This window comes from Eucalyptus grandis, chromosome 11 (assembly GCF_016545825.1).
Source record: "Eucalyptus grandis isolate ANBG69807.140 chromosome 11, ASM1654582v1, whole genome shotgun sequence".
Classification (NCBI taxonomy): domain Eukaryota; kingdom Viridiplantae; phylum Streptophyta; class Magnoliopsida; order Myrtales; family Myrtaceae; genus Eucalyptus; species Eucalyptus grandis.
Window position 1 is genome coordinate 33,969,108 of NC_052622.1, and position 118,546 is coordinate 34,087,653.

Genomic DNA, 118,546 nt, shown 5'->3' on the forward strand with positions numbered 1-118,546 from the left:
AACGCACCAATGGGGGCTAATACCATTAGCAAAACGCCAAGTATGATGCAGATCTGAAAAAAAGCATTTTCATCAAGAAGTGTTAGGTTTAGCTGCATAAAGTGCCAAATCAATATCACTTGTGAAATATCACAGCATTAAAGAAATTGTGTTACCAACATACCCAGTTAGCGAACCAAGATAAGCTGAATTTCTTCGGCTTGTAGATAGCAAGCCACATGATGCAAGGCAGCTGTTTTATCATATCATACAAAAGTTAAAAAAATAAAATAAAATAGTCAGCACATAAATTATGATATACTTTGTACAAGTTAATGAATATAGTACAAATTGCTTACATAATATGTTGTAGGAGCAAAAGCAAATCCTCCGAAGAAGCTGAGAAGCCCTCCGAAAAATGGGAACGTGATGGCCAGGAACATTGTCAAAGCTGATCGTGAAGCACAAATCGTATCCCATTAATTAAGTAATGAAAGATAAACTTTAGAAAACTATGCAATAAAATGATAAGACAAGATTTAGGGTCAGAAAAGTTTAGATAACTCACCAACATATAAGTTGCGTGTCATGAATCGGAGCATCCTAGTCGGCTTGAACTTCATTTTCTTCACCAGGCACGATTCTATCATATCAAATACCGGTATTGCGAACACCTGACATCCACACGACATCTCGTCGACCGAAGAAAAAGGAAGAAAGGCGTACAAACATAGGTAATCGAATGAAGAGGAGATTGAATTATCTATCTATACCTGATAGCTCCCGATCACATGAATCACGACAAACATATTAGCCGCGGCGATTAGCCACCGGGGCTTCTCGAGGGATATGAGGACGTTATCCTGGACCGAGTTTCCGAACACCCAGTAGCCAATGAATGCGACTGGAAAGTAACATAAGGCGACGATCACATAAGCAAAAGCCACGCCCTTCCACATCGGTTTCTTTGACGGCATTTCAGGCGTCGAAGGGATCGTGGCCTGAATTTCCAGCACGACATTATGACCGGCAAATGCGAACGCGATATCGCCCAGTGCGCTGAAGAATCCGAACACTCGGCCCGTGGTTGTCGAGGCCCTACTTCCATATTGGACGTCTGGTTGAACCCCTCTGTCCGCTGATGCTATCCATGCGATCGTCGAGTAACTGCGGAGTCACATGTTATGATTGCTATTTTGAGAACATTACCTTGAAAAGATCGTATGCTGAACGATGAAGATTTCACAGACAGTATCGGATCCACAACAAAAGCGCTCGATCAGTTGCAAAAATTAGACGGAATTACCTAGAATATACCTTGACATGAACTACCAGAATAATTCTAAGTGTATCCGAAGTGAAACAAAAGCATCCTTTCTGCATCAGAAGATTATCCTACAAACAAGTAGAAGTGCAGGATTATCAAATTTCTTATTAACTTGACATGAGGTGCCTTGGCTATCATGACGCAATTTTCAGTCCCCACAAAGAAAAGGTCCACATCAAAATACAGAAGGGGAAACTTTGGATGGTTGACATGATTATAAGCTACATTGGAAGGTCACTAAAGGGAAAATAGATGAAATACGGAACATGTTGTGGGTACATTCGCTAATGGATTTACAGTTTAAGAGGTTTAAACAGGAAATATTATCTGATACTACGTTGAAATAAGTAAATTAAGCGTGCAATTTGCAAATTTTATGATTTCATACTTTAGGACGTGTCAATAAGAAAGAACCAAAACATAGTGATTAGACTATCAATTGTTAGAAAATATAATTTCCTATAGTTACAATAAAAAAGACAAAAAGAATTATTCGGCAATCTGAAGAATTTAATACCTCAAAGACATGACGGCTGCGGCAAGAGAGACGCCCGTGATGGAATTGAAGCTAGGGAGGTGAGAGAGGACGAAGTGGACCGCCGCGAAGATCATGATGAAGTAGGTCATCTTGATCGGCTTGCAGTCGGGGCACACCGTGTCATGGAACTTCTGGAGCGATTTCCCGCCTGTGATCATGTACACGATGTCCACCCCGACCTCGACCATCAGCTGCTGCGGCACCACCACCCAGAGCCCCATCTTGTCGCCGAAGGCATGCTGTCCAAGCTCGTGGTATCGGTCGAATCTCTTCCCCGGCACCATCTCATGCATCTCCACCATTTGCCACAGGGTGTATAGCGTGATGATCCATGACAGGATCATGACAGTGGCCCCAGGTCCCCTAGAATAGCATGTACTTATAATCAGATCATCGAAATAAAACAAGTGAAAACATTAACCAAAGTCACAGGCGACAAAAACCTAGACCTAGACGAGGAGATTAATGATGTGTTGATGTATGAAAAAGAAGGAAAAACTGACCATCCAAGTTGAGATATGGCATAAGGAAGCCCTAGTACCCCAGCTCCGACCATGGCAGTGACATTGTGAAAGGCAGAGTACCACCACTTTGCGTTCCTGGACTTGGTGATTGGAAGCCAGTCATTGAGATCTTTCTCTGACATTTTCTTGTTGCTGAGCGATTGATCCTCGATTTCCATCTCTGTCTCTCTCGCTTTCTTTTTCCTTTTTTTTTTCTTTTCACATCCCGAAGTTCTATGGAAAAAGCTAGAGAACAGGTAAGGTGTGTCGAGATAGAAAAGATGGTTAAATGTTTCGAAATATCTCAGGATCTTTTATTCTGTTAGCAACAAATGATATGCGTCACCAACAACCAAGAAATTTTTTTAGAATATGTCTGAGTTCATGCGAGTCAATGCGCCAAAGCCCTTGATTTTGTTGGATGCAACGTCAGATTCACACGATCTAACGATCGTGATGTATTGAGTTAACGGGAATTGGCGCATTCTATTCTATCCTATCCTCTAGAGCTCTCTGAGGAGGGCTTAAATCCGCCGGATTGAGGCTAATATGGAATTGATGTAGCTTCCAGATTGATCTGAGATTGAGACCAAGTCCAAGAATATTAAAACTACCTTTGTTCAGCTCTTTCTGTGCGTTTGTCTAATTTATTCCCGCATCTTTTGCTCAAAATTAGCATCTGAATCAATTGACCTAACAAAGTTATATCGGAATCATATTCCACCCCTTGATCCCATTATCGTAGATTCATTTATCGATTGTTACTTGCTAGCGAACACGTCATTTGAAAAAAAAAGTACGGAAACTGGGGAGCCTTCGACTTGATTTGGTGCTTGCTTTTCTTTTTCCTGCCAAGGGATTTTTTGTTTTTTGTTTTTTTTGGCAGATCCTCCTTGGAATATGAATATATGAACGCGATCGATTCCTGTCTCTATCTATTGTGTTCTTTTAAAGAAAACTGCTAAGCTATATTTCTATCAATGTCATTTTAACAGGACTATATATGACATGTACAGAGATGAGACCCTCACAATTTTAGCTCCTAGACGAATGATAAGAGTACATGACAATCGATTTTGAATTTGACTGATCTTGATAAGCCATTATAACTTCAATATTGATTCGACGACAATTTAGTAGATATATCCTAATCATTTGAGTTACAGCGCTCAAATCATGTATCTGAATCGTACAGCCTTTTCATTTGCTGACATAAAAGGATGTAACTTAAGGACTCCTTGGCGATTATGAAACTTACCGAAAGTTATCCATAAAATACCCTTTTAATCTTCGGTTTCTAATCGATGATCTCCAACTGTCTCTAATCAAATTCTCTTTTACAAATTCCTACTTTTCATTTGAACCCGTTAGTGTCCACGCGATAGACATGATCCCATCCTAATCATTATACAAAATGATCACGTCTTTTCCGCAGCGTGCATCACGCGTGCATTACCAGCTTCGATTAAAAGAAAAGAGACTGTAGATTTCAGGACAAATTTAGCCCACCCGAGACCGGACTCGATGTGATTTTCATTTTAAGAGAATGAAGTAGTTAGAAATTACTCTCTCGTCAGCTGTGATTCGTCGATCCTACTACTTCATTCAAGTCGAGCGTTTTCTCAACTGCATGCTTGCCATGTCTGGGGTACCACAATATCTAGTTTCTCTCCCGGATACAACCAACAGGCGGAAAGACAATGCTCTCCACGGAACTACGAGGGAATCAGTGTTTGCAACATGCGATCAGGGAAAAAGTGTCGTCTTTTCCGCAACGTGAATCATCACGTGTGCCATACTAGCTTCAATTAAAAGTAGACAGACTGTAGGACATTTCAGGACAAATTTCGCCCACTGGAGATCGGACTCAATGTGATTTTCGTTTTAATAAAATGAAGTAATTAGAAATTACTCTCTGGACTTGGATTTAAAAACAAGGCAATAGGGTATAAAATGGAATTTGAACTCTTTTAAAAAAGTATATTTTGAGGTCGGACTTATCATCGACTGGCAAGTTCCGTCTACATCTTCATCTTTTCCCTGCAATTCGGTTCTACATTGTGATCAATGTCGAGTCCAATATTTTTCTTTCTTAAGAATAATCTCTACACAGAGTATAGCTCGCCAATTAGCCGAGACTTGTGTTGTTCTTTCTTGCCTGGACCCGACCTAGGAGCGACAGTAAAAGACAAAAGAGGCGAAAGGAGCAAGCAAGTTAAACAAATCCCTAAGAAATAAATAAGGGATAACAAACAACAGCCATTTTCAAGACAAGATCAGTCTGTCTATCAGGCTATTTGAAAAGGATAACAATGCTGTTCCTCTTAGTGATGAAATTTAGAAGTATGAAGTATCCCAATCAAAGTGTCAAGATTTAGATGCAAAAGTGGGATCTACCAACGCAACTAGAGAGGATGGAAGAGCGCAGGTTCAATCAGTTCGAGAGATTTCATAGTTATCGGGTCATGAAAGAACAACTTAGGCTTGCTCAAGGCTGTACTTTCAACTCTTCATCCTCTGCATAATAGCCATGTCAGGATAAAGAAACATGAAGTTTCAAGTGAAGTTTTGAACTGAAAACATTAGCGGAAGCCATAAAATCATCAGGATCTTTTGGAAGAATAAGTAGGGAAGTGAAGTTTTATTCTGACAATACTTGACAATTAATGCGTCCAGATTGTCTATACAGAGACGCAGCACATAAATTGATAAAGGGAAGAGTAGTTAACAAGTGGATGGTCAAAAGAATGTTTGGTGACAGAGAAGCAGACCACCTGAATTGATTCTCCGCTGTTGTCTCCACCTTTCTAATAGAAAATCCTCGTCACTTGGAAAATTCAAATACTTATCCAGGTCAAAATGGCAGCCTGAGTGATGTTTATCACTATATCTTCTAGATTCTCTGGATTGACTGCCAATGGATTCTCTGACCACCACTATAGGGCTATCTACAATTCCTGGACTCCAACTACCATGACTGCTTGAGGAAAAATAGCTCGGGTCCCGTGCAGTACTAGCTTCCTATTTCACAAAGATGAGTCAGTATGAAATCAGATGAAACGGAGATAACAAGGATGGGCAGAGGAATAACTACAACAACATTAGTTCCACTGATTATTGAAAAAGATGGTGGACAACAAATTTAAGTACAACTACCCAGCAAAAATCAACTGTCAGTATATATGTAAATAAAACAAATTAGCGACCCCCTCCCTTAGCAAAGAAACAAAAGACAGGCAGCATTTATCCATTACCTGAGCTGCATCCAACATTTCAGCTCTTGAAGCCATTGGTGACTGCATCTTTTTCTTGCTCGATGGCGGAGAAACATCATTACTGGTTTCCCATTGTAACCATGGCAATACAACCCCATCCATTTCAATGGGAGGAGGCATGGACTTTGCTGGAGTTTGAGAAGTATCTATCTTAGTCGTTCCACCTAAAGTTGAGCTTGTATCGCTTCTTTCTCCATCTAACGATGATATATCTGTATCTTCTACACTTGAAATGAAATCCTGAATATACTTTCAGCCTCAAAAGCCAGATGATTAGACATCCTGCCTTTGTCATTACTCTTCTGGTGTTTTTATCAAAAAAGAGAGCTAAAGTCACCAAGTGGGAGAATTTAACAGTAAATATTCACAGAAGATAAAAATCAAGAGAAAGAATGTTACCCTTCTGTTTCGCGATGGTTTCTCCGGTACAGGGGATTTTGTATCAGGATGAAATTCATTTACAATCTGACTGAGCTCTTTCCCACGCTGCTCTTCCAACATAATTTCAGCTAATAAATCTTTTGCGCTTCTCTGACTGTCAATTAGTAAAATAAACCCTTCAATGAGATCAACTGACTGGTGTTCTTCTAAGAGAGTACTAAAGAAGTCTTCGCTCAAATATCCAGAGACGTTCGAGTCATAGGATCAATGTCTCAGTGTAGTAAGTGTTCACAAATTGTCACCTTATGGAATTGCTCAGCAGGAGAGTGCATGGTAGAATAAATAAGATAAATATCAGCATCAGCAGGATGCTGAGGTAACCTGTCATACCTGTTCTAGCTTTGTTGCATAATTTCTTATAGTGGAGACAGCCTTACAAGCATCAGAATTTTCCAAAGCTAAATAATTGTCATGTGCTCCAACAGAGGGCTTCCTTCTTAACATAGCCTGCAAGCATTGCCAAAGTACAGAGAAGTACCAATGAGAGACTCCTCAAAAATCAAATGGTGGACTCACTGGGGATGAATCCAGTTAGCAAACAGTTCCATCAAGACAGAAATGCTTAAGACCTGTTCAATTTCCATCTTGATCTCTTCCATAGCATGTCTGAATTCTTGACGCATTGCTTTGCACAACCCACTGTTAACATCCCTCCAGTGGGGTGGTCAGTCTAAAGGAAGAATGTTGTGAGCAAAGGGCAAAGGACTGCAGTGTGCTACCACATGCAATAGTTTTAATTTCAAAACACTTACAGTCTTCTGGGCATAAACTGCTCGTATTGTTCTCTCACTTCCATTTTTCCCAGAATAAGCATCCTTCGCTTCGTCATCAGTCAGTGCAGATGAATGGCTCTGATAAGTATAAGACAGAGCGTTAAATATCATTTATATACAAAAAGGTGTCCTAAGGGAGCACATAAATTGGCCAGCAGGTGAGACCAGACTGGAAGTTGGCCGCTGTCATGCCATCTCAGACCCTTACCATTAAAATTTGAACGCTACGAACAGGTAAAATGAGAGAACTTACAGAATAACCGTCATAGGACTTGAGATCCTTTTGGCTCGAAGTCCTTCTCAGTGCTTGTCTGTTGCTTGAAGCAGAGGGTTTCTGTGATGGTAGCTTTTGGATGTTCCCATTGCCCACAGTCTTGTTATTAGCATAACCAAAAGAACCGCGAGAATTGTCTACATCACTCTAGCATGTGCAAAGCAAGCAAAGGCATAAGTATAATGCGCCATTTGATTCTATATCACAGAAAGACTATCGAATTCAACTTATATCAGGAGGACAGAACATGGAATGACAGCCAGTCAATTTCTGTTTGTACTTGACATACTCTGGGAATTAGCATAAAGTTATGTGTCTAGAAAGCCAGTAGCAAATCCATACCCATTTCAATCGTCACCACTATCAAATTTAGAGAATACAAAGAAACATTTCTTAGATTCAGGAACAAAACAAAACCCAAAATTCTCACAGATTAAGTAGCTCAGAAGCAAGTAGCTTCTTTGCCCTCTAAAAACTTGTGATCTACAGTAAAAAACGCGACTAAATTTCTCAAGACATGCGGAGGTAAGAACATCGAGTTCACCTCGGAATCGCTAATCTGGCAGCGAACAACCGAAACCGACCGCCTCCGCCGCGAATTACTTTCAGGAACCACCCTCCCCGCACCGGAACCCTCAAGCACATTACCCTTACCACCGCCACCAACTCTCGAGCTCTGCCTGGAAACCGACCTCCCCCGCCTCTGCGAAGCGCTTTCCCCTTTCTTAGGGCTGACGTCAGTGTTCCGCGAGCTCGACCGACCCCGATCTCCGGAGCTGAAGAACTCAACAGCGAGATCGTCGAGGCTGATCTCCGGGAGCCCCGATCCTCTCAGGGTGTTCACGAACCTCCCCTGGGAGCCGCCGGCGCGGTGTCCTCGGCGAACGGGTCCTCGGGCTCCGCCAGCCGGCGCGAGAACCGGCTCAGGCTCCGCGACCGGCGGTGAGCCGAGCTCCGGCTGGAGGTTGCGGGAGCCGTCGGCGGAGGCCGGCGAGGCCCCGATCGGCGTCCTCTTCGTCGTGGACCGGAAGGCCGACGTCGCCATTTCCTCTCCCCCCCAGGCGCGGCCGCGAGCTCACCGGTGGAGCGGCATGTATATATAGACGCCCGGCCGGCGACGGGAGCGGCGAGGCGAGAGGGGGACGTTAGGGTTTAGGATCGCTCATTGATGTCGGCATTGATTCGAATGATGAAGAAAATTGAAGGAGGAGAGGCGTTTGGCGGAGAGGTCGAAACTGGGAAAGCAATTTTGAAATTTCGGAGGAAGGCGACGCGGAGAAGATGGAAAGGTCATTAAACTGGTCTCGAGGGGTTGAATTTCCCACGCTTTTAATTGTGTTGACCGTTGAGTTATTAGTATTTTCACCCTAGATTATTTAATTTAAACCGAAATCGACGGGTCAAATTTTGGTTGATTTTATAGCTATCATTGCTGGTTAAGCGTGGTAGGTAGATATCGTAATCCGGCCACCCCATTTTCTTTCCTAATTACAGTCCTTCTTCTGCCTTTTTTATTTGTCGAGTTAGTAAATCTATTTCAAAGTAATTCCTAGTTTTAGGCTTGCGCCTCCTATATATTTACTTATTTTCGTGGATCATGAAAATAAGGTAGTCCGTTAATTACCAATGTCAAGGTAATCTCGATCAATTGGTAGATCGAGCCAACCATTGAGTCTTAAATATTATGCTTAAGTCTATCGTAATTCAAAGAACTTTGTAAAATTAATCGATCTGACTTGATATATCTTGATAAGTGTGACAAAAAGAGAAATAAAAAGTCGTTAGCCAAATTCTTCTGTTTAGTACCAATCGACACTCCATCATTAGGTAAAATGAAAATTTTGGTGGAGTAGGTAAGGCGAATGGCTAGCTTTGCAATTAATTTAGAGAGGGACAAAGGTTACGACACCATTTTTATTTGAATTGCCCGTATCCTGACTCCTCCTTCAATCTCAACCACACCCATATTGGTCATAAAGTTGGCCAGTCGTGATCTAAGGACAGAACTTACAATTTCGAATTCAAGGAACATCATGTAGACTCGCCCTTCATTATTTATAACCGGTTTGCATTCGCCCGCAAAATCACAAGTAAAACCCGTGAAAATAAAAATGACTACTTTTCATTCCCGAAGTCTAAAAAGTTCCGTGCACAAAGAAGAAAATGGAGCAGAGTTTCGGGGCGGTAAATTTAAACGATCATCTGAATATTTCAAACATTGTTGGTAAGTGAAAACTGAATGGCAACTTATTGGTTTTGTTGACTGTTTAGAAAGGTTAAGGGACCAAAGTGATTTTACCATGCTTAATGATAGATTGCCAACCGCTATTAAATTTTAGAAATAAGGTTCCTTGGTTTTATGAAAAAAGAACATTCAGAAAAACCTCTTCTTCTTTTTTTTTCATTTTCCCGTATTCGTTTCTCGAAAAATGAACGAGTCGTAGAAAACGTTTTCATTAAGGAAAAAAGTATTTTTAAAAAAGGAAAAATATTTTCCACTTCTCAAGTTGAGGAAAATGTTTTCCTTACTTTGTCTCTTATCCTATATCTTTTTTTTTTTTTGTCAGTCTACTCTATTTCTACTCGAACACTCACTCTTGGAAACTTTTACCCTATTTCTCAGAAGTGTGGGAGTCGAAACCCCACTCCTAAAACTAAATCGTCCACACCCCAACCCTCCTAAGAATGTGGGGATTCAAACCTCTCTTATCCCATACCTTTTCTTTTTCTTTTTTCTCTATTTATTATTTTTCACCTCTTCTTCGCCCGGTTGCCAACCATGACTACGGCCAACAATTGGCCACAAGTGAGCCTCGAGCTCAAGGCTTGCCATCGTCAGCCTCAGGCCTTGCCTAACTCGCCCTCATACTTGCCAAATCAATGAACCAACAACAAGTGTGAGCCTTTGGCTTCCTGGAAAACATTTTCCAAAAATGCTATATTTTCCACGAAACGAACAAGGCTTAAATATATTAGAAGTCCTAAAAATTATCACGAAATGACGATTGAATCCTAAAAAATTTTAAAAATATAATCAAATCCTAAACATTGTCATGTCATAAAAGTACAATCGAGTTATAATTTTTTTTTAAAATGATTTTAACATAATGATTTAATTAGATTAATTCGACAATTTCTATAACTTAATTATACTTTTGAAATTTTTATGGTTTAAATTGCACTTTCGTGATAAAGTTTAGGATTTGCAATATATTTATTCTCAAATTTTATTCAGGATCCTTCGTTAAGAAGTTTCTTACCGCCATAAGAGTTTTACCACTCAAAATTCAATCGTTGATTACCAAATTGCTTTTACATTTTACCCCACTCAAATCCAATTGTGAGTTTCGAGCCAAGTGTCTTCCAATTTACAATTGGACCTGCCCATCATAGAGTATCGTGCCAACAAAATAATGATTTTATGAATCTCAAATCAAATAGCAGGATACAAACTGATTTAAAAATTTCCAAGTGACCCGAATATTAGTTAGTAATTTATCAATACAATAACTTTACTACACTCGAACTTCAAAGGAAAATGACCAACTATTTCTAAATTTTATAAGTGATACTCGTCAATTAGCCGGTTACTTAGTCAGGAGCATGTTCTAATTCTTGGGTAGTACTACTACAACCGTTTGAGGAGAACAAAAATGAGGTTGATTTTTCTTTAACTCCATTTGTTTCCTAAAAAATGAAAAATGATCGCTTGTATCCTCACGTAAATGAATAAATATAAAATATTTACATGGCCTATGAAAACGATCAAACCTACAATGCCGTTGATAATGAAAATATTATCCATAAACTAAATATATCGAGCAATTTTTCAAAATATGTTTTTCAAATTATTAAATTTTTTTGGCAAAAAAAAAGGGGCCCTAAGTTGTTGCAGGTTATTGCTTTTCTGCGGGGATGCTAACTGTGATGCAAAATGGCCAAATTGAGCAATTTCATGAACTGCTTGTGATCGGTGGTTGGGAAAGAACCTCCTTTTGGATGATCGACAGTGGCTCACCCAAGGTACAGAATAACATGTATTTGAGGGCATTTGCATACTAGTCCACCGTGTGGTGCACGGCAGAGATGGTTTGGCTTTTAGCCCCCCTCCGTGAAGCTGATCTCTCTGTTCGTAAAGCAAGACCCGGCATTGATGGATTGAGGTGAAGCCACTTGTCACTAATCGCTCGAACCAGCCCATTGCAGGATGGATGTCATCGGTCTAATTTTTCTTGGAGACGTAAGAGGAATATTGTTTAAAAAAACGTTAAAATCTAGCCAATTAAATCATGAACTTTTCAATTATACCAATTCAGTCCAAACCTTATAAAAATTTGCTAATTTAGTTATAAACCTTTTAACAATTTGCACATATAGTTCTTTTAGTTAATTATATAATTAATAGGTTTAGAACTAGCTCGACAAACTCTCAAAAGATTTAGAACTAAATAAATACATTTAAAAATATTTAGGAATAAAATAACACAATTAAAAGGTTTAGGACTCAATTGGAACAATTAATAGATTTATGGCAAAATTGGGACCCGTTTCATTTCAAAATGGATTGCGTGCAGATCTCGTGCAACTTATCGAAAAGCTTTGGACATTCATTTGGTCGGTATAACAACTTTATTGGTCGCCGAAGGGAAAGTACCAGAAAAATATATGCCGATTTGACAGAAGATGAAATCATAGAAATGGAAGAGCCAAGCCTCGACATAATATGTGTTTTGTTAACATTATCTCTAACATTTGGTGCTAAAACCTTCTTGATTGTCTCACTATGTCTCTTGTTGAAAAAAAAATTTAACTGCTAAAAATCTCTTGAGGTGTAAAGTTCGATTAGATGATATAATATATGAAAGACAAGGAGCATAATGTTCCCTTTTTGGGTGTCTCCGTGAAGGAGTGTAATAGAGTTAGAATCGTACCCCGAAAGCCAAAAACCCCTTCTAAATCTAGCAATAAGCAACAAAGCACCAAGCTATATGCCAAATAGATATTGTGAAAGACTCGTGATGGTTTACATCCACACGTAGACAAATAATAATGAAACACAAGTGGCATAGGCCAACTAATCCTTTCCCTTTCTACTTCGGTTAGTAGCAATGATAATATAGACATTTGGCCTCACTATCTTCAAATTTCCCTTGCTACACGATCATTTACTCCACCTTTTAAAGTAACATTCAACTTGAGAATCTAGTGTGGTATCTTTAAGATCACTTAAAGCTAGTAATGACTTAGATTGCCTTGATATTGCATTAACTAATTGCAGTTTTTTTCTTTTTGAGATAGGGATTGAATTGGAACAATTGATAGATTTTGGGCTAAATTGGAACCCGTTTTGTTTCTAAATGGACTGCGTGCAAATCTCGTGCAAATCTTGTGCTCCATTAGCCATCAGCCTGCATCTTGTTGGGGTGCTTAGTTTGTCGCAAGCACTCGAGGTTTTTTTTAGTGTACTTTGAAGGCATTCCTCAGCGAAAAACCCTAAAGTGATCACTTATTTCCACTTTCACTTATGCTCCAGACCCCTCTTCTTCGTCCTCGTGGCTTTCCTCTCCTCAACTTCGATTTTTTTCCTCCTCTCCGTTCCTCTCCATGCCTCTCCGTCCCGCCCCTCTCCATGCCTCTTCGTCTCTGCTCTTTCTTCTCTCCATAAGCCCCTCCTTCTCCAGCTCCAGTGCGTGATTGATGCTAAAGTTTTGAGTTTTATCGTCGAGCTGGAAAGGGATGTGGTCATCGGAAGAAGAGAAGAAGCCGATGCAATCATCTTTGAGCACTCTAAGTGCCGCCTTATGGAGAAGGCGATAGTATCCAATGGAGCAATTGAAAATTTTACTACTAAATTTAAACCAGTTTCATTTCAAAATGAAATGCATGCAAATCTCGTGCAAATTATCAAAATGTTTAAGACTAAATTTGACCAATTGATAAATTTAGGGCAAAATTGGAACCCATTTCATTTCAAAATGAACTGCGTGCAGATCTCGCACAAATCTCATGCAACTTATCGAAAAGCTTTGGACATTCCTACGGATTCCATCCTCAACTCCTTCTCTCCGACCTCGCCTCGGGTTTGGGATACGAATCGGGTTTTGATCCAACTGCGTGCCTCGCGATCCTCTCGTGTGGGCGAAATGTGAAGTCTTTTGGGCGCGCACACGAAAAATGTCTCGTTGCTTTCCCTACACGCCTCGCGAGGGATGCGTGAAGAGGGGGACGCTAAGGGAGACTTTGATGGTGGCGGGGGTCTATTTGGCAATTTGTACATGTGATGTAAGGTTGGACTGGACCCACCGAGTGGAAGGGTGCGTTGCGCATAGTGGTAGACACTAGTTACTCGTGTATTTTCTAGATCTTGTAATTAGTGGGTTCTCTGTTTTGTACATGATGGGGCAAGAGCTGTGGAGTTTACAAGTGGAAGGAGCAAGCTTTGTCCATATTCTGTGTATTATGAGGCGTTGTTTTCAAATTTGCACTCTATAACATAGATTCCGACGTACGCAGCTTGGGTGCCATTCTTTTTTCTTTGTAAAGATTGTAGTTCCTGCTTAAGTGTCTTTGTTTGGTATTTGGTGCACACGTAATTTAAACTTAAATACAAAACACGCTAACTGAAGTGCTAGATGCATCTACGAAATATGTGCTGACTGAAGTGCTAGATGCACCTATCCTTTCTTTTGTTGGGTTAATTTCAGTGATTTGGACTAAAACCGTTTTTCTAACCCATCATAAAAAATAAAATAAAATTGTGGCAAAAATTATTATTTGATAAATACAATATGATCTTGGGAAGCACATATTGTAAAGTGCTTCATATTATTTGATGAATTTTGAGCATAAATTTTTGGAGTTTCTCATTGATAAAAATTAGTATAACTCACCTAAAGGGGGTCATTGTGTATGTTAATCCGGAAAATAGCATAAAGATTAATTCCCAAATTTAAAAGATGGGGATGTATAATTAAAAAATATTTATTTTCTCAAAGGGAATAAATGTTTTGAAAATTATATATAATTCCCCTCTATGTTCTATATTGATATTATGGAGATGTATAATTTAAATAATTTGTCTGCCCAAAGGGGATGAATCCCTGATAATTATATGTAATTCTCATTGTTGTCGCTTTACAAACTTCATGCTGCTAAAAAAAAAATGGTGCATTATATACTCTGCCCAAAAGGGAGTTCATAATGTACTTATTATTTTGGTTGAATTGTTTATTGCCCATAATTGATTTTAGTGTATTATGTGTGACAAACACTTATAATAATAATTCTACGGTTGAATGTTAACTGGATCAAATATTATATTGTTAAGGACTTGATTAAAAAGGGAGAATATTATAACCGAGTCAATGTTAGCTGATCCTCTAACAAAAAGCTTATGACCCATTTTGTTTAAAGAATATGTAAAGAATATGGGTGTTTTGGATTCTTTTGATTTCTTTTGTTAGTAAGAGCTATGTAATTTGATTTTCTCAATATTTTAGTTATATGCAGACTAATAATGCTTTTATGATGTCTATTAAAGTATTTATTTTTAATAATCATTATTATTGATTATATTGTTATTATTTTTTCTGTTGACTGAGAAATAGAAGTGTAAAATAGTATTTTTAAACAAATTTAAGTTTAAAGACGATTGGATGTCACTGATTATGAGATCTCATATTGGATTGTGACATAGTCATGCAATTTCATGTTGTTTAAAAATTGCGTTAATACAGTTTCATGTCGTTGAGAAATTGCATTGAGGACCGATAAGAAATAGTGTATATTATGATCACATGTTGATATTATTTCTTACTACACTACTAGGCCCATGATCCATGAAAATATAATGTTTATTATATATGATTATGGAATGTCATGTGTTGTGGTATTTTCTTAACACATTGATCTCCATAGTCCTATACTGAGGTTATATAGGATTGGATAGGTTTCGTTATTGGAATTTTTATTTTTTTAAGTTGTGGTCACATAAAACAAAATTTTTAATTATTAACCCAATAGTGTCGTTTTCAATATAAAAATATTTTTCAAAATAAAAATAAGTTAATTAATATAGCCCAAGTGGGAGAATGTTGAAAATTTCCTATAATATAGGCTTACATTAATTAATTAATTTTACATTTTAAATAATCGGATTAATAAATATTCCAATATTTGTTAAACCCTAGAGTAATCTTATTGAATTAGATATTGGCATCTATTAGTAACGGGCCTAGTTGTGTTTAATTGAAACCCGTAATGGGAATGATCCAGCTATTAATTAAAATTTGTTAGGTCCCATCTCTAGTCTATAAAATGATAGGTTATATCTATCAGTTGTGAAAGCCACTATACTAAAATAGGTCAAAGAGAGAAAGATCTGGCATTTCGATAGATTTTCGATTATTAGAGTGACATATTTTTCTTCAAGTGAAGCAATGGTTTAATATTTAAACAGGTACGTTCTAATTTTGTTGTGCTTATTGATTTCGGTTTTACAGTCAATATATGGATCCGACTCTTCTTGATAAATTGTCTATGTGAATAATTTTCAACATAAAATCCATCAAATTAAAAGGCCTAAGTTCAAGCCCACACAATCAAAGTTAAACTTAGGTTTGCAATATAAATTAGAAGTTATGCATCATAAATTAGAGGTCAGCAATTCAATTTCGAGCACCATAAAGAGAAGAAAGCGAGAGAGTTAGAGAGAGAAGCAAAAATCACAATTCAGATTTTATTATTATTTTTTTCCATATTTCTCTCCTCCCATCACCACATTTACGCCTCTCCCATAATCCAACTCCGCGACGCTGAATCGACGACGAACAGTTGATGTCCCCGCTGCACCATCCCGCCGTTGCTCATTGTCTTCCAGTGGCTGTTCGATCTTGCTGCACCGAGAGCTTCCGCGGCTGCCCCGCATCGTGTTTTTGCGATTCGTCGCACTACAATGACATCCTTGCTGTCCTTGACCCGCGACCAAGCTGGCGTTCATCACCACGACGTCCAAGATTCCTGTTTTGCAGGTCGCTTGAGGTTTGTCCGGCGAGCGATCCAGACAAGAACTAGGCGTAAGCCCCCTTCCGTGCCGCGAACCGCCAAGCCCGTGGTTGTTGTTGTCGCTTTACAAACCTGGCGCCCACCTGCCTCACTGTCGTTGTGCTAATCCACTCCACTACCGCTCGCCATTGTTCACCGTCGAGGATCCGGTTGCGATCCCAATTCCATTGCATTTGATTCAAATTTGGAAAGTAAATTTGCGATCCCAATTTTCGACGGCCGCAATGCGAAGTTGGACCAGCGAACCGCAAAGCAACAGCAGCACCTGCAGGTCGTGAAGCCTCGTGTACTGCAAGCAGGTCTCGTTAGAGCCTTTCTTTTCTTCGTGGATATCTCCTCTCTTTTGTCTCTTTCATCTTGGACCAATCAAGGACAAAACTTACCACTTGACCATGGCTATTGTTCAATGGCCAAATCTCTCTCAGAGCGCTGGAGGTGTGGGCGGCGAAGATGGGTGGCTACAAGAACATTACGAGCTCCCCGCGAGAGGGGAGAACTCCTCTTTTCAGCCGCATATGTGTAGCTCTGAGATTCTAATTACGGGCCTCTACCTTGTGAGGCATAAACATGTTTATATAGTGCAAAACCCAGGTCTCACTTGATTACATGCGCTCGATTTAGGCCTTTTTAAGATAATGGGCTAAATTAAGCTTAACATCTATTATTAATTGAATCATGCAGGCTAAGAATGGATTGAATTAAGCTCAGTTCAGCCCGTCTTCCAATGCAATTTTCGGCCACCTACTCTCCTAGTGCTGGCCGAATTTCGGCCTCTTTGCGGGCTCAATCTGCTCAATTTTTAAGCTCAAAACCGTCTACCGCTGGTCCAATGCTAATGCCATCAATGAAAATATAAACTAAATGACAAATGTTATGATATGCAATTTAATTGTAATGTTTTTGTTTAGGAGTTAAAAATTAATCTCTAATTTTTTATGTGATAAATAACTAAATGGAATGCCAAAACTTAGATGTCAACATAGATAACATGGTTGGATTCTTTAAACCATGAACAGCAGAGGAGGGTGTTTACTGATCGTTTGTAGTCAATTTGATCCTACTTCCTAAACAAGAGCCTGGGCAGTCCCTAGGTATGCCGCTGATTTAAGGTTAAATTGTCGTGATGATTTACTTCCTATTAAGGACGTTTTAAAAAACTTTGCTAGTCAATTTTGTCAATGCTTATCTCAATTGTGTTTGCGCACCGGTGATTGTACATGCGTAGTTTGAGTTGCTGCTACTTGACATGAAGAGATCAAGTTCCACTGAGATTTATGCAATATTCGTGATCAGCAACGATGGTTTTGATAATATCCATAGTACGTGCTAGACTGCGTTCGGCATGCTCTCATTTGATGAGCACTTCGAGGAACGGACTATGGGATCTACCGAGCTATGAATCTCGGTATGGCTGAATGTTGATGAATGCCCGATCTGAAGTGCACCTCATCTTACAATAATTCAAGGCAATAGTTCCAGTTCCGTAATCAATAGCTAGTCAGCTGAAACAGCTCTATCTATGGGTGGCAAAATCGAACAGAATTGAATCGAAATTTTGTACATTTTCGATTCAATTGGGTTTTTTGATTCGGATAACCGAGAAATAATCGTTTTTTTTTTTCTGATTTAGTTTGGTTTTTGGTCCGACTCATTAATTCTCAACAAGAATTAAACAGCCAACTTAAAATTTCTCTTCCTCACCTTTTATTCAATTCGGTTATAATAAGTAAGGCAAATATAGAAAACTGAAAAGGCGAATCAAACCGCGTTGAGTTTGGTTTGTATTCGGTTCAGGTCGGATTCGCAACCTATCGGTTTTGAAATCCTGAAAACTTAAATCAAACCAAACTGCTAACAGCCCATCTTATATTTCCACTGGTATTCGGATTTTAGCTTTCAACTTTCTAAGCTTGAGAACTAGACACTTGGGTAGTAAGCTGCAAAAGTTGTGCTGCTGGATGATAATGGTCACATAGCCATGGAATAAGATATACACAGTAAAGGTCCCTACCGGTGAGTGTTGTCTAATATTCGTGAGTATATAAATGAATTAGTGTCTAGCATAGGACAACCTTGTCTTCCTGTTGCCGAGAATGTCATGTATAAAAGAGACCGTAGAGGACGATAAATTAAACGTACCAACTCAACACAGCTTGACCCCAAATTTAGCTGGAGAAGTTTGGTTGTTTTTCCTGTAGCAGTCATCCTAGTACAAGTAACAGGACAAGGTTCCCTTTGCTGTGCCACATTGGATCTAGGTGTCCTCCGAAAAGATATGTTATCTTGGACAGATAATATCAAAAGCTTAATACCCCAGAGGAGCCTTATTCAAGTTAGTAGCCACCTAAATAATTTATCCCGACCCATTTTACTAGGCAGCTGGATCATAAAATTCTTGGAAGGTTTTCCTATGCTCAGTACAGTCTGAATTGTGTCGTCTCTTCCATGATTGCGTAATCGACATTGACTAAACTACTTATGTGTGGGGGGCACAGGGTACTATGATACTTCTCATGTAGTCATGTTGTTAATGTAATTTCTGTGTCAACAGCCAGCAAAAAGACAAAAAAAAAAAAAAAGGAGGAAGAGTCAACAAAGTCCTCCTTGAAGTGAATGGCATTTGAAACCAAGAGAAAATGGCTTGTAGGCAGAATGGCAAACACCCCATCTTCCAAAGCATGGCCCCTCCTGACGTTGAGGATTATGGGCTACTTGTCTCTCACCGCGTTACTGCTTGTCCTTTGCCTGTTCTTGTCACAACAGACGCATCTACTTTCCTCGCTACTGTCACTCTCAGCTCAACTCTGATCGTGTTGAGTTCTAATCCCGACCATGCTTGTATGGCCTTATCTGCATTGCATAGAGCCTTTCAATGCCAGCAGGCAGCAGCTGTCAATGCTTTGTCTCTCCATTGGCTCTGTGTTCTCTAGATGGCTTAGTATCCTAACAGGACGACTCCTGCCGTAGTTTTTCTTAAAGTTAATAGGATTAACTCATGGATTGACTGCTGCGAATCCTATCTACATAAACACGGGACCTTATGCATTGGCTATGCCGGCAAAAATTGATTCCAATGGAACGAAATCATGCACTTTTCTGTTTTAGTAATCATGTGGTGTCTGGAAGAAGGAGAAGAAGGAACCGAGAAGAAGGTATCAGCAACAACGGGTTTTATTGTGGGAGTCATTTTAATCTACGATCATAGTGTTAAGAGTATAACACAAGATATGGGTGCTGATAGAAACAGAGGAAAGAAGAAAGAAGACTTCAAGAACAGAGGAAAGGAAGAAGGTGAAAGTGAGTTTAATAGCAGCAATAAGAAAGCTGATGAAAACAGAGAAGTTAACAACAGAAATTACAGAATTCGTAGAGTAGATTTACCTTTGAGAAATCAGTTTTCAATTTTCAATTTGTAAAGTCAAACTCTGTTCTTTACTTCAGTTAGTTTGTTAGTACTGTTAAGCTGGTTAGTTTCATTCAGTTAAAGCTCTTCAGCAGATATAAAAGCTGATCAGATAAGAGCAAGAAGGGTGAAGCATTTTCTCTATTGAAAACAAAACACTCATTTGAATGATATACGACTTTACTCTCTGTATCATCTCTTCCTCTCGCTTCCATTCATTGTTCTGTTCATCAAAATCTTTCACATAGGACTCTTCACTCAAACTGGAAATATGCAATTGATACGCAAGTAACAACAAAAAGGAAGTTCAAATCTTTCCAATTTCTAATAGCATGTGTCAAGGTTTCAAGATAGGGAAGAATAAATTAACTAACTTATAAATTTATGAAGATTTTAATTCATTAGTGTAATATAGAGGACGGTTGACATGATATGGTGACCAATTTACTTAATCAATGATGAAGAGAAATGTCTACTTTTAGGGTCAGGCATGGTCCCGTTGTGTTTTCGAAAATTTGCAGGTTCGCTCTATTAGAACGAATTCAGGTGACATTTTCTCGTCTTCCACGCCTTGCCTCGTTATAAATGTTGAAAGAGGGACTGACATTCAGGCGCCTTGCTAGGGGACAATGGTGCAGATATTGGGTATCGACGGTCGTTAGTTCATGCATATGGACTCAAGGACGGTCCGGAAACCAAGAAGACCATTCAATACAGAAAAGGAACTGTGGCAACTGAAAATAGCGATAAAGGACTCGGAAGTAGAGCTCTGGGCCCCATGGATGCGGGGTCAGCTTGGTGAAGAGGACAAGAACATCGACACATGGTCACATGGCCCTTGCACATGAGGACCCTCTCTCCTTCAACAGTCGCAATGATGAAGACCTAACTTGAATCACTAGCAGAAACACTGTAGAGAGGGAGAGAGGGAGAGGTTGAATCTCCTTCTCGCCCATTTCCTAAAATTTCATGCTAAGACGTATTTGAAAACTGAGGATGGTATATCTATGAGATACACGCATGTGAATTAGGAGTGAACGCTTTCAGATTTCAGGTTTTGTATAGATTCCACTTGAAATTTACCTCGTCACGAGTTCCAAGGTCGGTTTTAATTTCTATCCATGTTTTATCTGTATTATTAATTCAACGATTGAAATGAATTATCACTAATGATCATCATTTGTTACTACAATTTATTGACCATAACTTATATTTAGACATACGAAAATATGAAACATTAACGAAGTAAAAGTTTTAATTATAAAATGAAATTCCATACTAGTATTCCATATTATATACTCATGATCACACGAAGAATAGACCAAGAAAAATACAAAAACTTGTTCCGGATTCTAGGTTATAAGTTATATATTCCAGGTTATAAGTTCTAGGTGCCAAGTTCCACCAACTTAGAATAGGAAACTTATATGTTGAAATAAGTTCCCCAATTTTTGGAATCTGAAACTTACCTTGCATATCTTGGAACCTAGAACCAGATAAATTCCTATCGGTTTGATTCTCAAGTTTAATGTTTTACCTTGAAACCATACCCACCCCTAGTGTGAATATGTTGTTGCCATCGACGCCGATTCCTCGTTATTCCACGCAAAACCAATCATGAACAATCATGGGTTTTGCCATGGTTCTGATTCTCTCCGCTGTTATACATGGCATAAGATACTAGCTGTGATCTAAGCTACATTTGCGTGCTTATGCACCAATGGGAGTGCGAAGACATGCAGCCAGACGGACGAAGACAAAGTTAGAGACTACTAGGAGTTGATGCAAATCTCTTATTGGGTACTATATTTTAGTTCCAGGAGAATCCAATGCGCCGAACTCCCTAAGCTTCCAGCTGGATTGAGTTTTCATCTGATCCCAATGATTAATAGGTCATTAGAGTTGCAACAATTGGAACTTGGCTGTCTCGTTCGTGATGGAACTTGTCGATTCGCATCTTGATACAAAATATGAACTATTTAGATACAAACTATGCATTTATTTAGACTTATCATGAGATTTGGTAAAAGGGATTATTTATTAGAAAAATTAAGAGGATCGCTGGCAGAATGCTGATCAATGCGTTGTCGATTGCTATGCTAAGTCCGGCCTGAGCCTGCTCTTCTTCCTCAGCATTTTGGCAGTGTCATTGTCATGGCCAAGATATAATTTTATATTGGATTTTGCTCTGATGTAATTTACAGTGTAAAAATTGGATGAATACTTCATACACAAATGAGAACCTCTGCCTGAGCAAAGCATGTTATGATTTCCCTTTACTTATGCATTTACTTTGGCGGTGAAATGTTGGTATTGCATCATCAATTCGGTCTCTTGATTACGATGCCGTGGCATTCCATTTGGGTTTGCGTTAAAAATCTTAATAAAAACGAACACAAGTGTGAGCCCATTGCATGTGAAGATGATTACTTGCGATCTGCTTGTCTGCAATAATGGACTGTTGAGCAATGACCTTTCTCCAGGAAGAAGAGAGTATCAACTATCTGGTTTTGTACAATGAAGAGAAGTGATCCGAAGGAAGGTGACCATAAAAGAATCAGTATCGACAGATGGCATCTCTTATGCAGAATTAATCAGGGAAAGAATGATGCTAACGGTATAAGCAGCAATGAAAATTACTAAGTGAAGGACAAATAGTTATTTCCCTCACACTGGCTAACATAACGTGTATCACGTACTTGTACTAACAACCACAACAACAGAAGCAGCAGCAGCAGCAGCAGCAGCAACATCTCTATATACATGTTAATCAAAAGGGAGGAGTACAGGCGATGCAAGCAAGCAAGAGAATGGCGGAGGAAGCCCCATCTTCTTCGAGATTGGAAGAGCTCCTCTTGAACTTGGAGGCCTTCCCTTTGTTACACTGCATCAGCTGCTGGTGCTGGTGGTGCTGCTGATGACTACCGTCTCTGCCCTTGTGCTGCTGCTGCTCTTGCCTTCCCTTCATGGCCTCCTCCACTCTAGAAACCATCTTCTCCCTCTCCTGTTCTCACCTGAAGAGTATTCAGAACTCGCTCAAATACAATATGCTTTGAACAACTACATGTCTCCCGCTATTTATAGGGACATCTAGAGAGAGAGAGAGAGAGAGAGAGAGAGAGAGAGAGAGAGAGTTCCTGTGCATGGGGAACAGCCCTACATACATGCACCCGTATTTGAAATGGCCCAGGAAAAAAAAATGGGATAGAGGAGAGAAAAAAGATTGGGTCAACGCAATTGGAATGTTCCTTTAATATCATTCTGAGAATGGAATATGCATTTTCCTCATGCTTATCCGTTAATATTTTTACACTGGTTTGGCTTTACTTCTGTAAATTGTCGCGTTCCTTCGACTAGTTCTTTTCTTCGGTTTTGGTGTGTTCCCGTAGCCACATCCAAGGAGCAAGACATTAAATCCAGGGTCTAGTACTTGTTCTTGTGTAATTTCCGGGAGTTTCAAACATAACTCTTGCGAAAAAAATGGAATGATCATTGGATCATCGACGGAGACTACGAAGGAAGTCCAAGAAAATCACACACCAAAAGAGAGCAAAAGACATAGTTGATGCCGTCGAATCCAGAATGGAGACCTAGTTCATCACGTAATCCAATGCTCTCATGACCCATAATCAACAATTCAGTGCCTATATTAGCTCTGCATATTGAAGCTTCAAAGCTTCCCCCTTCCCCCTTCCTCGTCGAGCTCTGAAACTACGAGGGACGGATGCGATAAGGGTGGAGATCAAATCAAAACTATCTCTCCTATATCAGCTCTCGCCTCCAGAATATGTCCCGATGATCTTTTACAATGCTGACATTGATGATAGCACCAGACTTGGAGCTCGAGCCAAGATCGGTCGCCTCAAGAAATCCTTATCGGAGGCCTAGGCCGAGTTCTCCCCGCTTGCGGGGAAAGTCAGAGAGAACCGATTCGTTGAGTGCAATGACCTTGGGGCCCAGTTCATTGAGGCCGAAGTGAACTGTCACCTGTTGGAGATCTTAAGGCTGCCAAATGTAGAGTAATTAGATCAACTACTTCCTCGTGATAACCACGTCGCGAGATCATCCACGGAATTCCAAGTAGCACTCCGGGTAAATGTTTTTACCTGTGGAGGATTGGCCATTGGCTTGTGCACATTGCACAAGCTTATTGATGGGGTCATATTCACTTCACTAGTAAATAATTGGGCTAATAAGTCTAGAGGTTCTGGTGACCACATGTCTCCTACCTTTGTCGGGCCGCAGTTGTTCCCGCAAAAAGACTTGTCGGGTTTATTGCCCTCGCTAGACATACAAAAAGATAAGTGCATTGCAAAACTATTCGTGTTCAGTGGCTCCAAGTTCGCTTTGCTGAGAGTGAAAATTGCGAGCCACTTTTGCGGGGACCATCCTAGTCACAATGAGGTGATTTCGACGCTTACCTGGAAGTGTGCTATGGATGCGTCTAGAGCAAGATCGGGTTCCTTTTTTCCTCTGTTTTGACAGAGTCTGTGAATTTGAGACCCAGGATCGATCCGCCACTCTCAGAATCTTGTGCTGGCAATCTCCTTTGGCTAGCAATGGCACCTGGTAGTGATCAGACAGGATCGCACGACTTGGTGAACGAGATCAGGAAGTCGATAAAGAAATTTGACAAGGAACATGTTCGGAAAATGCAAGGCGAAAGCAGATTTTCCCTAATATTTGAGTCTCTCAAACAGATAGTAGAGTTGGTTTCGGCGAACGTGGACATATACAGATTCACCAGCCTAGGGAAATTCCAGTTATACGAAGCTGATTTCGGTTGGGGGAAGCCGGTCTGGGTGAGCAGCGCCGGGCTGATCTTCAAGAATGTTGTTGTCCTGATTGAATCGAGATACGACGATGAATCAAAGCTTGGGTGACCAAGGAAGAAAAAGATAATGCGTGTTTTTGAGAGGAACCAAGAGCCGTTTGCATTTGCTTCGGCAACTGAGAGCCCTTTCTGTCTGCTACTGAATTCTCGCCTTTGAGTTCTTCAATCTGAAGAATTACCTCGTTAATAATTGACAAACCCTGAGTTCCCACCAAAATAATTCTCATGTGAATCGCCTTCCCGAATCCTCATGCGCAACACGGGAATGAAGATAATAGAACTGAAAAACTAACTTCACCCGAGGACTAAAACGTGAGTGAGAGTGAATTAAAAGCGATTCTCAAAGGCAAATATTAGGAGAAGCTGCGAAATAAAGTTGCAAATTCTTAAAAATTCAAGAACGAATTCGCTTGCAATTTCATTTTCCTCCCCGAAATATCAAATCTATTGAAATTTTTTTTTTCTTGATCAATATGCATAGTCTCTAGTTTCTTTCTTATAGTTAAAGTAGTCTTGGACTTTCTTACCCCCTCAAAATGAGACTTTTCCTTATGCTTATAAGCTGACCATTAGTCCCTTTTACCTTCCATAATCTCCCCCAACAATCTTCTCCTCACACATCGCACTTAAATCGGACCGTTGAATCCAGACTTACTAGTAACCTAGGCTTTGACCCAATGTGGGATAAACCCCCACAATCTCCCACTCACACATCGAGCTTAAGTCAGACTGTTGGGCTTAGACTTATCAGTAACCTAGGCCTTGACGTGTTGAGTGGTCTTGAGTCTTTCTCACCCCAAAAGTTAGCTCAAAGAATGAGGTTTTCCTTCACACTTATAAACCAACCACCAGCTCATTTCACCGCTGATGTGGAATAAACCCCAACACTTGTATCAGGCTGCAACAAGAGCATGCGATCAACGTCCAAGAATTCTCCTTGACTTGGTTCGTGAGCAAGTTCAAAATTTTTAACAACTTCTCTGTTCTTGTCGGATACTCGTGCCAATGAATATGCCCGCATAGATTGTGAAAAACAAAGCTCTTAGCAAATAGCGCAATGATGTATTCCACTCGTTCCCGCTATTGCAGCATAGAGGAATTTCGTTGCCGGCCTTCCACGAGTTCTGTACTTTCTTGATGTTGTCTTCCGACCCAGCACAGCACAAGTGCGCGGGCGTGCAGGAACCAGATGCTCGAGATACAAACATCGACCGAATAAGTGCTGATCATTATACTTCGCAGGCGAAATCTAAAACTTCAGAAAGAGAGAATTCGCTTTAGGATACGGAACGAGAAGTCGAAGAAGAGAGGGCAGTGCCGAAACAAATCTATAGGCACCGCAAAGATGGGGAAAAAACAGGGATGCGATCCCAAAAAACACCAGAGGAATCTCGAATTGAATATGATTGATCGAAGCATTCCCCCGTTTCCACAGCGATGCTGACTTACGAGGAGACAACTAATAAAAACCAATTTTTTTTTCCCCATATTATTTTGGGTTTGTGGAATTACTATTTTTTTTCCTTTTTTGCCGCATTCTTCTTGTATATCTTCGTGTCAGGAATTTCAACAGAAACAAGGAAATACATGGGAAACGTCGAATGCAAACTATATAAGTTGTCCATGGCTGGTGTTGCACTCTTTCAGAGCTTCATCGAATATCTTCCAAGAGGAAGAAGAAGCGGCGCGGCGGTAATAGGGATAGATGGCTTCGGGTCCTTATCAGGTCCCTAATGAGTTGTACCAAAACATTAACGACGACCTTAGTCACCTTACCATCGACTCCGTGACCTGTCTCAAGCTTGCTTCTTCTTCTTCTTCTTCTTCATCTTCATCTTCGTCGTCCTTGACTCACTACCTCTCCCCGAGCTCGATCGATCACGAGGACATGCTCGTGTACTGTGACCCGGAGGAGGAAGAAGAGGCCAGAGGCAAGAAGAGGCCCAAGAGGACATACAGTTTCGCCGAATCAATTGGGAGCAACAGCCCCAGAGCTTACACCGGCGGTTTCGGCAGTGGGGGGATCAGCCGGTCCAGCAGCATGAGCAGCCTCGACACCTTCCCGAGGCTCCACTTCCGTGACCACATATGGACGTACTCGCAGCAGTACGTCGCAGTGGAGGCTGTCGAGGAGGCGGCAGCGGCGGTCTCTGTCGGTGGTGGTGAAGAGGAGGACGGGACCGCTGACGGGATGAGGCTCCTCCAGCTCCTTGTCGCGTGCGCCGAGGCTGTGGCCTGCCGCGACAAGTTGCAGGCGTCGTCACTGCTGTCGGAGCTCCGGTCTCGAGCGCTGGTGTTCGGTACCTCGTTCCAGCGAGTGGCCTCGTGCTTCGTCCAGGGCCTGGCTGACCGATTGTCCCTGCTCCAGCCGCTTGGCACTTTGGGCTTCATCTCGCCGGCGGTGGTGGCAGCAGCGTCTGGGGCCGCCGCCCCTGACGAGAAGGAGGAGGCCTTGCGGCTGGCCTACAAGATCTGCCCGTACATCCAGTTCGGTCACTTCGTGGCCAACACTTCCATATTGGAAGCCTTTGAGGGAGAAAATTTTGTCCACGTGGTGGACCTGGGCATGTCCCTGGGCCTGCCAGGTGGGCACCAGTGGCGGCGGCTGATCCAGAGCCTCGCGGGCCGCCATGGCCAGCCACCGCGCCGCCTCCGCATCACTGCCATCGGCCTCAGTGCTGAGAAGTTCTGCTCCATCGGGGACGAGCTCAGCGCCTATGCGCTCAACTTCGGGATTAATCTGGAGTTCTTTGTGGTGGAGACCAATCTGGAGAATCTGCAGGCTGAAGACATCAAAATCTGTGAAGGTGAAGTGCTCGCTGTGAACAGCATTCTTCAGCTGCATTGTGTTGTCAAAGAGAGCAGAGGAGCTCTGAATTCTGTGCTTCAAATGATTCATAACTTATCACCCAAAGTCCTGGTCCTGGTGGAGCAAGATTCCAGCCACAATGGGCCTTTCTTTCTTGGGAGGTTCATGGAGGCTCTGCACTACTACTCTGCGATCTTCGACTCCCTGGACGTGATGCTGCCCAAGTACGACACCCGGAGGGCCAAGGTGGAGCAGTTCTACTTCGCCGAGGAGATCAAGAATATAGTGAGCTGCGAGGGGCCGGCGAGGGTGGAGCGGCACGAGAGGGTGGACCAGTGGCGGCGGAGGATGAGCAGGGCCGGGTTCCAGTTGGCGCCAATCAAGATGATGGCTCAGGCCAAGCAGTGGCTCGGCAAGAACAAGGTCTGTGAGGGTTACACTGTTGTTGAAGAGAAAGGGTGCCTTGTTCTGGGGTGGAACTCCAAGCCCATTGTTGCTGCTTCTTGCTGGAAATGCTAAGAACAGGACCCCAGCTTGAACCACGCACTTGCTATAAGTTGGCAATTTCTAGTGAAGTTCAAGCAACAGTTCCAAAGTACCTGGGTTTTGCTTTCTGATGGAATATGAATACGGCTTCTCTCTTTTTCCAATAACGACAATAATCGATGCGTGCTAAGCTACATGGGTTTGTAGCTGTGTCGAGACTCGGTGGATGCGAACACTGGAAATGGATATAAATAACTTGCGCTCGCGTATGAGCTTGAGCGCGACCTTTTCCGGTGCTTTGACAGATGCAATAAAAAGACTACCATGGGGTGGAACGATTGTTTGGCAATTTGAAGTTGTGTAACACTCGTTAACCTTTTGCAACGATAGAAACACTGCTATAACACATGCGTTCCATCTTGAGGCCCGATTTTGTCGACCATCTATCCACGGTTCTATCCAGCACAAGATCGTGCAGGACACGCACCGATCATCTCATTCTGATGCTGAAAGGCATCGCCTCTACAGAAGGAAAATCGAATATGTTCCGATGACATTGCGCAGATTCGAGCAGTTCGTCTCTCTAGTTGGCATCGCAAGTCTCCTCCTCCTCCTAGCAACTGTCACGTCATTGCGAGGCACATTTGTGCATTGGATCTTTGTCCGATAGGAACCGAACAGACAAGAAAAGGCATCGCACGGAGTCCCCTGTTTGCTTGGCAAGCAGAAGTTCTGGAATCCCTCCTCGGCCTTCAGTACGAGAGACCGAGAGAGTTTTGTCTGGATTTCTTCGAAAAGGACAACAGAAACAAGAATTGAAAAGAAGGGGTTTGTCCTGTTGCAGCAGGGATATGTGCTTCGACGATACTATTGAGAAAATCCAAGTGTGCAGTTCCATGACTTCAGGATTCTATTCGCCAATGTGAATCAAGAATAACAGTTTTTGAGATATTGTGAACCACAAATTCTTAAAGGAATGATCTCATAGAAATTTATAACTATTTGTTATTTAATTGTTTATAGTTTAGAATAAATTATTATATTCTCGGTAGATTAAAAATTATCATATAATCATTTCTCTTTAAGATAAACCCCACGACAATTTGCGCAACTGGATCGAATCTAGAAATTTAACTTTGTTTCCACCCCTTTATCGGGTTGCTTTTGGGAGTTGTGCCTCGGAAATACCTTGCCGATCCTACTCTATTGGCTATGTTTTATTGGTCACTCCAATTCTAATCAAGAAAAATAAAAATAAAAAGTTCACCAATTAAATAATTAATATTCGGGATTATGACACAAATGAACAATGAACTTTAGTCCATTTACCAAAGAAAAATAATAATGAACTTTAATCTAATGAATAATATGATCCCTTAAATTTCATCCAATGTTCAATGTGATCTGTTAACTACTAATTTATTCAATGCGGTCCATTAACTTTTAATACATGTTCAATATAATCCCCGAACCATATAAAAAGTCCAAATAGTCCTTTCATTATAAGATTAAGGACAAGACTAAATATTTTTATATATTCAAAGATTAAATTGAAGATGTACCATAAATTTAGAGATAATATTAAACAAATTAAAAGTTGAAGAATCACAATACACATTATATTAAAGTTCATGAATCATATTCAACTAACTAAAAGTTCTTCATTGTAGTGGGCCAAAATCCAAAAACTAATATATGTGATAAAATTCATATCATATCTTATCAAATTTTATCTTGATTAGAAATTTGGACAATCAAATGCAATCCAGTTGTTTTGATGACAAAGAATAGTCGATGTATCAAAATAGAACCCATGACTATCATAGACATGGTGAAGTCCATGAACCCCGGCCGCGGGATGTTTTATTTTATATTCGTAAGAAGTAGGTAGGTGCGGTAAACAGCAAAAAGGAAAAAAAAAAGCAAGGACGTAATTGCAAAAGTCGCCACAAAATTGAGGCTCAAGCCTATTTATTTATGACCGGTCTCGAAGCTGAGTAAGCAGAGAGAGAGAGGAGAGAGAATGGAGGGCGTGGTAGGAGTCGCTGCCGCGAGGATTGGAGCCGCTGGTCGCTGCGTCTCGTCGCCTTCCCCAGCTGCCGCGAGCGGGAGAGGTGGAGTTGTCTGCAGGCCTCGAGCCGTCTTATCCTGCGCACCGTCCTCCCCTAACCTGCGCACCGCCGACCGCCGCCATGTCCACCTGTCGTCGTTCCCGTCGACCTCGCACCTGTTCTGCCCCGCCCCTCATGCCGCCGCTCGCCGTCGCACCGGACCTCGCATTTTCCTCCCTCATTTGGTCGCTTCCTCGGTCTGTTCTCTCTCTCTCTAGAATTGATTGCACTGGAGTGCGAATTTTATGGTTTTGGAGCTCGTGTGGTCTCGTGCTTGGGGCGAATTGGGGGAAGAGATTCCGCAATTGACGCTCCAATTTTCACGTTGGAAGTTGTTCTTATGAATTCATGATGATATTGTGGCCTTTCGTTTCTCTGCTTTGACGCGCTTGTGTTGTTTGTAATGTATGACCCTTATTTGAAGGTTTGGTCTGTTTCTTTTGTTATCCGCGTGTAGGAGCAAGTGGAAGAGACTTACATTATGGTAAAGCCAGACGGCGTTCAGCGTGGCCTGGTAAGCTTCCCTCTTCTTCTGCTTCCCCTGGTTACGTTGAATTGTCTGTGCAGAGCCTCATTCATTTTCAATGCCAAGGTTAAATTTTTAACTCGCCCGAACCATGATGGGGTGTTCGTGTATGTGTGTGGTGTTTACATAGCTTGAAACTTACCGGCATTGTTTGTCTTCCGTTCTCTGGACTGCGGGCGGATTCGCAATAGGTTGGGGAAATAATTTCGAGATTTGAGAGGAAGGGGTTCAAATTGTCTGGCTTGAAGCTCTTCCGGTGCCCTAGAGAATTGGCTGAGGTTCTCATCTTGCATACCCTTTGGTCTTATTACTCTCTCTTCTGCTTGCCTAGACCATCCAAAAACTTTCTATTGCCCACAATTGCCTCCTCTTTCTATTGTGTGTTGCCCTCATCACCGACCATGAAGATTTTGAAATGATTTATCTTCTCTTGCATGGTCGAACCATCAAGAATTACTTTGTTCATTTGTTCATGATTTCAGGAACACTATAAGGATCTTCAGTCCAAGCCATTCTTCCCTAAATTGATCGAGTATATCACATCTGGACCAGTTGTTTGTATGGTATGGTTTATGAATAACTCTCAAGTTTCTGTATTTTTGGCTTTGTGCCAGCAATTGGAGTCGCTTTTCTTTTAAGATTTATTACAATTCACTTGCTTCAAAAACTCATTATGAGCTCCCTAAGAACTTTTTGGGCCTTGACGTTTCCAGGCTTGGGAGGGTGTTGGTGTTGTTGCCTCAGCACGAAAGTTGATAGGGTCAACAAATCCTCTTCAAGCTGAGCCTGGAACGATAAGAGGAGATCTTGCAGTGCAAACTGGAAGGTTGGTATTTCACTTATCAGCCTGATCCTTTTGTCAACGGATGCTCCTATTACACTCGTAGTCTCTGAAGGATGAGAACCAACTATGTAGTAGTGAGCTTGTTTTCTAGGATATAAATCGGTGTAAGATTTAATTGGTATTCTACTGTTGTTTATTACTCCAAATTTATGCGTAACAAGTCTTTGACATTTTATTGTTCTTTCTCAACAGGAATGTGGTTCATGGCAGCGACAGCCCTGAGAATGGCCAACGTGAAATTGGTACGTTCTATAAGACACAAGTTCTAGTATTCCAAACTTAATAGATCATCTCGGTTGCATATGCCATCTTCACTTGAAATATTTAATTTTCAAATGAAAAACTTGGATCTTGAATCATAGAAGCATCGTTTTGGGTCAATGGGTGTAAAGATATACTGATTCCTGTGTAGGCAGTCTCCACATGATGAGAATTCATATTCAAGATGAATGTATTTCAAGGTGTTTCAAAGATTAAACATTACTTGAGTATATATTTACTTGCGGACTGGTTCATGGTGGGATGATCACGAGTGATGTTGTCTTGTTCATTTGGGTAGTTTCCCGTTTATTTAGTAGCCAAGAGGTCAAGGGGAATTGGAGAATACAGTAGAGAGGGAATCCCTTTCCATGGCATCAGAGTTTTTCTCTTTCATTGGAAGACTGCTGCTCTAATATTGTTCTGTTGCCTTATCATGTGATGGGAGCTACTTTCGTTGAACTTATTGTTACGACTATTCTTGCTGAGGTGTAATTACCTTTCTCTGCAGCTCTTTGGTTCAAAGAAGGCGAATTGTGCCAATGGACACCCGCTCAAGCTCCATGGCTAAGGGAGTGATGAAATATTCATGCAATTCTAGAAGCTTTTTTGTTGACCACCTGTAATATCTATCTAGATTGCATTCTTTGTCTAAGTTAAGAGCGCTTAAATATCCGGATTTCTTTGTAATCTGGGAGAGAAACTCCAAAAACTTTTGTGCGGCGGCTAATGTATCGGTCTTTGTTTTAGACTTGGGGTCCCTCTCAAGCTCTTATAATGTGGAAAAGCTGATTAAATTGTATAATGTTGACTTCAATACGGAAGAATTGTTTCCTCAAAACTGAGGTATAAACTTGACAAACTGCAGCTATGTACGGTCAGATTTCTGAGTTATGGAATCGACACCCACTGAGATGATATGAGCTTTTAACTTGTTTTAGCTTTTTGGAGCGGAAACTGAACAGACAGCTAATATTCAATATAAATAACAATGATTAAAGGTCCAAAGGCAAAGGTGGTAAGAAAATGGGACCTCGCTAAAAACATACCCAAGTTGAGATAAATTTTGATGAATTTTAATGTTATTAGATCAATACGTAGCCTAAGTCCTTCCCGATTAGTTTGAAGAACAAACCTGCGTACAATACGGAATTCGAAGACAAATTGGAACCCAGATGTATTGCATGTAGAGATCCATGTTTCCAATTGAAGGGCAATTTAAGATACTCGGACGTGTATGCATACAGATAACCATAAGAGACACGTGCGCTTGATGCCCAATGAAATGAGACTTCATTTGATAAGACTGTACAAGACCATTTTCCCCTAAATCCTATGCCAAGTGAGTATAAAATCAAGTAAACAAGCACATGAAGGAGTGGAATTTGAACCAAAAGGAAAAGGAAAATAGCATGTGTATCATCTTTATCAGCATGAAAATCCTTCGGCTAAAAATTACCTCAAGGTTGTGTTTGTACGTTTTACAAGTTAACACAAACTACTAGTGCTATGAAGCATGCGGTCTGTGCATAAACATTACAAATAACACGACCCCCAGTCTGAGTGATCAATCACAAAACAGTCATTGCTCATGAGCCGACACATTCTTGTTCGATGTTTCCGAGAGATCGGTAGTCACCAGGACTTGGTGGAACAATTGACGAACAATTAGTCTCCATCGTCACCATTTTGCTATTTGAAGCAGAATGCTGTGAGCTTTTGTATTTGGAAAACAGATGAAGAATCGATACATCGCCATTGATTCTCTGTTTCAAGTTGACCGTCACATGAGCGTCGCCAGCACTTGACAAGATGCAGGCATCATTTACGGTTATCGCATTCTTTTCATGCGGCAATTTGAGCTGTGAATCTGAAGGATTCGGACAACTACAGTCACAATCCATGGTCATTGCAGCCCCACAGTCAGAGCTTCCTGCGGAGTGATCATGTGGCTGCACGAACTCACTAGTTGGCGAACCTTGGAACTGCTGAGAACCCTGTTTAAGCTTTAAAAGCGTCGCTTCTGCACCCAATGAACAAAATGAAATCTTTAGTAAACCTTCAGATTCGAGCTCCTTAAAAATTCCTTCCGCTGCATTCAGCCTACAAGCTTCAGATCCGGCATCAACAATCCAACAAGCTTGCTTTTGTTTCAAAGAGTTACTATGCAAATGTAGTGTCTAATATGAAAAATGAAAACGAATCATCCGTGACTATGTCTCTGCAGTCTCTTCATGTTAAAACTCAGCAAAAGAGTGCAACAGTTTGGCAAGAGAGGCATCAAGTTCCGAAGAATTTATACTTCCGCGGTCAGAATTATCGCAATCCTCGCAATTTGACGACAAGGCGAGAATCGAAAGCATCACAATGAACAACTTACAATCGTGATGACAAGCGACACCGGAATCAGGCGGAAACGAGAACTGTTCGTTCACTGATCTACCGCCCAAATATTGCAAGGTCCTCGTCGCCAGACGACAACCCATCAATCCGATGGATAATAGGTTCGAATACTTTCCGGACCGGGAAACATCGACAGAAAGCTATAACACAGAGATCCCAATCCTAATTTCAGACAGGGTCCGAGAAGCAATTTCCCGATTCACAAACCCAGTCATCCTCCCCGCCCAGCCGATTCAATTCCCCGCCATAGCAATTCAAGGGAGGAGCACGCGATGCGATTCGGCTCGAAATGATCAGAGGAAGTGGAGAAGAGCGACGGAGTCTAGAGTTAAAAAGAGTACCGTAGATGGAGAGGGAATCGTGCTTGAGGAGCTTGGCCGTCGACCTCTCCAGACTGTCCGGCGACGAAGACGGCCCTCTCACTCTTCCCAACATCTCTCTCTCGATCTCGAAACGCTGGAGAGGAGGAGAAGAGGCGGTGGCTGCTGAAGAGGAAGAAGGTGAGAGGATTTTCGGCGACTCGGGTCGCGGGAAATGGTTTCAAGAAGGAGCGCCAGGACGAAACGAAATTTATCGTGGCGGAGGAGGAGGAGGAGGAGAAGAGGAGAGCAGCACGCTTCCGCCGATATTGGGCCGGGCCGACCCGATCTTAAGCCCATCGACCGGGGACGTTTTTTTTTTCCTGATTGGGCTTTCTAATGGGCCGGGCTCATTCACTCCGACCTATGGCCCGTGTCCATAAATTAATCACTTCTCTCCGTGTTTACTTTTCGTATTGAAAGGTAAATAAATAATAGGATGAGTGCACTGTAAATCTTAGAATTTTGTTAAGTTAATATAATCAAGTCTTAAAACTTATCAGACTTTCCATTTGTCAACTTACATGGAGTTGTCAACCAAAAAAGGAAAAAAAAAAAAGTTTGGCGGAGTTATTGATATAACTAGATTGCACTGACTTAACAAGTTTTAGAATTTAATTGTATTTTTTAAGAAAAAAAATTAGAACTCAATTACACCTTCGTGGTGATTTTTAGGATTTGATTTTTAAATTTTAGGACTCAATTATACTTTCGTGATAACTTTTAAAACCTTCAATACACTTATCTAATAAATAATTATAGGTGCATCTAGTTTAGTTTTCCTAAGGGGTTTTTAGCCTCCAAGGTCCCTTAAATAAATGTTAGAGTATTTGATAAGTATTTAAAAATAGTTTTAAGTTAAATGCTGACATTAAGAATACTGAAAACTCAATATTACACTCACCCAGCTTTTCGAAATAACATTTGAGAAATGCTGAAATTATGATAAAATTAGTTTTTTTCTTCCAAAACTATCCTAACCAATTCTATAGTTTTTCAGTTTTGCCCCTCCTCGTAATTGTTCATTTTCTTCACATGAGGGCAACCATTGACAAAGGACTAGCAAGGGACCAATGAGACCAGATCTGGCCAACGAAGAGCTAATGAGTGGTTGGCTAGGGTTGCGTGACCTAAGCTACCTTTGACAACCACCGCTTGGGTCTCGCGACCTCAAGTGGCAATTGCCTGAGGTCACATGACCCTTCGCAGGTGGGTTTTGACGAAAGATTTGGATCATTTTTTAACAAAAAAAAACATAAAAACACATTCAAAGCCAATTACAAAAGATTTTTTTTGGCCATACAATACTTGAACTTAGAATCCTTTGCAAATTTTTTTTACCAAACACAATTTGCATTTCTTGAAAAGACTTTGACTTTTAATATTTATATTACACCCAAAGCCTATCTATAAAGTTAGACCAAACCCATCCTATGTAAAGTGGCTTTTCCGCCGTGGCCATTAAGATCGGTGATTGGCATTTCCACCGTTGCTTTTCCATTCCGCGCGAATGGTTGGAAAGTGAATTGCGCTAATCCCAATAACTACAAACTCACGAGTCTGATCATTGCCATTAACTAATTATTTTGCCATGCATCGCCATTGGCAACCTTTTTATGTATATAAAACAATATTATCTATATGCAGTTTAGTAGCTCAACAACGGGGCACAAAATATCCGTATGAAAATATAGGAATTAATAGAATTGTAGTTAGTAATATTTACACGAGATATATAACTTTATGTTAAAAATATATATAAAAAAGAAAACGTAAAATTATTATGATGCATTTTGCTATCTGTTAAGAAGAAAGTGCATCATCAAGGCGAAATGAAACTGGAAAAACCGGCCAAGTTCTGTCTGGAAAGAAAATTACAGGATAAAAGAACAGTGCTTATACCCAAAAAAAAAAAAAAAAATGGTGTCTTTTTACACAGGAAAATTAGATAGCATGGACCAAGGTACACCAAAAATTACTGACCCATTAAACCTGTTAATAATCAGTTTCTGATCGAACTCCCTCTTGTAGTTGCTCATCCTCTCCAAAACAATCTCTTCATCAAACTGCGTCTACGGCTTCGGCTTCGAGGCTTAAAATCAGTTCCTAAAAACAAGAAACTTGGACATCGTCAGCTGGGGAACGTCAATACGTGATATATAAATGGGACTCCTGCAAGAACTTTCCTACTTAACCTAAATGCGAACCGAAGTTTAGTTGCATGGAAGTAGAAGATGATGCAGAGAAAACAAGACTGTGCGTGCTTGAAGCATTTCCGAACAAGAAATGAAAAGAAAACGGGGGTGCCGTATCTTCAACCGAAGAAGTTCCCTTTCATCAAACGTGGATTGTCGCATCTCAGGCTAAACAAGGTCATAGAAGTTTTACCTTTTAATCTTCCAGCAGCAATCAAAGCTTCTTCTGCGAAGGGTCGCCACTGGTCAGCACATGAGTAGTTGATTCCGAGACCGACGCTCAGACCTCTTAACAGATGCACTGTCCGAAGGACAGAGAATAGCTCCTCTGGAAAAGCCTACAGTTTCAGACAGTATGTCAGGATACTCAACATCGATAAGCACAAGACGATCTAGCAGATCTACAAACTGAAGTCGAAAAAAGCTTCTTGTTACACGTCAAAGTGATCCTCACATGGTATATCAGTAACTAATGCTTTACTATCAAAGTCCAAAGTAAGAATAGTAAACAAATACACCAGTATAAATTTTAGTGGCTAATCTAAAATTTTAGTGCTTTTCAAAAGTCAGTAAGTCCAAGTAATCTTCCCCTGCATGCCAAAAATATACATGCTTCCCATCTGAATCAAGAATTCGCTTTAATTTCCAGAAAACTAGAGAATGCATGATCAATGAATTTCTAACCCGTGCAGACAAGTAAAGTTCAGAGGAAGATAAGCAGCAGTAAGAGAGGGCCCGCTGATATCATGAGCAGAGGGAGTTTTTGTGCACTATAACCACATCCACTCTTACTAAAGTAATGAACAACTGAAGCAGTAGCAAGGTCGTAAATACATTCGACACACTACCTTAACAGCAATTTTTTTTATAGAAGATTCCTCAGAGAACGGTTGCAGCATCACAACACCAGGAGGCAACTTTGTATCAAACATCGTCTCTGCCAATCTCAACAATTCCTGCTGTTCATTTTGGCAATTGCTTAACGTATCTATGCCCAGCTCCCTAAGAATCAGATGCACAGTTAGATATTATAATGTGAACCCAACTGTACAACTCACATTTTGAGTCTTTGGAAATCTTTAAATTATTGCACTTCTAAGAATTACATTTCCTCCACAAATTCCAGGCTTTGTTTAACCGAACTATACTCTGAAATGTTAAAACAAAGGGATGACAAGACTGAGTATTTAACAGTCAAATATCACACCTGTAGCTCTCAGACACCCTCACAGGGTCACGATTCGCAATAGCAAGAACCATATTAGCATATCCCAGTCTCAGCTTATCTGGGAGATCCTTCACTTGCCCATAGTCCAGCAAGGCCACCTGTAATTAGAAAACATCACAAACTGAACCTGAAAATACTAGTTCACAAAAAGAACATTGAATTTATAAGCTATCAGAAGAGTTTCATCTCTACCATTCTTTATCTTGTAAATCCTATTAAAAAAAGGAGGACAAAATGGTCTTCCACTGAGAAGAGTAGCCCATGATCCACCTATTTGAGCATTTAAATATAGTTGAATTTGAATTAAAGGATGAGAAAACGCAACAAATCAAACTATTGTATTCAGTTCTCCATTCTCTTGAAAGCTATCTTGAACAGAAAAGCTACCTGTTCTTTCATATTGGATTTGCCAGTAAAACTACTGGGAAGAATTTTTGCCTCACCGTACCTAAATCATGACTCACTGTGCTTAGTTATTAAGCCAATGATGCTTAGTGTAGAAAAATACCCATCAACAAGATTGACCAGCAGTCTAGGTAATCACTATATTACACACAGACAAAGTTACACAGGAAAACAAGAATTTATAAAGATCACAGGCAAAAGCAGCATCTGTTAGTGTGCACTTGCCTGTGAACCTTTGCAAATGAGAATATTTCCAGGATGAGGGTCTGCATGGAAGAAGCCACTCTTCAGAATCATTTGACCATATGCTTGTGTCAAACTGCTAAGGATGTTCCTGCATATGAAGCATTCAATAATTGAGAGATAGAAGTGTCTTATTCTTAAAATGAGAAAAATAAAACCCCACATTTGAGAATTAATGATTTTGACATGCTCTCATAAAAAAACTTGTTTTTACACTGAGTGAAATCAACTACATGAATTATCCTATGCTATTCAGATTATTATATAAATCTTATTCATCAAGTCCAATCTTATTCATCAAGTCCAACTACATAATATCTCCTCTCACAGCCTCCATTTATTTTCCCATTCCCACCTCTTTCTCCTCTGGTACCTTCTCTAAGACACTAGCTCCTTTTCACCAGAATCAATTGGCACATTTGAAAATTCTCAATAAATGCTTCCGAACCGTGTTAATTCGTAACTAAAGCCATAGCTATTCAATTTTAAACATCAGAGTAGCATGAATGACAAGAAACCATTGCTCAGCGCAATGCCTAAGCCAGCTAAACTACCAAAAATGTCCAGTTTTCTGGTCCTTGAATCCATCAATGCTTTGAAAAAGTAATAAGCTAATAAGTTGCATCAATTATGAACAATTTGTTTATAAGAACAACAAAAGACATAAACGAAAGCATACTCTCTGGGATAGTTGAGAAGCTTACTGCTTTGCTGCTGCTGCAACTTTGCCATGTGGATTTATTCCTCTTTTTGCAATTTCCTCACCAAGATTCATGATGGGAATTCCATCAATGTATTCCATCACTAAAACCCTCCTACACTAGCATAAAATACAATAATTTGTGAGGTGAAGCTTGTTATATTCTGGGGGTAGCAACAAGTGGGAAGATAACAAGCAAAAGCATGGCTTACGAAAATAAATAATAATGATAATTATACCCGAAGGCATAAAACCTACACATCTAGAAGGAGGTCCTAGAGTTCCGATGCATTGCATCTAAAAGGAGCTCAAGGTGGAAAAGAGGAGCATGACTTATAGGAACCAAATTTCTAGCATGTCAGTAACATTTAATGATGACATAACAAGAAAGAAGGACCAGTCCCCATTTGATGGGATGAGCTCAGGGTCATGTGTAACACTATTGAGCTGCCTCCATTATAAAACTATATCTCAGAAAACTGCAACAAACAACCACCCCCATCCCATCCCCCCCCTTTCAAAAAGAAAAAAGAAAACACTAAAGGAAAGAAAAAAAAAAAAAAAATCCCCATTGCTATTTCATTTCTGTACATGTATAGGCAATACATACCTTGTGACCAGGTTTCTCACGACCCGCGGGACCAATACAGGAGATCTTTTATTATGCTCCAACAGAAAACGTCTAATTCTTTCCATGGCATGAGCCTCCCGCATGAAATCAAACTCGTAACCAATCTTCAGCAGCAAAAATAAAATCCAAAATACTCTGATTAGTCACATGCTTCTCTTATATCTCAATGATTCAGTACTAACACAAACGGGGGAAAAAGAACTCGCCTACTATCATCTACAACATCAAATTTTAAATAAAAAAATAATATAGAAACATTACATGCAACTGCAGTAAATTGCAAGATATTCTGTAGGGTGATAAGAATTGATGGTAATCCAACATGTCAAATTCAGTATATTGAGCATTGACACAATCAAAGCTAGCTTAAGGAATTGTTAGGAGTCTAGAAGCATTCCATTCTGATAATTACACACTAAATTTTCAAGATATAACCGGTTTTCCAATTAATTTTGCAAATATAGAATTTTATGTGGTGAGAACCAAAGCTTTCTTGCCTTTTTTGCTATTAACAAGCTATTGAGACATGATCACCTCAAATATGATTCACACTCACACCTGCTTCTCCATTTCTTTCATAACTGAGTAAAGATCAAATTTAATGTCTGTCTTCTGCATGTACAAAGCAAATGCTTGCAAGTTGCGGATATCTGTCATCATCAGCTCCTGAACTCCAGGATGTTGCACCTATAACACAGCATCAAACTTACAATGGCTTCGTACAAATCAACGTGATGAAGATTTCATATTTCTCATTACCTTCACAACTACATCACTCTTATCGCCTTTCAGTCTGGCCAGATGTACCTAATTTATGCACGAAACAGATCAGTCAGCTCCAAGAACATTGCTTTTAGTAAAGAGCAACTTCTGACATACATCATTATCCCAGTCTCAATCCCGTTACATATCCCAACTCTCAAATGAAAGCATCAAGACATATAAAGACTATTCCATTATGAACAAAGCTCTACTTGAGAAGTAGGATAGAGGAGCTCGTAAAGATTTCAGGCATATGATGAATCAAAGAACCCAGAATCAACATAGTTAACAAAACCAAAGAAAGATCCAGTCTTTTGATTATGGGATAGAGCATCAGGGCAGCACCGTCCGTATTAGAACTTAGAAGTTGAACAGGGTTTCTTTCACCTCTAAATCCCCCAGAGTTTTTGTCAAAGGATAAATGGAAGGAACAAGGGTAATCATAGTCGAATCCATTCACCTAAGCTTAAATTGAACAAGAGTTGAACTAAGTGTCTAGTTATTTACTGCCATTATATTTAACATGCACTACTGGAACTCAGAGTTCATTGATGTTTCTGATCTAGCATCTACAAGAGAACTTTACCAGGTTGTTATTTGTCAAAGTAACTGGAAAATTTCCCATTACAAGTGAAGCTTCTAAATGTACATAACTGTTGCTGGCAATTATTGGAAATTTTCCAATGGAAAATGGATACAGAACCAAAAAGCTTCTAAGCATACATAATCAAGCTTCAAATTAGGAGTATCTATAAGCAGCCTGATTACCTGTGCAATAGAAGCAGAACCAAGAGGATCTATGTCAAATTTTTCGAACATTTCTCCCGGGTTTCTTCCCAACTCTCTCTCCAGCACCAACTGAACAACATCAATAGGTGTCGCAGGAGCGTGATCACATAGTGTAACAAGTCTTCTGACCCATGCAGCTGGGGCCAAGTCGGGCTTCCCGATGATTTGGGCTACCTATGTTGAACCACTAATTCTCAAATTGATAAATTTTTTTATTCATGAAAAGGATCCATGACTAGCTACCCCAATATCAGAAGATGACAGATTACCAGAGAAATGCAATTTTGGCATGAGAGCATGGATGCCCACACAGACATGTATGAGAATGTATATGTGTATACAATCACTTTTCCGAAATATGCAAAAGGACAAGAAATTTACATCCCTCCACTTTGAATTATAGCATTTGCAAGTATTCAATTTACAGTCCGTCCAGGAACCAAGAATCAAACTGAAGCTTGAACTGAATGCAAAGGTACTCGAACAAAAAGAAAGAACCAAGATCCATCTAAAGTGCGAACACGACAAGGATGGTGGCTGGTGCCCATGAACAAAGAACTAAAATCCACTTAAGCATAACATTGCACAAAAGAAATTGGATGCACAGCTAGTAGAGTGAAAACCAGCTTTAAGATTGGGAATCGAAATGCTTAGATACCTTAAGGAAGAACCCACCAAGGTCGGCGCACATAGCATATATCTTGTCAGCCGCAAGTTCGTGTTGCCTCTCCCACATTGCCTCCTGTTTGTGCTTATCCTTCTCAAAACTCGCTCGCACTTGGAAAACCTTCGATAGATAAATGAAGAAAGGGGGATAAAAACCACGCACCCCATGATCCAATCAGCATGCATTTCAAGAGCATAGACAAAAGGGGCGCGAGTTCCCCACCTTGTAACCGGTGTAGATATCAACCGCTCGCACCCAGAACTGGAAGGAACGTTGCCAAGGTCTCAGCTGGGTCGAGAGATTCTCTTGCAAGTCTCTGAGGTCGAAAGGAGGCATTTTTCCAAGCATTCCGAATCGCCCCCACGATCGATCAACAACCCATGTTCCGCCGCGCACCTCTCGTTCGACTTGCCAACTAATCAGAAGACGCGGGTGCGTTGCATCTGCACCAGTGGTTCTTGACGGCTGAGTATAAGTGGGGTGTGGCTGAGAAACCGATAGGTACAGGCTCTCGAGTCAGAATCAAAGCGTGCAAGCTTAAATTTGCTTGGCTTGAAAGGCTTGTGGTCCGAAAAGAAAAAGGATTCCGGGAAAAAAAGCGGTCCCCGGGTACTCTCCTTTCGGCTTTGCCTCTCCTCACCACCCCCACCACGTCACCTCCACACCAGGCCCCTCTTGTTTATCACCCCGTCTCTTTTGGCAGCTTTCCGCCCTGTGATAATTCTTCCCTGAAGTACATGTCGTTACCCTGACAAGGTGGGAGGATAGGGGGGAGGGAAGCCATTGCCGATTCAGGACAAGAAGACTTACGTTGTTCCGGGATGGGGAAGCTGATGCTGCCTCTGGCGTTCGTGCTCCTATTGAGTTGTGCTCGCTTTTCATGGAGATGAGCTACAAGGATGGGCCTTCGACCTCTATATATCCAGATTCCTCCATCTTTAGTATCGGTTTTCCTATGTTTTCAATGACGTAATTTAGTACATGGATCCATTGAATTTAGTCGTGTTAGCCAAGAGACGCAAAGCCAAATCAAATGGAGGCTGACAATGATCATAGTCTTTTGATCCGTATTTGCTTCATGTATGGTGTGTTTGTTGAAGCAACGGAATAATCAATGTATTAATTTTGCAGACTTTCTTGCGGTTGATTTTGATTTGTTCACAATGATTGGCCCATGAAAAATCATTTACGGTCAAAGTAAATATAAATGTTTAAAGTTAGGAAAATGAATTTATTAACCTATTCGTAAAAAATAATTTGTCGAAAAGCGTTTCCCTTTGTTACGAGACTTTTATTGAAACAAACACATAAAGTAATTCATGTCAATTTTGTCCAGCATTTTCTCTACGAGTCCTCTTGACTTTAGCGTCAGAGCTTGTTGTAAAATGAATAATTCGGTGTAAGTCGACAAAGGAATCTCGCGTCTTCTTGGTGCCTGTGGACATCCTATATAAGGCTTGTTAATTAACAGTGGAGATTTCGACCCAAAAAAAAAAAAAAATTTAACGGTGGAGATGACATGTTCCGAAACAGGACGATATCAATTTTGTCCAATCAGGTATTCAAAACAAGAACTTCGGACCCTTTTTTAAAGTGTCAATGCAAGAAGTGGGCTTGGGTACTCAAGCGGCAAAAGAGACTGCCCTATCTGATCGAGAGAAACGATATATTGTACTATTCAGACACTAGCTCAGGAAATTTCGCTGACCAAGTCACTTTTTTTTTTTTTTTTTTTTTTTTTCCATGCTCGTTCATCTAAATCTAGGATCATGAGAATGATTCGATGGTGGGAATATTACTATACCAAGGTCAAAGCCGCCCAAAAACAGCCTGGAACATCCTGCTTCCGCGAAGATGCCGGGTGCATGCGCGCTAACTCTTCTTCTTTAACTCACTTAGAATATAAATAGAATGACCACTACAAGTTAAGCTGGTCCACTTTCCAACATTAGAGGCATCTTCTCCCAAATGATTCTTCCCAAAATAGTGTGTCCCGGGGAGAAGTGACAAATTGCCAAAGGCGTGATGCCAGGAAAAGATATATCCAGCACCAGATTCCGTCCTTCAATAAATGAGATACCGCTCCCCTTCTCTTACAAATCATTTCAGACTAACATCGAAAACATACGGAATCAAGAAATTGTCAACCGTAAGGGGCCCAAAACGATGTTTCATGTCCCCATGCACGAAACTTCCCACGTCCATCCTCTACCCGTCTGCTTCTTTGAAAGACATTTAACGGCCAAAAATCGTACCGGCCAAAAAAAAGCAGTCCAATAACTCTTCAGCTGCACAAGCAGACAACCGTCCTGATAGTCATCAGCCAAGAATAGTAACATGAGATTTTTATACGCTTATGGAAGCCGACAAAAAATCACAATGCTTGTGCAGCAACAAAAAAAATCTTTCTTGATACGACGTCATATACCCAGTTTATAGTTTAGTCACCCTGCCTAATTAGTAAATGATTTTATCATCCTTCATGCCATCACTCAATCTCCAAGTGGTCACAATCAGTGCCCACAACCACTGACTTGAACATCTGAACATTATAAAAGTAACTCCAATTTCAGAAGACCCGAGCAAGGCATCACAATGCTCATGGGAATAATCCAATGAGTATGACGCTTCACATTAAAAGTCAAGGCATAGAAATTATTAGAAAAAAGTAGGGTCCATACTGAAAGAAAAACAAAGCGCTAGTACTATAACCATTTTATTGATCGGATCTATCAAGATCTCTATGTACATATACTAGGGCAACCTCAAGTTTCAATGCAGTGTTCTAACAAACCTCCAAAATTTATTTTAAAGTGAATATAGTATCGGAATCACGTTTACATACCCATACCCTCACTATTTTACTCTTCATTATGATGATCTAGTAATGATATAACCAGCAGACAACATCATATAGTACCGTGTAACATATTTATCCGCTTTGTCAAGTTTGTACATACCTTACAGATCAATAACACGAGAAAGCTTCTGAATCCGATTTAATAAGAAATCTCCTTGCTTTATGGTCGCTTGGTAAAGAGCATTCTTTGCATCTGGTCGGTTGGTTTCGAGAACACCTGCAACTTTATCAATTTTGCAGTGAAGCTTGCCAGCAGCAATAAATTGAGATAGTTCTCTGCAGAAGAGTTGGATCCTTTTAGGGCAGCAGTACACAATTATTTACTCCAAAAGAAAAGCCAAACAAAAACCAAACAAATGTGTAACTGAAAGATCCAAGGTCTGGAAAAAAAAAAAACGCATTTCAATCACTTACAGATCAATAAAATCCACTGTTCCTCCAAATGCTCTTGCCATTGCTTCAATCGTAACACTCTTATAGGATTCCAGGAACTGGGAATAAACGACAGTCCTGACTTCCCTCATGTAATAGCGAAAATGAGGGTGCAAATACCGATCCAATTTTATTTGCTCAGTCAGGCCAGCTTAGCAAAAGGAAACAAAAGAACTGTTAGATGCTCAAATCCAACTGTCAAGTAAATAACGCCCACAATGCAAAGCAATTTCGAATAGCCGGGTCAGTGAGAAAGAACAGGAAAGTATGCCTATCTATCGAGGACATCCATGTTATTTGATCAAAGGAGCATTGTACTATGAAAAACTGATAAGAAAAGGTAGAAAAAAATTGTCGTCACATTCTTACCAAAAGCACAAAAAAAGGATTTGTATTGACAATCATAAAGAGAGTTCAAAAACTCTGAAAGATGGGGGATTTTTCCGATCACCGTCAAGATCTCAGGAGCATCCACAACCTGCCCACAGCATGCTACTTTTAACACTCATGCAGTGATGCAAATTTTTGCCAAAATTCTGATATCAAAAAGGAAAAAGAACAATTCAATTATTGCTGCCAAAGACCAAACCTTCTGCTTCAAGGAAACTCTATCCAAAGACATGATGCCAGTAAGAACAGTGTAGAATACAAAGGTGTCATAAGGGAAGAGCTCATAAGTTGTGAAGGTTGAAATGGAATCCAGAAATAAATTAGCAGCCTTCTTAAAATTTCGTGTCGCCATGCAATACAAGCCTTCGTACACCTTCAAACGGTTTTTCCGTTCCCAATCACCTCCCTCTTCAAATAAGCTGGTAATTTAATAAGCATTTAATCTTTTAGAATTTGACATTAAGAAGCCAGGAAAGGAAAAAACAAATTACATAATGGCTTACCTTTTTGCTTTATCAATGCTTTTGGAAATGAGATCAAAATCCATGTAGAAGAAAGCCAGCTGAAGGGTGTAGAAGACCAAATCCATTTTCTGCCCTACAGCCACTGTTTTACTTTCTGTAACCTTAAGTTGTTCCAGTGCTTTCTCCTATTGCAAAAAGGAGTGATCAGGTGTGAGATTAAACTCCACTTGATATTCACATATGGCCAGCACCTAGCACAAATGACTAGAACTTGCAAAAACTTACCTTGTCACCGATTCGAATGAAAAACAGGGATTTAGCTAAGTGAGCTTCCCTAACTTCACTTTCCCCCAAGTTTTCTTCAGCATCAGTGATCCTGGGAAGAGGTAACTGAAGTGGCTCATTAAACAACCAACATAATGTGTGATGCCGGGCATAACTCGGTGTATTAGATCCAGAACTAAGCCATAATACCATTTCCCTACAGCATTACTCAAATCAATGCATCACCAATCACCATGTGACAATATACTTCCAAACGAATTAAAACAATAAATCAATCACTGCTGATTACATTTCCACAAGAAAACCAATTGTCAAATATCAAATTCTCACATTTGGGCAAGTCACTCATAACAAAACCGCTGCTCCAACTACCATATGTATTTTCTTCAGTCAGATGTTCCATACAGTTAGTTGCACAAATTTTGAAACCAAAAGAAATGAGACAAATAAGCTTGAGCTTTATTAAACTTGAGAACTATCGAAATTGTGCCGGTACCAGAAAAGGCAAGCAAAAGCAGATCTTTTTCACAAGCGCGCCGTAAAAAAATCACAGACTAATCCAAGGAATTGCGTGACACCATCTTTGAGTGAGCTCAAACATCAGGTACTGGCTAAAAACTCATCCATGACATATAGCTCCAGGGAAGTAAAGGGTACACTTTGTTGATTCTAAGGGTAGCTGCACTGTGCATGTACATATCATTGTGTCGTCTCAAAACACTAAGTCGACGTGATGATGGGATTGACGCGGCAAAGGTAAGATAATTACATGATATGTAGGACATGGTAAAAAAAAAAAAAAATTCCTCCGAGAATTCCAATTGAGAAGACGTACATTCCCAGCTCAAGCACTAAGCCAACGCATACATCATTCCCTGCGAACATCCCCATTAATAGGAAGAGAACTCAAAAAGGCAAATCGAAGCTAAAGAACCCACTTCTCATCAAGCTTCTTCAGCTCCTCCCCAATGCGCGCGCGCATCGAATCCAGAAGCCCCCGATCCATCTCCAGGACCGACTCCGCCACCAGGGCCTCGTACAGCGCGACCATATCTAGAGCCACGGCCATACACGGAGCAAACCAGTCAAGAATCAAAACTCGGGAGGCGCGCGACGAAGAGCAGATCCCGGGGCGAATCGAGCGAGGAGGATATTACCGTCGGACTCGATGGAAGCGAGGACCTCCTCCTCGAGGCGGACCCTGTCGATGTCCTGGACGTCCGGGTGCCTGAGGAGGAAGAGCTTGTGGGCGAGGACGAGGTGAGGCTGCTGCGATCCTTCCTCGCCTTCCATTTGCGCTGGATCGGTCGGACGACGAGGCTTTCGAGTTCGCCGGAGTTTTCGCAGAGCCGGAGGTGGGACGGAGCTCGGGGACGGAGGAAAGTGACTTGCAGGGAGTTTTCCTCGTCTCCCCTCGGTCCGACACCTCAAAGGAAGGAATGAGAAATGACTAACTTTTTCCGGGAAAATTTTCAAATAAATACTTCAAATGTACTTGTTTTCTCAAGGATATATTCATTAGAAATCTTAATATTTATTACGAAAGTGTAATTGAATTCTAAAATTTATAAAAAAATATAATTAAATTCCAAAACTTAACAATTAGTTCAATATAGTCCCAAAGTTAATATTGTCCATTTAGATTAACGGAATATGGCAAAGTGATTTTTAAAATATTTTCTCTCTCTTATGTGACGATGACATTGCTTAAATTATAATTTATTTAAACGAAAATATTAATTAAAAAAATAAAATGCATTTAAAAAAAAACTTAACTCCGAGAGCAAGGGTCGATAGGCCCTCGCTTGTCATCAACAAGGGTCGCTAGGCACTTGCTTGGTGTTGACAAGGGTCGCCGACCCTAGTCTAGCCCTCGACGACCGTCGCCAACCCTTTCTGGAGATGGGGGCAACTTCTAGCAATGGGGGCAACCACAGCAAGGGCAGCCACGACCTAGCAACTTTTTTTTTTTCCATTTTTTTAAAAATATTTAGCTTTTTTTAGTTTTTTGTTATTATTTAAATAATATTTAAAGCAAAAAGTGATTAAAAATGCCACATAGGAAAATAAATTAATTTAAAAATGCCATGTCAGTATTTTTCTGTTAGAGAAATTAATGTATAAATTTTAGGACTTAATTGAATCAATTTGACAAATTGTAGGGTTTAATTACACTTTTTATAAAATTTGAGGATTTAGTTGTACTTTCGCAATAAGCTTTATGACTTATGGTGCACATATCTTTTTTCTCGAATAAGAGATTGAAGTGAATATATTTTAAATAATAATTCAAAGTGCTTTCATTTTGTTAAATAAGTGTCTAAAGTAAATTTTGTTTTAAATAAGGGCCTAAGATATCCATATCAATCTCAAAGAAATGCTTGAAATCACTAGTGGGTGAAAGGCAATTTCATCTTTCAAGTTTTTGTAATTGTTTTGCCTTTTTTTCTATCTTTTTCTACTTTTTTTCTTTTCATAAAAGAAAACTCAAAATAAATAAAATAAAACAAACAAAAATACAAGCGAGAATGCCGCTACCTCATCACGAGTGGGGCGGCAATGATGGCCAACAAGGTCATTGGTGCCTACGCAAGGGCCAATGACCCTCGCTAAAAAAAGGGAGAGAGTCATCGCGACCCTCTCCCAGCGCATATGCTTGGCGAAGGCTGTTGCCCTTTCCTTATTCTAGAAGGGTCGCCGTCCCTCGCTTAAGCATGATCATCACCCCAGTAGTGATGGGAGAGCGAGCATGAGTAGTTTGTATTTTTTTAAATCTAGTTTAATCTAAATTATCATAATATTTTGCTAGTTAGCGAGGTTAAGTCCTTATTTGAAATAATTATAATCACACTTCGGGCCTTTTTTTTTTATTGATATGATCACTTCAAGTTAAATGAAGTTCATTTTATATATTTATTTAAAAAAAATGATGACATTTTAGATTCTTATTTGAATTTTTATTTTTATTCTTCATGACAGCTCGATGGGCTTTATTTACTAGTGCACGTTCGTTTTCCAGCCCACCCCATAAGAACTCGTTCCTTGACGTATAAGCCCACAAGCATGTCCGCTCTTCGCACGCGGCGCTAGAGCTGAAGCGCCCGAGCATTTTCGCTTCACCCAGAGCCAGGTTCATCTTCATCGCTCGTGCCCTACCATTTTCTCATCGAAGCTTCAGATCATGCTCAGATCAACGTTCACTTCCATTTTCTTTACATTCCCCACGAGACCCAGAATTCAGAACTCTCTCTTTCGACCCGTTGCCCGCACTTTCGCAGACGCCTCGCCAGGTGTTCGACTAAATGCCGCACTCGCTCTTCCTCCCACAATCCAAGCGGTGCTGGAGCCCCCCAAATCGGCTTACATCCATCTTCCATTCTGCAGAAAGCGCTGCCACTATTGTGACTTCCCCATTGTTGCTCTCGGGTCGTTAAACCAGAGCGAGGATGACCCGCGGATGGTGAATTATATACAACTGCTTGCACGTGAAATCGAGGCAACGAGAGCCGGATTCAAGACCAACCCTCCTCTTGAAACTGTGTTTTTTGGAGGTGGCACTCCGTCTCTGGTGCCGCCGAGGCTTGTTTCTTCAATCTTGGAATTGTTGAGAGTAAAATTCGGGTTGGCGGCGGATGCGGAGGTATCGATGGAGATGGACCCCGGCACTTTCGACGCAAGGAAGATGAATGATTTGATGGAGTTGGGTGTAAATAGAGTGTCATTAGGCGTTCAGGCATTTCAAGAAGAGTTGTTGAAGGCCTGTGGGAGGGCACATGGTGTTGAAGAAGTCCATGAGGCTATTCAAATCGTTAAGTCTTGTGGTGTTGAGAATTGGAGCATGGACCTCATCTCATCTCTCCCTCATCAGACACATGAAATGTGGGAGGAAAGTTTGCATTTGACGATCGAAGCATCCCCTGCTCATGTCTCTGTCTATGACTTGCAAGTGGAACAAGGCACGAAATTTGGAAGACTGTAAGTTACCCAAGCATAGAGTCGCGCATGAAGGCTGTAGCTTTTAGTGATTCGAATAAGTTTGAAGCTGATTGTTGAATGTGGCTGCAGGTACTCACCAGGGGAATTTCCTCTGCCTTCGGATTCACAATCTGCGGACTTCTACAGAACAGCATCAAGGATACTATCTAATGCAAGCTACAACCACTATGAGATCAGCAGCTACGGCCGAGATGGATTTGAGTGCAAGCACAATCTTACATACTGGAAGAACTCGCCTTTTTATGCTTTTGGCCTTGGCTCTGCTAGTTATGTTAAGGGATTGAGGTTTTCAAGACCAAGGAGGATGAATGAATACATGGATTATGTGAAGAAGTTGGAGGAGGGAATGAAAGACTCGTGTGGAGATGATCATGTTGAAGCTGATGATTTGGCCATGGATGTTGTGATGCTCTCTCTGAGAACAGCAAGAGGTTTGGACTTGAGATCATTCAGGGAATCATTTGGCGACTCCCTTCTTCTCTCTCTTTGCATGGTTTATGAACCTTACTTAGATAGTGGGCACATGATTTTCATGGACGAGAACCGCAAAGTCATTCCTGCCAGGGAATTGAACACCCTGCTAATGGACACAGGCAACATCACAAGAAGATTGGCTTATATGAGGCTCAGCGATCCAGATGGTTTTCTTTTGTCAAATGAACTCATCTCGCTTGCATTTGGGGTCATAACTCCATAAAACTGTGATTGGCTTAAGATATGCATATGCCTCAACCCCGACTGCCCAACTAATCGGCCTGCCTGCTGCTGGGAAATGAGAAGATTGCTTTGGTTGCATTTGCTGGTGAATGCGAATTAAGAAATAGTCTCACTAATCAGCATGAAAGCGGATTGCCCTTTAGGTAATAATCAATACAGAAATGCTGTCCATCTTTACATGAATGATGGAACATACAGAGCTTATGAAGCTATCTATTAAAGAACAGAGAACCAATTGGGAAGATCAAGAGCTAGAACCAAGAGATATGCAGCAGACTCATCAACTTCACACCATGACTCTAAACATCATAGGACGACGTTGCACCAAAAGGATCCAGGAGGTGTTGCCTGATGCCTAGACCAGAACAAGGCAGGAGAAGAAACATTTCTGAAATTTTTTTGCTGTAATATAAAACTAGACTCCAGAGTCATTATTTCAGGATGGAAATGTTTCGAAGCATGGTGGGTGAAAATTGCACAACTGCTTTCATCTAGTCTAATACAGATTCTGTCGAGCAAAACAATACATATTTACAAGGTATTATAACAGATATCATAAAGCCACACTGAGCATATCTGCCAAAATGTGGAATTTATAAAAAACCAGACTCCAGTTAACAGGAGAGAGTCTACTTCTTTTGGCCCAAGAAGATTTAGACCTCATCGAGTGGGTTCAAAAGCAACTGCCAAGTTTCGAATTGCATGCTGCCATATTCTACCCTTGGCTGGGCCATGTCGTCTCACTTTCTTAATGATGTAGCTATTGTGTGCCTAATTGACTGTCGAATCAAACCAAAAACCTTCAGCTCGCGCCACTTAAGAAGGCTTTGTTCTCTTTTTTATGCGTTTAAGTTCTTGTTTTCCTGTCATGTCCCTACAAAACAGGAAACGAGAATTCTTATTCCCATATGGTAACTGAAAAACTGAAAGGCAGCCAGCAAAATTGCCAAAATATATTGGAAAACGGGAGTTTGTAACCCACAATTAGTTGGGATATCAAGCTGCCTCATGTTTTTAAGCAAAAATGAGTCCACCAAAATTAAAGAGGGGGAGAAATGGTACCTCTGATGTAAAAATACAATGAGATAGATAAAAGGAAGGAGCATCAGCGTCAATATTGAAGTTGCCAGATACAGTATATTAGGTAGCTTCTGCAGATGAGAAGAAATTTCAGAACCGCACCATCCTTGGACAACAAAAATCACCATCATGTGTGTTTGGAATGACTTTTGCATTCAAGAGTTTGAGATTCGACCTTTATGTGATCTCAAACACCTCCTATAAGCACACAAATATTGATGTCTAACATCATGTAAATCTTTCCATTACTCCTCTTATTTTAAGGGAAAAGTTAGAAGGTACTTTTTTACATACAAGCATATAGCCTCTAGTGCCAATTGAGAGGCTTGGGTGGGGACAATAACCCACAACCATTTTTATCCAAATCAAAGAAAGATATAGGAAGAGGAACAGGGTTTACTACTTCTGCCAGGCTACTAGTGACATTAGGTTTGGCAACTGCAATGTGGGCTTTACATCACAAGCTAATATTTAATATCAAAAGAAAACAATCCATACCAGTCCTCCTCTTGGAAAAGGCTTTTTCTTTTCAGAGCAAGTGTGAGCATCGCAAAATTGGTGCAGAAACAATTCTAGCAATGCAGCACATTATTATGGTTAGAAACACAAATAGTGTTCTTGGAATAATTAAAGAACTACACGAATATTACCATGAAGTCGGCTTGCCGAAAGACCTTGATTTACAGGAAAACAGGTATCAGCAAGACTCTGCCAACAAGAAAGACTTTTAAAAAGATGGCAGAAAAGTGAATATATGATATGGGAGTTGCAGGATTGCAGGTATACCTCGCATAGGTGGCGGTTCCTGGCGGCGGCAGCAGGATTGCACTTAGTCTTTTGTGACTTTGAATTGATTACAAAATCACAATGCAATGCGCCACATAGATCAGCCAAACATATGTTACGACTCTGGTTCAATTGAGACATATGAGAGTACAAAACAAAATTTCTAAAACAAAGGTTGTAACTTCAAATTTTAGTAGAGACTTCTCAATTCAAGGACCAGAAACAAGCAAAAGTATTACTTCCTATTAATATGCATATACTACATCTACAATGACCACCTTCCCTCTTGCAAAAGACATATCTATTCATCACAGGCCACCAAGAGGAATCAGAGGCAATTGCCATCTGAAAGAAATGATTGCGAGGTCTTAGTTTACATTGATTACTATATCATAAAATTTTCAACATGTGATAAAACATTTAGTAGCACTTACTATCTAATAAAACCCCCAATCACTTAAGGACAAGGAATAAGGATTTACATACGACATTCAGAAGGTTGTGGTGCCTGTTATCAAAATGCTGATCAAGAAACCTCTCAGCACGAAAGCTTTTCTTACAGTATCCACAGCGCCACTCATTTATGTCGACATGAATTTTATGCTCCTCTTGATCTTGGAACATGTCGTTATCAGGGTGAAGCTTACACGGACTTGACATCTGAAAGTTTTCTCGTTTGACAAACGGCATCAAATACTACACAAGCCAAACACCATGTACACGAAACATTAGGAAAAGAAAATGACCTTTCCATGTACAATGATCAAAAGATGGGGTTCAGGGAAAGGAAAGATAAGTTGCTGTTACCTCCTCAATGATTTGCCGCGCCACCCGACTTCTTTCTCTAGAACAATGTACTTCATGAGGACGCTCTTGTTCTTGCTTAAGATTTCTAATGATCAAGCACTGGGAATGTTAGATTGCCAGCACTACTAAATTTGCAATATCTACTAACCATGATAGTCCAACTATGAGGAATAACATAAGTTATGGAGGACTTCAACATTAATCTTGAAGCATTGCAAGCGACCTCCATTCGATCCTATTGCTCGCGATCCTTAATGGTAAAAATAAGACATCACCATTCAGGCTGATCTGGTAAAGAGGCGAGATTACCTTGCAGCTGCAGACTTCGTCAAGTCCTATGAATACGAAACGCTTCCATCAATTCACCCAGAAATTAACAAGAATAAGCTCAAATTGCAAACTTTCTCATGAAAGAATTAACAAGACAGAGAATTACATAGGTTATCGAAAAGGACACCATCAAGTGTTGTTGGGAGAGGAACTAACACAAATTAAACTATACCACGCAGGTCCCTTAAGGTCAGGACGACATCGTCCGCTCGAACAAACGTCAACCACGAATATCACAAGCTCAACAGTTCTTCTAGTTACGAAGATACATACATACATACATATATATATAGAGAGAGAGAGAGAGTGGTAGAAGTCAAAGACTGACGTGGTTGATTTCAGCTGGAGATGCAGAGGAGACCGTGAACTGGAGCCCTAGGAAGATCGCGACGAAGAAGACGACCGGAGCGGTCGCCGGAAATCTTTCCATTCTCCTTGCAGATCGAATAGAACGGAACTTCGTCGACCGGAGTTTTCCGGAAATGGAATGGGCGTTCAAATTATGGGCCCAACCTTGGCCCAAAATTCGTGGGGGCTTAGTTTTCTTTCATAAAAAGCCCAAAACGGAGAGCCGTTTTTGATTCTTGACAAAGCCTAACAAAAACAAATGACATGCTCTGGGGTTTTTTTTTATGGATACGATGTCGCCCTCTCGAAACGCCTGAAAATTTCCATGTCGTACAAGGCAACAGCCTTGCGCGGTTCGATCGATATACTAAATTATATTCCGATGTGAGAAATTTATCAATGCCTAACTTATTCTACTAGAGTCGAATAATGAATATTACTTCTAAACACCAGCAGATTAGATTTGATATGAATGGCATTAAGTGAGAGTGCAATCGAAGTATGGAAAATATACTCTTGCATCTTTTTAGCTCCCATCTATCGTCATGTAGTTCTCACCAAGCATAGAAAAGGAAAGAAAATTGTCTATGGAATAGCGATTGTAAAAGAACTCCAATTCTTACTTTATCCGACAAGGATAGCGATGGTAGAAAAACTCTAATTCTAACTTTGTTTGACGAGTGAATTCAAGTGTTAGGTATGCATAAATTCAAAGACAAAGTAAAACTATAATGTAATTGGGTGTAGTCAAGGGCCGATTCGTACTTTTGTCTCCTTATTCTTTCTACATGCTAAGGTTGTAGAAACTGACAAAAACAAAGTTAAAGCAAAAGGCAAAATGTAAGGATAATTGTGGCCTATATATTATTATTAATTGATGGTTTAATAATTATTTGAATGTTATAAAAGAAATATTCGATATTTATGAAAAGATATAACTTTTATGCACAGGTGTGATGTTTATGAAAATGTGTTACTCTTACGAAAATAGTATATGTTTTGATGGAATGCACCAATTGATGGCATACATAAAAAGAGTTTTAGTCCTCTCTCTATTTAAGACAATGAAATGTTATATTTTATCATCCATTACATAAGTCACATTAAGACTAATACGGGTTAAAGGATATAAATCGAATTTATCCATTTTCTCGTCTTTCTATACCAATCATTTTTTCAAAATTATTGTTATAAATAAAGGTATGTCTTCATCCCTCCTATCATAAATAGATTATGAGGATCTAAAATTTTATGATTTTGACATAAGCAAAAGTTCAACATGTGATTGTAAGTATACATTCAAAAAGAGTATGAGGCATGACGTTGTTTCGCTACTCAAAACACCAAACCGGAGGAGCGTCACGACCCTTTTCATGCCTCGGCTCTCAATTGGAGCCAAGGAAACATCTCAGCTCAAGTGTCGAGGAGGTCTTATCTTGATCAGATGACCAAATGATGGCACCATTACCATTAGGCTCTAAAACCCTCCCGCCGATCCTAACGAATCTTTTTAGGACTAATAAACAAATTTTGGCGTGCCCTCATATAACAAAACTTTACCAGTCTCTCTGCTTTAGCTGAAAATCCAAGTTTTCCTGCATCCTTTGAAACTCTAAACAAATCTCCAAGTGGGTTCAGCTTTTGAGAAGGGGGAGCTCTGGATTGCCGAACCTAAAAAACGGAAAAGCTGCACTTTTGGCTCACCGACCCCCAAAAAAAAAAAAAAAAAAAAAAAAAACCCTCTTGTCTCTCCCCCAAAATGTTCTTGATCTATAATTATGTACACACTGCATCAAAAGTCGTAATTTGTGCATATTTGATTGGTCAATAAATGTCCAAAAAAAGAAAAAGAAAAAGAGAAATCCTATGAAAGAATCACTAGCCATGGGACCTGCACGGTCCAAACCTTTGAGAACGCCTACACGTCACTGAAAGAGAGAGGAAATGCTATATCATCATTTCTGGAATTATACGTGGACCGTGCGAAACACGGTGGTTCCTTGCGATGAGATTGCTGCTGAAAATGTGGGCAACTTCTTTTAATCGTTTCGATAGTGTACTTAGGAAAGTATCTTGAACGTATCAATTTGCCCTGAAGTGCATAAATTGCGGCGCCACCCGTCGGACAAATTCATGAAATACCAAGCGGTCTTCTTTGGGTATACCTAACTAGCTTATCGACAATCCATTTTGTGCAGGGACATGCCTGTGTTTATCCATGGTCGATTCTTATGCTGCGATCATTGGCCGACACGGAAATCCCGGGTTGGGGAGAGGCGAGGTAGATACCTCATTTAAGGACACGATATTTTGGAATTTCATAGAAAGTATCATAGATTATATGACTATATGTTCTCGTGAAATTGGTTCGAGTACGAAGGATTATAATATTCGATGTTTCAGAACAATCATTACTCAGTTCCCCTATATTTCCTTACTTTTGTTTTTTTTAGTTAGTCTGCTTTTGACATTCACATCGCTTGGGGTATCCCTCAAAAGTTGAACCCACTGTTGTAAAGCTTCAAGACGCACCTATAAATTTAAATTCGATTAGGCATATGCCGGAATTAATATAAGCGGCTACTTTTTTGAACATTCCTCATACAAAGTTGGCGGACAATATAAGGAAAAAAAAAATATGTGTGTGACTATATATAGATAAAACACTCCCTATTTCTTTGTCTCTTGACAAAAACACCAAGGTTTCTTCCTGATTTTTTTCACAGCTGCAGCATCTAGCTAAGGCTTGGAATCCTCGAACAAAAAGGAATCTAGGGTTTTATCCGTGACACTTGTAATCTAAAAAGAATTTGTTAGATATTTCAATAGTTTTGAAATATCGTAAACTACTGATTTTTGTAATGATTTTTTATCGTTATCAATTTGTAATGATTTTTGTTTGCTATTAATATAAAATTATTTTGTGATTTTTTATAACGATTATTTAATGGTCATGTAACAACCGTGTGATAACTTTCTAAGGATTATATAATGGGTTTATAACGTTTCATTTATTTTAATATAAAATCTTCATTATTTTATAACTGCTATACAATGGTCATTTTCTTTTTCAATTATTGATTTATTTATAGTTGTTTCTTAACAACTCTCTTTTTCTTTTGCCTATAAATTGTTACTGCGAATGATATCAATATTTCTAATATCATAATATTTATATTTCTCTTTTCCTATCTCGTTTATATATATTTTTCTTTGCTAAATTATACACCTAACATTATTTTGTTTATTTTAATATTTAGTGCAAAGTGTGGAATAAAGTCTAATGTGTATTGGGAGGATGGCCGCTAAAACCTTATGTATCAAGTTTCGTACTCCAAGGGGGCAGAGTTATCCTTAAGAATAGTGCTTGCACGATTTGGATATTAGTTTTTATCTTCTATTTCTTTTTTTCAATGTATTTCAAATATTACTATTTTCTTGTCATAAATTATTTTCTAACAAATTTTACATGAGTTGTAAAACAGTGTAATAATAAACATAGTTGCATAAATATAGATGCATAAATTAGGACAAATAGCACCCAAAAAAAACCTCAAATTATGCTTATTGTGATAAAAATACATCAAATTTATTTTTGGATCACAAAAACACTAACTAATGCAACACATATACCCTATTTTTTTTAGATGCGACAAAACTCAAATTTTTACATGTGCAACATACACATCATCTATTTCAGTTCCATTCAAGATAAATTTGTAACACTAATATAAATTCAAGTGTTATTTTTATGACATAAAAAAGGTTTGGGATTTTTATATCATAATAGGTAAGTTTAGGTTCTTAAGTAACATAAAAAAATGTTTAAAATATTTGTCCCACGTTAGGCATAGTTTGATATTTTACGTATTGCATTGCACTCAAAAGAGAGTCATGTCAATCTCAATCAATCATCAACCTCAAAGAAAAAGAAAAAAAAAAAACAATAAACGATCTTTCGAAAAGCAACGTATGATGTTTTAGGTCTTTAACACCTCCTATAATTGTTGGGTTATGCAAAGCCAAGTTATAATAATCCTGCATAAAGCGATGTACTGGAGTGTCCCGCACAAGGATCAAAAGATTCCAATCAAACATTTCATGTGTTTGTCATCATCCAAAGACCTAATTTAAATTTTCTTGAATTTTCAAGGGCTTTTAAGGAATCTTGTTGACTGACCCCCAAATGATTTGTCGACCATGGTTTTCACGCATCGATTTACGTTTTCCGTGAGGCGTTAAAGTGGAATACGGTTATGTTCAAAGAATGCAATACCTCCTTTCACATAAAGTAGAGATTCTCCTCGCTTTTTATCCGAATAACCAAACATCACACGAGAAAAGCCAAACCATGTGAAGAAATGAAGGTGGGAAAGTGCATGCGCTTTGACGCACTTGTCTCTACGTTATGGTAAAATTTAGTGCCTAAATATACGTTAACTAGATAAAAAATTAATGACATTAAAAAAATTTATAGATTCAATGCACATTCAGGAAAGGCTTATGATACATGTATAGAAACTACTCAATGCATGTGAGCCTACCCACCGAATGTATTAGGAATGATACTGTCAAATTGCTTCGGTGCCAAGAGTAGACGATTGTGTCCGTTGTAAGACATGTGAATCTACTTATCTAATGGATTTTTTTAGCTTTCAATTTTATTTATGGTATAAAATGACTCAAAGCATAGTTCTAATGTGTTAATACGTTCCCAAAAAAGACACTAATTGATCTTTTTTTGTCAAGCGTATCCAGTCTATACCACAAATTCTTTTTGTTGGTTAACAATAATTGTACATTCCGCCAATATTTGCAGGTTCTTTAATTTTTTCTTTCTACCTCGTAAGGAAATAAAGCAATATGTGGATCGCTACCAAAAATGGACATCTCTATCAGTCCCAAACGCACTTTTCAACTTATATCTCCCGAATTTGGTGAGTAATTTATTATATTGGATATATACCCATATATTCATGCCTGCGTACCTAACCATCTATATAAACACAGATATCCCAGGCGGGTCATTTACAGTGTCATGTAAGGCAGAATTTCGCTTGACTGGCAAGAACCATGTTTTCCTCATAAATCCACCCTCGTTCCTTCCTCAAAGCTCACAAAAGAAAGGACCTCCCCAGGAAAAGAAGATTAACACCAATCCTTTCCTCTCCAACACCCTGAAACACTGCTGGAGTCAGGAAAAATGGGAGGTGAAATTTGTGGAAGAACGGGAAGCGGGTCCTGCGCGGGGCTCAGGAATTCATGGAGGAACATGGAGAGGCGCCTCAACGAAGCCGTCTCGAGGAGCCGGGTCGGCAAGTACTTCAAGCTCGAGGCGAGGAAGAGCTGCTTCACGACGGAGCTCCGCGCGGGCACGGCCACTTTCCTCACCATGGCTTACATCATCTCGGTGAACGCCACCATCATCACCGACTCGGGTGGGACGTGCTCCGCCGCGGACTGCACCGTCCCCGGGAGCCCCGGCTGCACGCTGAAGCCCGACCTGGGCTACGAGAACTGCCTCGGCCGGACCAAGAGGGACCTGGTCGTCGCCACCATCTTGTCGGGCATGATCGGTTCGTTTGCCATGGGGATACTGGCCAACCTCCCCCTGGGGCTCGCCCCAGCGATGGGCCAAAACGCCTACTTGGCCTACAACTTGGTGGGTTACCATGGCTCCGGGCCCCTCTCGTACCAGACCGCCCTCGCCGTGATCCTTGTCGAGGGCGGCGCCTTCCTCGCCATATCCGCCCTCGGGCTCCGGGCCAAGCTCGCGAGGTTCATACCCCATCCGGTTCGGCTGGCTTGCGCGGCCGGCATTGGCCTTTTCATCGCGTTCGTGGGCTTGCAAGTGCACCAGGGCTTGGGCCTCGTTGGGCCTGACCCGAACACACTCGTGACCGTCACGGCCTGTGCGACAACAAATCCGGCGACCGGCGAGTGCTTGGGCGGCACGATGAGGAGCCCAACGTTTTGGCTGGGCTCAGTTGGGTTCTTCGTAATTTCTTTTGGGCTGATGAAAAATGTCAAAGGCAGCATCATTTGTGGCATTGTTCTTGTGACAGTCATTTCCTGGTTTAGAGGCACTGCCGTTACATATTTCCCGTCCACCCCGCTGGGTGATGAAAGATTCAATTATTTCAAGGAAGTAGTCGATTTTCATAAGATTAAGTCCACGGCCGGCGCCTTTAGCTTTGCGAATTTCAACCGGACCGAGGTCTGGGTGGCTCTCGTGACGCTACTATACGTTGACATCCTCGGCGTCACCGCAATATTGTACACCATGGCCGAGCTCGGGGGCTTCACCGATGATCGGGGCAGGTTCGAGGGGGAGTACATGGCGTACATGGTGGATGCTGGCTCCACCATGGTGGGGTCAGCCCTAGGGGTCTCGACCACTGGGACGTTTGTGGAGTCCTCAGCGGGGATGAGGGAAGGGGGTCGGACCGGGCTGACGGCAGTGGTCGTCGGGCTCTACTTCTTCGCATCGCTGTTCTTCACGCCCTTGCTGAGCAGCGTCCCTCCATGGGCCATAGGCCCGTCGCTGGTCATGGTCGGAGCGTTGATGATGAAGGTGGTGAGGGACATCAATTGGGAGAATCTGAAGGAGGGAGTGCCTGCATTCGTGACCATCCTTCTCATGCCCCTGACTTACTCGATAGCCAACGGGATCATCGGCGGGATCGGGGTCTACGTTGCTCTGAGCTTGTACGACATCGTGAAGGGGCGCGTCCTGTGGCTGATGAAGATGAGGAAGGTGGTGGCCAAGGAGCAGAATCAAGTGTCAGCTTCAGCCAGCGCCGAAGCAGAGGCCCCGGCCGAAGCCGCCCGTGAAATTGTTTGAATCTGTAAAGACGTTTTCTGTGGAGCGCCTGTTCAATGGTGAAGGTAGCGACGGCGCTGGATGTGGGATTAGATGCACGAGTTGCCATGAGAGAGCGCTGAAGAAAAAGCTAAGTCGTGCGCACACACAAAAGGGCTTGGCCTCTTGACAATGTCACCGATTTTCAAGGCAACTCTTGCATGTATTCAAACTTGTTTTTAGTTCGTCAATTATTGTCTCTAGCCGTTTGTAATTTTCAGTTGGTTGCTTGATCAGTACATTCTACATTTCGACATTATTCATATCTTGTTTTGGGATAATTCAAGTTCGATAGCACAAAGCGCTCATTAATCTAAATTAGTAAAGATAGTCGACTTTCAAAAGTAACATGATTTCAATGGAGAAAATTTAAGCATGAACATGAAATTGGGTTATTTACTTAAAAGAAAGTTCATAATGGACCTCATCTCAAATATAAAGTAGGCCCCTTATTTTGAAGAAGAACCCAAAGGAAATATTGTCTCAAACGAGACCGGATTGGCTAACTTAATCTCCAATCAAGACCTGTGCGTTTGACAAAGTGTAAAGAATAAGGGCCCGTGTTATCGGCCTCCAGATCATAAAGGAAACTAGCATAACACATCGCTTTCCTCGTTCCATTATTTTGGGAAACGGAGATTAGAAGCAACTCACGTGGAGAAAATTGTCTGAGATAATTGGATCAGAATCTGAGATAAGTTACCACGTTGTCTTGACGCTTCTGCATTATTGACCCCGAATTCTAGTAAGATAAAGGGACAAGCTGCACAACACACGATCGCATGTGCTGACGACTTAAAGAGCTCGATAGGCCGCAGAAACAGCCTCGCAACATGCATGAGAAGCTCCTAATGTTTTCAAAAGATTATTCAACGATAGAAAGAGGTCATTCGTTAGCAAGAAAAGATGTCGTCGCGGCTCAAGATTAAAGAGAACAAGACATGAAAACTGAGAATACTGCGGCTTTGTTATCGACACCGTGGGGCAAACTGAACCCAAAGTGTTTGATCCGTATACTTGGTCAGAGCACAAAACAGTGAGAAGACACAGGAGGTTAGCGCACAACATCTTCAGCTTTCACACCACGCAGAAGCTAATCAGATCATTTACAAAAAGTTTTAAAAATTCTGGGTCTGTCGGTCATGGCAGTAAAGGCGATTCAAGGCTGGGAAGAAGGCCAACAACCGAGAATAAGATGGTACAGTCTAGTTAGTGGGGATCCTGGTCATAAAAGCCGTGAATTCTCGGCCCGGGGCAGACTGGTTTACCTGGTGATGGAGACTTTATACAGAGACTGGGAGTTGGACAGGATTTGGAGTTGAAATACACAATCATCTCCCCGCTGGATGCCATTCGCCAGGCGAAAGCCATCCCACCCGGACGTTAGTGATCTTACTCCCAATCTTTCATGGTAAAGGACTGGCCATGTTCTCTTAGATGGATCCGTGAGAAACACAACTTTCCGGTCTCTTGAAGAAGATCCCTTGAAAAATGACGATGGAAGGTCAGCAGGCAACTCCTGCATCAACAGAAGTGAAAAAACAAGGAATTTTACTTCAGTCCACACAAATAAGCAGATAATACCATAAATGCAATTGTATACGCAACATAAGTAAAAAAGAAGAAAAATAACAACCGGGGGAAGGATGAAATTATTCTTGAAAAGAACACCTTATATTATTCAGTTAAAGATCTATTGGGTGATGCCTGTGAAGTAACCCAACCCAATTTAGAAGCTGGGATTTGGGCCGTTGGATGTCCATAATGCTCCTACTATGAATAAATGAATTTGAGCTGAAATGAAAACTAAAATATAAAAAAAAAAAAAAAAAAAAAAAAAATTCATAAAACTAAAATAAGGGAGGGAAAAAAACTGTCTCAGCCAATTTTGAGGATCAACAGCAGCCAAATCAGAAGGGAACATAAGTAGTAATAATATAAAATAAAAAACCCACTAGATAAGAATGGCAGTCCGTCACGACTTTGACTGAATAGGAGGTATTGGCAGCCATATGTACTGAAGAAGCCTTTGCATTGATAGCTTCACCCTTTGCTAGCTGTCCATCACTTGCAGTATACTCCGCCTTAACAATTGGCTTTTTTCCTTGCATATAGGAGCATAAATTGAGCAAAAACCATTGCATGCTATAAAATGGACAAACAGAATCAGTATTGAGTTACGAAGGTTCTCTGAAATCATACCATAGATTTCCAGATTAGCCATTTTGGTACTCCAGTGTCCAGGAGTCATCTCCACTTGCTCTTGTTTAATAACCCTTGGCCTTTCAACTGAAAAATAAACGAAGTTAACTTTTGCCACATCACTACATAACAATTACCTCTCCTGAAGTAAAAGCAAATGCAAACCTTCACAATTGTTATCTTCATCCATCTCCATCAGCTCTCTTTTGACATCTGGCAACACTTCATCTGTCCACCATATGAAACAACAGAAGAAGATTAAGGACCCTTAACAAGAGACCTTCTGAGACATGTCATATCAATAACAACTCAAACAGTACTAATAGCACACAGCTGCTCAGTGAGCAGAGCGCAAACAAAAGGTACTAGTAGCTGGCTGACCATAAGTCATATTGATTAACTTCACAATAACAAGTCCAGCCTTTAGTGCAGTACCTGAGTAATATGCCATCAGATTGGGCGGTGGTTGCCAACTGCCTATTACAACCTAAGACCCAGCCTCACTTATGAAGAGTGTCAAATAATCATCTTCTAATATTGTTTTAATAAATTTCACTTACAGAAACAATTACATGCTGATCTTAGAGAGTGTTTAACATTAACAGCTCAGAAGTAGATCAGATAAAGTCATGAAGCATCATTGTCAGTAACCATGCCCATAGCAGCCCTCTTAGCATAACTTTCTTTTCAAGAGAAACAAAAGGTCCATTTAACAACAGTTATCATCTCCGTACTCTAATTGATAATGAATATGTATATATACACATATGATCTGTCTATACATAAGAGGCTCAGAGTTCTTACTCTTGCAGTTATTCATGAGAGTCTCTTGTTTATCTAACCCTTCTAAGTTTCCACTATTTTCGAGTTTTTTGATGTTTTGATCTGTTTCCTCACATGTCCTGTTATTGACAGAATCCAAAATTGGGTCTTTATCAGCTAATCCAGCTTCATCTTGACATAATTGTGATAAAACAGCTCCAACAGAAGAAGGTCCAGTCCCATCCACAGTACACGGATTTCCACCAGCACAGGTTTTGTTGTTCTTCATTTCAAAATCAAACAAGTCAAATGCAGGTCGCACCTCTTCTCCCTCTCTGTTCTCAATGTGTCTATCCATCATAAAGCTCAATTCTTCAGCAAAGACCATTTTGGAAAGAGGTTGACTTTTCCCACCACTCTTTAGACATACCGATGCCATCTGTTTCACTGCTTCTTCCACATTTGTTCCGCGATTGCATTGATCTAGCTCAGCTGATGCCCCAGAAACAACTGAAGCACTCTCACTTGAACTCTTCTCACCAGTGGGGTCATCTGAAGAATTTCTACTACTCCTACTTCTTTTCTTACTGGTCCAGTTTTCTGGAAAATCTACTTTTCTGCATCCAGTCCGATCATATATGTCGACCCTGAAGTGGGAACCCAGGTAATAGAACAACAGAAAATATCCAACTTCTAAACCATGGTCGCGTGAAAAAGCATTCCAACCTCTCTGGAATGCAAAGGATCCATCAACCTTGGACAATGTCACTTCCCATTGCCTCCCACCTGAATCTTCCAGACGGATATTTTGATTAAGCTGTCCTGAAATTGTGGGAGCAAATTTTGGAGGAATGTACTGCAATTGAAAAAACATCTATTGTAAAACAAAAAGCTGATTCTTACAACAAAATCGAAGTGACAAACTACGATCATGCCTATCCATATCAAATTTCGGGAGAAAGTTGACTGCACAAGCATCACATTATTGAAATATTGCATATCAAGTTACCCCAACTATAATCATATGAGCAACTGATAGGCAATAATCTGAAACAAAAAAACAACATTGTAAATGATCCATGTCACTACTAACACCATGACTTATTCAGGTCATGTAGATACGGAATATAAAGGTCAACTACCTGAAGCATATGCCTATTTCTTCATCAAGGCTCCAAATTGGCTGAGTACTACACACATCGAGTTAAATACTGGATGGTTAAGTTTTAAAAAAATTAATCAATAGATATATTCCTTGAGAAACTTTTACTTTCTATAGCATGACATGATATCTCATGCCACTTCTTATCGTTTCTTTTTGCATATTTTAAATCAATTTCCTTTTTCTTCTCTATCAAAAGAAAAAAACCAAGGACAAACTCCACAAATGGCATGGCATTTCCTTCACAATCTAACCAAACAAATGCACTCCCTTCTAACTGGCAATTATTTGATGCATAAGCAAAGAATTTCAAGAAACAATTTACTGTTTCACAGGTTAGCATATTTCGGATAGAACTTTTTATTTCTCTCAGTTGCTTACAACAGAAGTTTTGTTAGTAACTGGTTTACACCACTAGGTAGGATTCTGATAAATAAGAAGTCTCCGTGTTAGATCTTTAACGCTGTGCTCAAATTTGCTTTCATATTCAAATAAAGTTTCTATACACAAAACTTGTTAAACAGAAAGTTTTTGAAGTCCAGGAAAGAGTCTGTTAAACAGGGATTTTCTATTGATATGTCCACTTTGCTTCTTCAATCTTTTCTTCTTAACCAAGTCAATCATTAGAGATTTGTGCCCAGACTAATTCACAGGGTGAAGCTGTCAATAATTATAGTCTGGATTAAGGCATGGCAGAAGTAAAATACAGTAGGCCAACTAAAAATGGTGCTAACTCCTCAATGAGAAACCAATATTGATGCTGTATTTTGACTACCAGCGTATGTCCTCACTCATGACCCAACAAAAAATAATTATGTTATGCAATTGCATAAAGTCTCGAATAAGTTAAAACAAGAGGACAGATGCAACTATTCCATGCAATATCAAGCAGTATAAGCTCTCAAAGTTTATAAACAGCAAAAGGCACACGACCTTAAAACATTTGATTTTCGAGGAAAACCAATATCTTTTCAACAGGTACAAGTCAATATACAGTAGGATGAAAGAAAGAAGAAATTAGCTTGTACTGACCAGTGGTAAAGAAGGTATAAGTTGGGAAAAAGTATTACAGGGTCATAAATAGAAGAGGGTGGAAACATACCAAAAGCTCAGAAAATTGACTGCCGATCATGACCTTGAAAAAGGAGCTAACATTAGGTGATGCGTTTTTGTTCTTTCCATGAAGAATTACACAATTCCTTGAGCATTCTGCACAGGCTTCCATCTTGCAGCCCATTGATAATCTGATCTGTTGGACACCTATGCACCAAAAACAAAAAGTATTTCCTTCAACATGATAAAGCATTTGCAGGAAGAAGCACAAACAAAATTCTTAAAGAGCAGAAGTTCCCAGTTCTCTTATGATTTTTTTTTTCTTGCGACTGCATAATCGACAGTTTCCAGTTTGAAAATCAACTTCCCAATAGGAGGATGAGGAAAATGCTGACTCTTGAAAGGCTCAACGAATGAGTGAGATAACACACACCTATTGTATGTAATAAGCATGAACCTTGATTTCTTGCATTGTATCTAATTGCAGCTGATGACGCTCTAAAAAGACAAAAAAGAACATGCACTCCCCAAAAATCTCACAGAACGCTGCTCCAAGAACAAATTTAGCAACATTTTACGCATTCTGAAGTGTAGATATGTGTATATTCTCTACGCTTCCGTTCCATCCTTCTAATGGTCAAAGGCACCAAAATATAAAAGCGAATAAATGGATGCAAAGCTACTTCAATATACATTCGGCCTCTTCAAAGGGTAAAAGAAATGAATAAACTTAAATCTGTAGAGATGGCCATTGAAACTGTCTCTATTAAACAGAACCAGAATTTTCTGATATCCTCCGTTAACTTTCGATTTTAGCGAGAATTTTCTATATCAAATGCTCTTAAAATACAAAAGCCCGCATTCAGCGAACACGCGGTCCACAAAGTCCACCAAGTCAAAAAAAGACGGTTCCTTTCCGTAAGTCCAAGGCCTTAAACTAAGCAAAAAGCGGGAAAGGAGACAACTTTATGGCGCGAAGATCATCTTTAAGAACTCAAGAGCAGACCCGTCCGCCTCAGGGCTAAATCCTACCAAGTACCAACCACTCAAGCCCTAATCTCACAAACGACCACCGTGATCACACCCTCCTCCTGGCGCTGCCACGTACGTCAAAAGGAGACGAAAGCACCGCAATGCGGCTCGAAACATCCACTCGAATTCGCCTCCCCAGCGCCAGAAGGCAAGAGGAAGTCGCGATTACCACAGCGAGGAAGCATGCGAAGACGGCATTACGAAAGGGGAAGGGGAGAGAGACGGAGCCCGAACCCGCGACTCGTTTCGCGAGGGAGGAAGCGGCGAAGAGGAGCCGGCGAAGGCGACTCGGGTCGGGTTCTCCTCGCCCGGCGGCTTCCGCTCCGGGAGGCGTGAAGAGACGCGAGGCGTTACGTCGAAGCCATGATCGGAGGAGCGAGCGAGCGAGCGAGCGAGCAGTGATGAGGCTGTGGTTTTTTCGGTTTGATGGAGAAGCTGAAGAGGTTCTTCTCTTTTTCTTTTTTTTTTTGAGACAGAGAGAGAAAGACAGAGAGAGAGAGAGAGGCGGGGGGGATTGTTCTCGGGAACAGCGGAGGTGCGATTAAGGTGGGTAATTAAGGTCGTCTTGGCGTTGCGATTTTCCGTGCGTGATTAGTACCTGGTAATTAAATTATCCGAGGTTTAATGCGTGCCTAATGCCCTTTAAAAAATACATCTACTTCCAACTTTTTTCCTTGTCTTAAAAATGTTTCAAACTTTAAGTCCCATGTCAGATTTGCCTCGCATTTTGCTTTGTCAAAAAAAAGAAAAAGAATCACCAACTTTCAATCCGTTCTCTCATATCGGCTCCCATGACCCAATCTCAACTTGACGTAAATAATAAATCCACATCTGTAAGGTGATACGGAGAATCATCTCTAATACAAAACCATTTTAGAATTTGAAAATTCTGAAACAAAGTACTAATGCTAGCAAATTTGAGATCAGGGTAAAAATGGATAAATTTGAAATTGAATCTAAAGTTGGAATTCTTTTTAGACAAAGGAAAGTTCGGAGCAAATTTGGACTAGACTTAGAATTTTCTATTAAACAAAAAAAAAAATCAAGGAAGGATTGAGATTAAACATAAAAATAAAATTGGGTTTTTTTCTTAGGAATCAGGCCAATCTTTTTTGCCCTCAGACTTTGACATTTTTATACTCCAGCCCATGTCGTCTGATTTATCTCTCATGTGCATCTCCATTTTCTTATTTGGAGGAGACTGTCGGAAAAATTTTCTAATGTAGTTAGATAGATTAATTAAAATTCAACCAGCAACCCTTGGTACCTCATTCTCGCACGCATTAACTTTTATCACGTGATAAATTTGGTTCGATAAGGATCAAACACGATATATAAATATTCATGGCTCCAAATTCACTAATGCGAAAGAAAAGAAAATTTGGTACAATGTACTTTTTAAATCACAATTTCACAACTCAATTTGGTCTGAACTCGATTTTTCGTGTTCCACGAATCAATTACAACATGGTCTTCACGACATCGAGGAGGCGTGCGACCACTCTAGTTTCTCGATTGGTGGGAATTTCGTTGGGCGAAAATAATCTTCTCAACTTACAAAACAGCCACCAGCTGTCTCGAACAACCGACTAACGATCAACGTCTACTTAAACGAATCTTTAATTCATTATCATCATCCGTCGCTCCTCTGATAATCAGCGTTGGCCACGTCCCTCCCTCCCTCCCTCCCTCCCTCTCTTTCCAACTTCCATTCTTCCTGGAATTCTCTCCATCGGAACAGAACGGTCTCCCCTCCCGAAAGAACATCCGATCCTCGGCATCATCTCGCTTCGTCCTGTATGGCTTCGGTAATTTAATCTCACGCCGCTCCTTTTCATCCGTTAACGCTGTTGCCAATTAGAATCGTGTCCGGTGCGTGCATGCATAGATGGTTGTATATTGGTCTGCGAACGAAGACAATGCCTGCTTTCGCAATTGGTTTCCGGGTCGGTGATCGGAAAACCATGTTCAAGATTCTCCCGCGTCGCCCTTGTATCCCTTGTATCGTGACGTTTTACGGTATCTTGATGGACAGGAAACTGAAAAGCAGTGTTTGCCCTTCGTGGCGCGATTTTGGGTTTGCTCGTGCACGGTTCATGTTGAATCGTGGAACGGACAATGGCTGCTAAAAAAAAGATCCATTATGAAAAAAAAAGATCCATTATGCATCGTAGTCTTGAGTTTCTGCTATTTTGCTTTTGCATAGGTCGATATAGAAACATTTCAGAAGCTCGAGTTTGTGGCTGGTTGTGTAAATCGAGGTACTTAATCGATTGAAAGAGTCGTTACGAGTTGAACATGTTGGTCGTGCTGATTCTGGCGTGCCTCGGCATTACTTCATTGACGAATCATATATAAGAGAGATTGTACGAGAATTATGGCTACTTTGTGGGAGATTTTTCATTTGGGACAAGATAGAAGGAGCAACATAGTGCTTTTGAACAATTTATCTAACAGAAAGAGATCGTTTCTGCACTGCATTTTTTATCATTCAACCGCTTGCGGAGCAGCAAGTTCTTCTGGACTCGTGCAGGGGGATTTAGACTTTCCAAGACTGACATTACACAGTGCTTTGCGGATTCCCTTTTTCAATTCCGCAGGCAGGTCGGCCACTGCCCAAATTCGGGGAGTGGGATGTGAACAACCCGGCATCCGCCGAGGGATTTACCGTCATCTTCAACAAGGCCAGAGACGAGAAAAAGACCAGCGGGACCACAGCGAACATGATGTCCCCTCGAAGGAACGTGTCCCCTCGAAGAAGCAATTCGACTTACAACAAGAAGGAGAAGAGGCAGCAGAGTCCTAAGGTAGGGCGCGTCGCTTGCGGCTATTGAATCTTTGATTGCTTTGATCTTGAAATTCTCATTTGTGATGCTAAAACTGTCAAACTGGTTTCAACGCGCAGAGAAAATGGCTCTGCTGCGGCTAACTTCCGACCGCTGCTCTCGAGAGGCTCAAGAATATGCAAATGGCTATTAACATCATGGGACAGAACCCCGGCCTCGCTCATGAGGCAACGAATGATTGTAACCTTGGTGCTCACCTTTTTTCCTTTTCAAATAAAGAGATTATGTGGTAATTTGCTTATCATCGGCTTTGTCGCATTCTTGATGTGTATGAATCCTTTCGCAAGATATACATACAATTAAATACATAAGCTCTTCTCCGAGTTCAAACGCCCTTTTAAAAGTTTCACCTTTCATAGGTCAATTTTGACCTATAAAACCATACGCACAAACCAAAAGCTAAGGTAAGCAAACTCCACCTTTACTTTTCACGACTTTTTGAGTAGCTTTTGATAACAAGCATCTGATTACAAATCAGTACTGCCAGAAACTGGAAGTCGAATTACATAAGTGAGCAACAACACATCCTCAGACATGTTACCTGTTCAGTCAAACTAATCGTCAACATGAGATTTAGAAGGAAAGAAAGTACCTAGTGGCTGGCGATATGGAAAGACAATGCAAAAGTTCATATTTTGTAAATCCTACATGCACAAACACACCAAAAATCACCAAACAAATTTCATAAGAAAAGTTCCTTTGGATAATTTATCCAATTGCTAAGCATACAATGTGCTTATTCTAATCTACAAATCCTCACCACCATATAGATTGATGAGGTTAGATATGAATCAGGCTGATACATTTCAGAGATGTGGTACAGTTCAGAGATCTCTCTTCACCGAAGATGTGAACAAAAAGGAAAAAATAACAAAATCTTGCAGTTAAAAATTTAAAATCCCACATCTCCCTCTTTTTCTCTTGTCCAGGACTGGAAATAAAAATGAAGCAGAATGATGTCATTCAGCTAATGACTATCTAAAAATTTCTCAATGAGAACAGAAAATGCTGCAAAGCCAGCACAACCAGCACATGCTGCTTTAGGACCGCCTACAAAATAAGAAGAGAAGAAGAAGTAAGATCTTTGAAAAAAGTGAAAGAGGCAGAGGTGATGACAACCCTGTTAAGAAAACAATGTCAGCCTCCCACCCTGAAAAATTACTAGGCCAGTCTTTCCCATTATGTCACAATGTAACAAGATCCCCCCCCCCCAAAAAAAAAGAGGTAGGGGAAACATGATATAAAGATGCTGCAGTAAACTTGACTTCCTACTTTTCTGAAAAAAGTAGTATGAAGTGAAACAAGGAGTTTCAGTGCTTATCTCTAGGTACACAAAAGACATTATTCAATAAGGATTCCTGTTTCAAGTTCACTTCACAAAATAAAGGAGAACGATGACAACAAAAAATGGCTACCTCTTGCCGACATAGTACCGCCAGTAACACAGCCAGCAACAACTGTATTTGTGGTATCATGCTTTGCCCTTGCCTGTAATAAATAACCAAACACATTAGCAGTAGGACAAAAGCTATAGAACAACAGCACAATCACTAAACATACACATCCACCATCATTTTGTGAGATCAACTATACCTTCTCCACAACACACTCAGCAGCTGAAAAAACAAAGCCCATGACTGCAAATGTTTTCGCTGAGTGCCAACTTCTTTGCCCCATCTGCTTTGCAGCGTAAATGAACTGTTGCTTTCCGCTCATTTGGTCCTGCATTATAGGATTGTCCAGTGCTCCGAGAAGCATGCCCATAAAGATCCCAAGGCCACCTCCTGCAGCAATTCAATGACACATATTTACAAACAGCGAAATTTGGCTCCTTAACATCATTTCACCCACGAGACACGAGGTCTGACGCACCAAATGGGGAAAAAAGCAGCAAAAGAAATGAGAACTCTTACCCATGATTCCACTGAAAACACTGCGAACAGCACAATTGTTCCAAATATCCTGACCACGAATCTCCTCATGTGTAGGCAATCTTAATGGCTGAATATGAGGCTTCTCTGCTTCTTTCAAGCCCGAAGAATCATTACCGGTTGTTTCAGATGCTGGATTGCTGGCCATTGACGGTGACTTATATCTGAAATCAAAATGGCATCAACCCATATGCACTTAAGTAAAGCTGAGGACAGTGGAAAGGAGGAGGAAGGAAGAGTAATCTTTCTTCAGAAATACTTCTCCTAGGACCCATAAGAACAACTGCTCCAAAAATGGAGAGATCTCCTCCCTCCCTCCCTCCCTCCCTAGTGTCCTTACCAGAAATTGAAGGAAGTAACCACAGTTTGCTCCTTTTGAAACTCTAACTGCATAATGCTAAATGTACTTTGTAAAACATTTTGATTAAGTGATATTCACGCCTTTTTCATCCTTTCTGCTTTCATCTCATCCAAACAAACACTAGGAAGAAAGACTTTATTTGCTTTCACACTTACATTTCCAGTTTGTTCTCTTCAATTTCTTCCCTCTTTAAAATTTTCCCAAACAAGCCATCAAAATCACGGAAAGCCAAACATGTGCACCATCTATACTATCCATATTCTGTGCCAGGCTGTCACATATTGCCGTGTCCTGTTCCAGCTCTTGAGATCTAGCAACTTATACGAATTAACCTGAAATATTAAGATGCCTGGAAAAGTGCGTGCGTGTTGATACTATGCAATGAGTTTCAGGCATGGACTATAAACCTATGGTCGCTCTCGAGCTTTGAACAAATGCAGAAAGACACACCGGACGCCTCCCTGAATCAGAAGACCTTAAGAATTCAAATTCAGGGTTGTTTGTTGCTGCTACCGATACAAAGTGGGTCGACTTGGGAATTTTATCAAACACTTGGTGCGCTACACAAGGCTAAAGACAGATATACATCACCATACAAGCTGGCTAACACTACGAACTGGAACTTACGATCGCGCGGCGATGGAGAGAGATTCAGGTTGAGATCTCCCGGGCGTCGTCCGTGCTCGCCGGCGGTTTGGCAGAGATGTCGCCGGCGAAAGTGGAATGCGCTTCTGAATAGCAGAGAAAAGAGAGAGGGAGAGGGAAAGGGGGCAGGGAATTCTTAGAAGACCCCGCGATCTAGTCAGGAAACCCGACCGGAGCGAACCGGTTCCTTGGGACCGGCCCAATCATGACGTCATCACGATGTATGTCCTAACAGCATTCCTGCGGTCTGTTCGGTCGAATTATTACCCGGTACGGCTCCCTCGATACGTATATCTGTGTTTAAGTCACTCGAAATTATTACAAATCTCTTTCGTAATCTTCTATTAAATAGGTTTTTTTATTTTGCGTGAAAGTTAACATTTAATTTCCGCTTTCGTTAATTTTATATTATTATTGGACGAATTACTTCAACAAATGCGACGTAGTATCATGACTAGTGCGTGCTTGTAAATCGAATTTCGGGAGAACAAATTTGGAAGCGGAATGGCGTGGATTTGATCCTTTCGAATAGAAATAAAAACGAAAACGAAATATCAGTAGATGCATGTCGACCTAAAATAAGATGTCCATCAAGAATCGACTAGCTGACTTTCTTTGCATCCCTGCGAGCATACATGGCTTGAGAAATGGTTGACCTGCAGGGTCCACGGAACAAAAGAGTCAATTTGCCCTCTCAACATATCATCCAACCAAGTTCAACATATGACTTTCCGAATCTATGGAGCTGCGGATGCAAATCAAAGAAATGATCTCAGTCGCATGAAGAAAAGCAACATCTGGGAATCGCAGGCGATCAAACATCGTGTCGGACCCCGCCCATTTACCGGTCGGTCATCACGACTAGCTGCAAACAGGTGATAGAAAAACAAGGCCTACAAGAGAAATCAGCGAAATGCATGTCGGGGTCAGCATTGATTTACATTTGAGAACAATTGGTTTAGGTGTTCCAAGAAATGAAGAATGCTCTCTGCTTCTAGCAAATAAATAACCAAATGGAGACCCAGATCAGAATGGAATAAACAGCCAAGTCAAATGAAGAGTTGCAGGGAAGAATCCCACTTCTACCTACCAGATGCTACCCCCCCTAAAGCCCCACTAAAGTCCCATTAGCAATCCTTAAATCGCGATGATTCTTTTGTACACCTAAATTAACCCTTGCCCTTCACCGAGTGACCAGTCTTTCTCTTGTGACGACTAAAGTCAGAAACGAACCGGAACGTCTGGCCGCAGCCGGGCTCAGCGCAGATATAGGGGCGGGCACCCGTGTGAACCCTTATGTGCTCTGTCCTAGCCCAGGCCCACTTGAATGTCATCTTACAGCCCTTCCAAGGGCACTTCAGAGGCCGGTCGTCGAGATGGACTCGACGGTGCTGCACCAGATACTTGTGAGAGAAGAACTTTTTCCCGCACCCTTTGACTGGACAGACATTCTTTTTGTGCAAGGTGAGCTCCTGTTTAGAGCCAAAACTCATGGTGCAACCCTCAAGATCACATTTATATTCTGCTTCCTCGAACTTCTCCATTCTAGCATCATTTCGTCCCACAGGCCGCTTAACAGTAGGCCCAGCTTTCACATTTTTCTTACCATTATTAGCTTGCTTCTTCCCTGGTGGTGGCTTATCAGCTTTCCTTTCCTTTGTAGGCTTTGCAGTTCTCTTCCTCAGGCGTGTGCTAGGACCACCTCCCTCTTGGTCCTCTTCATCTGATTCATCTGATTGCTCAACACTGCGCTCATATTTGTTACTCCGAGGGCGAGAACTTTCCTGTTTCAGATGCCGAGCACCGACTTCTTTTGTTACCCTAGGAATTCCTCGCTTCTTCAGTTTCTCCAACAGGTTCCCTTGATTTTTAATCCTTAGAGTATCTCTATTCACCTTTCGGTTTCTAAGACTTCTCTGTCGCTGAGGAAATGCATCCTCAGGTGAACTGTCTGAATCTGCACCTTCAAATTTGGCATTAGCTGGAGTTTTCTTACAGATCCTCGGATGCTGCAGCTTGTTATAATTCCCCTCCGAATCATCTGACATGACATCATCCCTCTCATAATGTTTGGTCTTCTTTCCAGTAAGAATCCTCCCCTGCTGCTGAGAGTCCTCCTCCAGTGAATCATCTGAAAGCATGTCGCCACTTGATGTGAAATTGGTTGCCTTTCTAAAATTCTTTCCACGCAACGCTTTAAACTTGTCCTCCAGAGAATCATCATCTGAGCTGGCATATCCTCTCTTCACAAACTTTTTTTGCTTCCTTCTGGGAATTGTTTGATGCTGCAAACAAGAAATCTCATCAACTTGATCATCTGAAACTGGGTCCTCTCTCCTAAAGCTTTTGGCTGTCTTGTGTTTAGGAATGCTCATGAGCTTCTCAGAATCTTCAGCTAAGGCATCATCTGAAACTTCTTCCTTTCTAGAAACACTCTTTTTCTTGGATGGCCCACTCTCTCTGGCCATTTTTCTCTTCCTAGAAAATTTTCTAGTTGCCAAGGTGGTTTCTCTATTCAACCCAGATTGCCTCTCAAGCTTGTCATCAGATGTCATCGAAGCATGGAAGCTTCTCTCTTCTTCTACTTCTTCAGCATCCTTAGGTGCCAGAAAGGGATGGACCTGATTTGACATCCACACTTTACCACACCATTTACCTGCAACACTTTTCTTCTGCTTGCTTGGCCGCCGACCAAAATCATCAAGCTTTGCAGGTGAGCTGGAAGATTCACGACCAAATGCATTGTATATCACAGAATTGTAAGGCATTTGCTTGCTATAAAGAGGAGACGAGCAGAGATTCGCACTGTAGAAGAGATTGATGCCAAGTTTTACTGCCCAGTCCCCATATCCAGCTATTGCTTCCTCACTATCCAAAGCTGATTGAATTCTTTCCTTATCCTCTCCCATAGCATCCCTGAACGCTATTTCATTCCATGAATGATCTATTCCCAACTCTTCAGCCAGCAACTTTGCCTCAGCTTCAACCCTTGGATAGTCTGCAGATATATGAGCACAAGTTGCAAACAAGTAAAGTTAAAGACATGCCATAATGTCGTAATTCTGTGACACACGGCCACCGTTGTCCTCAATTAAAAGTACAGAAGAAAGGAACATCCTATTGAGTTTGACTCATAGTGATCATTTATCAAAGAGGGACTCTAGTTATAAAATGATTGAACAACTGGGAGCAATTTACATATTGCACTTAGTTGACATTTATAAAAAGTATCTTAAGAGATTACGTTCAATGCATTCTCTTTAGCAAAAAGATGGATATCCCTTGCTCATTGTCAAGATGCGCTCATTGTCGCCTCAATTATTGAGCTAGAGCTTAAATGCAAATAGAGTAACTGCGAACCAAGATTTGATGATTGAGTAGCTTAGATGACAATTCAAACAAACCAGTCAGATCTGAAGATAGTAGGAAGCCTAAGTTAGAAAAAACCTCATGCATGTAAACCTTATGGTTATACCATCTTGGCCAGCAAAAACCAGGATAGCTGTGCCTGTGCCATTGTGCATGTAACACTACTCTGCAGAACCCTCTGCCCTGGAAGAATGGGAGGTTCTAGACTTTATTCATCTGATTAAAAGACACGATTTGCTTCTGTGAAAAAGGTGACTTTAGCTATGGAAGCAGGTTCTCAGAGGCTATCATAGCCTAAGCACGCAGACATGCATGACACATATGATTGCCTACCATCAAGTTTAATTGACTAATACTCTCCTTCATTCGTTTCCGAAGTAACTATAGCAAGGTCAACACATTTTTTCATTCATTTCTGGATGTAAAAGAACTTCTAGCAAATGAAATGCTAAACTGCTTAAACAAAAACCAATAGCAAATGTTTACCTGGATGACACACAAGATATATATAAACCCCTCCTATAGGTCGAAGTCGCTGATCAACTTCAATGGCGTGCTCAAGGCAGAATATATGCATTCTAGAGGAGTCTTCATCAGATTTAGGAAAACCTGTGCTTCCATGTTTTTCACTCGATCTGGTTTCATCAGCTCTAAAGTTAGCAGAGTACTTAAAGGTCTGATGACTTTTATCCACAAAGTTAGCTCCTCTATATCCAATTTCGGGACAGCAATTATGAGGAGAACCGCCATTTGGACCACTGTGGTGTTCTGGCAAGAAAGGAGGCAACGCTGAATCAGGAAGATTATTATTACCATACTGAGGTCTTGAAGTAGTCTCATTAGGAGCATCCGAATCAATCTGATCTTCTTCAGAATCAGATGAATTTCCATAATTTAAAGCTAATAAACCAAGGGCAGAAGTCCCTTTTAATTTATCAGAATTTGAAAAAGCTTCAGAGCTTTGATGGGCTTCTTGGATTTGATAATTAGTTGATTGAAGTGGAGAGACGTCATAGAGAGCAGCAGCGCGACTTTTCTCAACAGATCCTGCAAATTCATTTAGACCAAGCCACAGTCAGTGAAGAACTTCAAAATCTATCCAATGAACACAGAGAATCCATGGCATAAGGTAAGCAGGGGCTGGATGCACTACAGAGAATGGATGCACAAGAGATATATTTGGACCTCAGCTCAGGATGTTCATAGCCCTAGGAAGTTACAATAAGCCATCTTTGTATAGAAGGTTTTGAATAAATTCAATCTGATTTGACCATACTGAAAAGAAGTAAATAGTTTCAACTGCAAAATAAAGTCCAACCTATGATAGCAAATGTGCCAGAGATCAACATAATAACAAAAGATATCTCAAATATCCTCAGAGTATCCATAAGGCAGGTCCAAAGATACATTAAGCAAATGTCCGAAAGAAATCAACTCCACAGGAAAGCAGAAGAGAGGTGGAAAGGAAGTACAAGAGAAAGTTGACATTAAAATTAAATATGGGAAAGAGGATCCAGGGAAACAATCTTGACTTCAGGTTGTGGTGTTTGTCCTTTTACAAGTTCAGACTTAAACCCAACACGCACAATTGGAAAAACTTGCTAACTTAAATCTGTTTGAGTTTCCACTGAGTCATAAGAGTATAAAACAAACGGTTAATCATTTTAAGCAAAATTGCTTTCCATGAGGCAATCAAATGCATACTGGCCTCTACTGATCCATTTCCTTTGAAAAGAAGCCACAAGTAATTAGTTCCATTGGAAAACATGCGAGCCTAGTTGATCACTGTGTTAATCAAGATAAGTAGTAAATGATATGGTAAAGTTAAAGACGCGAATTCCTTACTAAAGATGACTACATCCAGGAGTTTAGTTCTCCTGCATGACTATATCAACACTGTGGCTTCTATAAGCTTGCCAGAGACAACTAGAAGATAAGTTGAAATGCTGGAAGCCGCTAGTGGGATGAAGTGAATGTCAAGTGAGATGCCATAATTTTTGCTCATTTTGGAAGTCACACTAACATCGCCGAAAAATATCTCCAATGACTCACAGGCCAAAGAAAGAATTTTACTAATGCACCAAGAAACATAATTTCAGAAATGCTACCTGCTTGTGTTCTCCTTTTATATGCAATTATATCAGCACCAGCAGAAACATTGAAGCCTTTGGTAGGAACGCCAGGATTAACAGTCCAGTCGTTAAAGAAGCTACAATCGGCCGACATGAGATACCTAGCAGCTGGTTCTCTAGGTTGAACAATGGCAGCACAAGCAAAGGTCAGTATTCCACACGTGACACAGGAAAAGAGTCTTTGATCTGACAACCTATCGCCTTGTGCTTTACTATCTCCTTCGCCGTCTCTAGGTGGGTGAATATCACCAGCTCCGTACATTGACAAAATCCTCTTCCTCTCATAAAAGGAGGAAAACGCTTTCATTGAGTACAAATCATCTACTAAATCAATGGTCTGTTTTCTATCTGCAATAAGATTGTCAGACACCAGTCCCCCATGAGACGTCATAGTATCCTCAGACAAGCTGCGGTTCACCCTTAAATGGGATCCAACACGTAGGTTTGAACAAACAGAAATGTCTGAAGAACTTTCAGGAAGACGTACAACGGTAGAATCTTTTCCAAGAATATGAAGCAGTTTATTGTTCTCGATACAATTCTGTACAAACTGCTCTTTGACCATGGACTCTCCTTCACCCTTTTTCTTATCTTTCAATCTAGAACTGCGTGGCCCAGTATTTATGCATGTAGGAACCCTGATCAACAAACAATGGAACTTCAAACTCTGTCCTCAAAGAATATTTGATCTAATCTACTGCAGTGTGAGTTTAATTCATGATAAGTAATAGATTCTAAATCTGAGCAAATGTAGGTAAGCATTAATGGAAGAATTAACACTGATAAAATGTGAAGTGGTGTTGGGGCAACCTTGAGCAAAATGCTAAAGCCAGGTCATAAAGTAACTGAAAATGTGACACCATGGGAGGATAATTAATTGAAGCTCTTCGAATAGCGGCCTCCTTTGCAAATAGTAGCCACTCGGGAGTGGCAATATTAGCTGCCTCTCCACAATTAAACCCTGGAAAGATATGAAAAAAGACAATCATGACCACTGCAAAGACATGAGATATTTGTTTCCGATCAGGACTTGTCACATAAACAAGCTGCCTCACCATGACTAAACCCCGAATGGTAGGCTCTAGGGAAAGTGACAACAAATTCTCCAGCGTTTTGCACCAATCTGATCAAGGGGAAAAAAAATCATTGATATAGACTGATGCATTATATTCACGATACCAACTAACTGACTCACATATCATTAACAAGATGTCCTCAAGCATTTCCATTTTCTTTACTAAGGTGAAAGGGCCTGACAGAATATCTTGTTCAGGAATAACTACTAGAGTATCCATCTCAGCAATACATAAATCACAATATTATTGAGTGCAAACTATTACTAGCACGATGATTTCTAGCAGACATGTCCAGTATTTCTTAGCTACAAGCAAAGGTGGTTAGACAAAGAAAATAACACTCCAAAATGAGCTAGGTCACCTGCAACATGGAACTCCTGCCCCCACAAGCACTTCGGGAGACATTACTGTCGTCTTCTCACCAAGAACGGCAAATGTAACTGATAAGACCATGACAATAAAAATTTAGAAACATAAACTCAGTCATCATAACCAACTGCTTTGTAACAGCAATTATGCCACTGGTGAACAAGAAAGGTTAATCAGAAATAAATCCAGAAATAATGTTGAAATTGATGAGACAATGCACGATCATGCAAAGACTCATGATGCTATCCTTCTCATGGCAGGCTCAAGAGACAAGATAAAGTGTGCATATTTCTCCATGTCAATAAACCTGATTGATCCATTCCTGAATCCTAAGTGAATGACCTAGTATATCCGACATCATTCTTCACTCCTAGTCAAAGTGAGACAAAACACGGAAGGAATGGGCTAACAATGTCCTGTGACAGTCAACAAATCCCAAGATGGTCTTGCAAGAATTTTTATCTTTCTCCTCTAACTCCGCAGCAAAGTCCAAACCTCCAGGGATCAGAAACTGACATTTTGTTGTCCCATCTTTAATATTCTTGCTATTTTTAACTCACTCTGTTCACTTACTTTATTAGCACATCCACATTACATCCGACTATTGCATCCTTGCTAACCACCCCGCACAACAAACAAATTCCAATGACGGACAAACCTCATGAATCTGCATTCCTCTCATCCCCTAGCTCCTCAATAATTATTTTAAACACTAAGGTCAAAAACCGAAACCCTCACTTGTTCCAGCAGTTTTCGATCAGAGCATTAGAGATTACGATGTAACAAATCCTATTTAAAAGATTTAACCTCTTCTCTAACCAGAAAATCCCGTGACGGAACCAACGCCAGCATATATATAGAGAGAGAAAGAGAGAGAGATGATACGGCAGTCCGAAGAGATATAGCTAGCCTATCAACAACCAAACAACTGATAGAAAGTGAAGCAACCATACAAACATCAGGTGAAAATGTAAAGCCATGCAAAAACAGGGGATACTCAAGATTTAGGCCAGGACATGGACTCACTAAGTGGATTGACCTCTCCTCCGTACCCCTGAACCCTGACAACCTCCTCAAATGCAACTGCAGCATCTCTTGGCACACCATACCAAGTCTTCCCAGCCCCCATGTGCAAGTAATTCAGGCTGTGCAAGTCATGGTCCTCGACATGCCAAGCGAACCAGCTAAACATCATAGCCACATAAACCATAGGTGAAGTGACTCCCGGTATCTCCTCCTTCATGAACCTCAGCAGCGACCCTTTCGACCTCGAGACCCCTCTCATGTTCCAATTGGTCTCCCCGACAGTCAACATACCTTCCCCTGTCTCCCTCCCCTTCTTCGAACGTATCGGCGGAAAAGCCGAACCGGGTATGTCATTCGCATACTCCACGGAAAAGGGTTTGTCCACAGCCGCCTTCCAGTAAAGGGTCTCGATTTCGAGAGCCGAAGGAGACCCCTTCTTGTAAAATTTCCTCAAGTAAACCCTCTCGAAGCTCTTGGCCTTGGTCTCGAAATCTTGGAAAGTGTAGTTCTCCCCGCTCTGCCACACGGGCTTCTTGACAGGGCACGGCTTCCGAGGGCAGAACCCGATCTGCTGCTGCCGGGTAGTGAATGTGGGTGAGGATTTGGAATTAGGACGCTCGGAGCTCGAGGCGCGAGCAGCCAGAGAGCGGTTCAGATTGGTAATGGCGGATTTCTTCGGGCCGGGGGGCACAGGGGGCACAATCTTGCAGATACCGTACTTGGAGGCTTCCTTCTCAATCTTGAAAATGTAAGCTATCGGATCTTGAAATTCGGCGAGCGTGGGGTGGTACTCCGGGGCCAAAGGCAGATTCTTGAGCCATGAGAAGACCTCTTGGGACGGCTCTGTTGCTGCTGCCATAGAACAGGACCAGAAAAAAAGGGGGGTTTTTTCCTGCTGGCCCTCGGGATTCTTCCTTCCCCACCTTTTATTCTCTGGTGGGTTTATCAGAGGAGACCTCCATTGCAGGCTAAACGCAAGAAAGCAAGGCCAGAGGAAGACGAAGAGCGATTTCAGATTCCACGCTACATATTCTGTGCATTTTTTCTCTGGGTTTTTATGCGTATTCCCCTGTTTTTTTTTTATGCAGAGGAAAAAGAGAATGGTGAAAGCCGAGGGCAGAGGAGAGGCAGGGGTTAAGTCTAGAGAAGAAAGAAAGTGAAAGAGAGGGCAAAACTGGGGAAAGAGAGTGGAGAGAGTAGGAAGAGGTGAGTGGGGGTTTTATATTCAGAGTAGGCGACAGTGGTTTCCTCAAATTATTACAGAATTTTTTTTGCCCCACTCTTTTTCCCTTCTTTTTTTTCTTAATTTTTTCTCGTTGACGAGAGCATCTTTTTCGTCATTTCTCGGCGGTTTCCGTTATGGATAATCGGCCGATGTCCGGCGGGACGAAAATGGCGACCGTAGATCTGCAAAGATCGAACCTTTAAGGCTTCGAGTTGGAGTTGTACGTAGGCCCAAAAATGAAAAAAAAAAGAAAGAAGAAACGTCAGTGTTTTTACGGAATTGGTATCGGAGTTGGACGCCCCCTGTCTTTTTGCAATTGAATTCTTCTGCAGCTCGTGTTGGGCTTTTCTTTGGATCAGAGATGGGTTGTGTCAACGGCGTGATCCAACGTTGGAGGAAAAACTTTGCTCGATAAAGATCATTAGCTTAATATAATTTCGATATATTTATCACGATTCGTGGTATAAAAGTTTGGTTGGGAGGTCCATGTTTGTATGGTGCGGTCCCCAAATGACTTCTCTTTAGCACATTATAAAAATGCCGGACACATGGATCCGGATCACTGTGTGTTTTGCCAATGTCTTTGTCTATGACGTCAGCTGCGAAATAAATAATACAATAATTATAAGGTGACAAAATCATTGTGCTTTCAAGAGAGGGCAGTAGAACCGGAGAACAACAACTGTTACTGCAACTGTTGTTGACATTGTGACTATCGAATCTCACTTTACGGCTCGATTATGTGGCTGACAAAAGTTACCTCAGCCTCTTGAAACCAAATTTCAGATCCTCCATTTTTCAACACAAATCATGGCTTCGCTACTGTAATTGGGTGGGCATTTTTTTTCATCGGACAGCGAATCAAGACACCCCCATGTGAAACTGATGTGTGGGCAAAAACCAGTTCCGTAACAGGCCCAAGGCAAAAAGAACAGCGTTTCAGAATTTGACAAGAGTAGACAGATGTCCAAACCCAAACGCGTTCGAATTCATCCACTATTGCAAGACATCAGAAGAGGGCACTTCACCATTTCATTTCTCCAGCTTGCAGGAGTCCATTTTTGCAAGCGAAGCATGACGGCATATGCATATTTTCTTTCACATTTCATATGCAGCAATAGGATGAACTAGCAGGCGAAAGTGCAGAATCTAGAAGAAACTTCAGTAAGACCAGTATGTTAACTATCTGAAAAGTTAGACGTAGAAGCAATTAGAGGCGATGCAAAACAATGTGCAGATGGACATGGTTTTTTACAAGACCGATTTGCTATAAAGAAAACAATTTCAAAATTTATGGGACCAATTGTCCATTCAGTCACTAGATTGTAGAGGACAGTCAAGCAAAATGTACATTACATGATGCAACTCGATCTTGATAGACTACAAAATTATCAAATTAGCTGCATGAGGTAGTTTGGGTTTCAACTGCTCAGCCATTTTTCTTGCAGCCTGTTCCTCCTCCATGGCAGTTCCTTCCGTTAAACAAGCATGAGGATCAACAACAATCTCCTCAAGCATTGTGGCCCTTTCAAGCAGATATGAGAGGATCTCCGAATCAACCGCATACCCCCTAAAACCACATATTTTCACCACCTTGAGATACTGATTCGGAGTTGCATTCACCTTTTTAGCATTCCTTCGTCTCCATGGTTCTGTCCACTCCAGCTGCAACAAAATTATAGCATTTGTGCCACATGCAATATGAGTCAGATCAAGCCTCATGTATAACTTGAGAGTGCCAGCACAATACTATGCCAAAAAGAAACATTGTGATAATACAAGCACCTAATGCAACTAAGACTTAAATGGAATTCTTTGACAATTATATAAACAATAGTAGTTTGAGAATTTCTTCCAGGATAGATAGCCATTGTTGATGCTTACACCTTTTACCATTTCTTGCCATCTACTTGGCAGAGGAACAGCATACAGCTACAGGTAGAACATAATTCAGGTCCATATGGTTCGGCTTGGCAAATTCAATTGAAAAATCTTTCATCGAGTAAGAATATCATCTAGCGTCAGCCATGAACCTTAGGGTCATAATGTGACATATTGAATGAGAAAACAAATTTTTGTGGCCCAACCACTTTATGGACCTCCTATAAACAACGAGTTCAGCTCCCCCAGATCAGCCAGGCCAGCACAATAAACTGAGAATTTGCAAATGTCTTAACGATTCATGCCTAAGAGTAGCAATTCCCTATTTCCTTCATAAAAGGTTACATAAAGCAAGACTCAGCCAGTTGATGACATCACCCATATTCCACAATTACTTGGGTATCAAACAGAGCTTTCTGTGTGTCACGCAATGACTGAGCAGCTACACAGTCTTGAAAACTAAGGAATGAAGATGGATCGACATGAATATTAATATTAAGCGATCTATTTTAGATAAAAATCTATAGAAGCTTGTCAAAACATCAAATTGAGAAGCATGAAATACCAGGTGCAAACATTATATCACTGCGGTAGTAGTTATCGCTAGAAAATGCAGTATATAAAAGAAGTACCGGTCTTAATGAGACACTAGGAAAAGTGATAGAATCAGAAACAATCATTGATATAACCACAGTGAATTAGATATCTGGGGCCATTGCTGAAGCCCATATATTTAGACTATTATCTAGGAAAAGGGGAAACAAACTGCAGAGATGCAATATGAAGCAGCACCTACGTAGCATCGACAAAATGAAATATCTACCTCAAGTTCAAAATAACGCAAGAATGGTGCTGCCTCTATAAGAGGAGTTAAACCAAGGAGGCTTGCTGTATCAGATGTGCGAACTCTCCATGTGAGATGCCCGAGATTAAATAACACTGGAAACTGTGGTATCTCCAGACCATCCTGAAGGATCAGCACATTACAATTATCAAGAATGTAAAGAACTTTGAAGCAAGATCTGAACAGGAACCACCAAAACCACCTTGAAAAGATTCATGCGTAAGTGAAGAGCTTCCAGTTGATGCAAAGAGCTCCGAAAAGGATGTAGATAAATACTAATAGGATCATAAAGAGCACCAAGATAAACACTAGTTAGCAGAGGAACATTCTCGATGAGCACTTGTGGTGCTCCTATTGTTTCATTGTGGTAACCAAGAGATACCAGATTTGGCGCAGAAACTTCAAAGTTTCTCAAGTTATTAGAATATATAAACAAGTGCTTCAGAGAAAGAGAGGAGCCTGAAACTTTTATATTTGAAAGAAGCTCCGAGCCTACTATAACCAACCGCTCAAGAAAAGGACAACTGCTGAGGATGCACTCCAAAATCTCATCCGTAACATTAACGAACTTCAGGCACAGAGACCTCAGGCAAGACAAGTCAAAACGGCATCCGGCTCTTGGAGAAATGAACTTGCTGGGGAATGTGTACCATGTAGAATGGTTCCCTTTGAGAAAGGGTGAAAAGTCCAGCTCCAAATTCTGAACTCTCTTTGCCAACGCTGCTGCTACCCACTCATCTACATAACGCCTTGAGCGATTATTCAAATCGAAACACGCCCTAAGCTCACGAATACTCGAACCTTGATGCGAGTCTAACACCCGATTTACCCATCCAATAAACTTGAACCTTTCCACTCTCAAAGATTTCGTGTTACCCAAGATGCCGTGCTTTGTCTTCGAATCTTCGAAATTCAAGCTACCCGTCGTGTAAGTCCACAACTTTTTCCATCTCCGAGAAAGAACGCTAGTCCTCACAGCTTCCTTCAAGGTCAAAAGGGACAAAATGGAGACAAGAATTTCATGCGGCAGTTCGCTGATCACGTCCTCCTCCGAATCCTTGTTCCTCTCCTCATGCTAACGAATCCAATGCAATAGGCAAAAAAAAAAAAAAATCCCAAAAACCAAACAAGCGCTCATCAGAACACCAAAACACTAAGCCACGACCTTCCAAAATACAAAATAAACACAACCATAAGAGCAGGCAGGTGGACATAACATCATCTGTTTTTAACGTTTGAGGTCGCTGGTTCATATGGACAACATGCGCCAGCGCAGGCGTAGCTAGAAACGAAGAGTAGCAGTAATCCGAAGCAATTGCAAGACTAAGCTTCTTTCAAGAAAAGCGCAGGACAAGAAACTGTAGACTCCATCACGAGGAGCAAGTCGACATCTCAGGCACTACGTCTACAAGTTTCGGAGCGACAATGCGATCCGAAAAACGGACAACCGATTCACCTTCGGGGAACCACGTTCCGCGGCACCGGCGGGCGGACGAAACTCTTCGTCGCCGCCGCCGTCCATGATCACCGGGGACTCGCTCCGAGATGACGGTCAGCAGCCGGAGAGTCTCGAGAAATGTCGACGGAGACGTTGAGAAGTGGCCGGAGAAGGTGCGGGCAAACGGAAATCATCTCGAACGAACGAAGAGCTTATGATCCTGATGCGATTGAGATGGACACCGGAGAGCGTTCCGAGATGGTGATTATCATCAATCACCCAGAGCGGAGATCGCTCTCGCAGCAGGTCGAACGAAACGGCGTGCCGTCCTTGTCGTTTTGTAGTTCGAGCGGGGCCCCTCAGGCGGTGCGGCGCCGCCGTCGCCTTGTAGTTCGATAGGCCGATGGGCCGACCTGATCGCAGCTTTATGATTTTTTTTTTGTGAGCCAGGAACCCCGCACAGTCGACAGTTGGGAAGTAATGCGGGAGCGCGCAAAAACTATCACCCATCTGGCGGGTAAGTCGTAAATGATCTGTCAGCCTCCCTACAACTTGCATTACAGGGGCTTCGAACTCCAAACCTCCTACGGAGCCTAGCCAACGGAGCCACCGCGGCGGGTGATATGACAGCTTTATGATTCATTAGTCAATAAGGGAACAATGACAACACAAATGGCGCATTTGATAACAATTTTATTCCGAAAATAATTTCTATGTATTTTAAGTCATTTTTTCGATTCCGGAATAAAATTGTGTTTGATCATCAAATCTTCAAAATTTCTACTCCAAATCATTTTCTTTTAATTTTTAAATAATTTTATTACTTTTTTTCCTTTCTGTCTCTTATCTTATTCTTCGAGTGGCCGGTTGCCAGCGACCAGTCCAACGACCTCACCGGAGCATCGTTGGCCCTTGGCGAGGCCAGCCCTCATCGGCCAAGCCTCACCGGCAGCTGGGTGAGGCCCGCCTGGCCATCGGCGAGCTCGCCGGACCAATCGCCAGTAACCGACAATGGTGGGCAGCGAACGGCGAACGCCAGGCAAATGGTGACTGTGGCGGCGACACTAGATGAAGAAAAAGAAAATGGAAAAGAAGAAGAGAAAATATGAGCATGATTCTAGAATGGTTCCCGGGAACGAGAATAAACTTTTTTTTTATTATTCTTGATTATGTTCCAAATCTAGTTCCAGGAACAAAAAAATAGAAATTTGTTCCCGAAAATAAAAAATTTATTAAACCATCCGTTCCAAAACTACTCCTGAAAACAAAAGAAAAAAATTTGGTACTATTTGGCCAATTACCAAATAGGCCCAAAGTCTCTCACCTTTAACTCAATATTGCTTAATGTGGTCCCTAAATTTTAATCCATCATATAACGTGATCCTCTAACTCTTAATTTGTGAATTTTTGTTATATATTTAAGTTAGTTTCTAGACTATAAAAAAATATTTTGTATTGTTCCTAATCTTGAATTAGTGTAAGGATTATATCGAACATTTTCATATAAATCATAGACTATATCGAACAAATAATTGAAGTCCATAAACCACACTAAAAAATTTAAAAGTCCATAAACAACATTGCACATTAAGTCAAAGTTCGAAAACTATATGTGTCATGGTCCCAAAATAACAATAATCAATTTCTTTATCACCATATCATACTCGATAAAGTAAGAGGAAATTATAGAAATGGTCCTTAGAGTTTAGCTCATTGTATAATATTATCCCTAAAATTTTAATTTATTCAATGCGATCCCTAAATTATTTATAAATGGTCAATGTAATATTTCCATTTGCTCAAACGACCAATTAAATGTTTTTCAATGACATGAATCACTATATAATGAGTTGTACTTTTAAGAATGATAAATCAACACATCTATCTTTTTATTTAGAAGAAAATTAGAGCATTAACACATATATAACATTGATCTAATGACGTAAATTATTATATCCTCATTTAAATTGGATATTCTATTTTGATAATCCAAGTTTTTTTATTTTATTTGCCATTGTTTAAACTTAATTAACTTGAACTAACGGAGGTACGGTATTGAACATTTTCACATAATGTAAAACTAGATTGAACATTTACTAATAGTTCAAGAACAAGAGTGAACGAATCAAAAGCCCGAAGACATCATTGCACATGGGACATAAATCTAAGTACCATGTCATTTTTTCTTGTAGAAATGTCCTAAGCATCGACCGACGACATCAGTGAAAGACTACATGGCGCCGGTATGCGCAGTGCGCACTCGGAAACTATGTGTGGTTCTCTGGTGGATTTATTAACTTCCAAACGGACGGACACCAAGAACCGTTGAAACCAAAAGAAGCGAAACTGATCCCCGCACGGCTGAGAAAATGGCGATCGCCGCCACGCTCTCTTCTTCAACCTCGTCGCTGCTCGTCTCGCCCGCCAGCCCTTCGACTTCGACCAATGCCCGTCCCGCGCTCCCCCAAGTCCCCCGCCCTCGCTCGAGTTCAAGCTCGCGCGCCAGAGCAGCAAGCATTCGCCCGCCGAGACCGCGAAGGCTGGCCGCCGCCACCACCACCGCAGACGCTCGCGGGAGAACGAGCGTCGTCGCTCGCTCCGCTGCTGCGTCGCCGCCCTCGCCCGCTTCGCCTCTGCCGTCGGCTCTTCTGTTCGACTGCGACGGAGTGCTCGTGGACACCGAGAAGGACGGCCACCGGATATCCTTCAACGATACTTTCCAAGAAGTAACATTCGCCGCGTCCCCTGCTTTTTGCCTTCGCACTTCTTCCCTGTAGTTATTGCTTTGGTATTGGTTCGTTCGATGGTGCGGAATGGGATGGCCTCGGCATTGTAAGAAAGTCTATAGCTTCTTTCGCATATTGGGTTGTTTTTTTCACGATTAGACCGGAGACTTCGTGGTGTTAAAAGATGTTAAAAGCATGAGGAACGCGAGCTAGCTTTCTTAGTAATTGGGAAATTTGATGAGTTCCCTCTATTCGATTCGTTTTAAGAGATTCAACCGGACTTTTTTAGTGAAGCCGGAATGGTGGGCTCAGCATCTTTTGCTCTGAAGTTGAGCGTTTGCTTATGATTTCTTCTCCTGAAGTTTTTCGAGAAGCTTTAATCTTCAGAGAGAAATCAATCGAGACACCAGGTCGTGTTTTCATATTTCTTGTAAAAAAATTTCATGAATGAACCAATACCTTCTAGTGGGATGTGAAAACTGTGGTGTTTTGCTGTAATGTAGATTAGGTGGTTCTTGATGGGAACAGAGGAGGTAATTCTGTTGAAATTTTAATTGCACCTTATAACTATGGCTCGATGATTTACATGCATTAATGCTAACATCCGGTTGATCATAATTTTCTCAGAAAGAATTGGGCGTCACCTGGGATGTAGATTTGTATGGAGAACTTTTGAAAATTGGCGGAGGAAAAGAAAGGTATCTTCTCATTATTTTCCGTGAATTCTGGAGTTAAATTGTGTAGGCCTGTAAAGATTCATTGAAGAAATTCTCTAAATTTGAGAAGAATACGGTCAACATAGCCATTCAAGCTCGAGAGGGGAAGAATGTTAAATTGATATTTAACTAGACATATGTTTGCAGGATGACAGCGTATTTCAATAAGACAGGATGGCCTGAAAAAGCGCCAAAGAGTGAAGAGGAGAGGAAGAAATTCATTGCTTCTCTTCACAAGCGAAAGACAGAGTTGTTCATGGCCCTTATTGAAAAGAAATTGCTGCCCCTTCGACCTGGTGTTGCAAAGTTCGTTGTCATGGCTCCTTTTCAGTTTCTCTATTTTTATGCTTTCGCCAAAAAAAAGAGAGTATTTTTATGCCAGTTTATCTGCTTGCACGGTTTTTGCTCTTTTAATTTGTTAAGGTCATCTCCCATCCGTTTCACCTTCTGACCAGACTGGTTTCACTATTATGACTTCCACACTGATGGAAAATGAATAGTTACGTGTCTCTCTATTTGGATGCCCTCTGGATCTAAGAATTGCAATAAACAATTTATAAGACTTGAAAGAGGAACTTCCATTAGCGTCTTTTTTTTTTTTTTTAACTGTAGTTTATCCTGGCCTAAACTTAGATGTTAAGCACACCTCTGTTTAGTTACTGGAATCCTATTCTTGTGCAAGATCCCATCGGTGGACAATGACTACAGATATGTGCTCTTTTGTCGGCAATTGTAAATTTGATGCAAAAGATTAATTAGCATCCATATCCAAATGTCTAATTCCGCTGTAGGAATGTGTATACTTCCAATGCACTTCTTTAGAAGCTGATAAGCATGACTTCAAATATATAGATTCTCCAGATGTCACGCTGCTGAGAGACTCACCAATTGCGCAGGCTCATTGATCAAGCTCTAGCAAAAGGAGTACAAGTTGCTGTCTGCAGTACCTCGAATGAGAAGGCGGTATGCTTCAGCAGGTTCTACAAAATTAATATTTTGTGCAGTGCCAATAATGTTTCACGTGCATAAACTTGCTAATAGCACTTCTCAATGGAGGATGAAATGAAGTCTTCCAGTTTTTTATCTCTGTAAATTTGGTATGCTGATTATTCAAAACTTTGGTTCAGAGTCTCGAAAGAAAATGAATTTGAGCCAGCACAAATTCTTCTAGTATGAGCTTTCTATAAATGAAAGACCAAAAATCGCATTTATGGCTTCCCTCTATCTGAAAGAAAGAGGGTTCAACTTCAAATTTGGCTTCATTTGTGGAAAAAGCTGCAATTTATTGATTTATATTATGTGAAGGTATTGATTTTCAAGTTAAGTTCTCCTGTGGACACTAAGTCATGCAATGGTTTCAGGTCTCCGCAATAGTTTCATGCTTGCTTGGGCCTGAAAGAGCAGAAAAAATCAAGATATTTGCTGGAGACGTGGTTCCGCGTAAAAAGCCAGATCCTGTAATTATCTCCTTTGCTTAATCTATATGAAGGTGTTATGTAGAGGGTAGTGCTTCATGGGATAATCTTATTATGGTCATATCTTCTCATCATTGTGGTAAGTGATCAGAGATTTGCCAAGTGTCATATTGGCGAAATAACCTTCAATAAGTCAGTAACCCTGGAAATAGGATTCATCCTGCACCCAAAAATTCAGATTTATCAGTTGACATACTGCTAACCTTAACTATCTTGTGCAGTCATTTTTCCTTGCCCAATTAATTTGTTTAATATATGCATGTCCTTGGTCACTCATCGATTTTAATTCTTCCACAGGCCATCTATCTGTTGGCTGCCAGCACCTTGAGTGTTGATCCTTCAAGGTAATATATCCACCATTGGCTCTGTCTCTTCTAAACTATGAGGTCAAGCACATGCTGCCAGCAGCTCCCTTCAACGCCCTTATCCATATTTTATTTCGTTCAGTTAAAATATGTTTCATCAACTATCTTAGATTCATCTCATGGTACTGTGATGTTTATTGCGTAATGTTGGAGTTCTGCAGTTGTGTTGTGGTTGAGGACAGCGCCATAGGCCTCGCAGCAGCCAAAGCTGCTGGAATGAAGTGCATCGTGACAAAGAGCGGGTAACTAGAGTTACTTCACCATCTAGCTGGTGCTATTTAACCCATAATTTCCTTTATCGCTAATTTGACGGGGAACTTCGGTTGGTTTCAGTTACACAGCTGAGGAGGACTTTGTAAATGCTGATGCAGTCTTTGACTGCATCGGAGATCCTCCAGAGGAACGCTTTGATCTTACATTCTGTGGAAGCCTTCTTGAGAAGCAGTACGTTAGCTAGTCATCTCGGTCCTTTGGCCAATTCTTTTAGTTTTCTTCTATGTACTCTCAAATATTTTCTCGAGATCCACGATGGTAAGAGTTATATATCCAAAACGAAGCACGGACAAGAAGTCCTTGAAATGTACAGGACTTCCAATTTTTATTGCCCTTTGTTTAATCTCCCCACGATGAGTTTGATTCCAAAAGCCACGAATACTTAAAACTGCGGGACTCCAGCATTCTGAATATTTTGACGTGCTCCTATTGGAGTGACGAGGTTGGCTCCTCGGCTAATGTCTGACCTAATTGCTTACAATGCATTCCCAGTAATTAGTACCGGATGTATGGGCAAAGACATCCTTTAATTACGGGGGCTGGCGGAAATTTTAACTGGCTACCAAGGCATTCTTTAAAGAGAAAGCAAGTTCCTGTTTTACCATTGAGTAATGTTAGAAAAGTCAACACTAATCACAAAATCAATCTATTAAATGATTCGGAAGCCTTCAATTTATTATTATATATGACTGGTCGGTTGTAGTTTCTCATATTATCAGGACCAATTTTTCAAATGCGTTTGCAAATATCGAGCATTTATCATTATAAGACAGTCGGCAATGACTAAAAACAAAGTTGGTGTTCATGCGCATGCGGTAGTCCAATAACTAGTTGCGCTGATTGCGTGATCTATCTAATCAAGCCCTTGGAAATGACACTACCGGTATACCCAAGGCAGACCATGTCCTACAAGCATTAACGCCGGAAACAAACTCGCAGACGGTGACCAATATAATTGTGTGGCTGAAGAGAAGCTTGATTTGGCCAATCAGCCACCCTGTCCCATCCCAGGAACATTGCTAACATCGTAACCTTTGAGCCCACCATCAATCACGCGCACAACCGCGTAGATGCAAGTCACATCCACCCACGGACAGTCGAGCAGAAACTTGTCAACTGAGAGACTAGTGCACGTCCACCATGATCAGAGATACGAAGGTCGCCACTTCCGTTCACATCTAAGACGGCAATTGACCAATAGCATAGGGGAAGTGAAGCCATTCTTGAAAATGCATTCTATTGTGGAGGTAACTTGCAGTCTCGCGGTACCGCAAAAATAAAGAAAAGGGCCAAAGAACAACACCGGAAAACAAGCTGAATCGCATCAAAGAATTCTTATCTTGCTATCATACTGCATACGACAAATACGATGCACCATGAGCCTAAAGCTGGATAAGCAACTAAATTTATACATCAGCTGATCTCCGTCGCCAAACTACAAGGTAATAGGGAAAAAAAGGAATCAAGATGAACCGAAATAGCCCGCATCTAATCAGCTGAAGCACTTGAAAAGCATAAGTCGTTACATGACGTGACAGGCTACAACATACTCGAGAAGACATTTCTATGTTTCCCTCTCAAGTAGCCGCAACTGAAGCGGGTGATGAGGATGAGTCGAATGAAGATGGAGCCATCCCTTCTGATTAGCATACTCCACATAGAAAGAGAATTTCTCTCTTGCATTCGGGATGTCAAGAGCCAAATCATCCATTCCATCCTTGATCCGGGTGAAACCTTTTGTCATCTGATTGATGGTGATGAGCCCCTCATTGTAACATTCTTGCAGCAGATCCAGCATCCTGTCGTTCTTCTTCTCCATGGCCATTACCAATGCCTTCTTCACGACTTCATGATTGAAGAAGGGCATTCCCAGATCACGAATGCACTGGCAAGCCTCAGTCACCACCCCACCGCTCTCGTATTCCTCCAGGAGCTTTTGAATTTTGTCCTTCGCATCCTCAACAGCCCACCCGGTTCCACCTCCCCAGCACCTAAGAATCCTCTCGCCAGCATGACGGGCAGCGATGAGCGATCGAGCCATGCGCACAGTTTCGCTCCCACTGCAACTAGGAGGCAACCTGCTTCCAATTTCTTCTAGATTCAGCGGGGCCAACACATCATCAATAACAGCCCTAGCTAAAAATAAAGCAAGCTCATTTGAAGCATCTAGAATGTCGAGAGCTGTGTCCTCTGCCGATTCCAAAAGCAGCACAAACCCATTTGCAATGTCCTCAGTTGAAAAAATCTCAATATGGAGGGCAGACAGCAGGATAGATGCCATCTCTTTCTCTCTATTCTTCCTGTCCATAGCAAGGGTGATGAGCCTCTTCAAAAATACGGGGTTGAACGCAGGTGCTCCAAGATCTTCCAAGCTCCGAATGAGTTCGGGAATGTCATCAGAAAGAAAATATTCATGAATTATAGTTACAACTTCCTTCTTATACCGCCTTAACTTTTCATCTTCAATTTGTACATCTCCATTATCCGGTGACTTCGAAAATGAAGCATCAAGCCATCCTTCAGAAATAGCCTTGGGAACCAGTGACTTGTACAGGGACTTTGCAGATGGAACGTCCAGAGCAAGGTCATCGAGACTCTCAGCCAAACGGCCAAACCCCTTAGCCATTTGACTAGAACTTATTAAGCCTTCCTCAGAGGCTTCCTTCAGCAACTTCATTATCAAAGGTTCAGTTGCTCGTGTCTCTATTGCAAGAACCAAAGCCCTTTTCACCACCTCATGATGGAAAAACGCAACACCCAACTCCCTGATGCACCTGCATGCCTCAAAAGCATCTCCGGTCTCCACATACTCCCTTAGTAGATCATCTATCTTCTTTTTCACCTCTTCAACAGTTATGTGTGTACTACCACCCCATCTCCTCTCCAAAAGTTCTGCATGGTGTGGGGCTGAGAGATAACTCTTTTCAGCAGTCTGAATAACCTGGAAACCTTTAGAAGATTCTGGCAGTGTTTTCTTAGCCCTTGTGAGGAAGGCTGGGGGAAGAATCTCGTCAACTACAGCCCGTGCTAGGAACAATGCGAGCACATCGACAGCATCCAATATATCAACAGAGAGATCATCAGCCGACTCAAGAAGCAAGACAAACCCATCTCTGATTTGTGGCGGGCTGATGACATCAGCATACAAGGCAGAGAGCAGAACCGAGGCCATTTCTTTCTGCTTATCATGGCGATCCATGGCCATGGAAACTAGCCGTTTGATGAAGTACGGGTGATACTCACTTGAGCCCAGTTCCCTGAGATCAGATGATGCCACGTCCACATCACCAGTGCTAAAGTATTCCTCTACAAGAGAAACAACAGCTTTCTTGTATTCATCCAAGGGGTCCGAGACTGTAGAACCAACGAGTTGATATGGCTCCTGTAGAGACAAATAGTAGAAGCAACACAATCAACACTTGCACCAAGTACTAATCAATAAAACAGCTTACCTCCAACACACAGATAGAGGAGTGATAAATGCCAATTAAAGGCGTAAAACAGCCATTACCTCACCACTGTCATAGTTGGGATCATTTCTATCAAGATGTGATCCACCATCAGTGTCAAGCAATTTTCCCCAAGTTCCCTTCCCCCCACCTCCGTCTGTTTCCAATATACAAGTAACAGCACATGCACATAAAAAAGAAAAGATTGCTCAATTAGCGGTTTCAGACCATAAGCAATAGATTATAACTGCTGCATCAAGACAACTAACCTAAATTGAATTACTCTCCTTTGTAGCATAATCACATAATCAAGAAAGATAGATACGCATCCAATAAATACGCACCAAAAATATAAACATGACAAGCCTATGGCCACATGCAATTAGGTGGGGAACCTTAGTTCATTCCAACTCTAATAAGCAGATTTCCAAATGCAGCTCTTGGGGTTGCTGCAGTAGAGCTACTGGAAATAGAAGAACAGCAGAGCTACTCACACGATCAGTCTAAACAAAAAGCCCAACTCTGAGTTGTAAGAGATATTAAATCAAAGGCCTCCTAACCACCCATACTGCAGCCAAAAACCGGAATATGACCCAAAACCACAGCTCCAACGGTTCTAAAACTAGATAATACTTTTGGCAAAGCATTTTTCAAAATCCACGATACAAAAATATAGGAAAAGAGGAATAATGGTCATGGATTCCCTTGATCATCTATTATATATATATATATAGTTCACAAACAGAAAAAGGATTAACTACTGCACTTCGCAAAAGATCAACTAATTAGTCTCAGGCAGGAAACGGAAATAAACTCTTATAGAGAGGATCACAACGACTTCATAGGAGTTCAAATGATCAGATAAACTTTGACCTAGACATGTGTTTTACCCCGAAAACATCCGCAGTATGTAAAAACAGGAGGAACTAAAAATGTAGAGTGGTAGCAGCAAGTGCTTCTAATGACGATAATACAATGAGACGATCACAAGACCCAAGACAAACAGAACCGAACATCCAAATCCTTCTCGACGGAAACATTACTCGAGAATAATTAGAGAGCACCAAATTTACCTTTCTTGACCCGTACAAGCTTCCCAGAGTGTGACCTCCGCACGTGCCTCACGGCGATTCCAGACGTGGGTGCCTTGCCCGCGGCCGGAACCTTTAACGGATGTTCAGCGAGGAGCGTTTTAGGCGATTTGGGAGAGGACGACAGAACATCCGCCTGCGTCGCTAATTTAAGCGTCTCCCTCTGCTCATTCGTCAGAAACCCCTCGTTTGACGCCATCTGCGCAGCAGCCCACTCCTAAACCAGACAAAACGACAATCAAAAGCTAAACCACCAACAGCAGCCTAACCATCGCCATCTACGATCATCGTCCCACTCGATCTAACCACGCACGATCCGCGGGGTGCTCGCCGCGCATTCAGAAAACGAATCGAAGGCCTCAAGTACAGGACGAAGCGCGAGGAACGGGAGAGAGAGCCAATCCGAGCTTGCGAGTTCCAATCGGCAGCACTTGAGCAGGAAAAAAAAAAAAAACACTAATAATACCACAACATTCACGAGACCGATAGAAGCGCCAGCACCGCGAAACAAGAACGGTAAAGAACACAACCGAGATTCAACCTGAACAATTGCACCGGCGAGGCGGACGGAACCGAGGCGCGTCCGATTCCTCTGCGCTTGGCCCGGGCGATGAATCTCGAGCCAAGACAGAGAGACAGAGAGAGAGCCGCAGCAGCAGCGCACGGATTGGATCTCCAATCGATGAACAGAGAGAGAGAAAGAAGGAGAGAGAAAGCAAACTCCCGCCGGCGAGACGAAGCCGCGCACGCAACGGAACACCGCGCTCCTTCCCCGCCGCAGCAGAAGAGAAGTCCGATACGCAAACCCTAGGTCAAAAACCTCGTCCCGTCCCGTCCCCTGGAAGAAGAAAAAAAAAAAAAAACTGCGGATCCGATTCCTGCTTTCCTTTTTCTCCCCCTTTTTGTATTTTTATTCCTTCTTCTTCTCCCCGCGTGTCGCGTGTCCGGGTCGCAATCGGTTGAACAGAGATGCGGATGGAGATAGAGAGAGAGAGAGAAAGAGAAATGGATGAGAATGGAGCGAAAAAGGAGACGGAAAAAGAGGAGAGATGGAGAGGAAGAAGAGGGGAAGATAGGGCACCAAGGAGAGGGGGTTTATATAGGGAGGCTACCGCTGCGGTTACGGCTGCACGTCACCGAGGAGGTTTCCCGACCGCCACGTGGCATCTTCACCCTTGGGAAGCCCGGTCGTTGAGGGAGCCAGGCCCCGCGGCCGCTGCCGCCACCTGGCTCCTGCTCAGCCGCTCTAGGGTTTTCCTCTCCCGGGGTCCCCGTTTTTTACGAAAATGCCACTGAACGTGCCTCTAGAATTTCGCTATTTCCGGATTTCCACCCCCACCCCAATTCGCCCCTTTATTTTCTGTGTTCTCCTTTGGCATCTACTTAGTTTTTTCTTTTTTTTTCTAACTGGTCGGCTAAGGAATATGGATTGATGCACTGGCGTGGCGAGATAAAATATAAAATTATTTTTGGATGGTGTTATTGGGGGGAATAGCAAGAATTCCCCGTCTCTTTTTTTCTTTTTCTGTGGTTCTTCTAAAAGATTCCATGCGCTTAGGAAATGGACAGGAGAGAACAAATAGGTTCAGTTTTTGTCTCTTGCTGATGATGATAAGGAGATCAGATCAGACCGACGTGCCTACACTGTAGCTGTTAACTTAGCTGTTAGTCAAGTGATTAGAAGAAAGAGGGTCCCAGGGAAAAAGTGAGGGGGGCGGCGGGCGTCGGCAATCGATGAGGTCGATCGATGAGCGCTCGTTGCGCTCGAGTGCTCGATGAGTATCGAGTAAGATTTTACCTTAAATAATTGATTCTTTGAGCATGCTCGAGACGACAAATGTCGGAAAGTGGACCTGGATTTGCATCATCAATCATCGATTCATCGATTCATCATCATGTCATGTGTGTGTTTTAGTCCGAGGAATGGGCCGTGCAAAATTCGGAAGATTTTTTCACTTCAATTTGCCAGGGGCCCAATGCATATATAGAACATGTCTTTATCCTTGCAACGCTGGTGCGAGCAGGAAAGAGAGCCCAAGATCCGTTCTCTGCCTACCCAACTGGGCTTAGAAGCCAGTTTAGAGAAGCCAGTGGACAAATTGAGGATACAGAAACAGAGCCGCCCAATATGCAGTTGACCTTCCATGCAGAGAGAAAGAACTGCCACTGGCTCCAGGCTACCATTCAAGAGCAATTTGGTGTAGTGTACTTCGGAGAAATCGGGTATATTTCCGGCTTATCAATGTTCTCCGATGGGTATCGGTTCTTCGCCCTATCTCTGCACAGCAGAACTACTTGGCAGCGCCGCAGGGAAGCACCCACTCGACGAAGTGAGCGCGTTGTCTATCGTGCCTCCTTTCGCATGCCTGCAACATTCGCATGGTTTGTTCTGATCAAGACCAAACTCAAAGCAACTTGTACAAGACTGTAACTAGGAAAACAAAAATTTGGTCAGTGTTGGAGAAGGCTTCGTCCAAAAATTGAGGGGCATCGACAAAGGGGTCCTCTTCATGTCGCAGTTATGTGATGCAGTAATGAGTCATTCAACAGAAAACAAGCACGTAGTCAAATCTTTAAGGGAGATGATTCCGAATGAGTAAAATGCATAAGTATAAGCCAAAAAGGAGAGACATGAAATAGAAACATTAACAGGACATTCAACCCATTTTACTAAGTTTACATTCTCTATCCACTGCAAAAAATAAGAGTTGTATATCTTCTCGGGGCTTACCTTCCTAAGTGGCAATATTGGGGTTCGCCAACAAAGAACATCTGGACTTTGCCTTCTCCTGCAAAAACAGAGATTCAGCAGCAACTATGTAAGAGCATGTTGAGATAAATAGTGTCATTTTCCATGAACACAAACAAAGCAGTCAAACATGCACGCTACTGAATCATCTCAACGACCATTCCACTAAAATGCCTAATGCACGTCATTACTGGACATACATTTACTTTAACATTATGGCAGACAAAGCATTGACCAAAGTAATCCACACATTCTGGCAAATAACCATCCTGAGATGTGACAGAAAATAAGAACGTAAAGCCACTCACGTATCAGTGTCCCTGGAGACACTCGTATAAGCATCCGTACGGCAGAAAAGAAATTGTTCGTCCGCGAAGCTTAACGTCTCTGTAGACGTTTGCCCAGGGATGGACAAACCAAGCTTCTTTTCCTCAGGCATATCGTGGCAGATCATCTGTCGAGCGTCAGGCACATTTGACGTCTTCTGAGCCTTCATAACACGGGGGAAACAGTTTGACTGAACTTCTGGCTCTCGGCCAGAGATTACACGGTGTCTACAGCAGATCACCTCTCTTCCTGAACAATCAAACTCTGGATCCGGCAGATGGCCCTCCAGGTCGTGTGATGACCTCCGGGACATGTCTGTACCAATACTTAGAAAGTTTCCGTCGGCATTTCTTAAGGTGCTTACTGCTCCAATTCGGTGATCACATACATGCAGCATTGGAGATCTGCAATCAGAAGGGCACGCTAGATTTGCTTTTGCCCTAGTTGTGTACTTGTCACAGGTAGAGTCAGAATAATCAGAATCACTTCCTTGTTCAACAATTGTCCGTGTTTTCTGCAGCATTCTGCGGGAGCAGCTGAACAAACTAAAAGATGGCCTTTTCACTTTTACACGCTGTGATTCCGCTGCACAAGGTACATAATTGATTCTAATCTCTACATTACGGCCAAGGATGGACTGAAGTGAACTGGCAATCAATTTCCATGATTTCTCAGCCCTTGTCACATAGTCAGGATGACTGAAGTCCAACTTAGCAACTGCAATACCTGCGATGTCAAACATGTCCAGTCATCACATATTACAGTAAATAAAAAACCTAATACAGATTGATGAAAGAAAAGTAGAAGAATAAAATGATCCAGAAGAGTTCAGAGCTAGGATTCACATGAGCTCAAGCTGGAGGCAACCAAAGATGCATCGCCACAAATTACTGTGTTATGGTGGACACCTAATGGCCAAATTAGCAAGATGACACAAAACGACATGCAGATCGAACACTGAAAAGAATTTAAGCAACAAAGGCAAGTCGACCACAATGCAGAACACTCCAAAAAAATAAAAAAAAACTGCAAATATTTCCACAAATAATGACATAAGAGGTGTCATCATGGTACCCATTTGGTTTTTTTTTTTTTTTTTTCACAAGTACCCATTTGGTTTGAGTCACCATTTGAATAATGGCATAAGTAAATCATTTTGAATATGTGGGCACGGGCTCTATCTGCGTCCAGTTAATTAAGGCAGCAACATAGAGCTCAAGGCATAATCATGCTGGGGTCAGGGACACTAAATCAGGATAGAGGCATCTTGAGTAAAGTGTATATAAAAGCCAAAGTTTCTCAATGACAGCTTATCATATCAAGAGATAATAGTTTCAGAATCACCAGTTTCTCTCATAACACTGTTGTACTGACCCACTTACTTGAGTCTATCAAAGATAGGAAGCATGTGTACCTTGATCCAAATGAAGAGAGGACATACTTCCATGTTTCATCAGAAAATTCTTCAAAGCCTTTGACTGACATAGTTCCATAGCCCTTTTCCAGATAGAATCCAGCCTTTCCCTGTAGTTTACCTGTGCATCCAATATACACGATTCACCACAATCACATGAACAATGGATGAAATGCTTCTTGCTCTCTTCTGTAGAGGGTCTGCTGCAACAGTCGCCATCTATATCTGAACAATAATTAGTCTCAAATGAATTAACTACATTCACCCTATTAAAAACTTCCTCCAGCTTATATCAACAAAGACTTCTGTTATAAAGCTGTGACTGAACTAAGCCACTCACCCTTCTCCATGTTCCGAGGACAATATTTCGAATCACGTTCATCCAAAGAGGAAGAATCTGCAGAACTTAGTTGTAGCAGCGCCACTGTGAGCCACGTTGTTTGATTCTTTGACATCCTCAATTGCTTCTCAGTTTCGGAAAGTAACTTCAAAGCATGACTCAATTTACGCAAGTCAGCTTCCGCTAGAAGAAGAAACCAGTTCCAGTCAGAAGACAGCATTTCAAGGTGATCAGCATCCACTCTATTGTTCAAAGTTTAATACACGACAAATCAGAGGGTGCCAGAGAGGTCCTCTAACATGAACAAAGTGATAGCAATTCTGCCTGAAACTAATTAAGCAAGCATCATGCTAGTCCACCAACCCACACTATGTTATCTGAGAAATACGTCCATTAACATGCACTAAGATACATTGCTGCATTCTGCAAGCTCATTTGATCTGCAAGAGAGACCAGATGGAGACCAGACGGAATTGCAGAATGTGGCAGTGTAATAATAGTGAAAGTAAAAAGTAAGACAGCATGAAACATCATTAGGAAATATCCACTTATAATGATGAGCCAAAAGGAAAAGGACCAGGGCTTGATTCTTTAATTGCACTAAATGACAATAAATGAAGGATGTGATGAATAAACGTAAAGCCCTGCTGCTGACACGTTTAATTCAATCAAGGAAAGTTTGAGTTGGCGAAGGCTTTCAAATGAAGTCGATTGCCTTCAAAATACTTGACATACTCAAAGCGGACCATACCAATGAAAGAACCAAGTGGACCACACTAAATGTTCATTAACACCTCCTAATCACTTAAGGCAAAAAAAAACTCCACCCCCCAATAGAAAGGAAAAAGACCACGCTTCCCAGTCACCAGTCCATCACAGACGTAACCACATGCGCCGCCTTTATATGATTTGTCAATTTCATGTTTTTCATTTGAGTTCATTGTGTAAAGATTATCATAGCTTTCAATTGCCCCAATTCTGAGGACCTTGGAAAAGTCATCAAGTTCTAAGGGACAATAACTAAAGAATTTCATCACACTAATGCAGTAATGCTACAAAATGACAGCATGCGCTTGCTGGCTCCTTCCTATTTCCACTGGTACAGAAAATGAGATCTCAAGGAAACTAGGCATCGATCATGGAAGACCAAGCACCACAATCTACCAAGAAAATCCAAAGAGAAGCAACATACATGACAGCAGTCAAATTCATAAATTCATTCCTCATATCATCCATAGTTAGTGGTGCACCATATCCACAATATTCGTATACCATTTATAATGGTGAAATACAATATTACATCTCATGACCTCATGTAATGATGTTGGAGCAATTTGATGACATGTTAATATGCATACATGAATATGAATGCTTCTGGCCTTCGCTAACTCAAGTAGCAGGCTACACAACTTACAGGTGTGAATGTTCGAAAACTTCCTGCGGGCTTCTGAATTTAGTTCCTGAGACTGACCCGAGAGAATATCCATGATAAGATTTGCCAACTGTGATATCAGTTGCATTGGGTCAATTCTTGATCTCATCAACTCCCGAGCTCTTATGACTGTATTGGAAGTGTCAGAAGATAAAGCTAGATCAAGCAAATCAAGCAATTCATCATCAGATACAGTTCCCATCTGCACAAGAGAAGATGGCCAATCACGATTCATTTAATATAGCATGAGCTGAAATAATTTAACACAGGTTGAGCTGAAAGCATGAAAAGGAGAAAACTGTGGGGCCCTCACGAGCTCATAGGCCAAGGACATTGTGATTCTTTTCCCAAGTAAACTGAGCTGATCGAGCATCATTTCTCCTTCCCGAAGGGAACCATTTGATTTGGCAGCAATAAATTCCATGGCAACTTGATCAAAGTCCAGACCCTCTTCTATGCAAATTTCACCCAATCTGTTGGCAATATCTGCATCCTTTATCTTTGGAAAGTGATATCTTTGAGAACGTGACAAGGCACTTCTTGGCAGCTTGTCAAGCTCAGAAGTGATCATAATAAACACAACGTGCTGGGGAAGTTTCTCTAGGCTAGTCAGAATCATAGCCCACGTCTCTGCACGCAACAATTGGCATTCATCGATGATGAAAACCTTGTAGCGTGAAGAAACTGGGGGAATGGCCGCATTTTTCAACATGGATCGAAGTCTATTTGTGCGGTTTATTATCAAAGAATCCACCTCCTTAATGTCTCTGCTCCATCCAGAAAAGAGAACTGTGCATTCTCTGCAGAATCCACATGGTCCTTGCTCCTTCAACATAAGGCAATTTAGTGCAGCAGCAAGAACTCTCGAAGCAGAAGTCTTGCCAGTGCCACGGGGGCCATGGAAGAGATATACGGAGGGTATTTTTCCTGTAGATACAGAACCGTGTAGAGACTTCGCTACTACATCTTGACCAACCAATTCATTGAAAAATTTAGGCTTTGACCTTTGACCAAGTCGCTTTTGTGTATTTGAATACAGAGTATTTCCATTTTCTCTGCAAATATCTCTCCATCCATATTGATTTGCCTCATTCACATCCTCAACTAACAGAGGCCTGTCTTCAACATCGGATAAAGCAATTGACCTCTTGAATTTCGGGGTCCCTGACCAGCAGCAGCTAACGCTGCATCCATCCCGAGAGTAATCATCCGCATCAACTTCATTAGCAAACAATGACGGGCTACGGCTTGAACCTCCTAGATAAGCATCAATTCCCATATTTCTTGGAGTACCTGCACAACTTTCGACGTCACCAACAACACCGCCCAATCTTCTCTGGATCCTGTACTGAGATTTTCGTTCTGAAGCAGTATGTTTGATCTTTTCTGCTCGAGATGATCCCATTGACATCTCACTACACGAATCGACATCCTCCATACGATTGCTAGGAGTTACGCAGACTAAGTCCAGCCCTTTGTCTGTAGTATCATGCCGATACACTTCATTTGTTAGCCCAATAAGCTCTTCTTGCTTTTTACTGCAAAAATCCAGCTCTCCTGAAGGTGCATTCCAAGTTGGATCGCATGCATCGCCAACAAAGCAGCGATTCTCACAATTAACTAACTTAGACTTCCTCGGTGTTGGATTAACATCATCTTCATCCAAGCATTTTATATCATGGCCCTTTCCCACTAGACCCTTGTCAACAGAGGCGCCTTCTTGGGGACTGTTTATAAACCGGAGAGATATCCCATTATTTGAATTGGTTTCCCAATTAGCATTCTCGATCAAAGCAGAAAACTTGCTCATGGAATTCGTCGAAGGATCCCTGAGTGACCTCACTCTCCTAAGCGCCACAAGAGCTCTGGAAATAGGAATCTCGACCGAATGCCGCCTACCATCCATCATTTTCTTCAAGACCCAACACCACAGAAAAAGTGGACTTCTCACTATGCTTTATATCTCAAGAGCTGAAAGAAAAGCAGAGCGACCCTGAAAGAAAATAAAATTTATAACCATCAAAGTTATCAAAAGAATACCCCACCGGACTAATCTATTCTTGAAAAGGCAAAAGCGTCGTTCTACTTTTTAGGGTTCGAACACACACAGGCACACACACAGGCACAGCACATCAAAATTAGGAAAAAAGAAATCACTTCATTCACGCTCTCCAGATGCATGTCACCACCAGCTCTAGCTTTCTAGCTTCTAGGAAAGTAAGGAGTTTTTTTTTTCTTTGGCTAGAAAGGAAAGTAAGGAGGTGAGCAAAGCAACAGCAGAGTTTCAGATTTTCTTTTTTTTTTTTGGGAAAAGATAAACTGAGGCAAAAATGAAGCAATGAGCAAAATATGAAATGCTTAGATTTCTGGATGGAAAAGGAGTGCAGCACCTGAACGTGAATAAAAGACAACCCGTTCGCTCTTTAGAAAATGTATGTCGCTGCACCGAAATAGAGGAAAAGAGACAGCTGAGAAGGGCGGGTAAAACAGTAAAGAAAACAGGGCAAGGCAAAAAATAAGAATGTGTAAGGCACCTGCTGCCTTAGTACACAAACGGTGCAGCTCGGAACAGTGTCGGCTTCGACTTCGCTCGAACAGAACAGGGTAGAGCTCACACACTCGGCCACTCACAGAGTCACACTACTTCATTTCTCCGTAACAGAGCATGTCAGAGTCCCAAGAAGAGAGAGAGAGTGTGTGTCTAAGGAGAATCTTGAATTCAAAGCAATTAAAGAGAAAAAAAAGGGTACACATACCTGCAAGCGAAAACAACGAACGCGAAACGACAAGGTTTGAAAAGCTCGGACCAGAAGCCAGCAGGGAATTAATAAAGAAATGCCGAGTCCCTCATGACCGCCACGAGGGTGCGACTGTAGACGGGAGTATCTCCCGATTTCCTCTTCGAAGTTAACGACGGGTTTGAACGTGGGAACGGGGGGGTGGAGATAACGTGAAAAGCGGGACACGAGACCCCCCCGGTCCTAGAACGCCGCAGCGGCATCGGCGGCAGAGCTCCCTCGTCGAAGCCTGTTCGGCATTGATATGACATCGACAGCACCGCCGGTCGGAGACGACGGTGGTGGCGGCGAGGGAAAGCGGTCAGTGGCAAAGAAGTAAATGCCATTAATGGGCGGGGGCGATTGGCAGAGCAGCGCGACTGCCATCGCAATGCGGAGAGAGAAAGGAGAGAGATTCGAGGAGGTAAAAAAGTAATGGTTTTGCAGAATTTCTTTTCTTCTTGTGCAGAGTTTTTGCAGGCGGGGGGTCTGGCTCTCGTTCGGCGAGCCTACGGGGGTTAGTTTGGGGATTTCAAGTTTCGCGCTCGACGGTTTTTAGTTAGTTGGGAGAAGGTGGTGGGGACCGGAAAAGCCGTGTCTCCGGTTCGGTTTGGCGAAGTTCTTTACTCGCGCGGTTAGAGCGTGAACGACAAACGCGAATATGTTGCCAAAAAAACAGGGCCATTTCTCAAAGTATTGATTTAAATGTGTAATTAGCAACTTATTATGGCATACTTTTTTTTAGTAATGTAAAGCTTAGGAGCACTCGATAATAAATGACTGAGAGCACTTGTTAGAGAATAATAGATGAAATTTTACGCTTTTAACGGTTTTACTTAGTTGATAAATGATGTTGCTTGAATATTTAGACTTGATAACCCAATTCCCTCAAAAAATCTTTATACTTTCACTAGTGGCAAGTGTGTCGCACAAAAATGAATATTTTGGAATTCGTTATTGCTATCAAGGAAATAAAATAATGGCATGTGATTGCATTGTCAATTCTTGCGTGAGGATTAGGGTGTAATCTTTTCAACTTAGGAGATGGATAAATCATCGAGAATTAAGCTATGCTTGTTTTTAAAGTACTCGTTAAACAGATTTAATGTGAAGCAGCCATCTTTTTCAAAGTTGTGATTATACATAAAAAGAAAAAGAAAAAGAAAGAAATAACAATCATTGTATTGGAAGATTGCATATTAATTATTTAATTAGATGTCCACGAGACACTCATTGAAAGACCCTACTATACATGGGACCTTTTTAAGAACGTATGTCTTTCATGACCCCTGTTAAATATTTTTTTTGGAAATCGAAATCATACATTAAAAAAATAAGAACAATCAATAAATTGGAAGATTGCACATTAATTACTTAACTAGATCGTCCATGAGACACTCATTGAAAGACCCTACTCTATACGGAACCTTTTTAAGATCGTGTGTCTTTGATGACACCTGATGAATATACTTAACCAAGTAAAGTTTTTATTCACAACATTTTCTTTGTTGCTTGAGGTACACACTAAACTATATTCCTTTATCTCTGAACCAAAAAAAAAAAAAAAAAAAACTATACTTCTTTATTATCACCCACTGCGGTGGCGTAATTGGCTTAAGCTTTGTCACCCCACTGCGGTGGCGTAATTGGCTTGAGCTTTGTGTCTCCCATGAAAGGTACCAAGTTAGAATTCCAGCGGCATTTCTTAGTGACTTAACCGGCCCGACGTGAGTGCGGTGGCTAACTTACGTCAACTCAGGTTCTTTCCGTCGATTGTCGACTTTCGAGATTTCCTAAGTCATAAAAAAAAGTAAAAATAAAAACTACACTCCTTTATCAATAAAAGGCAAATAATACATGTCAACACTCGGGCGACATAAAGACCAAATAGACCCTTCAACAGCAAAACAGACGAGCATCAACCGAAGCACAGCATCTGAGGCGCGTGGTGCTATTGTAGATGCGTTTCCGAGTACAACGGAAAGAAGGCAAGGCAGAGGGAGGCGAGTAAATCCGGAACGAAGTCCGCATTCGGATAGAGAGGACAAGAGGACATGTCCCCCAAAATTTATGCCTCGGCTCCCACGGGACATCGACTCATCCCATCAAAAGAGAGCACGGGCGTCCGTCGGTCCATGCATCCTGGCGCGCTTGTCTATCCCCCAAAAGTCGTGTCTTCATTTATTGAAATCCAAACCCAGGCCAAGAGCCAAAAGTCGAAAAGGATCACACAGACTTTTGGAAGACCGTGTCCGATGAACCCATTCTCATACCATAAATTTCGAAATCACCGGCAAATACATCCGAACGACAGTTATTAAATACTCATTTAAGAAGATGATTAATATCAAGAAAAATCTAGTACATTTATGATAAATTCACGACAAATTATATTTTTATTATTAAAAATCTTAAAATGATATACTTTTGACGAATTTACCCAAAAATTGGTATACTTATGATAATTTTACTATTTGCTAGTTTTTGTTGAATTTTAATGTCGAATTGCTAAATTAAATGATACATAACAATTGATTAATGTACTAATTTAGGATTTTGCTCTCGATTTATCATATTTGTGCTATTATTAATCCAATTTAATGAATTGTATATTTGTCACAAATATATCAGTTTAGATTTTTTTACTATTAAAAAATTATTTTGGAATAAATTTATTATAAGTGTACTGATTTTGGATTTTTTTAATCATTTTGAGTAAATTTATTATAAGTATATTGGTTTAAAATTTTTCATGATAAAAAAATAAATTTATGATAAATTTATTATAAATATAGATTTAAATTTTTCGTGATTTTAATCCTCAAGAAAAAAACACCATTGGTCGGCATTTGGGGAACCAAAAATTTTGTTAGTAGAAAAATACCGATCCTTATCTCCCCCAGAAAGAAAAAGAAAGGGAAACGAGATCATTATTAGCTCTAGTCGCATAATTCAGTGCATGAATTATCAATAATTTATCATCAGTTTCGAATGAAAAAAGAAGAGAGAGAGAGAGAGAGAGAGAGGGGAAAGTGGGGTTGGACCACAGGCGAGGGAGGGGGCAAGGGGTTACTAGCGAGTCAGTGAGTTGACCGCACCGCTGGCTCCGGCCATAATCGTTCAAAGTAGAGAGGAGAGAGAGTAGGATAAGGACGGATAGATTCTACTTCTTAGGCCTGCAAAAGAGTCCGTGACGCGCCGACTCCCCCCTACGGGGGGAGCCTACGCGCCGCAGCCAATTAATGACGGGGCGCTCGCCTACGCGCGGGATTCGGGGGGAAGAGGGGGCGGCGTTCCCCCCCCCCGCCGGACGGGCGCACGTGGTTTGACCCCGTCTTACCGTTGCGAATCCCCCGTCGCTCGTCCAGCCGAGGCCAGCTGGACTTTTTCGCCTTTGTCCGAAAGGGTAATTAATTAATTCATTTCTCCTTTCCTTTTTTTAGGGGGGGGAGGCCGGGAAATTTAGGCTGTGCATGACCGCTGCTCTCCTCCTCGTTGCATTTAAAATCGACATGTGAACGATTTAATAATTGTCATTGTCCCCTACCTCGCGCGATAGTCGTGTCGAATTATTATGTGTCATGAAAATGAACAAAATCAAATGGATAAAAGAATGGGTGATCCATTTCAAGCCTAAAATCCGCGATTTGGTTCTTGAAACATATCCTATTTAGGAATGATTGGTTTTTAGGGGACACGTGAATTGTCCGCTAATGACCGATTCTAAGGGTTCTATGGTTTGTTTGTCCATGGAATCAATTAAAATGTCCCGACTTTAAAAGAGGCATAAGACTTAAGATCAAGCGACAAATTCGGAGGCTAGAGAAAATTGAGAGCAAGAGTGATAGAGCGATTGACGTTGTTGAAAGCCACCAATAGTGAGAAAGAGAGGGGGACGCAAGCTGTGAGATAAGTGAGGTGAGAGATGGAAAGAAACAAAAAGGAAACTAGGGTTTTGATTTGAAAATTTTAAACTTAAAAATTTTAAAAAGAAAGTTGTATATCTACCAATTCAATCAAAGTTAGCAGTTTTACACTTAGAATCATGAATTTGACTAGTACTCATTAATTCCGATAAATTAGAACCATGAACTGGATCGTTCCTATGGGAATCGTTAATTTTCGGCTAATCCGATTTGGTGTAGTTTTAAATTTTTTTACACACCTCTACTCCTATTAATTGTGGAGCTTACTTGCAATCAAAACGGTAGGTTCCAAGGTCGACTCAAAAACCAGCCAGGACTTTTTTTTTTTCATTTTATTATTTATAAACATAAATACGATCATTTCTATTTAGAGATAATATATAAACATATATGATTTCAACAAATATTTTCCGCGTAAAAGAGAGGGCAAAATAACTCATTCAGGGTCGAGTCAAATCAATTCAAAAAGGGTACGGTTCCAGGGGCCGGGTACAACCTGCCGATTCAGAGTACTGAACCAGGAACGAAACTGGTCAAGCCCGCTTTTCAGTTTCTAGAGCCGGACCGATCCCTCTTGTGAATCGGCTGAATGAGACCGGTTAGGGCCGGTTCCATTTGAAGCCCAGCATATAGGACGTCTCGTTTGTCTATTGTCATTGTCAGTGCCTCCGCACACTCCGGTTCGAAGCCTTTTTGTCACAAGCCTTGCACTTTTATTGGGCCCTCTTTCGGCTTCTCTTCATGGGCTTTTGCACTTGGTGAAATGGGCATGACTCATCACTCAAACATGAAAAGGCTGGCTGCCTCCTCTAGCTTGGTTTATCGAGTTGAGGTTCATTAGATAAATAAATAAATAAATAAATAAATAATTGTAATGCTCCGAGCTCTTCAATAAAAAATTGATTTCGGGCATACCTGTGTTCGAATGAATCACAGTGACTCTCCCTGGAAGTAACTTTCATAGCTAAGGTTGTCCCTTTCGTGGATGCATCATTGATAAACAAAATTGGACAAGAACCACTTGCATACATCCATACAAATTAGTCGAATCAAAATATCAAAGATGTCCCGTGTTAATCCAAGAAGATATGCCAAAATTTTGTCAGTTGCTTGGTCTTGCCGACAGGTGTGCCGAATTGATGTGAAGCTCGAACTTATCAATTCACGAGATAAGTTGGAGTGGCTTATAAATGTCTCGATTCAACTTATTATCAGTGTCGATTTCGTACCAAGATTTTTTCTTGTACCGTCAACATCTGGTGCTTAGGACAAGAACCGAGTGGAAAAGATTTTCGCAAGGCGGGGACCGACAAGTGGAGTTTTTAAAGTTTTTAAAGTTTTTGGCGTTTTTATTTAATTTTAGCCTAAGGACCAGAGTGGATGAAGAGACGGTGGCTCGACTCGGATTGGTCGTGAGTTGACACGTCGGACCGAGTCGAGCTGGCTCTCCGGTTCCTGAAAGGCCGGTTTTCGGTACAGGTCCGTGGGTGGCCTTATTCCCTTCCACGTCAGCTCCTAAAAGATCTCGCGTCCCTCCCCCGCTGTCCTGAAAAGAAATATACCCGATGGGGCAGGGGCAAAGGTGGAACTGGAAAATAGATGTCCGCACGCGTTTGCTCGCCACGCGCCCTTTGTCCTTACTGCTACTACCGCCAGGCTGGCTACGGGCAGCGGTGTTGGTGCCCTGTTTTGTGATTATTATTTTCTTTTTTCCGATTTCGCAGGGAAAAAAAAAAAGAGAAAAAGAGAGAGAGAGAAGAAAATCGAATGTCCGTTTTCCGTCGACCGCCAGGAAAGTTCTGGTTGGTCAAATTCTGGAATCGCCGGCTTAGTCAGAGTCAAACCATAAAATCGAGCTCGGACGGCGGCTGATGTCTCGCCATCGAGAAGGTTTGGGGAAGCATCCACGAGAAAATTTGTCCAATGCCCACACGTTTAAATTGTTTGCTAGGGAAAAAGCTAATATGTTAAAATCCAAGAGATCATGGACGTCCAAACAAGCAAAATAAGCTGGGGGTAAAATTGGATGTTGATATCATGTTAAAAAGTTCGATCTAAAACTTAAAATTAATAGTTAGAAAGAGCTTACGTCTATATAAAAAGTATATAAATCTCATAAATAAGCGATGTGAGATATTTCAATATTTTATTTGAGCAATGACCACTTCTCTTTTTTTTACTTATCTTGGATTGTCTTTTATTTCAAATGAATTATTTAAAGGGTAAAACTGTCAAATTATTTTATTTTATTTTTAAAAGAAATCTTTACAATTCAAGCGAGATGCCAAATTAATTAACTCACTCACATGGCCTCGCACACCATTTAAATTTTCATGGAAATAGACAGTGGGGCCTACCTCGTGGAAGAGACGTTTCGTTTCTGCATCCATGAAATTTGGGAGTGTTTTTAGAAAAGGGTGTCGGTACACGAGGGTACTCTTTTTCGACCATGAAAAACACGAATGCTTGTCCAATGCTCGGGTCATTCGAACAAAACAGAGTGAAGTATGATGAGAATTTCCCACGTCCCCTCTCCCATTCCATTCATTCGCTTACCGTTTTGCGTCCTGAACTTCTAGAATCTGCATTTTCTGCCGGACCACTAATTAGGGCCATCAAATTTACTTGCTCACCAATCAAAAAACAAGTTGAATTCAAGGATGATCGATTTTAAGGTAGGTCATTTTCACTTTTAAATCATGAATCCATAGACCCACCTGAAAATTGGATTGGGTGAGTTCATGGAACCGATCAAAATGTCCTCAATAAATTCATGCGGTACATTTATCAAAGTGGAGCAGCCGCCTTCCTTTGCCGTGATCTATTTGTGTATGCTTTTATTTCTATAGCTTTCTAGCAAGGCTGACTTTGGAAGGAGTCTACTCGAAAAAGTTGGGTTCTCTGGGTCATCCGAGGCACCTTCTCAATATCTAGTACATAATGCATCCTGCGATAAACCACTTTCCAACGTCAACTCTTTACAAACCGTAAATTTGAAATGGGCCAAGTGTTACTAGCAAAAGTTACAGCATGGCCAATGTTTGGCCCCAATTCCTTCATAAATATTTCTAATAAATGAGAAGAAGGTGGAGGCAGTGGACATAACCTTAGAAACTATGTGGAGGTAGGAGTTGTCCGGATGATTTTGACGAATCGATATGGAGGCCACAAGATAAGTAAAGCGAGAAACAAAGAGAAAATTGGGGTTTTGATTTGAAAACATAAAAAAGCTATACATATATGTATATATACTAGTTCGGTTTGGGTGAATGGTTTCACATCGGGAGCCGGAAACTAGATTAGTACTCATTGGTTTCCAGTAAATTGAAATTGGGAACCGGATTGGTTCAGTTATGGGTGGCTCCCAAACCTTTTATACACCTCTATTGAAATTATCGTCGAAGACAAGCAAGAATGCAATGAAATTCGAAGTTTGGATAACAAGACTTGAGATGTGAATCGAAGGTTCTAAGAGTGAGGTGACTCAAAGTAGCACGTGGATACAAAGTCGATGAGATGGTATTCGGTATCTCCCTCAAATCATCCACACATTTAGCTAAATAACGCATGTAAGGTTTGTGGTGCTCTTGGTTTTTCTCGAGGCACTCTAGAGTCCTTTTTAAAAAAAAAAAATGGAAATTGGCATAAATAATCATTTGATTTTGACCTAATATGTAATGTAGTTTCTGAATTTTTAATTTGTTCAATGTGATTCATGAATCATAGTCAAATGTGCAATATGATTCCTCAACTTTTAATTTGATAAATATTCAATTTAATCCATAAATTATATAAAATCGTTCAATTTTATTCCTAGACTTAAATAATGAAATAACAACATTAAATATATACCAAAGATCCATGAACCATATTGAATAAATTAAAAGTTTAGAAATTATATTACATATTCAACTAAAGTTTAGAAATCATATTAAAAAATTAAAAATTTAGATATCGCATTACATATTGAGCCAAAGTTTATAGATGTTTGGTGCCATTATCCCTTTCGTTTAAGGAAGCAACGACTCATCTCCTTAAAAGAAGGATAGAAGACGCGAGCAAGTACGTACGCCAACGCCAGACAAGACGAATAAAGAGACTCGGGACATCCTCGTCCGGGTCCCTAGCCGATTGATTGGCTGGATTATCTCCCTGATTTTTTAATACGAGGAAAGAGTGGCCAAAACGAAACTTGCAAGTGGGAAAGCCTCGTCCACATTTTTAGTCCAACCTCACCGCACCGTCTTGCCTGCGGGGCTGCTCCTGCTACAGTCCACACCGTCATTTCGCCGTCCCCTCCACTCAAAGATTCTTCCTTTTCTGGTGAGAGCTTTGTCTATAAATTCGTGGACGCACCGCAGTTCGGACCTCCCTCACTTCTCACGCGATTCCTCTCCTGCTCCCTCCACCACCAACCCGATTCTCTCTCTCTCTCTCTCTCTCTCTCTCTCTCTCTGTCTCTGTCTCTGTGCGCGCATGGAGGATCCCAACGCTAACGCAGCATTCGCCGCCGCCGCGGCGAACTTCTACGGCGATGCGTACGGACCACCCTCTCCGCCGGCGGGGGCGCGGACCCGTTTCGCCGAGAACTCCCCGAGCCCGACGTTTGGATCCTCACCTCCGGCGGCCTTCGCATCCCCGCCCACTCTGGCATTCTGGTAATTTGAGGACACACAGAGAAAGTCTCTGCGTTTGTCCGTTCGAGTTGCTCCTGACCTCGATGAACGAGAAATTCAGTTGATTCTGCGTCGCGGTTTTTTTCCGGAAATACCGGGCGCTCATGTGTTCTTGTTTTGGTGGGTTTGGAATGGCAGGCATCCGTGTCGCCGGTGCTGGAGAACATCATAGACCAGCCACGGAAGCACCGGAGCTCCGAGCGCGTCATCCCGATCCTCGGCGTCCCCTGCGACGCCGTCTCGGCCTTCGTCGGATTCCTCTATTCCTCGAGGTTCGGTTCTTGAATCTTCGATTCGCTTGCCCTCGTCCAAGATCTCACACGAGTCTTATTGCGGATGCTTCTTTCCCTTTCGGAATAGACATGTCATCCCAATCAATTATTGTCGCATGATCACGCCTAAAGTGTCGCTGCCACTTAGAGAAGTAAATCTCTACAAGCTTCCCTAAATTATATTAACCGACGTAGCATTTTTGCACGATCTCCACGCGAGCGCATTGTCACAGAAATGGTCAGGTCCGGTTAGAAATGCATGAACAGCGTTCATCGAATGACGTGCGGTGCGGTGCAGGTGCCCGGAGGACCAGATGCAGAAGTACGGGATCCACCTGCTGGCGCTGTCCCACGTGTACCTGGTCCCGCAGCTGAAGCAGCGGTGCACCAGGGCGCTGATCCGGCAGCTGACGGTCGAGAACGTGGTGGACGTGCTGCAGCTGGCGAGGCTGTGCGACGCCCCCGATCTCTACCTCAGGTGCCTGAAGCTGGCCCACGCCCATTTCGAGTCCGTGGAGGCGACCGAGGGCTGGAAGTTCCTGCAGAAACACGACCCGTGGCTCGAGCTCGAGATCTTGCAGTTCATTGACGAAGCTGAATTGGTACGCTTCTACCCAAGTTCACGTTATACGTGCGACGTTGAATTCGGTTGAGTGGTCAAACGCTCCGTCAAAGATTCATGTATTGGACTTGGAGAACACGTAATACTAGGAAAGAGTTTTGTTTAGGCACGTTTCGAAGCGCAAGTAGCTTGAAGAAAATTGCAGTATATCAACATCCTAGAATATATTCGAAGTCTTGACTGTGTTCTAAATATTCGTTTCCTTCCTTACTTCTCTTATCCTGGGCAGAAGCAAGCAATTCATTGGTCATCGGTCTTCTACGGGCCTTTCTTGTCAATCAAATTTTCCTTGCTTCTCGGGTTATATTTGCATGATAACATAGAAATATAAAAAAATGTGATTTTGATTTTGACCAAAGCTTGCGAAGATTAACGAGCGGTACACTTCTCAAGTGCAAAATGTTTTGACTGTTTTCTCAAACTCGCATGAATCGACTGTGAAACAGAGGAAGAAGAAGAGGAGGAGGAACAAGGAGGACCAGAGCCTGTATCTGGAGTTGAGCGAGGCCATGGAGTGCTTAGAGCATATATGCACGGAGGGCTGCACGAGTGTCGGCCCATGCGATGCCGAACCCCTGATGAAGAAGGAGCCGTGCGGCAAGTTCACCATCTGCCGCGGGATCCAGCTCTCAATCAAGCATTTCGCGACCTGCGAGAAACGGGTCGGTGGAGGTTGCTCGAGATGCAAGAGCATGTGGCAGCTTCTCAGATTGCACTCTTCGATCTGTGACCAGCCCGATTCTTGCCGGGTTCCCCTTTGCAGGTAATAGAAACCTCAGTTTCGTGTTTACCAGCCAAAATTGATTCTTTTGTATTCGTATGGAGATGTGTTGCTGCAAGACATTAAATTTCTGTTGAGCATGCTAATAATTATGTAGTTTAAACTCGAGGAGCTTTCTAATCTGGCAAATTAGGTGGAACTCTGCCATAATCATTCTCATGTCAAATCCAGACATGAACGATAAGGGGAAAAGACTACATTGACTAATACCTTATCTTGACTTTTCTAAGTAGACTAAGTTGATATTCTTTGAATCTTTCCAACGGGTTTCTAAGTGCTTGGCTGCTATAAGACATCAGCAGTGACATGACGAGATGGCAACCTGGGTCCGTCGTTGGACCCATCAGTAAATTGTCGTATTAGCATTTCACTCCATCGCACGGCTCCTTGCAAGAATAGGGATACTTTCAGTGGGATTGTAGGGTCAGATTGGGACTGTTTCTTGAATTCATCATGTTATTGGAAGTTCATGCATCATTGGGACATTATCAACTACTGCTGGCTCATCATGATATCCGCCGAATGAATTCTGTGGGCCTCTTACTCATTAAAAAGCTCCTTGTCGATGTCCTCTCTTTGGGGCCTGTAATGAGTCGTGAGGATTACTGATTCATATCTGCTGTCTCGGTGATTTTAACAGGCAATTCAAATTGCGAATGCATCAAGAGAAGAGGAAAGACAATGCCCGTTGGAAGCAGCTGGCGAAGAAAGTCATCTCGGCAAAGGTCCTATCCTCCCTGTCTCAGCCCAAGAGGAAGAGAGCAGAGGACCTGAGAGAGGAAGTAAGTGATCGCAGCATCAGAAGCATGAGATTGCCGACAATCGCGAGCCATTAGCATTTCACTGGTTGCCAACATGGAAAGATGGCAATGTGGTCGTGAGCCAGCACCTTTTTCGCAGCTAATTACCAGATCAAGCAGACGATGCCCGTTCCAAAGCTTGCCCATATAGTAGGCTGGAACCGTTGCTTGTACTGTAATTATAGATATTCAAGTTGATTCAGATGCAAGTTATCTATAGAGGTCTCCGTATTACCTTATAGTCTTTTGATGTTTATAACTTTCGAAGGGCAAATGTGGATTCAGTGAAGAAAATTGCCCGAAATGTAGTATATAGAAATTGTTACGTGTATCCTGCAACCTGTGGTGATTTTGTAATAGACATTAAGTGGTTCTTCTCCTACTTTCTCACCATTGCTTTTAATATGTAGTGTTGAAAGGTGTGCTTTGCACCTTAAACACGAGTCGTGCTCTTAAGTCTTTCACATCTGAGCAATATCAAAGTCCGCACGAGGTCTCCGACGAAGTAGTTTAAGGTCATAATCAGGACCACACCTTTGCTTTTTTTTATATGTAGTGTTAAAAGGTGTGCTTGGCACCCTAAAAACGTGCCGTCCTCTGTTCTTGCAGTGGAAATTTCTAAGACTGGAGGGACCACAATACAAAGGAAATCTTGGTGAAACGTCTCTATTAAGACAGAAGCAGTTAGAATGGGATCAACTTGGTGGCGTGAAGTCAAAAGAGACCCGTGAAGGCACGAGACATGAGCTGATAGGTTACTTAATGGTTTGATTTCCTGCATCATTGGGAAAAAAAAGACCACTAAATTCTTGATGTGCATGACTGAACTATTACAATAGCCAGAGTAATGTCTCCAACTTCAGGTTGACAAATATAAAAGAAAGACAGCGATTCGAGCAATTTTCTCATAGCTTAGATCGTAATCAATGAGATTTGTTGCATAAGCAAGTTGCATAATTCCGTGGAGTTTTTTTATGATGCTTTGTTAAATTTACTTGAAATTTCATAACTTCTCTTCCTCGGCTTATGATTTCTCCATGCTACATCGGACCTTGATAATGTTAAGTTGTCGCATAAGCAAGTTGTGTAATTCCATAGAGTTTTTTTTGTATGATGCTTTGTTAAATTTACTTGAAATTTCATAACTTCTCTTTCTGGGCTTATGATTTCTCCATGCTACATCGGACCTTGATAATGTTAAGTTTAGGTTCCACTCGTAATGATGTTGACTTCCGGGAAAAGATCTCATTATGAGTTAGAACAGGTGTTATCACATATAAGACACTTCATTTCACTATACGTAAATGATGTGGGATTTGGTTCATTCTATCTCCCATGCCATTCTAAAGTTGGAGCTGCACTTTGCTCGGGACAAGGTGCCCCTTTTGGCCTCAGCGATCACTCCTACTCTCATCGGACCTGGTTGATACATATAAGTCCAAAGAAATTTTCTTATTCTATTTATGATGCATTGATGATCCTAAAGAACTGAATTTTCATTATAAGAGTTTTAAGGATTTGTGTACATTTCCAAAGGATTACGCGACTAATCATTCTTCGAATTGTGCTCGACAGCTTTTAAAGGGCAATAAAAAGCTACAATGGGCATGGCGACAAAGGAATCTTCCGAGTCCCTACAGTTCCCCCCTCCGGAGATATTTCCTGGAGCCGTTTCCATCATTCAAAGGGCTCTTTATGCGACAAGTCCACGCCTCGGAATCTAAAGTTTTTCTCGCTTGTAATCGTCGGCGGGACTCCCCTGTGCTGGGTCATTAGTAGTCAAATTCACTGGTTTAGG

General features: G+C 41.3%; 19 protein-coding genes across 30 annotated transcripts in view; 7 read left to right on the plus strand and 12 right to left on the minus strand.

Annotated features, from left to right (window-relative positions):
- Positions 1-2,529, minus strand: part of LOC104426187 (lysine histidine transporter 1) — a 2,575-nt gene extending 46 nt beyond the window's left edge. Inside the window, exons 1-7 of the mRNA XM_010039149.3 lie at positions 2,348-2,529; positions 1,824-2,207; positions 753-1,146; positions 548-653; positions 339-430; positions 164-232; positions 1-53 (exon numbers count right to left, since the gene is read on the minus strand). The exon at positions 1-53 is cut by the window's left edge and continues 46 nt beyond it. Coding sequence (XP_010037451.2) covers positions 1-53; positions 164-232; positions 339-430; positions 548-653; positions 753-1,146; positions 1,824-2,207; positions 2,348-2,526 — 1,277 coding nt within the window. The 5' untranslated portion in view covers positions 2,527-2,529. The remainder of the gene's footprint in view (positions 54-163; positions 233-338; positions 431-547; positions 654-752; positions 1,147-1,823; positions 2,208-2,347) is intronic.
- Positions 2,530-4,844: 2,315 nt separating this feature from the next.
- On the minus strand, positions 4,845-8,464 carry LOC104426186. The gene is given in 13 exon segments (XM_039305290.1): positions 4,845-5,368; positions 5,602-5,873; positions 5,876-5,921; positions 6,022-6,139; positions 6,141-6,157; positions 6,394-6,510; positions 6,542-6,551; positions 6,633-6,733; positions 6,816-6,914; positions 7,090-7,257; positions 7,655-8,001; positions 8,004-8,079; positions 8,081-8,464. Coding segments are annotated over 13 exon segments (1,728 nt in total). The 5' UTR covers positions 8,156-8,464; the 3' UTR covers positions 4,845-5,086.
- Positions 8,465-26,266: 17,802 nt separating this feature from the next.
- Positions 26,267-27,927, plus strand: LOC120289412 (GRAS family protein RAD1-like). Its single transcript, XM_039304272.1, has one exon. It carries the CDS (start codon positions 26,299-26,301, stop codon positions 27,736-27,738), a length of 1,440 nt encoding a protein of 479 aa, XP_039160206.1. The 5' UTR covers positions 26,267-26,298; the 3' UTR covers positions 27,739-27,927.
- A 1,761-nt stretch (positions 27,928-29,688) lies between these two features.
- LOC104426190 (nucleoside diphosphate kinase 2, chloroplastic) lies at positions 29,689-32,261 on the plus strand. The gene is made up of 7 exons (XM_010039151.3): positions 29,689-30,013; positions 30,274-30,330; positions 30,534-30,620; positions 30,825-30,905; positions 31,056-31,168; positions 31,379-31,428; positions 31,956-32,261. Exons 1-7 carry the CDS (start codon positions 29,729-29,731, stop codon positions 32,021-32,023), a joined length of 741 nt encoding a protein of 246 aa, XP_010037453.2. The 5' UTR covers positions 29,689-29,728; the 3' UTR covers positions 32,024-32,261.
- A 580-nt stretch (positions 32,262-32,841) lies between these two features.
- LOC104426191 lies at positions 32,842-34,401 on the minus strand. The gene is made up of 2 exons (XM_010039152.3): positions 34,189-34,401; positions 32,842-33,467 (listed from the first exon to the last, which is right to left on the minus strand). Exons 1-2 carry the CDS (start codon positions 34,280-34,282, stop codon positions 33,034-33,036), a joined length of 528 nt encoding a protein of 175 aa, XP_010037454.2. The 5' UTR covers positions 34,283-34,401; the 3' UTR covers positions 32,842-33,033.
- A 1,565-nt stretch (positions 34,402-35,966) lies between these two features.
- Positions 35,967-42,756, minus strand: LOC104426192 (aarF domain-containing kinase 1). 3 transcript variants are annotated; one of them, XM_010039155.3, is made up of 13 exons: positions 42,637-42,756; positions 42,049-42,554; positions 41,818-41,946; positions 41,139-41,333; positions 40,368-40,415; positions 40,167-40,295; positions 39,588-39,712; positions 38,982-39,092; positions 38,260-38,368; positions 37,609-37,727; positions 37,250-37,403; positions 36,595-36,739; positions 35,967-36,312 (listed from the first exon to the last, which is right to left on the minus strand). In XM_010039155.3, the coding sequence occupies exons 2-13, from the start codon at positions 42,172-42,174 to the stop codon at positions 36,242-36,244; spliced, it is 1,461 nt and encodes a 486-aa protein (XP_010037457.1). In that variant the 5' UTR covers positions 42,175-42,554; positions 42,637-42,756; the 3' UTR covers positions 35,967-36,241. The 3 variants fall into 3 exon arrangements, with proteins under 3 accessions (XP_010037457.1, XP_039161570.1, XP_039161571.1); XM_039305636.1 differs by having other exon boundaries at positions 42,049-42,269; positions 42,637-42,723; XM_039305637.1 differs by lacking the exon at positions 42,637-42,756 and having other exon boundaries at positions 41,835-41,946; positions 42,049-42,613.
- A 949-nt stretch (positions 42,757-43,705) lies between these two features.
- Positions 43,706-47,701, minus strand: LOC104426193 (26S proteasome non-ATPase regulatory subunit 6). Of its 2 annotated transcripts, none has more exons than XM_018865589.2 (9): positions 47,415-47,701; positions 47,196-47,310; positions 46,258-46,348; positions 46,012-46,157; positions 45,708-45,927; positions 45,488-45,596; positions 45,101-45,269; positions 44,787-44,962; positions 43,706-44,114 (listed from the first exon to the last, which is right to left on the minus strand). In XM_018865589.2, the coding sequence occupies exons 1-8, from the start codon at positions 47,548-47,550 to the stop codon at positions 44,788-44,790; spliced, it is 1,161 nt and encodes a 386-aa protein (XP_018721134.2). In that variant the 5' UTR covers positions 47,551-47,701; the 3' UTR covers positions 43,706-44,114; position 44,787. The 2 variants fall into 2 exon arrangements, with proteins under 2 accessions (XP_018721134.2, XP_010037462.2); XM_010039160.3 differs by having other exon boundaries at positions 43,706-44,135.
- Positions 47,702-49,315: 1,614 nt separating this feature from the next.
- LOC104426196 (heme chaperone HemW) lies at positions 49,316-51,464 on the plus strand. The gene is made up of 2 exons (XM_010039164.3): positions 49,316-50,232; positions 50,323-51,464. The coding sequence occupies exons 1-2, from the start codon at positions 49,439-49,441 to the stop codon at positions 50,948-50,950; spliced, it is 1,422 nt and encodes a 473-aa protein (XP_010037466.2). The 5' UTR covers positions 49,316-49,438; the 3' UTR covers positions 50,951-51,464.
- LOC104426194 lies at positions 51,434-54,454 on the minus strand. Of its 2 annotated transcripts, XM_010039162.3 has the most exons (9): positions 54,302-54,453; positions 53,953-53,978; positions 53,644-53,728; positions 53,323-53,532; positions 52,837-52,959; positions 52,701-52,758; positions 52,549-52,622; positions 52,033-52,121; positions 51,434-51,844 (listed from the first exon to the last, which is right to left on the minus strand). In XM_010039162.3, the coding sequence occupies exons 1-9, from the start codon at positions 54,401-54,403 to the stop codon at positions 51,787-51,789; spliced, it is 825 nt and encodes a 274-aa protein (XP_010037464.2). In that variant the 5' UTR covers positions 54,404-54,453; the 3' UTR covers positions 51,434-51,786. The 2 variants fall into 2 exon arrangements, with proteins under 2 accessions (XP_010037464.2, XP_039160520.1); XM_039304586.1 differs by having other exon boundaries at positions 51,434-52,121; positions 54,302-54,454.
- A 4,890-nt stretch (positions 54,455-59,344) lies between these two features.
- LOC104426197 (adenine/guanine permease AZG2) lies at positions 59,345-61,442 on the plus strand. Its single transcript, XM_010039165.3, has one exon. It carries the CDS (start codon positions 59,525-59,527, stop codon positions 61,163-61,165), a length of 1,641 nt encoding a protein of 546 aa, XP_010037467.2. The 5' UTR covers positions 59,345-59,524; the 3' UTR covers positions 61,166-61,442.
- Positions 61,443-62,125: 683 nt separating this feature from the next.
- Positions 62,126-67,902, minus strand: LOC104426198 (B3 domain-containing protein Os01g0905400). Of its 4 annotated transcripts, none has more exons than XR_721804.3 (8): positions 67,629-67,902; positions 66,412-66,569; positions 64,190-65,003; positions 63,551-63,613; positions 63,386-63,472; positions 63,139-63,287; positions 62,855-62,977; positions 62,560-62,702 (listed from the first exon to the last, which is right to left on the minus strand). XR_721804.3 is itself a non-coding variant. In XM_039304118.1 (7 exons), the coding sequence occupies exons 2-7, from the start codon at positions 66,544-66,546 to the stop codon at positions 62,448-62,450; spliced, it is 1,503 nt and encodes a 500-aa protein (XP_039160052.1). In that variant the 5' UTR covers positions 66,547-66,571; positions 67,655-67,901; the 3' UTR covers positions 62,126-62,447. The 4 variants fall into 4 exon arrangements, 2 of the variants coding, with proteins under 2 accessions (XP_039160052.1, XP_010037470.2); XR_721803.3 differs by having other exon boundaries at positions 62,855-62,989; XM_039304118.1 differs by lacking the exon at positions 62,855-62,977 and having other exon boundaries at positions 62,126-62,702; positions 66,412-66,571; positions 67,655-67,901.
- A 1,171-nt stretch (positions 67,903-69,073) lies between these two features.
- Positions 69,074-70,511, plus strand: LOC104426199 (protein NOI4). Its single transcript, XM_010039169.3, has 3 exons — positions 69,074-69,202; positions 69,995-70,201; positions 70,300-70,511. The coding sequence occupies exons 1-3, from the start codon at positions 69,194-69,196 to the stop codon at positions 70,321-70,323; spliced, it is 240 nt and encodes a 79-aa protein (XP_010037471.2). The 5' UTR covers positions 69,074-69,193; the 3' UTR covers positions 70,324-70,511.
- A 397-nt stretch (positions 70,512-70,908) lies between these two features.
- LOC104426200 (mitochondrial import inner membrane translocase subunit TIM22-4) lies at positions 70,909-73,380 on the minus strand. The gene is made up of 5 exons (XM_010039170.3): positions 73,160-73,380; positions 72,154-72,335; positions 71,834-72,024; positions 71,656-71,728; positions 70,909-71,290 (listed from the first exon to the last, which is right to left on the minus strand). The coding sequence occupies exons 2-5, from the start codon at positions 72,317-72,319 to the stop codon at positions 71,208-71,210; spliced, it is 513 nt and encodes a 170-aa protein (XP_010037472.2). The 5' UTR covers positions 72,320-72,335; positions 73,160-73,380; the 3' UTR covers positions 70,909-71,207.
- Positions 73,381-74,071: 691 nt separating this feature from the next.
- LOC104426201 (lysine-specific demethylase REF6) lies at positions 74,072-82,343 on the minus strand. The gene is made up of 7 exons (XM_010039171.3): positions 81,150-82,343; positions 80,116-80,194; positions 79,734-79,801; positions 79,489-79,639; positions 78,655-79,316; positions 77,033-77,593; positions 74,072-76,175 (listed from the first exon to the last, which is right to left on the minus strand). The coding sequence occupies exons 1-7, from the start codon at positions 82,006-82,008 to the stop codon at positions 74,347-74,349; spliced, it is 4,209 nt and encodes a 1,402-aa protein (XP_010037473.2). The 5' UTR covers positions 82,009-82,343; the 3' UTR covers positions 74,072-74,346.
- A 1,246-nt stretch (positions 82,344-83,589) lies between these two features.
- On the minus strand, positions 83,590-86,894 carry LOC104426202 (F-box/LRR-repeat protein At2g42730). Its single transcript, XM_010039172.3, has 4 exons — positions 86,556-86,894; positions 85,302-86,174; positions 85,079-85,222; positions 83,590-84,039 (listed from the first exon to the last, which is right to left on the minus strand). The coding sequence occupies exons 1-4, from the start codon at positions 86,619-86,621 to the stop codon at positions 83,755-83,757; spliced, it is 1,368 nt and encodes a 455-aa protein (XP_010037474.2). The 5' UTR covers positions 86,622-86,894; the 3' UTR covers positions 83,590-83,754.
- Positions 86,895-88,831: 1,937 nt separating this feature from the next.
- On the plus strand, positions 88,832-92,439 carry LOC104427804 (CBBY-like protein). Its single transcript, XM_018864601.2, has 8 exons — positions 88,832-89,263; positions 89,891-89,961; positions 90,127-90,285; positions 90,876-90,942; positions 91,341-91,436; positions 91,752-91,798; positions 91,981-92,061; positions 92,153-92,439. The coding sequence occupies exons 1-8, from the start codon at positions 88,907-88,909 to the stop codon at positions 92,274-92,276; spliced, it is 1,002 nt and encodes a 333-aa protein (XP_018720146.2). The 5' UTR covers positions 88,832-88,906; the 3' UTR covers positions 92,277-92,439.
- Positions 92,440-93,397: 958 nt separating this feature from the next.
- On the minus strand, positions 93,398-97,894 carry LOC104426203 (MA3 DOMAIN-CONTAINING TRANSLATION REGULATORY FACTOR 1). Its single transcript, XM_010039175.3, is given in 5 exon segments — positions 93,398-93,719; positions 93,722-95,474; positions 95,604-95,698; positions 96,615-96,849; positions 97,174-97,894. Coding segments are annotated over 4 exon segments (2,115 nt in total). The 5' UTR covers positions 96,832-96,849; positions 97,174-97,894; the 3' UTR covers positions 93,398-93,669.
- Positions 97,895-98,579: 685 nt separating this feature from the next.
- LOC104426205 (protein STICHEL-like 2) lies at positions 98,580-106,119 on the minus strand. Of its 5 annotated transcripts, XM_039304304.1 has the most exons (9): positions 105,429-105,608; positions 105,285-105,334; positions 103,208-104,887; positions 102,877-103,096; positions 101,463-101,645; positions 101,123-101,347; positions 99,690-100,434; positions 99,364-99,421; positions 98,580-98,998 (listed from the first exon to the last, which is right to left on the minus strand). In XM_039304304.1, exons 3-9 carry the CDS (start codon positions 104,801-104,803, stop codon positions 98,924-98,926), a joined length of 3,102 nt encoding a protein of 1,033 aa, XP_039160238.1. In that variant the 5' UTR covers positions 104,804-104,887; positions 105,285-105,334; positions 105,429-105,608; the 3' UTR covers positions 98,580-98,923. The 5 variants fall into 5 exon arrangements, with proteins under 5 accessions (XP_039160238.1, XP_039160239.1, XP_010037480.1 ...); XM_039304305.1 differs by lacking the exons at positions 105,285-105,334; positions 105,429-105,608 and adding an exon at positions 105,651-106,119 and having other exon boundaries at positions 103,208-104,865; XM_010039178.3 differs by lacking the exons at positions 105,285-105,334; positions 105,429-105,608 and adding an exon at positions 105,651-106,119.
- Positions 106,120-114,041: 7,922 nt separating this feature from the next.
- Positions 114,042-117,130, plus strand: LOC104426206 (BTB/POZ and TAZ domain-containing protein 1). Its single transcript, XM_010039180.3, has 5 exons — positions 114,042-114,255; positions 114,412-114,545; positions 114,844-115,147; positions 115,614-115,930; positions 116,589-117,130. The coding sequence occupies exons 3-5, from the start codon at positions 114,860-114,862 to the stop codon at positions 116,782-116,784; spliced, it is 801 nt and encodes a 266-aa protein (XP_010037482.2). The 5' UTR covers positions 114,042-114,255; positions 114,412-114,545; positions 114,844-114,859; the 3' UTR covers positions 116,785-117,130.
- The last annotated feature ends 1,416 nt before the right edge of the window (positions 117,131-118,546 follow it).

What these genes read in the sequence shown, in the direction of transcription:
- LOC120289412 (XM_039304272.1), top strand. Translation starts at nt 26,299, where the DNA reads ATGCTCGTGTACTGTGACCCGGAGGAGGAAGAAGAGGCCAGAGGCAAG.
- LOC104426190 (XM_010039151.3), top strand. Translation starts at nt 29,729, where the DNA reads ATGGAGGGCGTGGTAGGAGTCGCTGCCGCGAGGATTGGAGCCGCTGGT. An exon ending in GCCCTAGAGAATTGGCTGAG is followed by an intron (nt 30,621 to 30,824) that starts GTTCTCATCTTG and finishes TCATGATTTCAG; the next exon opens with GAACACTATAAGGATCTTCA. An exon ending in GAATGGCCAACGTGAAATTG is followed by an intron (nt 31,429 to 31,955) that starts GTACGTTCTATA and finishes CTTTCTCTGCAG; the next exon opens with CTCTTTGGTTCAAAGAAGGC.
- LOC104426191 (XM_010039152.3), bottom strand. Translation starts at nt 34,282, where the DNA reads ATGTTGGGAAGAGTGAGAGGGCCGTCTTCGTCGCCGGACAGTCTGGAG. An exon ending in CGATTCCCTCTCCATCTACG is followed by an intron (nt 33,468 to 34,188) that starts GTACTCTTTTTA and finishes CATTGGGTGCAG; the next exon opens with AAGCGACGCTTTTAAAGCTT.
- LOC104426192 (XM_010039155.3), bottom strand. Translation starts at nt 42,174, where the DNA reads ATGCTTGGAAAAATGCCTCCTTTCGACCTCAGAGACTTGCAAGAGAAT. An exon ending in TTGGTGGGTTCTTCCTTAAG is followed by an intron (nt 41,334 to 41,817) that starts GTATCTAAGCAT and finishes GGTTCAACATAG; the next exon opens with GTAGCCCAAATCATCGGGAA. An exon ending in TGAAAGAAATGGAGAAGCAG is followed by an intron (nt 39,713 to 40,166) that starts GTGTGAGTGTGA and finishes TTGCTGCTGAAG; the next exon opens with ATTGGTTACGAGTTTGATTT.
- LOC104426193 (XM_018865589.2), bottom strand. Translation starts at nt 47,550, where the DNA reads ATGGAAGGCGAGGAAGGATCGCAGCAGCCTCACCTCGTCCTCGCCCAC. An exon ending in CGCTTCCATCGAGTCCGACG is followed by an intron (nt 47,311 to 47,414) that starts GTAATATCCTCC and finishes CCGTGGCTCTAG; the next exon opens with ATATGGTCGCGCTGTACGAG. An exon ending in GAGTTTCCTTGAAGCAGAAG is followed by an intron (nt 45,597 to 45,707) that starts GTTTGGTCTTTG and finishes TGCTGTGGGCAG; the next exon opens with GTTGTGGATGCTCCTGAGAT.
- LOC104426196 (XM_010039164.3), top strand. Translation starts at nt 49,439, where the DNA reads ATGCTCAGATCAACGTTCACTTCCATTTTCTTTACATTCCCCACGAGA. An exon ending in GGCACGAAATTTGGAAGACT is followed by an intron (nt 50,233 to 50,322) that starts GTAAGTTACCCA and finishes ATGTGGCTGCAG; the next exon opens with GTACTCACCAGGGGAATTTC.
- LOC104426194 (XM_039304586.1), bottom strand. Translation starts at nt 54,403, where the DNA reads ATGGAAAGATTTCCGGCGACCGCTCCGGTCGTCTTCTTCGTCGCGATC. An exon ending in CTCCAGCTGAAATCAACCAC is followed by an intron (nt 53,979 to 54,301) that starts GTCAGTCTTTGA and finishes TCGTATTCATAG; the next exon opens with GACTTGACGAAGTCTGCAGC. An exon ending in CTTTTCCAAGAGGAGGACTG is followed by an intron (nt 52,122 to 52,548) that starts GTATGGATTGTT and finishes TCTCATCTGCAG; the next exon opens with AAGCTACCTAATATACTGTA.
- LOC104426197 (XM_010039165.3), top strand. Translation starts at nt 59,525, where the DNA reads ATGGGAGGTGAAATTTGTGGAAGAACGGGAAGCGGGTCCTGCGCGGGG.
- LOC104426198 (XM_039304118.1), bottom strand. Translation starts at nt 66,546, where the DNA reads ATGGGCTGCAAGATGGAAGCCTGTGCAGAATGCTCAAGGAATTGTGTA. An exon ending in GTCAATTTTCTGAGCTTTTG is followed by an intron (nt 65,004 to 66,411) that starts GTATGTTTCCAC and finishes TTTCAATTGCAG; the next exon opens with TACATTCCTCCAAAATTTGC. An exon ending in TGAAGATAACAATTGTGAAG is followed by an intron (nt 63,473 to 63,550) that starts GTTTGCATTTGC and finishes TTTATTTTTCAG; the next exon opens with TTGAAAGGCCAAGGGTTATT.
- LOC104426199 (XM_010039169.3), top strand. An exon ending in AGAGGCAGCAGAGTCCTAAG is followed by an intron (nt 70,202 to 70,299) that starts GTAGGGCGCGTC and finishes TTCAACGCGCAG; the next exon opens with AGAAAATGGCTCTGCTGCGG.
- LOC104426200 (XM_010039170.3), bottom strand. Translation starts at nt 72,319, where the DNA reads ATGGCCAGCAATCCAGCATCTGAAACAACCGGTAATGATTCTTCGGGC. An exon ending in CTGAGTGTGTTGTGGAGAAG is followed by an intron (nt 71,729 to 71,833) that starts GTATAGTTGATC and finishes TATTTATTACAG; the next exon opens with GCAAGGGCAAAGCATGATAC. An exon ending in CGGTACTATGTCGGCAAGAG is followed by an intron (nt 71,291 to 71,655) that starts GTAGCCATTTTT and finishes CTTATTTTGTAG; the next exon opens with GCGGTCCTAAAGCAGCATGT.
- LOC104426201 (XM_010039171.3), bottom strand. Translation starts at nt 82,008, where the DNA reads ATGGCAGCAGCAACAGAGCCGTCCCAAGAGGTCTTCTCATGGCTCAAG. An exon ending in AGGAGAGGTCAATCCACTTA is followed by an intron (nt 80,195 to 81,149) that starts GTGAGTCCATGT and finishes TGGTCTTATCAG; the next exon opens with TTACATTTGCCGTTCTTGGT. An exon ending in TAAAAGGAGAACACAAGCAG is followed by an intron (nt 77,594 to 78,654) that starts GTAGCATTTCTG and finishes ATGAATTTGCAG; the next exon opens with GATCTGTTGAGAAAAGTCGC.
- LOC104426202 (XM_010039172.3), bottom strand. Translation starts at nt 86,621, where the DNA reads ATGGACGGCGGCGGCGACGAAGAGTTTCGTCCGCCCGCCGGTGCCGCG. An exon ending in CGGAACGTGGTTCCCCGAAG is followed by an intron (nt 86,175 to 86,555) that starts GTGAATCGGTTG and finishes TGGATTCGTTAG; the next exon opens with CATGAGGAGAGGAACAAGGA. An exon ending in TACGCATGAATCTTTTCAAG is followed by an intron (nt 85,223 to 85,301) that starts GTGGTTTTGGTG and finishes CTGATCCTTCAG; the next exon opens with GATGGTCTGGAGATACCACA.
- LOC104427804 (XM_018864601.2), top strand. Translation starts at nt 88,907, where the DNA reads ATGGCGATCGCCGCCACGCTCTCTTCTTCAACCTCGTCGCTGCTCGTC. An exon ending in CTTCGACCTGGTGTTGCAAA is followed by an intron (nt 90,286 to 90,875) that starts GTTCGTTGTCAT and finishes CCAATTGCGCAG; the next exon opens with GCTCATTGATCAAGCTCTAG. An exon ending in GTACCTCGAATGAGAAGGCG is followed by an intron (nt 90,943 to 91,340) that starts GTATGCTTCAGC and finishes CAATGGTTTCAG; the next exon opens with GTCTCCGCAATAGTTTCATG.
- LOC104426205 (XM_039304305.1), bottom strand. Translation starts at nt 104,803, where the DNA reads ATGATGGATGGTAGGCGGCATTCGGTCGAGATTCCTATTTCCAGAGCT. An exon ending in CTCTCTTCATTTGGATCAAG is followed by an intron (nt 100,435 to 101,122) that starts GTACACATGCTT and finishes TTGACATCGCAG; the next exon opens with GTATTGCAGTTGCTAAGTTG. An exon ending in GTCTCCAGGGACACTGATAC is followed by an intron (nt 99,422 to 99,689) that starts GTGAGTGGCTTT and finishes CTGTTTTTGCAG; the next exon opens with GAGAAGGCAAAGTCCAGATG.
- LOC104426206 (XM_010039180.3), top strand. Translation starts at nt 114,860, where the DNA reads ATGCAGAAGTACGGGATCCACCTGCTGGCGCTGTCCCACGTGTACCTG. An exon ending in TCATTGACGAAGCTGAATTG is followed by an intron (nt 115,148 to 115,613) that starts GTACGCTTCTAC and finishes ACTGTGAAACAG; the next exon opens with AGGAAGAAGAAGAGGAGGAG. An exon ending in TGCCGGGTTCCCCTTTGCAG is followed by an intron (nt 115,931 to 116,588) that starts GTAATAGAAACC and finishes TGATTTTAACAG; the next exon opens with GCAATTCAAATTGCGAATGC.